General features: G+C 44.5%; 3 protein-coding genes, 1 long non-coding RNA gene and 1 other non-coding gene across 10 annotated transcripts; 3 read left to right on the top strand and 2 right to left on the bottom strand.

Moving 5' to 3' along the window:
• Positions 1–5114: 5114 nt before the first annotated feature.
• On the bottom strand, positions 5115–38307 carry KAT7 (lysine acetyltransferase 7). 4 transcript variants are annotated; one of them, XM_020871260.2, is made up of 15 exons: positions 38130–38307; positions 35262–35409; positions 30854–31030; positions 29499–29738; positions 25176–25258; positions 22173–22262; positions 20642–20740; positions 18360–18470; positions 16505–16696; positions 12644–12733; positions 12286–12426; positions 11178–11271; positions 8433–8579; positions 7731–7837; positions 5115–6784 (listed from the first exon to the last, which is right to left on the bottom strand). In XM_020871260.2, exons 1-15 carry the CDS (start codon positions 38142–38144, stop codon positions 6683–6685), a joined length of 1836 nt encoding a protein of 611 aa, XP_020726919.1. In that variant the 5' UTR covers positions 38145–38307; the 3' UTR covers positions 5115–6682. The 4 variants fall into 4 exon arrangements, with proteins under 4 accessions (XP_020726919.1, XP_020726917.1, XP_020726921.1 ...); XM_020871258.2 differs by lacking the exon at positions 38130–38307 and adding an exon at positions 37213–37299; XM_020871262.2 differs by lacking the exon at positions 22173–22262.
• A 5935-nt stretch (positions 38308–44242) lies between these two features.
• On the bottom strand, positions 44243–58582 carry LOC139039102 (uncharacterized). Its single transcript, XR_011492284.1, has 5 exons — positions 58204–58582; positions 46889–46955; positions 46141–46170; positions 45418–45507; positions 44243–44836 (listed from the first exon to the last, which is right to left on the bottom strand). It is a non-coding gene; the product is annotated as an uncharacterized lncRNA (long non-coding RNA).
• Positions 58521–101031, top strand: FAM117A (family with sequence similarity 117 member A). 3 transcript variants are annotated; one of them, XM_020871263.2, is made up of 8 exons: positions 58521–58762; positions 83178–83347; positions 91716–91811; positions 93804–93914; positions 94302–94436; positions 95537–95738; positions 96901–97051; positions 99874–101031. In XM_020871263.2, the coding sequence occupies exons 1-8, from the start codon at positions 58567–58569 to the stop codon at positions 100172–100174; spliced, it is 1362 nt and encodes a 453-aa protein (XP_020726922.2). In that variant the 5' UTR covers positions 58521–58566; the 3' UTR covers positions 100175–101031. The 3 variants fall into 3 exon arrangements, with proteins under 3 accessions (XP_020726922.2, XP_020726923.1, XP_070335416.1); XM_020871264.2 differs by lacking the exon at positions 58521–58762 and adding an exon at positions 71824–71887; XM_070479315.1 differs by lacking the exons at positions 58521–58762; positions 83178–83347; positions 91716–91811; positions 93804–93914 and adding an exon at positions 93921–94169.
• Positions 101032–103309: 2278 nt separating this feature from the next.
• On the top strand, positions 103310–111563 carry SLC35B1 (solute carrier family 35 member B1). The gene is made up of 9 exons (XM_020871253.2): positions 103310–103605; positions 104332–104435; positions 105011–105141; positions 105412–105442; positions 106028–106185; positions 107972–108098; positions 108867–108973; positions 109129–109282; positions 111319–111563. The coding sequence occupies exons 1-9, from the start codon at positions 103403–103405 to the stop codon at positions 111369–111371; spliced, it is 1068 nt and encodes a 355-aa protein (XP_020726912.1). The 5' UTR covers positions 103310–103402; the 3' UTR covers positions 111372–111563.
• Positions 106541–106675, top strand: LOC139039279 (small nucleolar RNA SNORA70). Its single transcript, XR_011492600.1, has one exon. It is a non-coding gene; the product is annotated as a small nucleolar RNA SNORA70 (small nucleolar RNA).
• Positions 111564–126283: the final 14720 nt, after the last annotated feature.

Here is a 126283-nt window from a genome sequence, read left to right on the forward strand (position 1 = left end):
CCTGTGCTCCCTGATCCTCTCCTCCACCCCCTCAGCCATTACCAGACATTCTCTCAGACCCTTGGGCACACCAGAGGCTCACAAGCTTTTGTGATCTGCGCTCAGGCTCTCCCTCTGGGAACGCTGCCCACGCCTCGCCTCCCCACCCACTTGGCTAACCCAGTCATGTCAGGTCCCAGGATAAAGCAAGCTCCCTTCTCACTCTGGGCTTCCTGGATAACCAAGCTCAGCTAGTTCTCTCCAGTTATGCTTACCCAACACCTGTCCTTTGTCCTTCAGGGCACTGATCACAATTAGGAATATAATGCTGATCTGCTCCAGGGGACCAAGTTCTAGAATCTTTTGTGTACAAATGAATGACTGAATATATTAAGACAAATTACCTCCACAAGTACGACCCTCAAACTGCACCAGAAATCCCAGAGCCAGGATTGAGGGAAGGGTCCTTCATTCCAAGCACATTTGACCCCTACAATGACTTAGGTCTCCGCCACAATTACAGACATGTCTCTGGCAGAAAAATAAGTCTTCACAAGGAATTCTTAGTTGGGCCATTTCAGTAAGTACTAAAGAAACAAATAAATGTCTGCCCCACAGTATACTGGTCTCCAGAGAATCGTTCCAGACCATTTTAGGAAACGTTACATTCTGTCTCCTTCTTGGAAAATCTCAAGAGGTTCTGAGACGCCCTGAACTCAAGAAACATCAATATGCAACTTCAACTATGTTTTCCAAGTTTGACTACAGTACCCATTTTACCTGTAATACTTCACTTGGGGGAATGCTGACATGGAGGTTTCCCAAATGAAAACAGGAAAAGAGACTAATCCAGCTGCATGTGGAGGCTGTGTAGGAGAATGATGAAAACTACCCAGGTGGAGTCCACTTATGGAAACTTGAAAGCCAAGATAAATGGGAACTTAATCCAAGAATGGGAAGCCACATGAACTCCAGGTGAACTGGAGAGCTCTTTCCTAATAGCAGGATATTCACCTTTCCTGATCTACTTCTGTAAGGTAGTGACTAAGAATTCTAAGGCTAGGCAAGGACCTGAGAGGCAATTTGACTGGAAGCTGAGATATCAACCAGGGTTAAACTGGGTCTGTGGGTGCCACTGCATGAATAGTGCTCCCCTGGAGTTACACAAGGTGGAGGTCCTCCACTGGGCACATCTGGTTTCCAATCACAGGCAATCATTTACCAAAATAAATCTACAAAGCCCAACTGTGAAGGCAGGCAGGTGAGGTTCCTGCCTTTTCACTGGAGCTTTCTCAAACCAGTTTATTTATTAACCCAAGTTCAGAAATGACTTCACAGTCTGTTTCCTGAACTGTATACAAATGTGTGCACATCTGCATTTTTTTTTTTTTTTTTTCCAGAGCACAGGAGAAAGGCAAATTTTATTCTTTCAAGAAAATGCACCAACAAGTTACAAGGAGCACGCTGGCTAGGTAGGTCCCCTGTCCTAAGCAGGGGTCTGAGATGAGGGCAGGCCTGACCAGGGCTTGGGAGAAGCTGAGGGCTCCCTATGGCACTTGGGGAGGGCCAGGCCAGCTCAGAGGTGGGACTTTGTTCTGTTAGCACCAGGAACTGCCGCACATCTGCATTTATGTACACTTTTCTTTAAAAAAAAAACCCAATACTTTTATTAGATTCTCAAAAGGTCAGAAGGTCCTTTAATCTCAAGTCCTTTTTTCACTTACCCACTGCTATCTATCTGTATGCCTAGCCATCCCAAAATAGTCAATGGTTTAAAATACTTCCAGAGACTTCCTTGGCAGTCCAATTGTTAAGACTGTGCACATCTACTGTAGGGGTCATGAGTTTGATTCCTAGTCAGGGAACTAAGATCCCATATGCCACTCAGCGTGGCCCAAAAAATAAAACAGTACTTCTCATGATTCTCTAGGTTTGCAATCTTCAGCTGGATGATTCTTTAGTTTCAGGTCAGCAGGGGTCATTCTGAAGCTGCATCCAGCCTGAGTACAGGGTCTGGATTTTTGACACTTAAGCTTCTGGTCTGAAAATATGTCAGGTTTCCAACAGCAAAAGTAGAAACAGCTAGAGTATCACTTCTGGCACCTTTGATTAGTGAAAAGTCCAGCCCACACCCTGAAGGAAAATTAGCTCTTTTTGGAATGAGCAGCACTCATATACAGAGATGGGATTGTTGGTGACCATTTCTGGAGGTGATCTACCACACCTTCTTTTTGAGATAAGGGTATAGGTTTCTAAAAACTTTGCATATGATTGAATAAAACGTGAGAAGTTTCCAAAACATGCACCGAGTTAAGAAACACTGGTTTCGTGAATGGACATGACTTGTCCAGGGTAAAGATGTTCTCACACAGAACATCCGGAGGGAGCATCAGAGCCAGAGCTGTGCAACAACACAGGTAATTTTCTCCACTCTTGGGCACAAATCAACAAACGCCAAGCCCCAGAATGGTGTAACATCTACAGGTATCACATAAGACAGAAGAGACAAACTGGTATTTCAGCACAAGGGACATTTTTCACTAGGCAGTCCTTTTTTACTCCCTTCTTAGTGACATTCATTGGCATTCTGTTGAAGATACCACAAAGGAAGTGGGCAATTAAACTGCCCTCATCAGCAGGAGACAGTCTGGGAGATGCAGTCATACAAGTTTGTAGCAGAAAGTGCTGGAGTAAAACCAGTGGTCGAACTACATGATCCCAATGAATAGCAAAAAGTAGTTTTTAGTAGTTTTACATTTAGCAAAGTTTCACCTTATTCTCTTAATATGCAAAACCCTATACAGCACTGTATATACGAGTGTATCTGTGAAACCATGAGCAGGCAGGATGTTAACCGTCAGTAACCTTCTCTTTGATCGTCACTGGACCTCACTTAATGGGACCTGCAAAAACCACGCATAAGCCAAGGGATGAGTGAAGGCAGGCAGGTGGGGCTCCCATCTGCCTTTTCACTGGAGCTTTCTCAAACCCTCAGTCTCCTGAACTGTAGACACGTGTGTGCATATTTGTACTTCTGTATATTTTTCTTTTATAAGACCCAATACTTGTATTAGAGTCTCAAAGGGTCAGAAGTTAAAGTAAAATGGGTAAGGATCACCACGGAGAGCAATAATGCTTGATCCCAATACCTGGGATCATAAAAACCATGCTCTGACTTCAATGCTTGGCATATCAACTGCTCTTCAAAGGAGGAAAAGACAGACATGTTTATGCCTAGTTACTAATAAACTTCCAAAAAACTGCTTTTCACTTATTTCATATTCCAGAAGGAATGCATGATGGAAGCAAGCTGTGGTATTTTTTTATACTGGCTTCACATGAACTCCATGAGAGGCCATTCCTAACCCCAGTCAGGCAACCCGCCCAGAACCACAGGGATAAACCAAAGCTCAGGTCATGTCCAGAGAATCATCTTGCCATATAAAGGGCACACCATATTCTTAAAAACTACTTAATGTGACTCATTGTTCCCCTTTGTGAGAAATGAGAAAGCAGGCACCAAGGCATCAGATGACTCACAGTAGTTTTGTCAGAAGCATGGGATCTGGACTCAAGAGAAGCAAAGCTCTCATTCTGTTTCTATAACCTAGCAGTAAGACTTCTGAGTCTCAAATTTTCTCCTGTGGAAGAGGGCTACAATATTTACCTTCCAGTGATGATGTGGTAAGGACTGAAGGAAACCACAAAAGTAAAGGGACAGTGCTTACTAAACAGTTTATTCCTAAATCAGAAGTAGAACCAGAATGAGGCACATCTCTATATCCTGGTTTAGGTCCCTGACCTACAAATGCAGCCTACAGGAGTAACTAAACTCAATTCTTTCATCTTAAAGTTTTCACCAGTCTTGTCATTTCTCTGGCAATGGAAGCCACTAGAAGCATGGGGGCCTGTGGCTGAAGCAAAGAAAACGAACTAGAAGGGAGAAGGTAAACCATTAGGGAATCAAAAAAGCCAAGAAAGCAAATGCAGAGGGGAGGGTCAAACAAGGCAGTGTTACAGTACCCAGCACAGCGCTAAGCAGAAAGGAAGCAACCAGCACATGCTGGGGCTTTCTTCCTCTAGAAATGGTTGGTGCTTCCACTTATGGAGTCTCAGCTAGATGTAGGAATGATGCCAGACTTTTGCTCTTCTAACAAAGGAGCCTAAGAAGCTAATCTTCTTTTGTGCAGGTACAAAAGGAGCCACAGGAACAGTCTGACTCAAAACAGCCAAGGAAGTGAATGGTCAGTTCCCACACCTGTAAGGATTTAAAGCAGAGAAATCTTCCTTTGATTTCTAGGTGAGGAAAGAGGAACGGCAATCACCAAAGACTTGTGATCTGCACTATCTATCCACTATCATGGTCCATATTACCTTCCTCAATTTTTCCAAAATGGGAGAGACAACAGAATTTCCCTTTGATGCAAACACCTAGAAGAAGGAAATCAGGGCACACATTTCTCTAAGATGTGTGTAAGAATGGTCTTTTTATAAGCCTGAGTTTCTCTCATCCCATTTCCCACCCTAGTAGGTGACACGCAGGACTCTAACCTTACCAAGGAAGACACTTAGTTTTTCTGCCAGGAGAGGTTCTCACCATGCTGGCCACAGGGGGGTAAAACCACTCCAACAAATATAACTCCCACCCCCCTCTGCTCCACCATCCAGTTAAGTGCCCGGTCTCCCATTTCTCACACTAGGTAAATGCTACAGGAAAGCACAGCTACTTTCAGAAATCACCTCAACCTGAGAGAGACAGTGATTAGAGATGGCACTGCTCACTACTGGCAAGCAAGCCTGGACACGTCTCTTTCCACCTCCCACAGCTATCCCACCTAGCCTTACCTCCAGCTGGGCCTTCGAATGGGTAACACAAACTACTCACAGCTATGCATATCTGTTAGATGGAACCAGAGTGTGGCACAGAGAATTTACTCCATCAACTAGACAAGCTCAGAGTAAGCACTCCCTCCAGATAGCCTGCATCAAAGGAAAAAACAACTTTCCCCACCCACAAATCATGTCCCTGAACAGTCTGTTTACTGCTAGGAAAACAAACCCCAAGGGCATTTCTTATTAGCAGCAGGCCGGCGACACCATTTCATACTCAAATGAGAGATCCTGGATGAAACAAATTTCAGCAGAGAACATGCTTTATTGAAGAGTAGATATAGAACAGCACATTCTACCACATTTGGGGAAGGGTTAGCTTCTGTAAAAGGCCTTTACCCCTTAAGAAAACCCCCAGTGAAATTGCTTTTGGGTAAATTTTAACAGTGACACTGAAACTGGCAGGGAGCTGCCACTGAACATGCTTAAAGTTAGCTCCCCCCAACCCACAGTGAATATAAGTAGTGTACAAAGATGACAAGAGAAAGGCACAAATGACCAGAGTTGGGATTGTGGTGAGAGCTCCACATGAAGACAGCAGTGTTGCAGGAGACCAAGTTGGGAAGGGTGACATGTCATACATCAAAAGCTGCCCCAAGATAGCAGGTTATAATGGGCTAGAGAGAAATTAGAGGGAGCATCTCTTCCTTCACTTAAACGACACCAAAAATAGAGGAGACCAGAGAATGGGGGGGATGGTGGTAAATCCCAAAAAGGAAATGGAGTTCTTGGAAGGGCATAAGCACTTTAGTCCTTAGAGGGAGGGTGAGGCACTGTTGAAAAGAAAAGCAAACCTTGGCAGGGGTGGCCATTCTGCCTTGCTGAGTCATGGGCTGAGATACGGAAGTCATTTTCAATCACTTCTCCAAGGATGTTCAGACAAAAGCAATGCAACTTATGTGCAACTTAGGTGTGCAATATCAGACCGATACTGGTGAAAGGTTTCTGCAATATAATTAATCGGTTATCATGCAGCATGAAAGGGAGAACTGGAAATTATTTTGGCACCTGCAAAAGTAAAAAGAGGCAGGGAGTAAAGAGAAGAAAACATTTACTACTGGGCACTTTCTGGTGAGGCAAAAAGTAGTATTTCATTCCCTTTCACCAAGATGTTGCCCACTGCCCACAGGTGAACTCAAATCCAAATAGAGAATCACCACCTCAAAATTCCTTTCTCCATCTCATTTAGATCATGTGCTGTAACCAAGACTAATCCCTGCGAGAATCTTCAGAAGTATTTGGCTCTGGTCAGCCTGATACTGATCAAAAACAGGTCTTTTACTAAAAATGGAGGAAATAACTTAAAGTGAGATGAAATCCAAAGGGAAGGGACCCCTCCCAACACACACTCAGAAGTGTCACCTCTTCCCTGCCCCTCCAAAAACACGTGTAAGGAATAACTGGAAAGGTCCTGGTGGCAGTAACCGTAGTTGGTGGTCTGGTGACCAGGTGGCAAGAAGCACTATTACAAAGTTTAGAAGACAAGACACAACCTCATGGGGCCAGAGGAGAGAACCAGTGACTGGACAGGTACAGTACCAAAACAGAACACCTTGGGTCAGTGCTACAAGGGATCTGCACTCAAGTCTAATAGAGATCCCATCCAGGCAACCTCACTGAGGCCGAAACAACAGTTCCTCAGAACCAGCGTCTGCAGTGTACACGAAGGTCGGAGCCAGGACAGTCCTGAGGGGGATGGCCTTCCCAAAGGATACTGTACTTGCCAATCACAAGAGCAACAGAAATGACAGACAGATCCCTAGGGTACGGATTCCTACTGCTGGGGTTCGCTGGCTCGGAGTAACCGGTCACTTTAAGTGCCCTTGGGAGGGGTCCATTTTAAACAGCTTGGATCCATGGTTTTATTGGAGTTGGATCTTTTGGCCTCTTTGGCTATCCACTCATCAATGAGATCCTGAGAGAAAACAATGGGAAAAAATTATTATATGCATTCAACTAAAACATCTTTATATGTGGATTCCAAAATGATTGTTAGCAAAGAAGAAATCACCAAAGGTTCCATGGTATACTAAGGTGTGAGACAGGTATAAAAAAAGTTCTTTTGATTTACCTAATGTTCTCCTACCTTATCCATTTTTTCCTATTATGCCCTCAGCAAGACCTGAAAATCATTACCCATCTTCCCTTATTAAATGTTGTGCATACATGCCAAGTCGCTTCAGTCGTGCCTGACTCTGTGCAACCCTGCCAGCCTTCCCTGTTCATGGCATTTCCAGGCAAGAACACTAGAGTGGGTTGTCATGGCCCCTCCAGAGTAAATGTTGTAAGTCAACTTAAAAAAATTTTCAGGAGAAGGAAATGGCAACCCACTCCAGTATTCTTGTCTGGGAAAGTCCATGGACAGAGGAGCCTGGCGGGCTGCAGTCCATGGGGTTACATGACTGAGCATGTGTGCACGAGGGTGGAGGGAGATGGGTTGGTAGCGATAAACTGGTAGAACTTTAAAAAAAAAAAATCAAATTGACATGAGTTGAGATAGCATTTGTTAAAGGAATTTAAAACCACTTCTACAGGCCCTGGAGGTTATGGGGATTCTCCTCCACAGATGGGCACTCTTCTCTGATGTAAGAAAATCATCAAAGGACAGAAGTACAACAGTGCAACATAAAGCTGCTTAACTGAAGCTGTTGACACTTCTGTCATCCAGGTATGAGACAAAAGCTTACCAGAAGCTTCTGATAAGGGTACAGTTGGAGACAAGCCTAACCATGAGACTGGGGAAAAGCTGCACAAATTAGACTCTTTAAAAAGGGAAGGTTACCTTTAAGTTGTGAAGGCTCCACTTTGCTAGGCCTCAAGCAGATATAAAGCAATGCGTAAGAGCCTAACAGAAACTTTACCTGTCTTTTCAAAACTAGGTGTTTTCCTTTCCAATATTTGAGCATCTGAAGGGCTTGCAGAGTGCTGACAATGTCCACAGGATTCACAGCTGTCTCCTGGCTAATTTCTGAAACAGAAGAGCTACTTGCTCAAAATGCAGACCTCCCCACCCCCCTACCAAGGACCCCTCTCCTTTGAAGGAAATCTACACAGACTCCAAATGTTTAGAATCTTTGCTACTTGACCCAAGCTGTCCAGAAGTTTATAAAGTATTCATTTGACCACTTAAAATAACTACAAAAGAGGGACAGTACAGCAGGAAACCACTTTGGCTCCTATAGGAATTGAAATCAAAGAACAAACTAAATTATTTCACTCTCGCATAAATATTTCCGGGATGTTACAAATTCCTGTGTGCACCAAATGACTTGAAGTTCTTCTTTCTTGCTTTTGTTGAGAATTTTGTGAATTAAAGTGTTAGCAACCTAAAATTTGAGAAACCAAATCATATAACCAGTCCCTAGGGCCAAATGCTCTGGAATCCTTAGGCACCTTAGTGAGTGGTCCATGTTAGTGAGCCTTCGGCTCTCATATTCAGATGAAACATAGAATGCAGCATTATCTTTGCAGATTACAAAACATGAACAGGGCCAGAGAGAAAAGTCAGAATATTCAGAGAAGCAAACATCATAGGTAACATTCTCTAAGAGCAAAAAACCAACCTTTGATAGAAATCTCTTTGCCTTGGAAATTATGCAGATAACGAAGAAGCACTTCTTTCCAGTAACTGCGATAGCTTATGAGCCCCAGATCTGAGAGTGGACGTTCTGGGGAGCCAACTTTTTCTTCTACTTTGGAAAGCAAATAACCTGCCAGAGAACAATGCAGACACTGTATCTCATCCTAATAAGAACAGCGTACCAAAATGGATCAAGATTTAAGGAGTAGAGTCTGCTTGGCAATAACCATCGGGGTTCATTTATTTAATGCAATGCCATATATTAGCTGTAGTACAGTTGACTGACTTTGTACAAACAAAAGGGGACAAATGTGTTTTAACATTTAACATTAGACATTTAATATAAAAGCCTTCTAGTGGAAGCCTGCACCAAAAACTTATTAATATGAATAGTTATCTGTAGGTATGCATTAAGAACAAAGTAGATGAGGAATTCCCTAGTAGTTCAGTGATTAAGACTCAGTACTTTCACTGCCTGGGGCCCAGGTTTGATGCCTGGTCAAGGGTCTAAGATCCCACAAGCCAAAAAAAAGAACAGAGTAGATGGAAACAGATTTGAAAGCCATTTCACTATATAGCTTTCAAGCTTTTTCAGATTTTTGCACTTTATGGATTATCTCAGGACTTGCCTGGTGGTACAGTGGACAAGGGTTCAATCCCCGGTTCAGGAAGATTCTACAAGCCTGTGCACCAGAACTGATGAGCCTGCACCCTAGAGCACAAGAGCCAAAACTACTGAGCCCGAGAGCCTAGAGCCTGTGCTTCATAATAAAAGAAGCCACCGGAAAGTGAAGTCTGAACACCGCACCGAAGAGTAGCCCCCCCTCGCTGAAGCTAGAGAAAGCCCAGCCAAAGCAACAAAGCCCCAGTGCAGCCAAAAATAAAATAATTAAAAAAAAATTTTTTTAAGTAACCTTAAAAGTTCTTAAAAGAGAAAAAGAATGGATTATCTCAGTACTGCCTATGAAATATTGGTGGGGGACAGCAGATGGGAATAGACATGATCTGAATTTCACAAAGTCTCCAGTTTTAACAGCTAAACATTTAACTTTCAACACCAGGGGGATGCAGTCAGCAAGCTCATACTTCAGCAAACTAAAACTACTGGATAACCAACTTGTTTTCTTCAACAAATAAACAGTAAAGAAAAAAAAAAAAGAGATGGAGCAGAAACTTCTGAACTAAAAACTGATTTATAAGCTACACAGTTCTAACTGGATTTGAGTAAAAACAACCTTTTTTTTTTTTTTTTTTAAAGAATCAAATCACAAAGTAATGAAAATCTGAATAGTGTATTTTATGACATTAAGGAATTTTTTGTTTTGTAGGGATTTTTTAGGTATAACAGACCTTATACTTTTAGATACCAAAATAACAGAGTGTGGGACTATAGGTACAAGAAGACTGGCCATAAAATGGGGATCATTACAGGGGGGTTTATTATACTATTATGCTACTTCAGTGTATGTTTGAAAATTTCCACAAAGTTTATAAAATAGTTGTTACCTATTCAAAGATACACAATCCCCTCAACTCCATGAGTGGATTATGTCATTTTCTGATTAATCTCTAACCAGGTGCCTTAAAAAAAGGATCAAAAAGCTGATTCTAGGAATTCTAATTTGACCAAAATACATCATGTTACAGTGAACATGGAATAAAATACAGCTGAATCTCATTATTTACAGTAATTATATTCTATAAAGTCATAGCAAACACTGAATAAGCTATATCGAACCACTGCTCCTGGGGTAAATACAGGGTTAGGTGCCTGTGGGCCCCTTGTCACATTTTCATCAACCAATCAATATATAACCAATTTTGTTTTATGTGTTTTTGTTTAAAGACACCTATTCAATACATACTGTTGATTTAACACTGAATTAAAAGCCAACAGCACAATCACGAATGCCTGAATAAAACCTGTCTATAAAACACATTTTCTCTGGAAGGCACATCGTGGCCTTACTAGACAGCACTTCAGCACTGTGCCCGGGGGCGCTGAGAATCAGCAGGGCGTCCGGCGGCTGGGACTCCGCCCTTTCCCTGCTGAGGGTCTGGGTCTGATCCCCGTCAGGGGGATTAAGAGCCCACAAGTTGCATGGCATGGCCAAAAAAATAATAATAAAGATAAAAACAGCAACAAAAAGCATAAAAATATGAACAACATGGCTCTAAAGGACACCAGCTTAAACAAAGAAAGCCAAAATAAGTTATCTGTCTGACCTCATCTGGAAACATGTGGTGACTTTTTTCGCTGCCATGTGCATGTTCTTTGATTTTAGGGTTACAAATAAATTTTACTGAGTAGCCAAATTCCAAAATACAGCCTTCATGATTAATGAGACCCAAAGCCTCTATCAGGTATACGAATGCCTTTAGAGAACAACTTACAAAACTGAACTAACACCCGTAAACAAATTTGAAGCTTTACGCATGTATGTGCGGTTCATAAATCTCACATTAGGATAATACCGAAGAGCTTACTTTACTATCCTCTATATCTCAGACTATCAGGTGCCAACTCAGGGTCCTGTATTCATCCGAGTGTTCAATGTGTATCAGGCCAACTGACAATGTTCAGGTTTTTTCCACTTACTCATTCACTTAATGTAAGTGTAATTCCACTATATGCCAGGAATTGTGAAGACAGACCATAGAACAAAGAGACAACAATGCTTCACATAGTCTGTGCTTGTGCAACTTATGACTTGGCTGTTTTACTTACTGAAATCAATGAGCATCTTGCCATAGCCCTGTCTCATGTACTGAGGCATGGTAAGGATACAGGATACATTGTAGTTGAGGAATGAATTCTTTTCCTAAAATCAAGAGCAAACAGATGAGAAGATTGGAAGAATATGGGACCAAAGGTGTCTCAGCAGTCCCAGATACAAGTAAGGCTGCTTGCCAAATATATGCTAATTAGTCCTGGGGAGTGGCTGTCAGGCCTCATAGCTGGTACATCCACACCCTTTACTGATCCCAGAGTTTCCCTAGCTGAGACCTCCAGTCTCACCTTAAGGGTACTGACTCCTGGATTCTTTTTTAGAGGCAAAGAGCAAGGCAAGAAGGTTTAGAACACTGAATCCAGTCTAGAGTAGCACTCTTTGAATCACATATTCTATGTTCCATTTATGTGAAATGTCCAGAATATACAAGCTTAAATAGAGACAGTGGGCCTGGGAACGGAATGAGTGGAAATGAGGAGTGACTACTTACGGGTACGGTGTTTCAAACTGGGAGTAACAAAAACTGATAGTGGTGACTGTATGGTGGCTGCACAACTCTTGTGACTATACTAAAACCCACTGCATCGTACACTTTAAATGAGTGAATTGTATGGTATGTGAAAATTATATTTCAACAAAGTTGCTACATTGAAAAGTTATAAGCAAAATCTGGCCCTGAATCTTTAAAGGTGTAGTGGTGTTATCAGTGAAGAAGCCCAGCTCAAAAACCAGGCAAAAGGAATATATTTCCTGGTTTTAAGCTAATAACACAGAGGAGAGCAAAGCCAGGAGAGTTGGCTGGCTTGGATGGCAAGATGTGGACTTGTGGGTTAGTAGGCCGGGTGCTGGCCAGCAACTAATGAGCAGCTTCAACCCACAAGTCCAGAAATGAATAAACCAAAAGCTTTTCATAAAGACTGCACATTTTCATTAAATAATCTTTGATACGTGGATGTCCACCCCACCCCCTGCCACCCTTTAAGAGAAGGGCAATCATCAATGCCCAGGGAACTGCCTCTTTCTGTCAGTGATCTGAGGCTTCATATGCCAACATCAACCACCCTGCTCTGGTCATCAGCTTCTTAATCTCCAGATCCCACTGACCTTGGAAAAATATCCAATCAGGTGACAACCAGTGCTGTCTGCTTCTGTCATGACATAGAACAGGAAGGGTTCCACATCATAATATAATGTCTTGTGGTCCAGAAAAAGCTTGGCCAACAGGCACAGGTTTTGGCAGTAGATCTGGAAGTAAAGAAACAGCATTTATGTGTGAGCAAGTGATTCTTATACTTATCAGATAAAGGCCTAAAATTAAAGATCATACCATTATTGTTAATGAAGCAGAAACTGTATTTTGACCAATAGAAAAGTTCTATCTTCTTTACAAGCTGGAGATAAACTTCTGAAACTAGTCAAAGTACAACATTTCCATCCCTTTTTCTAATATCACCATTTTTACCTTGTTTTTCTTGCCATCCACTTCAAATACAGAGATGGAACCTTTGCGATATATCTCATCACCAGGAGGGTGTTTCCACACACACTTAGCCTGTAAGAGAATGGAATTCACATCAGGGAAACAAACCTTCCCAGGAAGATTTGCTGCTCAAAAGGGAAAAGGAACCACAAGTCGAACTGGGTTAGCTGAGATGGACAGTTTGACAAACTGACAGCAAAATGGATTTTTTTCTTTTAGTGAAACAAAGAAAGGCTTCTAAATTCACTGCAATATATTTACGGATTTTTATAGCAGTTTGGAACAAGTTTTCTGGATTATATTCTGGCATTCCTCCAACCCAGGAGATTAAATCTTCTACTATGTAAAAGTAAGATAAATAAAAAATACCCCAGGCTTATTATAAAATGGCTTGTGCCAACAGGAAATTCTTAAGCAGCTTATTTCCAGCAGCTTAAGAGTCGCTAAGTGAAGGTACTCTCATCTTTACCAGTAACTTCTCATTACCACCTAAATCATTACGGTCTTCTTTTCAGATTAGAAAACAGACCCAGTGATAAAAACCATGCCCCCCTCCAAATGTTCCCTTTGTTGTACTATAATGAAATAGGACATGTTCTTCTGTGGCTTTAGAAAAATAGGCAAGGAAGCCTGGCTGAGCAACAGGAAGACAGGGCTGGGGTTGTGGGGGGGACAACAACTTGGCCACAAGAGGGCACAAGGTACCCCTTTCCTCACCTTTAAATGCTCACAGATTTAATGCAGGGAAGCCACTACTGTAAATAGGTGACTTTTTGAAAGATTTTATGTAAATTCTTTAAAAAATATCATCAAAAAGCATATGGCTTTTCCAATAGTCATGTACAGTTGTAAGAGTTGGACCATAATGAAGGCTGAATGCTGAAGAACTGATGGTTTCGAACTGTGGTGCTGGAGAAGACTCTTGAGAGTCCCTTGGACAGCAAGGAGATCAAACCAATCAATGCTAAAGGAAATCAATCCTGAATATTCATTGGAAGAACTGAGGCTGAAGCTCCAATACTTTGGCCACCTGATGCAAAGAGCCGACTCACTGGAAAAGACCATGATGCTGGGAAAGATTGAAGGCAGGAGAAAGGCACAACAGAGGATGAGATAGTTGAATGGCATCACCAATTCAATGGACATGAGTTTGCGCAAGCTCCAGGAAAGTGTGATGGACAAGGAAGCCTGGCGTGCTTCAGTCCATGCAGTCACAGAGTTGGACACAACTGAGCGACTAAACAACAAAAAAAAGTATATATGAATATTTTTTATGAAATTGTATTCTGACTCTTTTGGTCAATCAAGAGTCATAAGGGCATCTATGGTGGTCCGGGGTTAACAATCCACCTGCCAATGCAGGAGACCCACATGCCGCGTGGCAACTAAGCCCATGTGTCAAAACTACTGAGCCAGCACTCTAGATAGAGCCCAGGCACCGCAACTACTAAAGCCTGTGTGCCTAGAGCCCTGCTCTGCAACGAGAAGCCACCACAGTGAGAAGCCCACACACCACAATGAAGACCCAGCAGAGCCAAAAATAAAACACTAATTTAAAAAAAGGAAGCATGCCCCAATCTGTCACATGTAAGTCCACATATTCATCCAGTAATGAGAACTCCACCTGTGGTTGGTTCCTGTCTCTACCCCGCTACTCATGCTGGCTCTTCCCAACAGTGAGCAACTAACAACAATTATCTGTTCAGAAACAGAAGCCAAACTGTTGGCCAAAGAGGCAAAGAAAGCCCATTCTGTGATTATGCCTAAAGCAACAAGAATCTTCAGAGGTATGAATTAAAACAGGTTTTCTATTTTGTGAAATTCGATTTTTATAACTTAGATATCATCAAATATTCAGACTGTTTACTTGATCCTCAGACTATATAGGCCCTTTGTTTTCTCTTCCTACTATTTCTTACCTTTTGGCTACTTCATTAGTTAGTACCACTAAATAAACAGAAACAGAAAGAAAAGAGAAACAGTAAGCAGTTCACATCAATAAAAATACCAGTCTTTCACAGAGCAAACTCTAAATTAGCTTAAGTCCATGGTCTACAATCATGGAGCCCAGTCCTCACTTATCACCCACCTGCCCCCTACTTCCAGCATTCTTCCCCACCCAGTCTAGTGGGAGCCTACTGTGCTTCAGTCTAAAGGGCTTAATTGGCAATGGTGGTTCTGAGCCAGAGTGTACTCCAGAGCTGGGAACACAAAAAAGCAGTTTTAGTACCAAACTGGAAAGAATACTATGACAGAAACTATAGGAATGCTGGGCTATAGATACAGCCACAATCACTTGTGACTATGGAAATAAGAAAAAACAGAGGTTTCCTCATCCTACAGACCAATCTCCACCCCTGCTCCACAGCAGAAATTCAAGACAAGACTTTTCATCCCATAATTAGAAGAAAAATGGCTTAAAACTATAAAATAACTAGGGAATACATTTGTAAAAAAATAAAAATTATTCAATTGTTTATTCCTATTTTCACAAGAAGGCTGTTCAGAAACCAGAAAACACTAAACAACTCATGGGAAAGGCTGACCCAAGGACCTATTCTGTTAATTTGATAATTTGTCTTTCTTAAGCAAGAGTTCCTTCAGCACACATTTATGGGGCATTTATTGCCAAGGCTAGTTGCTAGATATACAAAGGTGAATCACGTTGTGCCAGTTCTGTCTAGTGAAGTCCATCTGTTTTTATCCACTTTGAGACAGAAAAAAAACTGTGGGCAGAGGTAATTTATACCCAGATAGCCACAATGATGTGATCACTCACCTGGAGCCAGACATCCTGGAGTGTGAGGTCAGGAAGTTAGTGGAGGTGATAGAACTCCAGGTGAGCTATTTCAAACCCTAAATGATGATGCTGTTAAAGTGCTGCACTCAATATGTCAGCGAATTTGGAAAACTCAGCACTAGCCACAGGACTGGAAAATGTCAGTTTTCATTCCAATCCCAAAGAAAGGCAATGCCAAAGAATGTTCAAACTATCGCACAATTGCACTCATTTCACATCCTAATAAAGTAATGCTCAAAATCCTTTAAGTTAGGCTTCAACAGTATGTGAACTGAGAACTTCCAGATTTATACAAACTGGATTTAGAAAAGGCTGAGGAAGCAGAGATCAAACTGCCAACATCCACTGGATCATAGAAAAAGCAAGAGAATTCCAGAAAAACATCTACTTCTGCTTCAATGACTACACTAAAGTCTCTGACTGTGTAGATCACAACAAACTGAAAAATTCTTAAGAGATGAGAATACCAGACCACCTTACCTGCCTCCTGAGAAATCTATATACAGATCAAGAAACAACAGTTAGACCAGACACAGAACAACAGACTGGTTCCGTCTAGTCAAAGCTATGGTTTTTCCAGTAGTCATGAACAGACGTGAGAGCTGGACAATAAAAAAGGCTAAGCGCTGAAGAATTGATCCTTTTGAACTGTGGTGCTGGAGAAGACTCTTGAGAGTCCATTGGACAGCAAGGAGATCAATCCATCCTAAAAGAAATCAGTCCTGAATATTCATTGGAAGGACTGATGCTCCAACACTTTGGCCACTTGATGTGAAGAGCCAACTCACTGGAAAAGACTCTGATGCTAGGAAAAGACTGAAGACAGGAGGAGAAAGGGATGACAGAGGATGAGATGGTTAGATGGCACCACCGACTCAATGGACTTGAGCTTGAGCAAAAGGAAGGGAAGCTTTGAGGCAAACCTGGAGTGCTGCCGTCCATGGGGTGGCAAAGCATTGGACATGACTGAGCAACTGAAAAACAACAATCTAGACATCCTAGAGCTTATCACCACCATGGTCATGGACCTTCAGACAACTTACCATGTGTCGGCGGAGTATTGTTTGGCTCTTCATGTATTTTAAACAGAATTCACACATGTAAAGACGTCCCAGTCGTGCATATTCTTCAGGATAGGGAGAATGGTACCAAGTATCAAGCTCATAGCGACCAAAAGCAATTGTTTTAATCATGTTGCTCCCCTCTGTGATTTGGCCTTGTAGCCTTAACTTCTCCTGTATTGCAGAGAAGAAATCAAGTCAAAGGAGGATCATAATTAATCATTTCTACTGTTGTAAGTTGTGTGTATGCCACCACAACTGGCTATGAAAAAAATATCTGGCTTCCATCTCATGAGAAACGCACTGAAGAGGACTATGGGGGCATGGGTCACCAGCAAGGCTAGAGAAAATGTACCGTCTACACTGCCCAGAGCACAGGTCTTGCGAGTTGTGTTTCTCTGCTACCTACCCACTTGGGCCTCATCTCTTGAACATCCGAACAAGCCCTTCGTAAAATTTTAATTTTTATCAGCCTGAAACAAATCGAATTTTAAAAGACCATCTATCACAAACTCCCTACACCTTAACAAACATTCTAAACCTAAACAAAAGCTTCTCGAGAATGTACTTCATATGTGTGCAAAAGCTTTTATAAAGAAAGCTGCATGGATCTGCATGACATGCACCCATGCTGGCCATCCTCTCAACTTGGGTCCTTTAAAAAACACTTTTGAAACGGGGATGATGCTTTAATTATGGAATTTAAAGCTAGAAACTAGAAGGTATTTTTGAATACCTGTCCCCACTCAGTGGCTATGAGTTAGCCACAGAAATAATTCTGAAGAATAATCAGACAGAGCTCTAAAAATCTGGCCTAGGAAATGTTCAGTACCAGGGTAGGATAGAGAAAACCAACAGCGGTAGCCCAGCCTAAACAAGGGCAGCAATCAAACACTGCCTCTCACAAAATTTCAACAGGTCTCCGCCATGGAGCCTTATACCAAGGTCACAGGACAAAAATTTCTGTAATTAACCAAGGTCAGTAGCAACTGTTGCCATGAGCCTCTAGATCTTAATCAGCCAGGCCCTTTACCCTGCATTAGGTAAAATACCCACCCTGAAACATTCTAACCAATCACTTAATGTCACCCTTCCAGTTGGAATTTTCTCGGCCTTGTGGCTGTAAAAGTTGGCAACTGGCCCAAGAAAGGGGTCAGCTCGCCCTTGAGTTAGCCTGCTGTTCTAATAGCATCTCTAAGAAACTCTGTTCTCCTCTCATTCTGCCTCATGTCTGAAAATTCTTTTCCAACCAGCCCATGGAGGACTACATAATCGAGAATTCTTAAAGTATTTGATTATAATTTTTTTAAAAAGGAAGATGAAATTCACTTTACAAACTTTAAGTTTCTTTGAACATATTTAATTCATTAAGTCAGAATTCTAAACTATCTGCCAACAACCTTGATCATTATTCCTCTCCCATTCTTTTACAGCTGTAATGAAAGGCTGAAGCAATCCCACAAAGGAGAGTTCCTATTTAGGTTAAGGGGACAACAGAGAGGAGTACCTCCCAGTCTAGAGGTTCTCAGAATTACAAATTATCCAACTGACACAAAGGGGCACCTACTATTCTACCCACATAACTACCTCTACCAAACAGGTCCTTCCAGGAGTTGAGGTGGAGAGGAAAAACTTTTAAGAGACAAAGGAAGGGAGGAGGGGTAATTAATTTTAAATATGAATGGGAAGGAAATCTCAAATAAGGATGGCTGGGGGAAGGGAAAAAGAGTCAAGCAGCAAGGTACGTTTAATCCCTAGCAAAGTGACTGCTAATTTTCCTTGGCAGTTCCAAGCGACCCTCACAAGTGGTCCTCATTTTGGAAGTTTTAATACTCACCAGATCCTCTGAAGCACGGGCTTGTGCTCTTCGGAAAAGATCCAAGTCATACTCGCTTGTCAGGTTTTCCAGGAGAGGTTCCCGAGTGTTCCCATAGGTCTGCCTGTGTTCCTAGGAAAATAACCAGAGCATGATACTTTCTGCTTCTAAGAACTTAACCTATTGCATTTCAACGGATACCAACCAGAGAGCCAAAAATAACCTATTTATTTAGTACCTACTATTAATATTTGCCAGTCATTATACTAGGCACTAGGGATCAAGTACAAAACAAACTATGTATCAGACAGTTAATTCCAGAAGATACCCACTACCCACTCTAGTGAACTTGGAAAGTTAATGTTCTTATAACCACCCCAAAGGGAGTTTCATTCTTCAGAACTCTATGCTTCCATTTCTTCCTCTGAAAACGTGCATGGCAAAACAAAGAAATAAAATATAACAAAACCCAAATGCACTACCAACTCCTAGAATCCTGAGATCTAGTTGGATACTCATTTAAAAACAAAACCAAAAACTAGAATCTCTAAACCTTCAATTCTAAGATTTTAGGCTGAAAATAAAATCTACAGGCAGGAATAAGCAACTGGACTAGCAGGCTTTTATAAGCTCTTTCCCTTGAATTGCTGCACCTACCATAACACAATCCACCAAAGGTGCTAGAATACTCCCACTTTAGAACTCCAGTCCAAGTATACAGGAAAAAAGTTTAGCCTCCTTAAGAAATGCTTTGCTAAATATTAAGCAAGTACAAAAGAGGGAACAGTCACTGAAAATTAGAATCACAAAAATAATACAATTTTAAATAAATAATATAAAATCTTACCATGGCAGTCACTATACAAGTATTCATACACAAGAAAGAAATTCCATAGGGGCAACTTTCCTTTTAACCTTCGATTCTAGCCCTTCCCACTCCTTTTAGACTCCACCTCCTAGCAGAAGGTGAAGAGGCTTGGAAGACAGTAGAAGATAATGGCTAAGAGGATGAGAAGGTTCATTCCAGGAAGAACGCTGTAGACTTTACTCACATATTAACATATGAAGAAACCACTCACCAGTACTTTTACCCCTATTAAAATTTCTTCAGGCTAATCTGGGCCCCTTTGATGGGTATCTGAAATTTTCAATTTTGGGCTCTATCACCTAAGACTTGGGTTCTAAGTATTACTTCTAGCTTCGTGAACTTTTTTAGAAAGCTTAAATAAAATCCTATCCAGCACTTTTACCAGGAAGGTTCAGCCCAAACTAGAACGCAGACGTAAGGTAAATTTCAGGAGTTTTTATTCAGACGCTCTCTATCTTTATGATTCTGGGAAAATAACCTCTCTAAATCTCAGTTTTCCATCTATAAAACAGCTGAAATACCACCCATCTTTGTAACAAAGATTATGGGAGCAACATAACCACAGTGCCTGCCTAGCACATAAGCACTTAATAAATGGTATTATCATATTATTACATCTCTACCCAACTTGTACATAAAAATACTGAACAAGACAGAGGGGAAGCATACAATTTTCACCCGAAAGCCTAATTCTACAGCTGGGTCTTGGCTGCTGGGGGGTTGTGCATGGGCTTCCTCTGGTTGCAGTGAATGGGGGCTACTCTTCCTTGAGGTGCGGGGGCTTCTCATTGCACTGCCTTCTCCTGTTGCAGAGCACGGGCTCTAGCGGTCAGGCTCAGTAGTTGCAGCGCAACGGCTTACCTGCTCCAAGGCATGTGGGATCGTCCCAGACCAGGAATTGAACCCGTGTACCCTGCACTGGTAGGTGGATTCTTAACCACTGGACCACCAGGGAAGTCATAAATGTACACTATTTTTTTTTTTTAATTTTTTTTTTTTGTACACTATTTTTAAAACTAGAAAAATAAAAAACTACAAAAAGATTTACTATACATCACACAATTAAAACCTTTTACTGTGTAGGTATTTCATTCTTTCATTTAAAGAAACGGACTGCTGCTTGGCTTGAATATTCTTCCTTATCAATATCATATTTGTTCAAACAAGAACATTTAACCCTTTAAACCTAAAGTGAGGTTTACAAACTAGAAGATTCAATTTTTCTTAATCTAAATTGTAACAGTATTTGTTTTTTGAGGACGCCCAGTTCCACTTTTGTTGGAGAATTACATATATAGTGAACTCTAACTGCCAAAGAAGAGTCCTGTTACAGAGCATACCAAATGGCAAATGTGAAAAGCAGAATCTTAGCAACCAAAAGGAATCAAATGTGATAGCAAGAGTTCATGCTATTAAATATTTAACTTATGCTCACCATATATTTCTCTTTCTGTTCTTTGCTCAGCCCAGAATTTCTTTTCTTCCTGAGTTCAGCAACCTTTTCCTTATATCGCAACTGCCTCTCTGATGGTGCCTAAAAAGAAAAAGGAGAAAATCGAGAAGCCAGCTAGAAAACTCATTAGGTAATTACATCTCTAAATGAAAGTAAGAGAAAAGGTGGAGAAAGGGTGGAGGGAAAAAGGGTGGGGGTGGGACACAAAGTATATTACAGCCACCCTGTGAATGCTGCAGTAATTTTTAAACTCCAAATGGGGTTCCCTCATCACCTAGACCACTATCCTGTCAGTTAAGATGAGTTCAGGAAATGTACTTACTTTAATGTTAATCCAAATGGAATATAGATTAAGGATGGAAACAACAGGAATAAAATAAAGATCATTTCAATTCATTAGGCATTTATTGAATGCTTACTGCTTTCCAAGCACTGATATGGAAAATGAATAAAAATTTAAAAACTGAACTAGAACCCACGATAAACAATGAAGAAAAGCGTAGCCACCATTTACTGAGTGCTTATTACCTGCCAAGCACTGAGGACAGGTACTTTACATGCATAATTTAGCTGACTACACCGCCAGGTAGGTATTATTCAAGGAAATAAAGCTGAGGGAAGTTAGCTGACCTGCCCAAGACCACACAGCTAGAGTAACAGAATCGCAGTATTCAAATCCAGACCTGTTTGGCTCTAAAGTCAAATTTCTCCCCATCACCGTGCGTCCTCTGCTATCCACTTATAATCTAACCACAAAAACAGACATCCATATGATGAGCTATGAGTATATAAAATGTGCTAAAAGCTAAACTAAATTCTGAGAACATTACAAATAGGAATACATGAGGAAGAAATTCATTAACGGTACAAGATTTGGGAAGAATTTCGACAACAGCTAAGAGTTGCACGAGGCCTTGAAGGAAAAACATAATCTCTTCTTGCTCTAAGTACACAGTTCTAGGCAGAAAAACAGCAAGAGAAAACACCAAAGGCATTCAGGGGCAGGGGAGGGGATAAGGAATTAAGTAAAATCAACGGGCATGAATGTTCAGAGAAGCAGAAAGATTAGAGCAAAGCAGCATTTTGGAATCCAATAGAAAAGAAAACTAGAAGAAAAGTGACATAATCAACAAGCGTCAATGCTAAGAAAAAGTCACTGGTGCCATTGGAAACATACCAGCAAAGTAGAGGGGCCTGAAAGCAAATTATAATGGGTTAAAAAGTGGATGCAAATGAGGAAATAGGGCAGAGAGTGTAATCTTTCAAATAATTAAGATTACCTATTATTATCACAAGTAGCACGATTCCTTCATTTATGAGGTAGAAGTTTTGTTTCTAGAAAATTTACTATTTGGAAAAAGCACTGTTTCTAAGTTTATGACTGAAGACCAGTTATTAAGACACAGCACAGGAAACAAGAAGCGTGGACATAGCTACAACCATCATGGGGCAGAGAGAATCCAAGACTTGGCTCTCAAACTGTGAACGGCCAGAGCTTTAACAAGGCCCATACCTGGTGCCTGGTTGCATGCCTGTTGTTGTCATCTTGCCTGTGGGACAGCATCCTTTCTTCTATCTGCTTATCCCGGCTCTGTGCTCTCACCTGCAACCATCAACAATGTCAATCAATCCACCTGCTTCTAAGACTATGTTTACTTAAAGGGTAAGAATACAGCAGTAATCCCTTGAATTTACACTGTACTTTTACTTTCAAAGGGTCTTCACATTAGCACAATCTGTATAAGAAACAGATAAGGCAAGCTTCATATTCTGTTTTCTCAGCCATTATCTGAGAATCAGAAAGTGACATAATTACAGCTGGATGGTGGTAAAGCTAGGATTTTAACTAAGTCTGATGACTCTGAGCCTCTTTCCACTGTGCGATGGTATAAGTGTGAGGAAGTGCAAGAACAGAGTAAAGAAGTACAAAGAAAAGGTTAGATACTTGAGATCAAGTCTATAGGGAAACTTAACTGCATTTATGACCTTAGATAAATCACCTTCGTTGCCAACAGTCTCAGATTCATCTACTGGGCAGTGAGGACTCATATCCAGCTCCCTATTTCACATCAACACTAAAACCCAACATGGTCAAAACAGGGCGACTAACACTCTCCCACAAATCTGCTCCATCCCAAATCTCCTCTATAGCAATAAATAGTAACACTTTTAAACAACTGATCAGGTCAAACACTTGAACACCGATGATGTTTGATTCTTCTCTTCTCTCCCTCCTCACATGATATTCATCAGCAAGTCTACCAGGCCGCCCCTCTCCAAAACACATCCTGAGTCCAACTAATTCTGACCATCTCCACTGACAACAGTCCAGGCCACCATCTACTGCCTGGACCTCAGACTAGCCTTCCCACAAGTCTACCCTGTGTCAACTCTTTCCCCCTCCAGTTCATTCTCCACATACCAGCAAGCTGTGATTTTTCAAAAGTGTTTTGGTATTTTGCTAAAGCCCTCTGAATGCTTCCCATGGCTGTCAGAACAAAAGCATACTCCCTTTGCCAAGGCCTACAGGCCCTTCATAATATGGATCCTACTTCTTCATTTCCTATCACATTTCAGCCACACTGGCCTACTTTCCATCCTTCAAACCCAACCATTTTTTCCCCACCTCACAGCCTTTGTGCTTACCCAGTCTTCTACTCAGCATCTAGACACAACTGCCTCTTTGCCATCACCCACACCTCAGATAAAATGTCTTTCTTCACAGCCCAAGCAAAAGCAGTGCCACACCCTGTCACCTCCAAAACAGCCACTCTCTGTTTAGTCTTTTTGTTTCTCACAACATTTACCACTAAATGAAATTCATACTGATTTTCTATGTTGCTTATGCCTCTCCCCATGAAAATGTAAACTCACTGAATACGGTCTTTTGACTGAATAAAAACGGTAATATTGCCGATTGCAATCATTTATTGGAAAACTCAGAGTAATTCTGTGCATGCCAAGTATTTTTAAAACTCACGTTTTTAATAAATGTGAGGAATTAGTCTAATGTTTCCATTTGAGATTCTAAATGTAATAAAATATGTATCTTTCAGAAACACTCCTGATCCTCTAACCACAAGGTCCAGTAGTAAAGATGGATTATCCTGAGTCTGATTCCCTTTGTAACAGAGACCATAAAAGAGTAAAGTTCAAGAAATGTGTTCCTTTTTCCAAAATTTTCTTCCCCAAACTGAAAATTGTCTTTCTTTTTTTAAATAAATTGCTTAAGGCAACATGTTCATACTGCCATCAGCCAACAATTTTATACCTTAAGAAGACTTTTATGTAAAACCATCCACAGTATTAGATCATTACATTTAAAGACAAATGGTAACAGACAACTCCTAAAAAACAGGGGTCACAGTTATTTTCAGAGAAAGAAGCACCTAATGCATTGTCAGCTTCTGATGGAGAAGATGGAAGAGCTATTCTTGTTTTGATCTTGTCTCACACTAACGGGAAGATAATGGCAAGACCTACCACTTCTACAGTCAGCAAAAGAAACTGCCTTGCTTATAAGAGAGAGTTGAGATGAAGGAAAACAAGGGTAAGAGTCCACAAACTTAAAATTCACATTACGTACCGCAAGTATACTACTTTACTGAAAGACTAAACACAACACATAAAAGAGCTTTCACTCCTGTGGTCCACTTATAAATAAGAGAACACATTCCTGAATCAGGGAGGATTAACGTTAACTAGGAAATCTCATTTTTCTCAGGAGGAATCTAGCCCAGACAGGAATAAACCTGTTATACTGGCCTTTTTAGCAAAATAATCACCACAAAAGCAACAATTAATACTTTGGTCTAACCAACCTGGATACCCTATCCAAATACTACCTGAGCAATGTGTTTAATTAATAACATTTTCAATTTGTTTGCCCGTAATTCGTTTTTTGATTCCTCCTTGGTAGCAACAATCCAGACAGAAACAACAAAATAGGGTCTTAGGTTCTACTCTTAAATCCATTATTTCAAATTCCAAAAGTTATTTAGAACTGTATTTTTCAAGACTGTAAGATAAGAATTAGCCAAGAGTAGGTATGACTGAGAGTAACAAAAAGGAAAAGTATTCCATAGAAGTAGACAAAGAGGAAGAGAATTTAGAAAAACCTTTAAAAAGTAAAATATCTTCATAGATTTACAAGAGAAACTAATGCATAAATACTGAGATCATATATTTATGCAAATCATTCCTTAATGGAAAAGGTTCCTAGCAATCTTTCAAGAAAATTTTCAACAGAAAATATCGATGCAGTTAGAGGGTGATGTTCCAAATATTCCATAGATAATCCCTTTGTTAATCTCTCTCAAAGCACGCAGACAATAATTCTTTTATTAGTCTGTTTTCCTTTTTTTAATCACAGCTGTTTCATAATTTTCCTCCACTAGTATATAAGAACAAGGACCCTGCCCATCTTGTTCACACTGTATCCCCACTGTTTAGCCAAGTGCCTGGCAAATGGTAAGCACTCAATAAGTATATGGTGAATAAATAACAATATAATTACCTTGCATTCATCAGCTGAGAGGTTATGATAGAGAGGGCATCCTGATATGGAGAAATGTCTCTCATGTTTTCCTGTAAGGTGTCCTGTTAAAAGAGGAAAAAACTTAACCTCAAGATGAAAGATCTAAGCTTGGAAAGTAATAGTTTTCACTAAAATAAACCCTTTTTTATGATATCATTTTTATCAAGTATATGTCTGATTACAGAATAAATCCACCAAAGGTAAGGGTTATAACTTGCATCCACAATAAATTCTTTTCTTCTACAGGTTGGACCTAACCACCTCTGAACATATTTGCATATATTCAATATAAATTGTAGTTCCTTCTTTTCTGATCATCATATTTCTCAAATTCCAAAACGTCAGAAACCCATAAATTTACTTAAAAGGCACAAAGTTATACGCAAGAATATTTTCTTTTGGTAGAATTTAACTTTCCTATGCTAAATTAATCAAGTCATGTGTATAATAAGTGTACTTTCTATTGTGCAAAATGTTATCCAATCTATACTGAACTTCTTACAATAATCAAAAGAAATTTATGCAAAATGGAGACGGAAGTGGTCTTTTCTATCATACGAGGAAATATACTTTGGTAATTTTGGACCAGATTAAATATATTCATTTTGTGTGGAGGGGTGGCTGATTTTGTTTAAAGATTTAGGCTTCTTTTATAATCAAACTTTTATATTATTACTATTTTGTTTTTAAAATACATAATCAAACTTTTAAACAGGCAGTTTGTGCAAGGGAAAGAAGGAAAAATATTAGAAAAGACAATACAGAAAGCTCTTTTTTTTCTAAAGGGCTATTTATTTTTCTATTTTTCACATAGTTTGTGAAAATACACAGGTAATTAATTATTTCATTTTTATATCTCTTCAATCAAAACATTCATCAAACATCTAAGACTGAGACAGATGGTGAGACAATGCTAATGAGATAAATTAGCTAAGTTAAACTGCAAATCTACAAAAATCTTTCTTTCACGGAAAAAATACATTTAATTTGTAGTAAAGGAGACATTTAAAAGAGATTTAAAAATTATACAAGATTTACAGAGTAAGCTTTAAAGGGTAGCAACAGGCAATTCCCTGGTGGTCCAGTGGTTAGGACTCTGCATGCTCACTGCCAAGGGCCCAGGTTTGATCCCTGGTTGGGGAACTAAAATCCCACAAGCTAGGCAGAGCAGCCAAAAAATATATAAATAAACAAATAAAAGGCAAAAACAGTGCAAGTATTGCGAGAGAGGAGAATTAATACAGGGCTTTACAGGTGGCACTAGTGGCAAAGAATCTACCTGCCAATGCAGGAGATGTAAGAGACGTGGGTTTGATCCCCAGGTCAGGAAGATCTCCTGGGGGAGGAAATGGCAACCTATTCCAATACTCTTGCTTGGAAAAATCCCACAGACAGAGAAGCCTAGCAGGCTACAGTCCATGAGGTCGTAAAGAGTTAGACATGACTGAGCACACATACACAAGAACAAGAGTTAATATAATGACATGCACACTGCCATTTCTCCAAGACTATATTATTAAAAATCCTGCCTGCCAATCCAGGAGATGTAAGAGAGACACAGGTTCAATCCCTAGGTCAGGAAGATCTCCTGGAGAAGGAAACAGCAACACACTCCAGTATTCTTGCCTGGAGAATCCCATGGACAGAGGGGCCTGGCGATCTACAGTCCATAGGATCGCACAGAGTTGGACACAACTGAAGCAACTTAGCACAGCACAGCACATATTATTAAAAATGCAACCTTAGAGATCCACACATTTATCTTAGACATCAAAAACGATCCTCACTGATCAAACACTATGTACAAAAGGTAAAGTATCATGGCTCTAGCAAGCCTTTTAGATATTATGCATCTATCTGTAACTTCTGAATAAATTATTCAAGTTTGTTTTATAATATGTAAACTAAAACCAATCTGCTTATATTAAAAGTTTATAAATGATAGCTGTTCTATTAACCTAGCAATTCCACTGCTATGAATTCATCCAACAGATTTCTAGAAAGACACCAAAATATTATACATACATACAAGGCTATCAATTAGAGTACTGTTCTAAACAGCTTTAAAAAGAAGCTAAAAAGTGAGAAACAACATAAATATCTATCAATACAGGACAATTCAAGTAATTTCTAAACTTTCAAATACAATGGAATTCTCTATATCCTTTAAACAAGAGGGACCTCTGAGTGCCAACAATGTAAAATATCTAAGATGTCAAACCAACCATTGTTTATATTTTTTATAAATAATAACATAGAAAGAAATATATGTACACATATACATGTGTTATGTATGTATAAAAACTTACTAGAAGTATTCATACACAACTACCAACAGTAGTTTTTATATCTAGGATATATTCTGGGGATATGAGTAAAGGAGAACTTTTACTTAGCACTCAAGCCCTCCTATAGGGTTTTAATTTTTCAAAAGCACATCATACTTTCATACCAAAATTGCCACAAAAAAAAAAAAAAAAAACCCCACTCCCAAGCCTAATGACATTGTTTTGGCTAAGACGAGGAGTGGAACAGGATCAAGAATCACTGCAGAAGCTCAAGTTCATACTTTTCAAGCTTCGCCAGACATTAAAACCCAAAGTCAAAGTAAACTTTCCTATGATACAAAAGATTTATATTTACCCTCTGGTCTACCACATTAAGAGTACTGAGTTCAGGGCATAAATAACACATAAATCAGACCCCTACTCTAACCTCATCTCCTCCTCCCCACTCTGGTCTATCTGCCCAGGCATACTGGCCCCTAAAGCATTCCTTAAAGTGGCTAAGCACTCTCCTGCCCCAGACCCTGTCCACTAGCTGCTCCCTCTGCCCATAATGTTTATCTCCCATAGATTCAAATAGTTCACTCTCACTTATTTCATGTTTCTGCTCAAATATCAGCATATCAGAGTGGCTTTCCCTACACAGGCACGCTTGTGTGTAGGTGCAGTACCCTACCCCTCACAGTACACATCTCTAGCGGATTATGTATTATACATCTGTTTGTCTCCCCCAGTTAGATCATAAGCTACAAGATGCAGGGAATTTGACATGTTCACAACTCCACCCCCAGAATTTAAAACAGTGCCTGGCACAGGAAAACATTCAGTAAGCACTGAATGACTGATTAAACATTGTACATAAAACAAATGGAACAATTTAAGGATGCATGGACAGCAACAAGCAGAGTTGAAAATTCCTCATCTTGCTGTGTGGCAAGGAGATCCTCTTAAAGTATATTAGCTATCTCTTGCATTAGTATTTGTACAATACTATTCTTAGTTTTTCATTATTTATTTCAAGGAAATTGACTTAGGCCTAAAACAGCTACCCCAAGTAACAACTGGTACAGCATTCAGGGGAACTCTGTTCTAGTTATGCATTTGATGGGTTGAAATTACCTAAGAAACTGCTGCTAAGACCAAGAAAGGATCCAAATACTAGGGAAAACATACTAATAGTCTGCAAAGCAGCAACTTTCTCTGTTCTGCCATTTTTCTGAACCTGGAGGCCACATTCAAAGGTTAAATAGGTAGAGAAAGAGGTCCACTGTCTCTCAATCAGCACCTTCCAACTCTAGACAAAAGTTAAGACCAACATCTGCACCGAAGCTCACTTAAAGAACACAGCTAAAATTTTTAGTATATGTGCTGCCGAAGCAAGCACAGAACACACCTAAAATTTGTAAAACATTACTAGAATCCCTCAGTAAGGAGAAAAAATAACTCTTAAGGAAACATCTATCTGAGAAGAAATATTTATCTAGTTTATACTTCCTAAGCATACAAAGCCAAAAAACCTAAAGCTACTAAAGTCACAAAAGGTCAGGGTCTCATCTATACTCCTCACCTTCAGTGCCTCTTGACCAAAAAAACTGTTTTTCTCATTTCCTTAATAGCTATGGCCATATAACCGTTATTTATTCACCTTACACTCTATTATTAGTCCTCAGTATGCTTGAACTATGCACCATACAATCAAGTATTTGGAGATAACTGACATTCTGTTTTGTTTTTGTTGGAAAAATGAAAGAATTTTTCACTGGGAAAAGTTCTCAATAAACTGAACGGTGCATCATAGTTAATTTCCTTGTAACCAAATCTGTTACTATGGACAATAAGCCAAGAAGCAGGAATGCTTTTATCCAAGTGAACAATTCAGGGTTATTCTAAGCAGTGGTCACTGAAGACCCTAAGAAGCTAAGTCGCAATGGAACACTAAACATTTCTGGGTGACCCTAATTGCAGAGAGAGACAGAACCACACAAGCCATGGCGCCATGAGGTGGGGGCACACTCACCTAGGGAGTTACAGCCTGGTGTAGGGCACTTCATGTTGAAATTGTAGCTTTCGTGGAAGCGGCGGCGCTTGGGGCGGTGGGAGAGATCACTGCCGGAGTCCTTCAGGGACATGTCCTTGGCAACGCTCTCATCGTGAGACACGTTGGGGCTGGAGATGTCTATGTCGGATTCAGAGGAAGGGGCATTTCCAGTTGGCGTTCGAGGTGGGGACTCATCATGATCAGCTGTATTTTTAGTTTCTAAAGTAAAACAATTGGTAGAACTCATGAATGAAGTTTATTTTACTTAGAGGATTGTAATATTCAGAAGAGTTTATAGGCTTCCCAAGATCCTCTTCCTGTGATTTAACCAGTAACTTTTGTCATTTATCTGCCATAAAACTAAATGGAAAATGAAGAACTAATAACAGCACTTCCCTTGTGCAACTTTAAATTCTGACTAAAATTCCATTTGAGGTTTACATGATACATTTCACTTATTTGTGCTTCTCCCAAGCCCCAAATCATGAATAATCAAACCTGGATGGAAATAATTTTTAAAAAACATTATCATCCTACTCTTCTGATGGGAGATACATAGGATAGAACATAAATGAAAATGATTCTTTCTGGATGACACTGAACATACCTGGTGTGAGTGTGAAAGGACTTGACTAACTCTGAATCAGGTGTTGCAAATCAAATGCCTATTAGTGCTGAGCAAGGCCAAATCAAGAGCCGATTGTCTCTCTCAAAAGGATAACTACCATTCAGTTCCAGTCAATTATGTGGTGAATGGCCACCTAATGTTCCCAGAGCTTTCCATTTTTTAAAAGAAACTAGTAACTCATGTTTCTACATAGAATCTTTGTTTTTTCAAATACTGGTCACTTTTTTTAAAGAAAGTAAATATGATGCCATCAAACCAACAGACCACATTGGCAGGCTAGAAATTCAGCAGTCCATAGTCTTTGCTCTAAGGCCTCTGATTTGGCCTGGTGAATCACAGCCTCAATAGCTTACCATTCATTCCGCATTACTGACAGTCATTCCTCCTCAGAACTTCAGAGATAAATGGACCCATAAGCACGACTACAAGAAAAACTGCTTTAAGCCTTCCTCATCTGTGGGTAAGAGGTCATCAATTTCTTTTGCCTAATGTAAGCCAGATCAAATATACTCCAGCTACTCTGGACCTCAAGAGTAGCAGAGTATCAAACTGTCCTCGGAAAGAGGTAAGAAAGGAATCAGACAAACACCAATCACCTAGCTGAATTTTGTACTGGGCATCTATCTGCAGTGGCTCCAAGCCTCTTGTAGGAGGAAACTGATTAGATCCTCTCTGTAATGAGTCCAAACCACCCATACCCACTCACCTCTATCTGAGAAGTCAACCACTTGTTCAGTTTCTGAGCCAGATGAACGAGTCTGCCGAAGTGGGTATTTTTTCGGAGTCACTGGAGTAGGCTGCTGCTGACTACGGGTCACTCTCCTGGTAGAATATGCAGGCTCCTCAGTGCCAAAAGACTGCAAATTTCGAACAGGACTGGAATCTGATCCAGATTTTAAAAATAATAAAACAATTAAAGAAAAAAGAAAGAAATCTGTTTTATATTCCATTAGTGTGACTTATTAGCATGTAGGTTCTCCTAAATATAACCAACATAGAGACAGTAGACAGGTGCAGTACAGCACAGAATTAATGGCTTAGGCACTGGAATAAAGACTGAATGTAATTCAATTCCACTTCATCACACTAACTAGCTGGGCATACTGGGCAAGTTAATCTCTCCAAGCCTATTTCCTGATCTATAAAAAAAGGGGGAAAATACTAGTACCACATTCTTCACACATTTGCTGTGAGAAATAAGTGAAATAACTCATATAAGGGACTTAGGATTCTTAGATATCCAAATGTAGTGCTTTATAAATATTAGCTACATGCTCTTTCTTCCTTTACTCTAACCCACCAGAAAAGAGACACTCTACTGCTAAAGATATAACAATATGCAAATATTTCCTTTCATTAAGGACCTTTTTTTCTTCTTGATTACCCTGACACTCTAAAGCAAAATAATACTAGATTCATAAAGGGTAAGGCAGGGATACAACCTTAAAACTTTTTGGATGCAGAAATCTATTCCAAAGCAGCCAATAGTTCTTTTACATCTCCAATCTCAAGACACTTACAGGAATAAAAGCAATTCAGAGCTAAAATTAAAGTATTTTAAACAACAAAAGATCCTAATATGTAAACCTTATGGATTCTTCAAAGAAAACTGAAATTCTCAAACTCTTGTGTAGAAGTTGGCACACAGCTCGGTTTTCAGCTTGCATTATCTCCAAGGGGCTCCATTTACAATGTAGTCAACATTTCGTTTTAGAAAGGGCCATCTAACACGAATCATACTGTGAATGGTGTCCCCAGGAGTTGTGTAACTTACTGGTGATAAAGTGTAACTAGAAAGAGACCAAGGGCTCAGGTATTAGGTTGGTGCAAAAGTAATTGTCGTTTTGCATTGCTGAACTTTGCTGTTTGATATTGGAATACATTCTTAAATAAATGTGGTTATGTTATACACCATTTTAATGTGCATTTCTTGCTTTATTTTTTTTGCTAATGACTTATTACTTGCTGTTTATTTTTAGACTATAGAAATTATGTTAGACAAAAAGCAAATTCAAGCAATTTTTTTACCTAAGCTCAAAATCGGTTATAAAGCAGCAGAGACAATTTGCACATCAATAATGCACTTGGCCCAGGAACTGCTAATGAACATACAGTGCAGTGGTGGTTCACACAATTTTGCAAAGGAAGACAAGAGCCTTCAAGATGAGGAATGCAATGGTTGGCCATCAGAAGGTGACAGCAACCAACAGAGAGCAATCTTCAAAGCTGATCCTCTTACGAATACATGAGAAATTGCTCAAGAACTCAACACTGACTATTCTATGGTCATTTGGCATTTGAAGCAAATTGGAAACGTGAAAAAGTTTGGTAAGTAGGTGCCTTATGAGCTGACCAAAAATTTTAAAAACTGTCATTTTGAAGTGTTGTCTTCTCTATGCAACAAGGAACCATTTCTTGATTGGATTATGACCTTCGACTTGTCGACAAAAAGTGGATTTTATACGACAACCAGCGACCAACCAGGTTAGTGGTTGGACCGAGAAGAAGCTCCAAAGCACTTTCCAAAGCCAAACTTGCATCAAAAAAAAGGTCATGGTCACTGTTTGGTGGCCTGTTGCAGATGTCTGATCCACTACAGCTTTCTGAGTCTTGGTGAAACCATTACATCTGAGAAGTATGCTCAGCAAATCGATGAGATGCACTGAAAAATGCAACACCTGCAACCAATATTGGTCAACAGACTTCTTCTCTATTACAATGCTTGATCACATGTCATACAACCAAGGCTTCAAAAGTTGAACAAACTGGGCTACAAAGTTTTAATTCATCCACCACATTCATCTGACCTCTCACTAACCGACTACCACTTCTTCAAGCATTTCGACAACTTTCTGCAGGGAAAATGCTTCCACAATCAGCAGGAGGCAGAAAGTGCTTTCCAAGAGTTCACTGAATTCTAAAGCATGGATTTTTACACTACACATATAAACAAATTTATTTCTTGTTTGCAATAATGTGTTGACTGTAATGGTTCCTATTTTGATGAATAAAGGTGTGTTTGAGCTCAGTTATAAAGATTTAAAATTCACAGTCTGAAACCGCAATTACTTTTGCACCAACCTAGTAGTAGATCACACTTCAAAACGATCCTTTTTTTCATTTGTGGTCAGCTCATGAGGCACTCACTTATTAAGCTTTTTCACCTTTCCAATATGCTTCAAATGCCAAACTATTGTAGAACAAGCCACACTGAGTTCTTGGTTAACTTCTTGTGTAGTTGTAAGAGGATCAGCTTCTATGATTGCTCTCAATTGGTCTCTGTCACCTTCTAATGGCTGGCCACTGCGCTCCTCATCTTGAAGGCCTTTGCAAAACTTCTTGAACTACTACTGCACTGAACGTTCATTAGCAGTTCCTGGGCCAAACGTGTTGCTGATGTTGCAAACTGTCTCTGCTGCTTTATGACCCATTTTGAATTTGAACAAGAAAATCGCTCAAATCTGCTTTTTGTCTAACATCATTTCCACAGTCTAAAATACATATAAAAATAAACAATAACTCATTAGCAAAAACAATAAAGCAAGAATTGCACATTGAAATGATGTGTAAGAGAACCACTTTTATTTAAGAATGTATTCAAGTATCAAATGGCAAAATTCGACAATGCAAAACTGCAATTACTTTTGCACCAACCTAATAATTCCTAGCTATTTTGAATATTTACATCTGTCAGCTATCCAGTGCATGGCCAATTACACTTTCTAAGATCACTTATGCACAATCACTTAGGCATACCCTCTGCCTGTAATACCACTTTTCCATTTTCAACTTGTAAATTCCTAATAGATCCTTTAAGATTTCCACCTCTGGACTTCCTCAGTACTCCATGCCAACCTCTCTCAGAGCCCACTCCACAATACATTATCATACCAGTTTACATCCTGCACTACACTGTAAGTTCCTTGAGGGTAAGAAGTGTGATTTTTCTATCACGGTATTCCAGAAGATAGCATAGTACCTCAATTACAATAGCCATTTATCAATATTCCCACTGTACCAAAAGATAAAAACTTAAAGTTGAGAAATCAAGAGACATCTATACTTCAGCTCAAATATTAGATTCAAAAATAAAGAACAGTTGCTACAAGAGAATGTTCCCACCTTCTTGCTTGAAAAAATAGATGTTTTTCTTTTATTCTGCAACATGTTCATATAACAATTAACCAAATAAATACTATTTAAGTGCTCAAAGTATTTTACATTTTCCTTAACTTACCATTCCTCTTAATTGATCATTGGCTTTCTGTATTAATTACAACTTTCTGTCTTCCCCATAGAATCCCAGAGCAGAGCCAGGAGGGTCAGGGATACCCTCCAAATCCAAGCCCAGATGGCCAACTGCACTACAGAACCTTCCAACACCAAGATTCCTCATTCTTTACTACCAAAGCAAAATTCTGGGTATTTACAATTGACAGCTGGTCAACTGTTTCTATTTATTAACTGTATCTGACTATATTGTATAATTAAACATGGTTTTAGAAGTACTGGGGCTTTTTTGTGGCTCATCTGGTAAAGAATCTGCCTACAATGCGGGAGACCTGGGTTTGATCCCTGGGTTGATCAAAGAAGATCAACCTGTAAGATCCCCTGGAGAAGTGAGAGGCTATCCACTCCACTATTCTGGCCTGGAGAATTCCATGGACTGTGTAGTCCATGGGGTCACAAAGAGTCTGACACGACTGAGCAACTTTCACCTCACTTCACTTAGAAGTACTGGGCCTCCTACAATAACAAGTTCTTCAAGAGACCACTTTAAGTCCCTAGGCCTAAACCGCTTTTAGGAAGTGAAAAGATAATACTCTCATTTTACTGACTGGAAAACTGTAATCTATAAAAAATTAAATGACTCAGGACATTCATGTGTCACACATCTATTAAACCAGACACAGTTCTTTTGGGTCTACAAATTAAACAGTTCCACAAATGGAACCATTTTTAAACACATGAAACTTCACAGTCATTTATTCTGCATTTTACCAGATTCTGTCATCAATATTCAGACAAGGGACCAGTTTCCACATTAACCAGCACAATAATATGACGTGCAACAAGCTGTGAGGTGTGATCATGAAAAAGGAAGCTGCCTTTACCTTGGGAACTCTGGCTTAGCCGGGCTGAAGAGCGGGTGACTCGGGCAGATCGCCGGGATGTGCCATCACTTTCTGAACTATCTGTGTGCTCCAGATCTGTAGAAAAATCGGAATCTTCGGTTCCATCTGAACTACTCCCTGCATTCCTCTGTAACACCATAGATTCAGACATTAGGACAGAAACATTTACTCTGTGGGTTTGAATTAACACTGGAAATAAAACAGACTGTGATGCAGTCTTGGTGTTTGAACACCAAGTTCAAACCTTCCTTTTATTTATTTAAATGGAACTGACAAATAATGCACCTTTATTAAATAAATACAGGAGAAGAATTCTTACTGTATTATTATAATTCCAAAACAAGTTCATTAAGTCAGTACCACAAACTTTAATATTTTACTCAAAACAGTCTGGTTGACATTAAACATGTACTTACAGTAAGTCAAGGGTAATGAGAAATATGTTAGTACTAGACTCCATTGAACTTTAGAGTAGCATTTGTTCAAAGTCTCCATGAACAGCTATTACATTTTTTAAAACCACACACTAATTCAAAATGTCATGGTCCTAACAGAACTTAGGGAGAAAGACAATAACATTCTTCTTTCTTATGTTATCTACTTCTAAAGTTTCTCCACTTGAATGCCAAAGTGCTTTAAGAAAGGGGGGAAGGCAGTGACTTGCACATGAAGACTTATAGGTAAGCATAAACAGAAGGTTGGAGAAGGCAACGGCAACCCACTCCGGTACTCTTGCCCGGAAAATCCCATGGACGGAGAAGCCTGGCAGGCTGCAGTCCATGGGGTCACTAAGAGTGGGACACGACTGAGCGACTTCACTTTCACTTTTCACTTTCATGCATTGGAGAAGGAAATGGCAACCCACTCCAGTGTTCTTGCCTGGAGAATCCCAGGGACGGGGAACCTGGTGGGCTGCCGTCTATGGGATCTGCACAGAGTCGGACACGACTGAAGCGACTTAGCAGCAACAGCAGCAGCAAACAGAAGGTTTTTAAAGATCACCTTTTCGATTAATAATTATTTACCAATTGTTAGCCTTCCAAGGCATGATTAGCCACAGAGATAACTTTTACCAACTGCGCTAATAAAAGTGTTAACTTTTATTAACACTGTACCTTTTACTAAACCAGAAAGAGAAATATATTTGCTAAAAAAATAAAAAAACAAAACAAAAACACTAAAGCTTCAAATTATTGATATCAGTTCTTTATTCAAAATCCTAAGCAACAGTTGCATTTAGAATTCATAATCTTTTAGATTTTTAGAAAGGGAAAAATTTGCATACATGCTACAAATAATACCCTTTCTGCAGCAAAATTTATAGACAATCACACTAAATTAGACACACAAAAACTGTAAATCGCCTCAGGACAGTTTAGGACAGGTTTTGCCACCAAATAAGCTACAAAAATTGTACATTTTCACAAGTGTTCTCTGTATTTGGGAACTGCAGAAAGAGAACTGTGGGCACCAGTACTATTCTTGCATTTGGTGAACCTTAACATAAATGCCACCTATCAATGTACATCACTGTAGGAGACATTAAAAAGTGTACCCGAATGCCTCTGGGAAGAGAAATATTTCTGCAGAAATGAACAAAAATACAATCAACTTTCCAAATATTCCAAGGCTAATCTGCCCAGATACTGAGTGGAGGCTCCAGAGACAGCCACAGCAAATTGACAGAATAAAAGGGGAGTCTTAAAAGTCATCCAGTCCAATTACTCAGATATTGAATCCCTGATTATCTCTGACCATCACCTTCCTGGTTTGATCATGGAATTGAGTTCTTTTCTCCCGGCTTTTACTAATCTACTTCCCATCTTACTCCATAGCAGACTTAATTGCTCTGCTCTCTCACTTTCCTGCCATTAAGCTTTGTCTACTGCGGCCAAGTAGTGAATTTACTAGATCCTTTCAAGTTACTTACGAGTCTGTTTTCCCCATCAGACTCAGATTTCCGTAAGCCAGGGATCATGTCTAATTAATTTCTGAATCCCCAGCAGCCAGCAGGTAGCAAGCAGTCAATAAACATTTGTTGAATTGAATTAGATTTGTTCTAGAGTCCCGGCTCTGCATTGCCTGAGTGGCTTGGGGTACTCCATTAAGCCTGTCTGTTTAGCTGAGAAAAGAAGGGGTCCCTAGGTGATCTTATAAACCCCATCTAATTCTAGGAAGTTTCTGATTTAATGAACTGCATTTTGTAGGCGCTAACTAAGCAGACAAGGAAAAATTACAGCTTAGGAGCAACAGGCCAGAGTGAGATTCCCTTGGGAGTGGGCGCTGGTTCTCTACCACCCAGTTCTCGGCTTTGTTGTATCCCCCGCAGGGAAAGGAAGGATGCTCCAAAACCCCGCCTCTGTGAGCATCATCAGACGGAAGGGAGGGGATTCGAGCCACCCAATCGCGGTCCCGATAAACCGCGCCCCCACAGGACAGACTGGCAGGCCTAGCCAATCAAGAGAAGAGAGATCGTACTCTACGGCCTGTAGGACAGCGATAGAGCCGGGCCCAGACACCGCCCCCACACGCGGGGAGGTGACCGTTGAGCCCAAATGGGCGGTGTCACCAGCCAATCAATATGCTTCTAGACGTTTCAGCGACCAATTAACGAGAAGAACGCCTCCGAGCCAGGCAAGCAGAGGGCGGGAATAGTTGCAACCATAGGCCGAGGCCAGGGTCGGGCCCACATTTTTCTGTTGGGTATGGACAGAAGAGGGTTGCTAAGCTAGGTTCGGGGGAGCGGGAAGTTGGAACGCAACCATTGTGAGGCGTGGCCAAGTGCGTCATGTTTCTCAAACGACTGTCCTTAGAAACCCGCCATCCCTCCCGTCCTGTTCCTCTCACCTTCCTTCGAGGCATTGCCGGCTGCTGCGGCCCGACGGTTATGATTCGGGCAGCGGCGGCAGCAGCAGGAACGGTGGCTCCGGCGGGCTCCGTGGCGGCCTCTGTAGCAGTCCCAATCCTGCGGACGATCCCAAGTGCCTCCTGCTTCTCAGCGTCTAGAGCCTTCTGCGCAGGCGCCGCGGGCTGAGGCGCTTTTTCCTCCACTTCCGGCTGGGGTTTACGTCACTTGACGTTACGGGTCAGAGAGGATCCTGGGAGGTTCGTTCCCCTGGTGAGGCTACTGAGCGCCATTTTGGACTTGGGCAGGAAGTGGCCGTGGTGGTGGAAAGTGGGGCCCCCATGTTTAGTTAGGGGAATGGCACTCTTTGTAGGCGTGGGTAGCCATTCCTGTTTGGGGCAGGAGCCTGACGATTGAAGTTAACGATTCTCATCTTTACCTTGGGCAAAATTTCCCTTCCTGGTCGTTTTAATTTCTGAAGTCGAGGAAGGAAAGCCCCAGAATCCATCAGGTTGCTGAGATTTAACCCCTTCGTCGCCGAATTGGCTAAAGGACGTTTACGTTTATGAGCATAAACTCAAAGTTGGGAAGGGATATTTTGCAGAAGAAACAATTTTAACAGCTATCCTGTGTCCAAATGGTGAAGAATGGGAGCTTGGGAAAGGAACGAAAGGAGCGTCCATCACCGGAAAGTTTCTTGTAGAGGAGACATTGTCCTTGCCCTTTAGCAAACATCAATTACATTAATTCGTTCAGTCGTGAAAGGTGACCGAAACATTCTCCAGACGCTGTAGCTCCAAAGAAGAGCCAGTTTGGCTCTGTGGTGAGCACCCGTCTCCTTACCCTATCCTGTATGGGTGTGAGCACCTTGGGTGGCCCTCAGGATGAGAATGTGTGTGCATCTGTGTGCTCCAGAGCCGCAGAAGCATTGAACTTCATAAGTCCAAGTGACCTCTCGAAATTAAGCTGCTTCAGCCAAGAGTTAGGAGACGGAGGAACAGGAAGGAATATTTTTAGTAAAGCTGGATCTCGGGCACTGATTTTTAAATAATAATGAGGGGGGCCTCGAAAGGAGAAGTTGTGGAAGATGTAAGGCTGCTGCTGCTTTTGCTAAGTCACTTCAGTCGTGTCCGACTCTGTGTGACCCCATAGACGGCAGTCCACCAGGCTCCCCCGTCCCTGGGATTCTCCAGGCAAGAACACTGGAGTGGATTGCCATTTCCTTCTCCAATGTGTGAAAGTGAGAAGTGAAAGTGAAGTCGCTCAGTCATGTCGGACTCTTAGCGACCCCATGGACCGCAGCCTACCAGGCTCCTCCATCCTTGGGATTTTCCAGGCAAGAGTACTGGAGTGGGGTGCCATTGCCTTCTCCGCGATGTAAGGCTAGAAGAGTTTAAAGGCTGGGAAGTGGATAGCAGACGTTGAGGATTTGAGTGAGTGAGTGTAAGTCGCTCAGTCGTGTCCAACTCTGCGAGTCCATGGACTGTTGAATGGGTACCCTTTTCCTTCTCCAGGGGATGTTCCAACTCAGGGATCGAACCCAGGTCTCCCGCATTGCACGCGGATTCTTTACCTGCTGAGCCACAAGGAAGCCCGTTGAGGATTTAGCCTTGCTGAAGAGCCTTGAGAGGACCAAGGCCTTGCCCGGAGCGCCTGGGTGGGAGCCAAGCAGGCTCAGTCATTAATTTAGGATTCTGGACCCCAGTGTCACCTGAGGCTAGCTAAAATGGAGATTTTTTTTCTCCTGGAGCTGAGATTAAGAACAAAGCAGCATCAGGCAAACATTTGATTGATGTGCTAAACAGAGGACTCCGAAGGATTGAAGTTCCAGACGCTTAGCTAAACACTCTCCGTGGAGATATTCTGTATGCTTAATCCCTCAGTCCTGTCTGACTCTTTGCGACCCCATGCACTGCAGCCCGCCAGGCTCCTCTGTCCTTGGGATTCTCCAGGCAGGAATACTGGAGTGGGTTGCCAGGCCCGCCTCCAGGGGATCTTCCCAACCCAGGGATCGAACTCAGGTCTCCCACCTTACAGGCGGATTCTTTACCATCTGAGCCACCAAGGAGATATTCTGGGCTAGTGTTAAGGCAGACAGCTTTTGGTATTTTGTTTTTATTATTTTAGCTTTTAGTCTTTACTATAGATATCTTTGAATAACTTAGTTTGAAGTGTACATTAGATCTTATTTGGAAAGGGCTCCTGTTTATTCTTCTTTTGTATCCCCTTAGGACTTAAGCATTTACTTTCACACTATTACTTTTATTCTGCACTTACTGGTATGTTCCTAAGGTTATTTTTGAGTGTTCTGGCTCCCCAACTGTTGGTAAGGAGCTCTCATGTTAAGAGCATGTCACTTCTTTCATACCATTCTTAAGGTACTCAGTCCATTCTATGCTGTGCTTAGTCACTCAGTCGTGTGTGACTCTGCGATCGCATGGACTGTAGCCCGCCAGGCTCTTCTGTCCATGGCATTTCTCAGGCAATACTGGAGGGGGTTGCCATTTCCTTTTCCTAGGGATATTCCTGACTCAGGGATGGAATCCACATCTTGGCAGACGTGTCCTGCACGGCAGACGGATTCTTTACCACTAGCGCCACCTGTGAAGCCTACAGTAAATTCTTGCTCGTCAATCGTAATGTTTCACAGTCTGAATGTATAGCACTCAAAGATGGTGAAGTATGCCTCCCTGGAAATTAGTATTTTAAGAGTAAAATCTTATCCCGACTAAACTATTCATCATACAAACACCAGCATTACAGATGTTCAATGTTAATCACGTACACTGAATTTTCAAACACTGCAACCAGCACTGAAAGAGTTTACGGTTTCATTTAGACATGGTTCTTGCCCTTGGAAAGTGTACCCTTTAGCAAAAAGATGGAAAAACTAACACCAATGGGATAGAAATGTGACCATAAGAAAAGTACTAAAGATGAAAGTCAAACACCTAGGTATGTTTAGAATGGAGAGGGGGAAATCCTGAAAGCTTTTTCTCTCTTCCTTTCTTTTTTTGAACTACACATAATCTTTACTTTGTTATTTTCATCATGACACAGTTATCACTCAAAGCAGGAACTGATGTTGCTTTCATCAGTTACCTTTTACCAGTTGCCCCCTGCCTGTCCTCATCTGCCAGACTTCACATAGGTAGCTCCACTGTTCCTGTCTTTACTCTTTCATACAGGCTTTTCTTCCTGCCTTGATGCATCGCTCAGCCTTCTTTAATATTTACTTTCTTCAGGTCTTTCCTGATTTATTCTTTCTAAGGTATTAGGGCATAGTGATATATGTTACTTTGCATTTACTGCTTTATAGGTACTTTTTCTTATACAACTTGGTAGATGTGCTGTTTCCCTCACTCTGTGCCTAACAAGCAATAGGAACATAACTCCTACTTATTTTATTCATCAGCTCTTCTAGTGTCCAATACAGGGCTTTGATGTCAGATTTAGATTTGAATTTCAGTTCTGTCACTTTCTGTCTGCATTGCTCTTGGACATGTTATAAAATTTACCTGTGTCTCAGTTTTCTCATCTGTGAAGTGGAGATACGAATAGCCACTTTAAGAGTTGTTATAAAGATTAAAGGAAATGATTGTTATAAAGAGCTTAGCACAATTCCTGATAGAGTAAGTGCTAAATAAATGGCTGTTGTTATTCCTGTCACCCTAGTTATGGCTGTAACATCTTAATGTTTGTGACTATAACTTTATATGGTCTCAGTGGGTTGTTTGCTTTTTTCTATTGAGCTTCACTTAACTCAAAAGATACAGAATGATTACCCAGGCATTATATATTAGGTATTGAGTCAAAGCAAGATAGACAAAACATCATGTTTCCCTAGGTCAGTAAGCTTGTTGTTCCAAAACACAATAGAGCAGTAATGGAAAAACAGAAAAATGAGCAAAATTCCAAAGTGGTACAGAGGAGGAAATGTGGGATTTTATCTGGAAGCTTTAGGAAAGTATGCATAGAGGAGGTGAACATCATAGGACAAATAAGTTTCCCTGCAGACAAGGAGAAGAAGGACTTTCTTACAAAGGGAACAGCATGTGCAAAAAACATAGAGGTGTGGAGCAGCACTGTGTGAGGGAGGCTGAAGGCATGACTAGATTTGGAGTGGTTGACATAAAGAAGAGGCAGGAATGGTGTGGGGGACCATTTAAATGTCCTGCTAAGGAGCCTGGGCCGAAGGTGAGGGGGAATCTCCCAAGATTAGGCATGCACTTTAGAGATCTGTTTCTGGAAGCTGTGAGGGGGACTGATCAGAGTGGCGAGGAGACCAATCAGAATGCTGCCATAATAATAACCTTACCCAGAGTCGAGGGGGAACCAAACAGGGCAAGGGGAGCAGGGATAATCTTCTGTGTGTGTTCTTGTGAATTTTCTCCCTTATATCTGTATCTCCTCTCCTCTGTTTCATTTGAAACTTCCTAAAAGATCCCTCAATCTCCTTTCAGATGTTCCCCTTGCCAGTAAAATGATATATACCATATTTCAAATACAAAGTATAGTTGTCCATTGTTTGTTTCAAAGGCCTAGGAGTTCCTCGAGGTTGGGAGTCTTGCCTGGCTGGCCACATTGTCTCCCGCTTCTTTCTTGCTGGCATCTAAAAGGGCTCGCTAAATGGGATGGCCACTGCCGGCTGTTGGCTCAGTTAGGAAAGACTTGCACAGAACCAGTCGTCCTCTGTCCTCTAAGCCTCTTTCTGACCAGTAGTGGTTAAGGACAGCAGTTTCTTCTGTGTGCATAATAACTGTCCTGTAAGGTGAGGAAGCATGCCTTGACCTTTTAAAGACAACACTAGTGTAGCCAGGCCAGTCTCATAACTTCTGAGTAAAAGTATTGACCTAGTCCCTATCCCTCTGTGAAAATCTCAGAATTTGCTGATGTGACCATAATTCATATTAAAATCTTTTAATTTACAATTGCCTTGAAAATAGAATCAGTGAAAATATGTTTTTTTTTAATTGAAAAAAAAGAGTGAGATCATTCGTGGTTCCTTCTTTCTTACTCTTGCTGGATAAGGCCAGGAACTTCTCTTACCTTCTTGGCCACGTGTTAATTTGGTTCTGGGATCACCGTGTCCACACCCACCTCCAGCCCTGCCCTGGGGGAAGGTATTGGACAGATCCCAGCAAGCTCAGGCACTGTTCCCCGCCTCTGCAGCTGGGGTTATAAATAACCACCAAAACTAAACAGTCAAATAACTATATTTTGAAAATTGCTCAAATTTAAAAAAAAAGATCACTCTGATCCTGATTGAGTAGCAATTTTCCCACTCCAGCCCTTCATCTCCCCCTTTCTTTCACTTATCTCCCTCTCTTCTCTGATCCAAACTCCCTGGGGAAGCCAATCTAAGCACAAAGTCCTCATACAATGAAGACATCTCTTTCCTTATTTGACAGGGCAAAGCCCTCCAGGGCTGTAGTTATAGTTACACAATGTTGTTATAGCAGCAGAGGCCTCAGGGCAACATATGTTCCTGGGTGGTAATTGGGTTTGCTTTAACAGACGGTCTCTCCCTGTTTCTCTATGCCCAAATTCATTTATCAAGAAAACCAGGGAATTGCCATTATGGATGGGCCTTCATTTTTTTTTTTTTAATTGCAGCAAAACCAAATTTTTTTCTATTCCCAGGATGGAATGTATTCAGTGATCATGGGTTGAGACGTTTTAGACTGAAGTTATTTTCATTTATTCTGTCAACTAATATTTATCGAGCATCTGATAAGTGCTATGCATTGGTAGGAGCTAAGTGTACTCTGTGAATAAACAGACAAGGTCTTTTCCTCCTAGAGCTGTTGATTTAGGACCAGTGTGTAATAGTGGGGGCTGGGGGAGTATGACATACACCAGTACCAACCCTCAGTATAATAACACTAAATAAATGTTTGAAAAAATAAGACATTCTTAATCTCACTGCTGCTATAGAGCTATTTTTATTGTTTGCATATTGGCTTCCAATTTTTCTCCACATGCATACATTTTATTATGTGTATACATTGTGCATAGATGCACTCATTGTTTACATGAAATTCCATATTTTTTACACATTCTTAGTATCTCCTTGTTTCTCCGTAGTCCTCATAATTGTAATTGCTGTGTAATGTTGTAATGTGGCACTGTGACATAACATGCTTTGTTTGGGATTATTGAGGTTCTTTTAAGTCAGATAATGCTGCAGTGAGTATCTGCACTCATCTGTAGCTCTCCTGTTTTTATTTCTACCTCTTATATACTGCTTGATATTTTTTCCCCAAAGACTTGTCCAAATTTAAAGTGTCACCATCTTTGTGGGAGGATACCAGTTTTAAAATGTCCCTAGAACTGAGTGTTACCACTTAATAAAATTTTGCAAGTTTAGTTTTTAAAAAAAGAAAGAAAACTGCACCTCAAATGTGCTTTTCATTTTATTTCTAGTTAGGATGAACTTCAGTCTTCCATGTGTTTATTTTCTAGTCCTGTTTCCTCTTTCATGAAATCCTGTGCATTGCTCATTTCTCTACTGAGGTCTTGATGATTTTCTTTTAAGTTTGAAAGACGGAGAGACAGATGCTTTGTCTGAGCCACATTCAGCTGTGGAGTCCATGTTATTGAGAAAGGAGAACATTTGCTTCATAATGATTTCTCTGGTAGTTTCTCCTCACTCTCTCTCTGGCTTCTCTATTACCTCTAGTGGTAAAGTCTTTGTCAAGTATGCATGCTATTGAGAAAGAGAATGAGATTATGAATAGAATGTGTAAATGACATGGGTGAAAGCAACAAGGAAGCTGGTTATATCTTTCCTCAGCTAGAACTGAGGAGCAACTTTAAAAGCTGTAGTCACTCTTGCCCACTACAGAAACTTTGAAGATGGATTGTAGACACTGTTTTCCTGATTACCTAGGAGAAATTGAGTCCTAGAAGGAAAAAAAACTCACAAACCAGTCAACTTCAGGAGGATACAAAATGATCCTGCATTCTGCCATTTGTAAACTGAGGGTCATTTCATTTGTTGGGAGATGTTTTCCCCAGAATAGGGGCTAGGAATGGGTTTCTCTGAGTCACTTACAGATGCTTAGTCAATCTCCTTTGTGACTAATTGTCCCCAAATGTGAATCAACCGTCAGGGTGAGAGATGCAAGCTACAACTAGGAAAATAATTTCTCTATTTAAGGTAAATCAGCACATACCCTGTCCAAACTCACAACCTGGACTTTTTAGTCTTCCTCTAACCAGCTGAGGTTACTGATCCAACCCAATCTCAGGGGTGAAGGATGATTTTCTTATGAGTCTGGAAATTACCTGGAGACGAGTGGGCGTCTGGTCATTTTCTTTCCTGCCTAGCCTTGCCGGTAGATGTCACTACACCAGAGCACATTCTCCAAAGATAGGCTTAGAAGGAAAGAGAGGGCTTCAGAAAGGCCTAGTCCAACCATCTTGAACCTATTCTCCCATGGCTTCCATTAATAACTCTGGAAAACTATCAGAAATACATATATACATGGCTCCAGACAGTACTAAAGCCTGAACTCAGAAGGCCAAGACCTCAGGTTCTGGGCAGAGTCAGAGTTCTTATCCAGAGGCCTTCCCCAGATGGGGTGGGGCACACAGCTGCTGTAGGAAGGGTGGCAAGACCATTTCAATGGGGGTGTGCATATGATAGACTTATCAGGGAACAAGAGCCATAGTCTTGGGGCTCTTCCAAATGTCACTGTGGAGTAGATACCTCAAGCAAAGCACTCCACCCACCCTCCACCCTTGCCCCTCTGTCTACACTGACAGGGGCCATCCCTTGCCTGAGGGTTGCCAGGCTGGGGCTGGTTCAGCAGCTTTGGGCCTTCTGAGGGCCAGCCAGACATATAGCCACACCCTGCCAGGAAACTGGAAAAGTTCCTAATAGTTCAGACTGTCATTACTCTTCTCCTTCAAGACAAATATAAGTAGTATTAATAATCTGGGGGAAAGAGCTGTTCTATAAAGACTTTGGTTCCATAATCTTCTGTAGGATAAAACTGAAATTCTTACCTGGCCTGACTACGTTCTCCAAAGATAGGCCTGGAAGGAAAGAGAGGGCTTCAGATAGACCTAGTCCAACCATCATGACCTTCCCTGCATTATGTGCCCTCTGGTTAATTATCTAGCCTGTCCCACACAACCTCATTCTCTGTGTTTTAACCTCATTGACCCTTCTGCCCTGGTTCCTTCCACCTCAGGACCTTTGCATATACTCCTTACTCTGACTGGATATTTCTTCCCTCATTCTCTTCTTCACCTCTTTCTACTAATCCTTCAGATCTAAAGTCAAATGTCATTTCCTCAGGGAACTATTTCCCAAAGCTTCTAGATTAGACCAGAGCCCTCATTTCTACACTGTAACAGTACCCTGCATTTTTCTTCATACCATTTGTCTCAGTTTATAATTATATATCTGTTTGTATGACTGTTTAATCTAGATTCTTTGCTGTCTGTCCTCCCAATGCATACCCTAAAGGTTTCATGAAAGCAGTGTCCATTTTACTTACCACTGCATTCTCAGCACCTAGCAAAGTACATAGTGCTTCACAGGCACTTAGTAACTATCGGATGTATGAAAAAAATGGCAGTAATAATAAAAGATGAAGGAAGTTAGAAAACATAACATTACTCTTGTACCCGCATGCATATAGCATTTGTAGATGTGTCTATATAGTGTCTAATTATAGTCACTCAATTCCTAAGACATATCAGAGTCCAAAGAAACTACTAAATTGGTCAAGAGGAAAGTGGAATTTACCATATGAGGCAAAATCTTAAAGGCTGTGGAAAGATGGAGGCTGAGGCTCTGATCCATCCATGTGAAACTATAAAGGAGATAAATACAGATTTATTTACTAAATCCCCAAAATCAGTGCAAAGGAAAATTTTTTGAAAACTAGACTATGGACTCCCCAAAGAAGAGACTGTGTGTTATTTATCTCTATATCCCCAGCACCTACCATGATGTCTGGCACATAGTAGGAGTTTAAGAAATATATGTTGAACTATTTTGTTGAAGCTTAAAAGAGGTAGATGTGGGTCTGGGGATAAAGTAGAATACAGTTTTTCACTTGGGAAATCTCAGAGGCAGAAAAGTATGAATAGGGTCAAGAAGGGCTCCTTTACATGTATGGACAATAGCTATACAATAGACTGTTTCAGGGACATTAGGGCTATTCAGGGCCCATCCCTTGACCTTTTGAGATCATCCTTATGAAGGGCAATTACTATGCACTCTCACAAAATGCATCATCTCTCCACCAGCAGGGACCAAACTCTAAGCTATATAAAGCATTGATCTCACCCTGCCTCACACTGTTATCTCCAGTGCCCTCCAGACTCTTGGGCACATGCCCCATTGGTTCCATGGCATATTCTACTCTGGTTTTCACCAAAGAAGGGAAAAACCCAGAAGGTGGTGCCCTTCAATCAGAAGTAAAAATGGCTGCATCTCTCAGGGCAACCAGAGCCTGGGGCTGGTATTCCTGAGCCCACAGCAGGAAAGCCATTAGCCCCGGTTCCAAGAATCCCTGCAACCAGCATCCCTGGCATTTAGCCTTCCATCCCTGGCACTTAACCTCAGGCCCCTTAAGTGGGGACATTTCAAACAGTTTTTCTTAGAGCCGTGGAGGGTTCAAAAGAATTCTTGCACATTAAAAAAATAAATCCTCCAAAAACAGCTATTGAGCTGCTCGACCTCACTTATTTCTTCCCTCTCCCAGCAGTGTGGGGCTTAAAGGAAAGGTTGAGGACTTGGTTGTATGTTCATTAGCCTTGTTCCAGCCAGCTCTGCTGGTCTCATCCTACCTACCAGCAGGGTAAGGGCTATGTCTTGTCTCAAAGACGGGCCTGAAGGCATAGGCCTCACAAAAATAATTTGACTCTTGTCAGTGGTATGCTGATATGTCATGGAAACTAGTCCCAGGGGCTTGTCACCTCTGACTTACCCCCTCCCCTTACAGCAGCCTATAAATCACTGAGTATTAATATTGTCTGGAGGACCCTTCTCTCCCCACCCCTACTCTGGGGCTCCCCAGCAGGCAGAAGGCTGCAAACTAAGCAGGGAGAAAAGAAGAATGGGCAGCAGGCAGGGGTGCCCTTCATTTATCAACCAGACACAGCGGTTGGTGGCCCTTTCCAGCAGTGCTCTGGCAGGCTGGGCAGGCAGTGCAGCCAGTGTTTTCTGTCAAAATGGAGAGCACAGTCCGGCAAGAGTTCCCCTTATTTGGCTGCCCTGCCCCAGAAGTAGAGAGTCAAGGCATGAGTCCTTTTCTTTTTTTTTTGGTTTTGGTGGGTTCAGAATTAAAACACACTTTTGATCCTGGATAGATTCTTACCTCCTTCCCACCCTCTTCTGCCAAGTCTTCCGTGGGGCCTCCTCTTGGAGCTTCTCTTTTGACCCCACGAAGAGCTTTCTCACTTTACTTGGCACATTACAGAAGTTTCTTAAGAGTCCCAGTTCCAGAGCTCTGGCAGGCTTTCTTAAAGGGCAGCACCACCCTCCTCCTCCTTTGATCGTCTCTGGTTTCTCCTTAATGGAAACCCCCCAGCTTCCCCATCTCTCTCTCTTTCTCTAAGGTAGGGAAAACTTGGAGAAAGGAAGTGCGTTTAGTCCACTGAATGAGAGAGATACTTTTGTCAAGAAGTTCCAAAAAATGTCCCAACTCCCTCACCGAGAACGGCTGGGACCTGCCAGATTCACCTCCATGATTTCTGAGCACTGCTCCTCTGCAATATAAACAAAGTCAGAGTTCTAGGGAGTTTAGGACCTGGGGAAGTGACAGGGAGGCAGGGAAGTGGGTTATAGCACGGCCAATCTGGACTGTCTTCCTAACTCTGACCTTCAATTTCTGGGAAAGGAGTGGACCTCTGGGTCTGCATCCCTCTGACTTAGTCCTTTGAGCTCCTCCGTAGTAGTTATATACATAGACTTTGAAAGCAGATGGACCTGTCTTCTCTAGCTGCATAACTTTCAATACATTTCTTAACCTTTCTGAGCCTCAGTTTTCTCACCTGTGAACTGGGGATAGTTATGTCTACTGTATAGGATATAATAACTGTGACTAAGAGCTAAATAATATTATGTGGGCAAATTACTTAGCCTATAGGAAGCTCCCAGTAAGTAGAAGTGGTATTCTTCTATGACTTTTGGCCAGGGCACATGGCCTATAGCATCCTGAGTATATTGCTTTCTTCCTGGACCCTTGTTGTTAGTGTCTCCTCAGATGGCACAAGCTTTGTGGGCATTCTGAGGAATGCAGACTCACCACTGATTCAGAGATCCCAGGATTTCTAACCTGTTTGGGGAAGAAATCAAAATTTGGTGTACATAGCCAACAAAACTGACAGGGTTGAGATCTAGACCCTGGCTTGACATTCTGGGCAAACACCAGTAGATCAGAGAACTGGATGGAGCTTCTGGGTGGGACTTCCAGGGAAGGTACCAACTTGTGTGATGCTATCAGACTGTCATGGAAGAAGCAAGACCAAGCAGAATACACACTACTTTGTAGATTACCAGGCCTTTGCCTAAGTTGAATGGAAGCAGGGGTTACAGAGGCCACTGGTGGAATGTACTGCAATATTCCAGGCCCTTCTGCTGCACAACACTACCCCTTGAACTTAGAGCCATCAGGGTCTTCCAGGAAGAATTGAGTACAAGGACCTTCCCCTCCACCATGCACAGCAAGAAATCATCTGCTCTGAAAGAAGCGTTATTCTAAGTGCTACCAAGTTACTAAGTGTGGGGAGTGTAAGTACAGCCTTTGGGGACTTTTTCACTAGATAGAGAGACCTGGCTGCTAAGGCCATTTTATTGAGCGAGGAACATCTTGTGGGAAAGATCTGCTGTGTATAGGATACCCACAGGAAAAGCCAGGAACAGGCACCTAATCAATCAGGGCTGAAGAGTTAGATGAGATATAACTTCATTTTTCAGTAAGAAACAGATTTACAATGAAGCTAATGAAACTCAAGAGTCAGAGCCCCTCACTGGCACAGAACCCTTCCAAGTCCTTATCCCTAATTCTATAATTATTTTACTATTTAACTTGCGGAAACCTCAAGTGGTATAAGCCTTAGACGTCACAGAACCTGAAGCCTCCCCTGCTTTTAGTCTGCAGGACTTTTAGCCTCAACCTTCAGGAGTGATCATAAACAGTTGGAAAAACAAATGCTTAAATAATCAACTTTGCTGCAACATTGCCAGATGCAGTGGCATGCCCTAGTAACTGACAAGAAATAACAGAGCAAATGTGTTCCTTTGCTTGGAACTGGAGAGAAAGGGGACTTCCTTGGTGGTTCAGTGGATAAGAATCCGCTTGCCAGTGTAAGGGATGTGGGTTCGATCCCTGGTCGAGAAAGATTCCACATGCCTCAGGGCAACTAAGCCCATGTGCCACAACTACTGAGCCTGGGCTCTAGAGCCCTCTAGCCACAATTACCAAGCCCACATGCCACTACTATTGAAGCTTGAGAAACCTGTATACAGGTCAGGAAGCAACAGTTAGAACTGGACATGGAACAACAGACTGGTTCCAAATAGGGAAAGGAGTACGTCAAGGCTGTACATTGTCACCCTGCTTATTTAACTTATATGCAGAGTACATCATGAGAAATGCTGGGCTGGAGGAAGCACAAGCTGGAATCAAGATTGCCGGGAGAAATATCAATAACCTCAGATATGCAGATGACACCACCCTTATGGCAAAAAGTGAAGAAGAACTAAAGAGCCTCTTGATGAAAGTGAAAGAGGAGAGTGAAAAAGTTAGCTTAAAGCTCAACATTCAGAAAACTAAGATCATGGCATCCGGTCCCATCACTTCATGGCAAATAGATGGGGAAAAAGTGGAAACAGTGGCTGACTTTATTTTCCTGGGCTCCAAAATCACTGCAGATGGTGATTGCAGCCATGAAATTAAAAGATGCTTACTCCTTGGAAGGAAAGTTATGACCAATCTAGACAGCATATTAAAAAGCAGAGACATTACTTTGCCAACAATGGTCTGTCTAGTCAAGGCTATGGTTTTTCCAGTAGTCATGTATGGATGTGAGAGTTGGACTATAAAGAAAGCTGAGCACCGAAGAGTTGATGCTTTTGAACTGTGGTGTTGGAGAAGACTCTTGAGAGTCCCTTGGACTGCAAGGAGATCCAACCAGTCCATCCTAAAGGAGATCAGTCCTGGGTGTTATTGGAAGGGCTGATGCTGAAGCTGAAATTCCAGTCCTTTGGCCACCTGATGCGGAGAGCTGACTCATTTGAAAAGACCCTGATGCTGGGAAAGAAGGAAGGCAGGAGGAGAAAGGGACGACAGAGGATGAGATGGTTGGATGGCATCACCGACACAATGGACATGGGCTTAGGTGGACTCCAGGAGTTGGTGATGGGACAGGGAGGCCTGGCGTGCTGCAGTTCATGGGGTTGCAGAGTTGGACATGACTGAGCTACTGAACTGAACTGAACTGAAGCCTGCAGGCCTAGAGCCTGTGCTCCACAATGAAAAGCCACCACAGTGAGATGCATGCTCCACAATGAAAAGGAGCCCCAGCTCGCCGCAACCAAGAGCAACTAAAGCTTGTTCAAAGCAACAAAGATCCAGCACAACCAAAAGTAAATAATTAATTAAAAAAATAATTGGCAAGAAAGGACAAACATATAAAATGACAGAAGAGGAATTATGAAGCTACTCATAAGCTAGTACAAAATAATGGGACAAACACCTAAGTCCTGGAGGCATCATTACTGTCTCACAGGGTAAGCTAAGGAGTGCTTGCAGGAAGTGAGGTCTGATTGGAAGTTGAAGTTGATGGACAGGGAAGCTTGCTGTGCTGCAGTCCATGAGGTTGCAAAGAGTCGGACACGACTGAGTGACTGAACTGAACTGAGGGGGAATATCATCTCCAAAGCACAAAAGATAAAACTGTGGACACATCTGTGGTGATATTTTGCAGTTATCTATTACAAAAGCCCTTTAGATAATATTCGTGGCTCTGAAAATAGTTTCTGAGCATATGTCCTAGGTCTGAAGGAAATCAAACTACAGACCAACTTTCACATCACTTGTCTCTTCTGTTACATTTATAGTATCTTTGAATTGGATTTTATGGTACTTGATTCTTCATTTGGTGTATGGTGTGAGGGTAAGGGAGAGGATTTGATGTGAAATTAGATGAAGAATGTTTAGAGTATTGTAGCTTATTTGCCCAGGGGTCATTGTATTTTTGAGGCTGACCTGGATAAGGTAAATGGGAACAATGGTTGGGAAGAGAGAAATCTAAAGTGGTGCGAAATGAATAGGCCTTTTGGTTTATACACAGTCTTCTAGGGGTATACACAATCAGCATTTCCTCTCCAGAGACTGATCTCTAAGGGATCTGGGAGAGTCATATGTGGGGGATGCAAACTGTTCCCACCAAGGTGCTGCTCTAGAAAGAAGATGGTCCTTCAAGGTACCCATAAGCACATGACGCTGCAGAACTAAAGTTTATTTTAATTTGCTTTTTGTGAAGCAATATCTGCATGCTGGTCATAGTGCTAGGTGTAGTCATTAGACTGAGGACCAAGACATGCCTGTTCTCCTTGAGAAACTTACATATTTTAGTGAGGAGGACAATTATGAAGAATGCTAACCTGGGTATTTCATAAGTCAAAGAACCAAATCTTTAGTCTCTCACAGTGACCTTTTATGGATATCATAGGGGTAGGTATATCTTTTTCATTAAATGTTCCCTTAAAAGATTAGCAGGGTCGACACACATCAGAGATCTTTCATCCATAAACATATCTAAATCCTCCTTTAAAAGTAGCTTGATTGAGACATAAATTATATACCATAAAATTCACTTATTATACATGTCTAATTCTGTGATTTTTTTTAAGTTTATAGAGTTGTGCAACCATCAGCATATTCCAGTTTTATTTATTTATTTACTTAATATTCCAGTTTTAGATCATTTCCATCACCCCAAAAAGTTCCACTGTGCCTGTTTTCAGATAATCCTTGCTTCCACTCTCAGCTGGAGGCAACCTCTGATCTGCTTTCTCTATAAATTTGCATTTTCTAGATAGTTCACATAAATGGAATCATATAATATGTGGTCTTTTGTACCTGGCTCCTTTTACTTAGCATATTGTTTTTAAGGTCCATTCACATTGTAGCATATATCAGTAGTTTATTCCCTTTTATTGCCGAATAGTATTCTCTATAAATTCTTTTGGAAGTTATTTATGTTTTGAGGCAACACTGACCAGGATGCAGGAGCCCTGGTCTTCTGTCCTGCCTCTTATTTGCCAACTGACCTCTACCAAGTCCTGCCCTTGTCTTGACACCCACTTCTTCATTTGTAAAATGAAGGGACTAGACTGATCATACACAGTCTCTAATGGCTCTTTGTATTTTTCATGGAGTGCCACTAGGTCCTGTATACCAAAATTTTGATGTCTCTGATCCCACATTTACCCTTTACCTATGGGTCAGGAAGATCCCCTGGAGAAGGGAATGGCTACCCAATCCAGTATTCTTTGCCTGGAGAATTCCATGGACAGAGGACCCTGGACTGTCCATGGGGGTCACAAAGAGTTGGACAAGACTGAGCAACTAATACTTTGACTTTTTTTTTTTTAATTTTTAAATATCTAACAAATCCTTTATTGTTAAGGATGAGGAAACCAGTTTTAAAAGGCGGCAGTTTAGCAAGAAAAGTTGATTCCCACTGAGAGGAAAAGAAGAGTTAAGGAGTGAACATCACCCAGTCTGAGAGATGGAGAATGAACAAGTGAGATAACTAAGCAGAAGACAGAAAGTGGTGGGCTGCAGCAGGACAAAGTGTGGCAGACAGAGTACTGAAGGTCAAAATCCAGGCCACAGTTACCTTGGGAGTAATGGGGCAGGGATACAGGGAAAGGGAGGCCCCTAGAGTGGGAGAGATGTTGAGGGCTAGCCCCCCTCCCTACTCTGTTCCCATAACCTCATTCATTCCCTCAACACTCCTTCTCAATCCCTCTAAGGCTGCTCTGCTCCTTCAGCTCTGACCCCATTTCCTCAGGATCTCGTTCCCTGAGGAACCAGGCCTGACATTTCAGACAGAGGCTGAGGGAAGGAGGTAGGTCAGAAAAAGACACTGTGTGTCTGCGTCATTTTAGTTTTTGCCTTTATTATTTTGGAACGCAGGGGCCAAAGACGTAAGTACTTAAACATTTACCAGGAAGTTCAGAGATAGTCCCAGGTACCAAAGAATATAAGATTTCTCTAATCTCTGCTGAAAAATTGCTCCTGAGTATCAGATTCTGGAGAATGAAAATGATGATTTGGAATTTCCATTCTTGTTGGTTATTGTGGCATAAATGTACAGAGTGAAGGGTCAAGGTGCCCCAGAAGTAGGGCCAGACAGCACCTTCAGAACTGGAAAGCTTCCCTTGACCATGACAACCCTAGCCTTCTCTTAATTCAGTAGCCAGTGGATCCTACAGATCCTCTGATCTTCTAGAAACCTCCAAAGCCTTTCATCCTTGGTAGCCCTTCAGACATCTGCAGTTTTTAAGACCCCAGGCCTTATAGGGACTGCTTGGGGAAGGGCTATACCTCTGACCCCACACTTGTAGGAAAAATAATTCAAGTCCTCATTTGTGACAGCTGTGGACATCCCAAGAGCAGGCTAGGATCGGGGCTGAGCATTTTCTGTTGGAACCTTCTGAGGCAAATAATTCTCCCATAGATGAAAAACAATTTCTTGATATACTTGGTGTATGTAGTCCTCTTTTGATGTTTTTGAGTCCTTGTCTCCAACCACCCTGAAAGCAGCACCCAGAACATGTCTCAATCAGAACAGCCTCTAGACCACTTCTGCTTGCAGCCTTCATGGCCTGCTGGGCTATGAACTCCAGAATAGGAAGTATATCTCTGAATATTATTGTCATTCCATAGTGCCTAGCTCTGTGTCTGGCACATAGTGGTCGTTTCAATAAATTTGTGACAAGCAAATTAATTGGTTACAATCATGTTGATAAAGATGACAGAGGGACAATGACAAAGGTTTTCTTGAAGCTAGAAGATGCTTTTAAGGCAATACATCTCCCCTTAGCAGCACGAAGTCTCCCCAAACCCTGGCTGCTTCTTCTTTAAAAAAAAAAAAATTTTTTTTTAATTTGGCTATGTCGGGTCTTAGTTGTGGCATGCAGGTTCTTTAGTTGTGGCATATGGGATTGAGTTCCTTGACCAGGGACTGAACCTAGGCCCCCTGCATTGGGAGCATGGAGTCTTAGCCACTGGACTACCAGGGAAGTCCTAAGCCCTGGCTTCTTTAATTAGAGAAAACAGACAGAAGTTGATCTTCAGATGAGGTCTTTATCCTCCCATCATGCCCATGCCAGGAGAAGCAACCAGTGATAGAGAAGGGAATGAGAGACAGCTGCTTGGGCATGATACCTGGGGTAAGGAGAAGACAGGGATCTCCTCTGCATGCCTGCCTTTGCATTCCTCCAGCTGGGCCATCTTAGTGTCTTTAGCCCCTTATCAAGAAGGAACATGACTCTCTGGATTCAGAAGATCCAGTCCTTCAGCTGTGCCACCTCCACCAACTCTTCTTCCACTGTCTAGGCCCTCTATTCTTTGTACTTTGGTTTAAAAATGAAATTTAAACTCCATATCCTTGAGACTACCCTCTTCTCTCCAAGGGAAGAATGCCATTGCCCAATAATATGCCATTTTCTCTTTAGAACAACTCTATAAGGTTGATAAAGCACAGTTGATTCTGGCACAGAGAAAGGAAGTCATTTGTCCAAAGTATTTCAAGATTCTTCACTCCAGGCTTTTACCTGTAACACATACCATATGACCCAACCAGTAAAAATCACACATCATCTTCTAAGACTGCCTGAGAATTTACATGTTGTGTCCTAAAATGGACAAACTTGTCAGGTAAGAACAGATTTTAAGAAACCAACTGGCCCACACTTTGGCTATCAGACAAGTCAACTGTCTAGAAGTTGAGTGTGTGTTGAGAAAATACTTGACTCTGAAGTCAAAAGACCTAGGACGTTTGTCCCAGGTCTGCCATTAACTCAGTGGACAATCTTGGGCAAGTCATCTAAGCCTCTGGGACTTAGCCTTCTGTAAAATAGCGACAATAATATTTTCATTTTCTACCTATTGTACATATAATAGTCTACCTATTACACACTTGTGAAAATTAAACGAGATGGTGCATGTGAAAGCTATGAAGTACCAGACAAGTGTTAATTTTAACATCTCAGCCAAACTATCTTTGGAGACTCTTCATGTAAAATGTAAATAGTAATCCTTCTTTGTTTATAAGAAAGTTTTATAATGACAGAGATTACGAGTTCATCTCTGGAGTCAGGCTGCCTGAGTAACCTTAGGCAATAAGCAATCTTGCTTCTTTCTGAAGCCTCCATGAAGAGGAGATAATACCCATCTCATAGGTATGCTCATGAGAATTAAATGAGGCAATGTATGCATGGTGCTTAAGATATGCCTGTCATGGAGAAACAAACTCAGTGAATGTTAGCTGCTACTATTACTGATTTGATTAATGAAGTGTGCCACAATGAGGCAGTGTGGTCCATTAAGATCTGATAGAGATCTGAGTCAAGAATCAAAAAGATTCACCTTTTTGGACCTCAGTTTCTCTACCTGCACCATAATAAAAATCCATGCTTTCCTTTTTCCAGATTTTCATGGGGATTAAAAAAAAAAATGAAGACTTTGAACTAACTGGAATGTTATAAATTGTAAGTTTTTTTAAATTGAGTTATTTATTAAGACTAAATTTTTATCAGGTCATCAATTTTTGTTCATTCCTATCTGCCTTTGGTAAAGTTGTCCACTTCATAGAAAAGGAGTACAACATCTCCCTGTCAGTAAAAAAGATTTCAAATATCATCTTAAAGTACATTCTACAAATCTGCAAGAATATACTCTTTGCAAAGACAAATTTTCTTTAGGGTGTTCCATATCCTCAATTTGTTTTCTGTACATATGCTGATTTTAATATTCATCCAACTCGTGAATTTCCACTTTGGGTATTATCTGCTTTCCATATTTAATCCCAAAAATGACGTCTCATTGCCTTGCAGCATGCTTCCAGATTACCTCCTTTTTTCTGATTATTAATAGTTAGTATGGCTTCAGGGAATACTTTCATTTTAACATTAAACTGGGAAAAAACAGAAATAGAAAGATAAATCTGTAGCAAGATCAAAATTAGATATCATGGCTAAATATAAATCTGGAGGGAATTATCTAATTATTTGGATGGTCCCTTATCACAGACAATCTAGGATTGATTGCCTTTCACTTTTTCCACATAAGAGAACAAAATGGTTAATGAATACCAAGTGTAATAATTTTTTCTTTTGAAGAGAATAATTTTAAGCAGTAACTTAAATGCTTTTTCCCTCAAATGTCTCATGTATATATTATAGCCTGTGATTTTCACAACAGCGTGCATTCTCTTTGTGGCCCATTCAGGTTCAGTTTGACTTGTAGGTCAGAGAGCATTGAGCTGGGAAGACCAGGATTTGGTTATGGAGTCACTGTGTAGCTCAACTTTCTCAGTTACTTTGTTCCTTCCACTCTGCTGAGCAGACTTGGAATGGACAACTCTGCTCCTTTTCAGTCTCGGTTTAATTTACAAGCTAGCAGCTGCGTTTTTAGGTTGGACCAACACCAAGTAAGGACTTAGATATGTGAAGAAAGACAAATGTGGTGCCACATGAGGCACAATAGCTATAAAGTTCACGGATATAATGCAAATTGCATGCAAATATTATGCAAACTTTCATTAATTTGTAGAAACTTACTTTGGAGCTTGCAAGCAACATTGAGATCCTATGAGGATTTAAAACTAATGCTTTTAGGTTAAACCAAAAGTAATGCTTTTTAAAGTTATTGCTTTCTTCATACTTACCGGGACTCAAAATTGCTGAAAGTTTGACACTCCTCCCAGCTACCCATAATGATTTCACTACTGCTTTATTCCATCTTACACCCGGCCTCGGCCCCGGCCCCGCCCCCACTTTGCCTGACGTCACGTGACATAGTATTTGCATACTACCTGGGACTGGGTGTGACGCTCCCCTTTTCTGCATCTTGTCATTGGCGGTATCGGAGAACCAGCCCCCTTCCGGGCGGGCCAATCAGCGAACTCTCGGACGTGGGGCAGCAGGCGGTGGTGGGATGGAGGTGGGGCCTTGGGGTTGGATCGCTAGGCATAGTAACCAATCATCCTCTGGTAGGGGAAGATCAAGTCACGGAATGGCTGGGAGGAGGGGTCTGGGGATCCGTAGGCCAATGAGGACTCTGGGCTGAAGGGCCGGTCTCCGCCCCGTAGGGCAGATAAGCAGCTGCAGCGGGGGTTGGGGGGCTGTGTGGGGCTCGCTGTGGGTCCGAGGCAGGCGGGCAGTCCGGCGGGCGGGCGATGGCGGGGGCCGCAGCGGGCGGCAGAGGCGGAGGTGCCTGGGGGCCGGGTCGCGGAGGGGCCGGGGGGCTCCGGCGGGGCTGCTCTCCTCCAGTCCCTGCCGGCTCCCCCCGGGCTGGTCTGCAGCCGCTCAGGGCCACCGTCCCCTTCCAGCTGCAGCAGCCGCACCAGCGCCGGGACGGGGGTGGCCGCGCAGGTGAGCCGGGCCTGGAGTGCGTGCCGCCGAAGGAGCCGTTGAGGGGGAGGGCTCGCGTGACGGGGGGAGGGGGAGGGGGAAAAGTGTAAGGGGGAAGTGGAATAGGGGCGAAGGAAGAGAAAGGGGGTCGCGCAGAGTCTGCGAGGATGGAAGGAGCGAGAGCGAGGAGCGGTGAACGCGGAGTGCACCGCCGGGACATGGTACAGGGGAGTCAGGCCGGGAGGTGAGGGGAAGGTCCTGGCAGATGGAGGCTGGCTTTGGGGGCGTAACCGAAATGTGGGCAGAGATGTGGTGTGGGGGTGAATGGAAGATGCACTGGTGGCAGCGAGGTGTGAGGCGCGTGATGGGGGCGCCCTATGCAGGGATTGCACTGGAGCGGGGAGCCGGTGGGCGTTGGATGTCTACACGCTGAGGGGGAGGGGCATGGAAGAGAGCCCCGTGGAGCCATGTGTTAGTTCTCCAACTTGAGTTTGGCCCCAGCATCCCGTTCTGCAGCTCTGGAGTTCCTTTTCCCACCACTTCTTGTGCGCTTCGCTTTATGGCATCTCCTGGAGCTAGTTTCTTCTAAGCCGTTGGAATAAGTTTAACGGCTTCTACCACCATACAAACGCTCCGCTCCTACTCCCTACATTCCTGGTGGTATAGCCCAAAAGTTGTATGTTTCCAGATCACAGACCTGCTTAATATGGTTGTCTCATTCCAACCATCGCGCGCTCGCGCGCGTGTGTGTAGGTGTAGGATCTGGGTAGTTTGCCCCCTGCCTTTCCGTTCTCCCCCAACCAGTGCTGTTTTGTCCTGAGCGTGTCGGTCAACGTGGCAGTGGGGTGAGGGCTACAGTCAAGTACAGTGTGGCAAATACTCCCACTTTCTCAACAGCACCAAAAAGGTGTCTCAGTAGCAGCTAACGTGGTGCCAACATCCACAGTTGGCAAAGAGCAAGCTTAACCTTGCTTTCACACTCAAAGTTGTAATGGATCCCTTGCAAATGCAGGCAGTTAGGAATGGGAGAAGGAACCTACTTGCATGAGGAGGTTGGCAATAAGTTGAAAGTGAGGCTTACGTTTGATTCACAGCAAATGTGAAAAGATCACTGCACACTTCCAAAGCCTCAGGGTCTACCAAATGTACAAGTCATAGTCCCTGCCATCTGATGGTTAATGACATTCTCGAAACCAGAGTTTCTCAGGCTTTTTGTGATTACTAAGCTTAGTTCCAGCCCCTCCTGAAAGTGTGGTTGCTACGGTGCCTTCCTAGGTAGGAATGGGATTAAGAGGGTCTCTGAAGTAGAAAGTCTTCATCCGTCTGGACTTCATTGTAAATGTTAGCATTGTGTCTTGGAACACAGAAACTTGGTCAAATCTGGTAGCAAGATGGTAACCAACTAGTAAAAGTATGCCTAGAATCTGACGATGTAGAGCAAGGCAATGCCCAGACAAACTCAGGCCTATCGTGAACTGCTCTAAAGCAAACCACAAGAGTACAAACCTGTTGGTTTTGTTTGTGCCTCCTTAGAGTCAGGGAAGTTAGTAGAACAGCAAGCACCAGAACCTAGTCATTTTTAGTGGACATCAGCAGAAAGCCTGCCTGTGTACTAGTTGGAAATCTATTAGCAGTCATATTTTAAGAGCAGTTATGTTGTATAGAACTAATATTAAAAGGACAAACACTGGTGGATACTGTGAAAAGAAGAGTGTAGCTTTGGATGACTTGATTCTTTACGTGGCCAGTTCCTTTTTTAGGGCCAGGTACCCTAAGATACTGGTAAAAAACATAGGAGGCTAGAGCTCTGCATGATTTGTTGGATGATTTAAGACAGATTGAGTGATTTCTTGCTTATAGATTGGGCTGAAGGATTGTTTCTTCTCCATCTATTAGTATCCCAGAGGCACTAATAAGGCACTTACCTGGTCTGTAGTGGGATTATTTGTAGGTTTGCAGTGAAGCAGGAGAGAAGAAAGACGGGAGGAAAGAGCAGCCTGAGCCTGTGGACTTATTTGTGACCAAACATTAAAGGAATGTCCCTGGCCTTTGGTTTGGGAGTGCATCAGGTTTTCTGCATGTTAACTTTTACCTTTATGTGTGTTCAGATTTTTTCCATTCCTCGGCCTTGAGAAGTGGCAGAAGTGGTTTCCTCTGGGCCCGAAGGGTGTATGTGATAGAAGGAAATGCCTTGTGGTCATAAACCCTTAAGAGAATGGCTTTGGGTGCCAGAGTTAACCTGGGTATCCAGGTTCTATTTTTTACTAGCTGTGTGGCCTAGAAGAAGTTAAGTGACTTCGGTGCCTTAATCTCCTCATCTGTAGGGTATGAATAATAATATCTACATCATAAGAATCAAATGAGTCAATAGCTGTAAAGTGCTTAGAACAGTGCCTGGCAAGTAGAAGGTTCTCTTCAGTGTTTGCTGCTGCTTATATTGTTGTTATTTTCCCCACCCAGCCAAGGTGAAAGCCTGTTGGCCAGCGCGCATTGCCTTTTCAGGCTTCAAAGAGCAAACTCATATTGGTCTGAAACCAGTACTGTGGCTTTCAGAATTTCAGGGCCTCCCCTTGCACTTTTATTCACTCATCTTTTAAAATGGGCTTTCTAAACAGGGCTCTGAAACCCAACTGTTTAAAAAAATGTGAGCTGGAACTGAGTCTCAGAAACAATTGTGTCGTCACTGTTTCTGTTTCCCATCTCAAAGTGATGTAGTGCTCAGGGCTGTGCAGTTATCTCTCCACCACACACCCTGTTGTGTTCTTGACAAGATATATTAGATGTTAGTTTATTTTATTTATTTATTTTTGGTTGTGCTGGATCTTCAGTCCTGTCTGCTTTTCTGTAGTTGCAGCAAATGGCTCTTCTCTAGTTGTAGTATTACTTCTCTTGTTGCGGGAGTATGGGCTCCAGGGTGCGCAGGCTTCAGTAGTCGCGGGTCGTGGCCTCAGAGGTTGCAGCTACCGGGCTCTTGAGCACAGGCTCAGTAGTTGCGATGCACCGGTTTAGTTGCTCCGGTGGCATGTGGGATCTTCCCAGATCAGGGATCCAGCCCTGATAGGAGGATCTCCTGGTAAGAGGATTCTTTACCACTGAGCCACTGGGGAAGTCCTAGATGTTATTTTTTTTAAAAGGAGGGGTTAAAGATTTACCTTCTGTGGCCATTCTTCCTTAAGGGATGTCTTCATAAAGTGAGGAAGCCTGGGCTTTTATGAGCCTGGGCGAGGGGTGTGGAAGGCAGAAGAGTGGAAAGAAAAATGAAGATCAACTCTTAAGAAGCTAAGAGCTCCTAGTAGGTAACAGAAACCCAGGAGAAATTTCTTACTGCAGTTTCTTCTTTGTAGGTAACAGGAACCCAGGAGAAATTTCTTACTGCGGTTTCTCCTTTAATTAAATTCTTGTTTGTGTCTTATGTCAGTTGGAGTCTGTTGACTTTTAAGTTCTTCTTGGACAGACTGATGTTGCACAAAATCGGGCTAGGAGGTGAACTGTTCTGGGCTCCAGTCTTACCTATTCTGTTTAGTGTCTCTGTCTCCATGTCCTGAAAATGAAACTAATATTCAATCGAGGTTTGCAAATTCTTCCCTAGATGACCAGCCCCACTGGCCAGCTGGGTGCTGGGGGAGCCAAATGCTGCCTCTGAATCTCCTCTGCCCACTAGATTGTTCTTAAACCAAGGCTTGGCATTATGGCCTGCAGACCAAATCCAGGCTTCTGCCTGTTTTTGTAGATAAAGGTTTATTGGAATATGGCCATGCTCCTTCATTTATGTATTGTCTGTGGCTGTTTTTGCACATTGGCAAAATTTGAGAAGTTTTGCACAGTGATAGAGTTGAGTAGTTTTGATAGAGACCAAATAGCCACAAAACCTGAAGTATTTACTATGTGAACTTTTCAGGAAACAAACAAAAAAATGGCCTACCCCTTGTCTTCCACAATGTTCCTGACCAATATTCCTGTATAAAGACGAGTTTTAAATGTATGTAGTATATACCTCTGCCGAAAATCCTAAGGGAGCAAAGAAAACTCAAGCCTGTATCCCCACTCATATTTTAGGGAAAAAGAAAGGGACATTATCAACTTCTAGTCAGTTCTCAGTCTTTATAGAAGATCAGCACATGTAAACCCAGGCTACTCACCCCCACCCTTGTCAGGTGACGTGTTTAGTAGATATAAACTAGTTTGGATTTACATAAAAGCTTAACTGTTAGGCAAATTTGCATCTCTTCCCTTCTTACCCTCCTTCCAAAACTAACAACCCACAGTTGCACTGAACACATTTCAAAGTCAGATGGAAATTACTTTGGGCTTATCTCCTGTTTTGGATTCTTCTCCTTACCTTTCATTTTTCTGAACAGATCATTGAGAGGTGGCATAGTCATGATTGCCCTCAAATACTGACTTCCCCACAGGGACATAGAAGCAAATGTCCACGATCAGGTTTTCCACGATGGCTGTCTCAGTGAATGTAAAGCAGCATTGTTATTAGCAGTGCTATTGGTAATTATTAAACTCTCTTTCCCTGCCATGCTTCTGTAAACTTCGTCCTTAGGGATGGGTGTTTGGAGAGGTATGGAACAATAAAAGAGGTTGTTTATTAGCGACCCTCATCAGACCATGGTCCTTCTGGACCTTGGTGTTAGAAACAGCCTGGAGATTAGAATAGAGTGTAACTTTTCTGTGCCACAGAGCCATCTGCCTGTAAAGAAGCATGGGGCTGCAGTTACAGTCCTTTAAGAGCTACAGTTGTCCTTTAAAAACCTGTGATTGAAGCAGCTTCTGTTTGGGAGGCATTAAACATGAAGCACTTCCCAGCCTGACACTGCTAGCTTGCTTTTGACAGCTTTGCTAGCACTAGGCACATGGTCAGCAAAATGCACTGTTGAAGTATCTGACTCTTAAATGTTATCACCAATGATGGCATCCTTGAAATTGGGGGCCACAATTCCTAACTACTTATCCTTTTGGTACCCAGAGAAGCGTGGGTCCATGTGTTATTCAGTATTTTGTACAGCAAAGGATTATCCATATGGGAAACTCTCCATCTTAGGTAACATAGAGTGAGGATTTTTCAAACTATATGAGGTCAGTGGAGAAAGGCTGAGAACAATGGTGGGGTGTGGCGGTAAGAGGACGTTGTTTTCTCTGGTTCCAGATATAGACTATCCTCTAGAAAATTTGAGGCAGGATTGGAAATTTTTCATAGTTGGGTTGGCAATATGAGTGTTGCCAAAGTGGTTGGTGGGCTTAAGTAGTCCAAGAACATTTCACCTGCATTTTCTGCCAGTTTATAATGAGTGATGTGATGGGCACCAAGTCCACACTATCCCTTGGATCTTAATGGAGCATCCTCCTCCAGATTCTTATAATTCTCATGTAGAGCCTTGATGCCAAAGGATTCAGATTTTATTTTAGGGTGTGACATATTCTGGGGGCAGGTCTGGTTTTGAGTTCTTTTTGACACCATCATATATATCAAATGCTATATGACACTAGCACAAATGCTTTACTAGACTTAACCTGGGCTTACTTTTATTCCGCAGGCAGCTTGGAGCCCTTTGAAAGGGCTGGAAGGGAAAACCTTGTGTTTCTTCCCATTTCGAAGTGAAGGTGGGTCACTACCAGCAAGTTAGTTTGGTGAGATGGGGCTGTCTCATCTTTTATCACCCTCTGAGATGGATAGAAGAGGGATCAGGGAAGAATGAAAACAGAGAAAAGATGAATGAGAAATCTGGTGATTTGAGTCTTCACAGAGGGCTCCGTTATTTGGTTTGCCACTTTATGAATTAACCAAACATCAGCCAAACTAGTCACATTGTTGGGTCCAAAACAAATCCTGATCTCAGAGAGAAAAGAGCTTGGGATTATATTTGAAGTTATAAATGATCTATGCTCCAGTTCCTCTCTGGTCGTGTGGAACTGAAGGGGCTCTTGTTCTTGGGAACAGCTGTCTGGAGGGAGGCTCTCCACAGCTGGCTGCTCTCAGCCAGGCCTCCAGCGCATGGTCCCTGCTGAACTTCCTGGGTTTGAAAACTCTTCCTGGCACTTTGTTTTCTCCTCCACACTTTTCCTCAGAGTTGCTGCAAAACTGAATGCCCAGCTTGGAGTTATTTAAGTATTTGTCCTCAAGCCCTGAATTTACTTCAGTTGACTTTTACTTTGTGGGAGCACCACAGCCAATCAAGGGTGACTTTAATGAACTTAAAAGAATGCTATCAAAGTATTTCATAATAGGAAAACTTTTAACTCCAGTGCCTGGGGAACCTGGAACTAAAGTCCGGGCTGTGTGCAGACACTTAGCCCAGAGAGCTGACACCAGGGGTGGTGAGCGCCCTGGGGTCAGCTCTGCTATACATTCTGGAAGGGTGGAGGTTGGCGGGGGATGCTGGGGAGACACCTCCAAGGGCTTTGGATGATCTGAAGTGGCAGGCTTTAGGGGTGGGGGAGCTTTCTCTCAGACGCTACCCAACTGTGACTTCTCAGAGTTGGCAGGATTTCGCAGGCAGAGTGGTAGTTTGGGGTGCCACTTCTCTGACCCTGTGCGCCCCATCTTGCAAATGGCGGATGGCTTTCCCAAGAGAAACTTTGTTAACAAGTGTAGGTCTCGTTTACCACCTGCTCTGCTGCTTGCCTCTCTCATCATCTGATCCTAAATAAAAACATGCAGGAGAGCATGGAGGTCTAACCTCCTTTAGAGGCAAAAGTAGGATTAAACATACAGCTCTGAAAGCAAATTACTAACACATGCACTGGTGAATAAAATGTAAATTCAAGCTAGAGGAGGTACAAAATGAAGGAATATTTAGAATTAGGTAGGATTAATTAGAGAATTACTGAGATGTCTCTAGTAGGCTTTTTTTTTTTTTTTAAGTTGGCCAGTGTATTATTCTCCCTACGGTTAAATTAAATTTTTACTCTCTCCCTTCCCCTTTGAAAGTGGCATTAGTGTGTCCTTGTTTGGTCAGCTGTGCTCTTTAACTTTCTCAAATCTCTTCAGCCCCTTCTGCCCCATGTTGGAAATTGTGTGCCTGCCTTTTTAAAAGATAGGCACCTCATGTTTCAAGTTCAAGTGCAGTGGAACTCACCCTGCAGCTTGAACAGATTTGAGTGTTTTTGCAGAGGGAGGGCCAGGGCAGATGGGGAGTGTCATGCTCAATAAATACTTGTTGGATGGAGTTGCTGGAAAGGCAGCAGAGGAGGGGGGAGTGAGCCACACTTCCCCAGGCTCATTTGAAATGGTTTTTCCCACTTCTGGTCCCCACACTCTCTCTTTAGCTACTTACAAGGCACCCCCTCCCCTCCTGAAGTGTTAGTGTTCTCTCTCTTCCAATCACTGGTCTCCCATTCATCCTGGTTATTGGGCTCAAAGCCCAGCTGGTGGCAGAGACGTGGCATTTCCATGGATGTCTTTGCTAGGCCTGTAGATTCTCTTCCCCCACACACTTAAAGCCAGAGGGTGAGCTTGGGTGGTTAGTTACCAGGTTGATCCATGGAAACAGCCAATGTTTAGGATTTTGTTGTGATTTTGGAAAAGAGCCAGCTGACCTGGCTTTAGGCTTAGACGTGTATATGGGTGAGAAGCCAAGGATGAAGGCTGGATGTCCTTTCATTCCAGGTGGATTTACACCAAATTCCTAGGAGTGCTATAATGTATAAGGAAAGCAGAATCTGAATTAGCAGCTTTCCTGGGCTAGAGAACAGAATTGCCTAGCTTGTTGGCTAGACAAAATTGTTGGCTTTAGGGTGGCCAGAGGTGTGATCAGGCTAGAAGCTCCCATCCCAACCCAGGCACCATCCTTTATATTAATACAAAACACTGCTGTTTCTTCTCTTTTCCCCACCAAATGGGGGAATACTGGAAAGAGATGCTCACTGTCATTCTCCAAGCCCTGATACCTACACTGTCATGTGTAGAGCCTGTGTTCTTCTGCCAAACTGCAGGCCTGGTGGCTTAGTCAGAATGGTTTCATAAACCTGCCCAGCTGGGGGTAACTTTGAACAGAGTAAAAATGTGATTGTAAGGGAAAAAAAGCAACTTCTCCCCTCCTCCCCTCTTCTCCACCCCCCAACCCTACTGCCACATACTGCTTCCCTTTAAGAGTTTTTTGTGCTCTGCGTGTGTTTGATCGCCCACACAGCTTTGAGAGAACCGCAGCTGATAACACGTGCGCTCCCTGCCCCACACCTGCAAGCTGGCTGAGAACCTGATGCCTGGCCCCTATTTGGCGATTGTCTTGTAACTCATGCCCATCAGATATGACACACAAATTGGAGTTGAGGGTGGAGTGGATAGCATTTGGCATGACAGAGGATGCAACCAGAGAACTTTCACAATATTGTGTCGTCTGGATTTCGAGGTTGGGGAGGGGAGGCCCACGCAAGGCCATCCATGTGTTGTGTGCACATTTTAATGCTGGAGGCAGCACCTGGACTCTTTCTCATTAGAACCTCTTTCCTGGGGAGTTCTCTTTTCCTGGAAGGCTAAAACAGCTGCTTCTGTGGAAAGAAAGTTTGGATCCCAACCCAAGAAATCCCCAAAATCCATGTGCATTTTTCAGGGAAGCTGAGAATGTGGGTAGCGTTAGTTGTGACAGTGCATTCTGCATATTTAGTTCTTTGTTGCTTGTGGTCGGTACCCTTGAACGTTTTTCCTTCATTCTCATCAAAGACCTGCAGGTGCAGGTGGCATTTGCTTGTTTTTGCAGATAGGAAAACTGAGGCCCCTAGAGGAAGTGACTTGCCCAAGACTGTGTGACTAGTAAAGCGCTTTTGCTCCTAATCCAGGGCTCTTCCCACTTACGTGTGGAGAGTCTGTGAGGAATTCCCCTCCAGGCTGGCATCTTGTGCTGCCTGCCCGCACACACCCAGCCTATTTCCCTTCTGCTCACATACCTGTATACCAGGAGCAAAAGTTCATATGTTTAACTGACCAGAAGAGAATTAGAAAAATGGGCTGCAGAGAAGTCTGTTTGTTCCTTTAGCACTCCATAAGTAACTGTCCACTTGATGTGGCTGACTGGAAGCTGATGGTAACAACATTATATGTGTGATATAGTGGCAGCTTTTGAGTATTTCCAACTGGTTTGAAATATGCAATTTTCATGCGGAATGAGAAGCTAACCAAGAGGCAGGGTTTTCCTACCTCTGTGGAGTCATGGTTATGGTTACTGAGCTTTGACCCATGTCAGGGAGATATTCTTAAGGTGGAGCTTATGGGAGAGGGTGTCTTTCTTATGTGTAAGTGTGGAATCCCCCAGAAGCACCCAGATAAATGTGGGTGGTGCATTCCTATGGTGGGGAGGTATGTACAGATGGGATTGTGGCTTAGATGACAATTTAGCCCTGCATATAGGGGATCACTGGTGCAGACCTCCACCACCCTGACCATGTCCTGCCTGAATGTATCTCTCTTCTAGCTTTAGATTAACTGGGAGTGGAGTCATTGTGATGCCTAGGGCCTATGTGAGACAAGTGTGTATCCAATAAGGGGACCGGCAGGGACTTGAACTCAGGAGAAACCTCCATCTGGGGATGTGGTATCATGGAGAACTGCCTGGGCTGCTTCCTAGGGAGGGTTTTGGGCAGCTCTGACTTCCTTATTTCTCTTACAAAACCTGTCTTTCCCAGTTATTTCCCAACTGCATAGGTAAAGCCCCATTATAACAAATATAAATATAGTTCTATATAATAAAGTTGTTTCCATGCTTCATATAAATGCTTTTGTTGTTGTTGTTGTTGTTTTGTGTTTTTTTTCTTGTTTAAAGAAAAAGAAAAGAGTAACCAACTATCTTATGTAAAAAGTACTTTTTCTGGTCCCTGTCCATGTAATAGTTCATCTCTAAGCCAGAATACTCGAGTGCTTACTTTTGCTTTGGAGGTGGGGAGTGGGGAGGGGGGCTGTGGACCCATCACCAAATAGCATGCCCCACTTGGCTTTTTCTTCATCACAAAACTCCCCCCCTCCTGGTTGTTTAGACAGACTACCACACAAAACCCAACAAAGGACAGTATGTGTTGTGTAGCTGGATGTGAGTGTGTGTGTGTGTGTGTGTGCGTGCGCGCGCACATGCGCACGTTTTAAGTGAGAACATGTGGGTGCTGGATGTGACTGTAGGAGAGCATGTATATGAGTGTGTATGTAAGGAAAAGTGCATGTGAAAGAAAGCAAATGATAAACTGGACAAATGTTTAACAACAGGCAAGTCTGGGGAGAGGGCGTATGGGTAGTCTGTGTACTATTCTTGTTCTTACATTTATATGTTTGAAATGCTTTCCAAATAAAAAGTTTTGAAAAATGAATATATGCTAGGCTAATTTGACTGTATCAGGAGTTCTTTAGAATGGACATTTTCTTCTGTCATCCTTATAACATTTCTTATTCTTCCCATTTAACAGAAAGAACAACCGAAGCTCAAAGAAGTTAAGTGACTCGTCTTGAGTTCATGTAGCACACTGAGGCAGGATTTGGGCCCAAGTGTTTACCGTTATGGTAGGAGACTGCAGCTTGTCCCTGCTGCTTGAGCTGGACAAGGTTGGCATCAGATTCTGAGAGCCACCGGGTGCCTGCTGCCACATGTCTGAGCCCAGTCCATGCCCCACATTGACCCAGCAGAGGGGTCAGCAGTGGGGTCAGCAGTGTTGGAGCAGGCTGCTAATCTGCACTGAGCATGTTCAGGATGTCCAGGTATCTTCTAGGGAAAACTGCTTCCTCATTCTGAGAAACGTTCTCACTCTGCTCGTCATTCCGCTCTCTTCATTTCTTAAAATACATGAAATCAGAAGGCTTTCTTGTGTGCCAGAGCTGCAGGGTAATACCACTCTTCATTTTTATAGTAGAAATCTGAGGGGAAAATAGATTGAGTTTTGTTTATTAATAGAAAGTGATGCCAGATTATAGGCTGGGCCAGGCAGCTTTCTTGGCTGTGTACCAGTCTGCCTGTTGCGCCCACCACCTTGCGAGTGTACAGGAGCCTATGCTTTAGTGCAGCTCATCTCGCCAAGTAGACAGGAGTTACAACTTCATACACAAAGGAAGGGCTGCACTGTCAGTAAAAATCTTCCACTGACCACAGGGCCCCAAGAGGAGTGGATCTGGTCATCGCTGCTAAGCAGTGTTAAGGGTCCAGATGTTACTGTTTGTTCCCAGCCCTTGTTCTCTGACTCCACACTGCGTACTCTGCATCTCTCTCTGCTCCTTCAAGGCACTTGAATTATTCCTGACATTTTTGTTTACGGACATTTCCTGCCAGCTTTCAGAATTGGGGTAAGTGAATGAGTCCAACTCTACTTCTTAACATAGAAGAAACAGTTTTTAGAAAATCTTTAGTTTTAGTATGTGTCCTTTACCTAAATTTCCACACTGCGACCACCCTGAAGTGTGAGACTATGATTAAGTTGGCCTCAAAGGACTTTTTTCAGGTACTCCAGCCAGTTATGTGAAATGGACTCATGAGCATTTTACTATATTGTGCTGTGCTGTGCTTAGTCGCTCAGTCACGTCTGACTCTTTGGGACCCCGTGGACTGTAGCCCACCAGGCTCCTCTGTCGATAGGGATTCTCCAGGCAAGAATACTGGAGTGGGTTGCCATGCCCTCCTCCAGGGGATCTTCCCAACCCAGGGATTGAACCCAGGTCTCCCACATTGCAGGCAGATTCTTTACAGTCTAAGCCACCAGGGAAGCCTAAGAATACTGGAGTGGGTAGCCTATCCCTTCTCCAGGGGAACCTCCTGATGCAGGAATCAAACTGGGGTCTCCTGCATTGCAGGCGGATTCTTTACCAGCTGAGCTATCTGGGAGGCCCCTTTAGTATATTACTATGCCAGTTTTTATGCTTCTGTTGTTTGTTCTTAAGCAGTTATCAAGCTATATAGGCTATCTCCAGTGTTCTTTTGGCTCTGTCTCACCCCAAAATCAGCGCCTGATGGATAGCATCCAGAATCCAGATAAGATACAGGAGGAAGAGAAAAGGCTGTCCCCAAGGTCTTGCTGGGCGCTGTGCAGTGTTGAGTCTTGTGGTAGAGCTGCTGTACAGATAGCCAGAGCTGTCTACTTGGGGGCACCCTGACCACTGAGTCTTTTTCTTCCGGCTCTTAGAGGCATGGAGGGGACATCTTGGTAATTGACACCGCAGTCTGTTCCCATGGATCACATTCTCCCTTTGCTTCAGGAGGATAAGCCTGTTTTTTACCTGACTCATAAAAGATATCATTACTCTCGAGCAGCTTTTGGTTGACAGGCAGATACAAAACCCATCATGAATGGGGAAAATGGTATAACCCTCCTTCTATGTCCTCCTCAGCCCCTGAAAGCACATGTGGAGAGGTCACTCGACAAGCATCCTTCTGCTGTGAAGTCATCAGTGGTCTCAGGTGTACAGTGATGGTAGGAAAAGTCTTCCCAAGGTCATACCTTTCCAGGCTCTTTCTAGAGGAGTCATCTAATCTCATGTTTCAGACAGGGTTTACCCTGGAGGGACTATATGACCTTTGAGCCCCCCTTAGGAGATCTAAGCAACCAGCACGACCAGGGCTTTAGAGCAGGGGCTGCCCTGGAATGTTGCCTAGCACACTTTGGGGTTTTTCCACCAGGCACAGCCTGGGAATTTGCCTGGGATTTGAGGTCAGGCTGGATCAGTTCCAGAATGTCAGAGGCCAGGTAGGGAATCACCTGGTGGGATGGAGTGGTCTCTTGGGTATTTCCGTTTTGAAGCTGGGAACAGAGTAGAACTTGAGTAAAGAGATGGACATAACCAGAGAAGACTTTGCAAGTGGGACAAACTGATCCATGGAGGTTTTCAAGGCTTTGAGGGTTGAGCAGAGTCAACCCTAGTAGAATTTTGGACCCTGAAGGCAAAGCCTGGCCCTGAGAAACAGAATTGATTAATTGCTGTTTAAACCCTCCTCACCAAACCCCAGCCCAAAGCAAAATGAGCCAGAGCAGAGGTCCTGTCAGACCTACTGAGGTGGAGCGAGTGAGCAAACCTGCCCCCTGACCTCTGACGGCTACTCCGCAGTTACCACGTGACAGCCCTTCTGCCTGTGGCAAGCCACAGGTAAATTGAGTGCTATTTATACTCTCCTGCTTGGGGGAGGAGGTGGGAGAGATGGTCTGGGAGCCCACAATACAACTGTCTGATCAGCCCAGGTAAGACATATCTCACTTTGACTTTCTGCCTGTTGTCTCCCTTGGCTAATTTTGCCCCAGAGGACAGCATGGGCTTTGGGGCTTTCAGTTTAGCTGACTCTGTCAGTAGCCATCTCTTATTATTCACTCTTTAACAGTTGGGGAGTTCTAGAACTAGCTGGGACTCAAACTCTCCAGGTATAGCCTCCTGCCTTCTGGGAGGTGAATGTTGAGACCTCTGGGGCCTTGTGATGACCTTTCCCTGGAGCGCTTCAAGGGCAGGCACTACCATTTTCCTCATCCATCCCTCCTGTCCTGCTGAGCAGGAAGTTCTTCCTTTTATCTGGTTGGAATCCCTCCTAATTGAAGTCTTTTTCTCTCCTTTGTTTTTACACTCACACAGCTCACCTTCCTCCTGGGATCTAGCTACCTTCCCTTTAGCTCCATTTACTCATTTTCCTGGATCTCACTGGTTCCTGCATTCCTGCTAGAGAGCAGGAATGGCGAATGGATGCCCAGGGCTAACATGGTGGGGCTTACCTGAGGTGACATCCAATTCCAACTGTGTTCCTGGACCTGTGGGAACCCCTTAAGTCTGCCCAGTCTAGGGCTTGCTCCTGGGATGACATGCCACTTCTTAATTTAGGTGTTTTTTTTTTGTTTTAAAATTTTTGGTCATGCTGGGTAGCATGCAGAATCTTTGTTCCCCAGCCAGGGATCGAAACTGCCTCCATCCCCTGTATTTCCTGCAAGTGGGAAGTTAGGTCTGGGGCCTGATTTGATTCAAGTAAAACATTTTGGGCACGAACGTTTCATGGGTGAAGTTGTGTGCCCATAATGTATCACTTCAGGAGGCACATGGTGTCAGGTCTTCCATTACTAGTAATGCTGAGTTTCTCCAATGCAGTTTTACATTACTAGTAAAACTGAGCTGATGACCACCAGTTTTCCCATTGCAGAAGTACATTATTCTCTTATAAGTGGTTTATGGGGAGATGCTTCAGCGTTTAAATATTCTGTTCCCCACAATGTTTTTCCCAGTAGTTTTGGCATCCACTGATGACTCTTCCTGACTGAGCTGTTACTTTGGGAGTTGCATAAAACCAGTTCTAAACTAACACGGAAGGGCATGAGTATTAATGTGAGCTGTTCTAAAGAGGAATGAGAAATTTTGGAGTTTTGGAATCCACTGGCGGGGGAAGACAACAAATTGAGGCCATCAAATTCGGTCAAAGTCTAGGTTATTTTGTGTGACTTGGACTGATAGTAAATTGAGTATCAGCTGCTCACATATATGTTGCTGTCTGGCAATTCATGAGGTTAGGGAGAAGGCAGGCTAGATGAAGCTAAAAATAAGTCATGATTTGTTTACAAAGCAGAAATTATTTTGACTATTTGAACATTATCTGTAATTCTATTCTTATTTCCTTTTCTTTCTTTCACTCACTTTCCACTGTCCTCACTAGAAAAGGGATCCCTCCTTTTTAAATTGACGTTTTGTCTCACATGTCCAGTGAGTAGAACTCTCCCCTAGACGCAGGTTTGATTGTGCTGGTTCCTAATAGGGGAAAGGAATAGAACCCTTCCAGACTGAACCAAGGCATCCAGCCAGTCATGACAACTGAGTCTGACAATGAAACACAAGAGGGGAAATGAACTTTGAAAAGTCTTCTGTGGGGAAAAAAGACCTGTGTCTCAAGTTGCTCTGTGGCATTGGAGAAATGTGTGCATGAGGGTGTTCCCAGGCTCTCACCTGGAGAATTCCGGAGAGTATGTGGTGCATACACATTCAGAACAGAAAGCAGGGTAGGGTTCCCATCACGGTCGTCCTCTCACAGGATTTACTGTAGATGAACCTCCCCAACGTCTGGTTCTTCCTTCACCTCTTTTGTCTTTAAAGAGCTGACTGGACATCATGATTTCTTCTCTGCTTGCTAGGAATCAGATTGTTGTCCGGAGTGAAGATACTGAAGGTTTATGCCTGTCCTCTTGAGTTTCTAGCACTCCAGAAATTCATCATTCCCAAATAAGCAAGGTGTGAGAATTGTTTTTAGGGGGAGAAGGCTAGGCCGTGGCTACTTATGCTCTTCTTACAAAGGCCAACTAGATCCTAAAAGAAAGCATGCTCCAATCAGTAACTGCTAGTATTTTATCCTGTTTTAAGAATGTTGAAATCCTACAGAACTCCTTTTCAGAGACTTCAGATTAAAGGTGAAAAGTCCACACCACTTCCTTTTCTTCTAACTGCAGCTTCTTGAGAATTGAACAAATATCTAAGTAACTGCTGTTTTCTTTTTGTGAGCGCACACACACACTTACACACATACCCTATGGACTCACCCTTTCCCTCCTTGCTAGGAAGAGTCTGGGACTTCCTTATTTTTTCCCCACAGTGACACCTCCAAAGAGTTTCTCCTGATCCTTCTCTCCAACCACCCGTAGGTGTGGTCTGCATCCTGGGGAGTCAGACACACAGCAAGAAATGCTTTCACCTGAGCTGCACACTTAGATATGGAGGGAGTATTAAGTACAGAGAGTATTGAGGTCTTGGCTGAAGTTTTTCATTTTTTTTCTCTTTAGTTAAGCCTTCTTGGTAAGGGAAATGTGCTGTTACTCTTTTTTTTTCTTCTTTGTTTTTAATCTCGTTTCTTTAGTTTCTTCTCCCTGTTATGGTTGAAATGAGCTATTGCTTGGTGTTGAAAGAAGTGTTTAAAGCTCCGGGTTTAATTTTCCCAGCTGGGGTGGATGGGGTCTCCTTGGGCTTTCCAAGGAGGGTTTCTAACTCCTGTACAGTCATATTGGGGATTTCGGTTTGACCACAACTTCCCTCCAAAACCCACATGTCCCTGAGTTAAGCAGTTAAGCGGCGCGGGACCACAAGCAGCTCAGAAGACTGCCTGCACTGCTTAATCCCAACACACATACTAAAATGGAAAAGTAATCCCTATGAAGCTGCGAGAAGGAACTTCCCCTAATTACTGCAAATCTGGTATTGGGGAAATGTTTAGAAACTCTGAATCTCTGTTTTACTTTGCTCCCCTCCAGATTAGCATTCCTCCTTCCTCCCACCAACAAAAGTGCTGCATCACAGCTAGGAGACAGGACAGGGCCTGCTCCCCCAGTGTGCAACCGGCTGCCTGCCTCAGCCTCCTGGGCGGCCCTGCCTCTGCCTGCTCCCAAAGTGAAGATCCGTGACTGAAAAAAGCATATTGTTAGAAAAACATGTGTAATAGGATCTCATTTAAAAGTATATGCATATATATATGCCTACGTATGTGCCCCGAGATCAGGAAGGATTGCTCAGTAGTGATTTCTGACTGGTGGCATGCATCATTTTTATTTTCAGTTTTGCTAATCTGCATTTTTAAGGTTTCCTTTAATATATTTACAGCTTCTGTTATAATGAGAGTTTTTTCTCTTAAAGAGGGGAGGCGAGAAGACTAGTGCTAATGGTTCAAACCTCAGCAACATGAGAAAGCGACTAATAACTTGTTTGTTGAACCTGCCAGTTGCTGAGTTTTGCCACATGTGAAATCTCATTGGCTGTCTCTCTTCTTACTGCTGTAATCCTTCTTGGATATTTTGGGGTTACTGAGACTCACAGAGTGAGTCTGGAGGATGGATGGAGAGTAGCCTCATCTTACTTCCCAGGCTTCTCTCTCCTGCATTGCCCAAAAGATAGTAAAATAAGGGAAGTAGCCCCATAGCTGCTCAGCCAGGACCCTTTGGTCAGGGGCTGGTTTCTCTTTGTAAGCTGCTAAGCCTCTACCCTGCAGTCTAGCTCTGGCCAAGTTGAGAAGGGCAGCCACAGATGCCTCACTTCCTGTGTCATCTGCTGCCTTCCTCCTGCCCTGACCCCTCCTCCTAAGAGCTGTTGCCCTTCTCCTTTGGGTTCTTGGGGTGGGGGTTTGCTGGTGTGGTCAGGCCTGAGCTGGTTTCCAGCCAGAGAAATGAGGTCCTTCTGGAGTCAGTGGCTGGAGGAACCCCAGAGGCTGAGCTGGCAGCCTGGCGCTCAGGGATTATATTGGCTGCCCCCACTTCAGCCTGGTCAGAAGCTTCTTGTCCTGCTCCTCCTGTGTCACCATTGCTGGCTCATGATGGGCACTTAGAATCTGCTACTGAAGGAATCGATCGGTCTGCTGTGGTGTGCCTGGCCCCTCCTCAGCTGTTCATGTGTTTCCGTCTTATTCACTGCTCCCCAAGGCACAGACCCTGGACCGCCGGTCCTCTCCACTCAGAGGCCCCCTCCCCAAAGCCATACACAGGCAGCAGTTGGGAGACGGGGCCAAGTGGCTCCGGAAGATAGCACCTAAGGCTTCTTATCTCCGGTGTGTGCTGTTTTGTTTTTCCCATTTGCTGTTGCCCAAGAACCAAGGCATCCGCCACTGCTCAGCTGCATGGTGAAACAGCCTGGCCCTGTGCCAGGGAGCTTCGCCAGGTGGTTGGGCTGTGGAGGCTGCTGCATGCGATGGGCCGATAATACCCTCAGCACTGTAAACAGGACACCCCACCCTCCTGCAGCCACCCAGCCAGTGCCCCGGCAGCCTGTTGCTTTGTCTTGGCCTGTCGTGATAGGGGCGGCTCTTCTCAGACAGGGCAGCCAATTGTCCTGTTTCTCTCCCCCTGTTTCCCAAATCTGAGAGGGTACTTTCCAGAAATGAAACCAGTCCATTTTCCGACCACAAGCAACCGTTCTTTGTGACTTCTCAACGCTTCTCCTTTAACCGTAATCACACAATTGCAGGGCACAACCCCGTCCCCAGGTCTTTCCGGTGTACCCATGAGGGAGAGCCCAGGAGCTCCTGCTCCACTCGCAGTCACTCGGGGGACATGCCAGTCTGACCAGGGCGCTGATGCCTGCGCCTCCCAGTGGCTGTGTCCCCTGCACTCTTCTGTCTGGATGCTGTCCGGCCTGGGTGAGACCAACACCAGGGAAGGAAAAGGCTCTGACTCTAAGCTGCCCCCTTCCTTCCCAGGGGACGTTGGTGGCTGGAACTCACCCCGCGTGTCTCCTCTCCCATACTCCCCACTCCCTCCTTCAGTCCTAAAAGATCACAGCGTGGGGAAGGGTTAACTGACAGCAACTGGTTTGATGTAACCTATCTAACAAAGACTTTAAAGTCTTTTGCCTCTCATCTTCTGTTCATTGCAGCAGGGGTCTGACCGGTACCTCGTCTCAGATCAGCGGCTGCATTAGATTAGAAACAAAGTGCACAATAAATGTAATGTGCTTGAAATATCCTGAAACCATCCCCTCTACTCCAGGTCCGTGGAAAAATGGTCTTCCATGAAATCGGTCCCTGGTGCCAAAAAAGCTGGCATGTCGACGGTGGAAGAGCAGGTCTGGTGAGGGATGAAGGGTGCATGGTACGGGCTGCAGTCACATCACAGTGAGAGCCGAGCTGAGATCAGAACCAGATCGCTTGCACCCAAGTCCCTTCCAGATATGTCGGGGCCATGCTCTACCAGCCTGTGGCCCCTTTGAGGACAGCACAGAACATGCCAGTGTCTGACTTTGGCTTTGGTTTGTGTTGCATTTGGAGGGGAATGTGACACCTTGGTTTTGCACTTAATCATTTTTGGTGATTTTCCTTTCTTTGTGTGTGTGTGTGTGTGTGTGTGTGTGTGTGTTGAGGAGCAAGTCAGAACCGCCAAAACCCTGAGAGTCTTGGTGAATAACTTTGGTCAGAAATGACTGAAGGGCATGTAGAATTGACCAAAATGGGTGGTTGGTGTCTTACACCAAATTCCAGGATCTTGGGCCCTCCCCAGCCCTGGGGGTGCTGGGGAGTAATGTAGCCTCTGGTTACTGCCCTTGAGAGTGGACCCCTATAGTTCAGCAATGGGGTAGTCTGTGAAGGGTATCCATGGGCACAGTGTAAGACAGGCGTGGTTTCAGACATCCCTGGGGATACTAAACTTTCCCCCAGGTTTCAAAACCTTCTCCAGAAAACTAATCAACCATCTGCCTCCCCCCACCCCTGCAAAATAAATAAATAAATAAACAAACAGACAACCTGATCAGGCCCTCAGTCTCCTTCCTCACTCCCCTCCCTAAAGGAGCTGCCAGGCACTCTTCCTTCAGGTGTGTAGGCAGGTGTCCCACACCCTCAAGGGCATTACTGATACATGAAGGCCGAGAGCCCCCGTGAGCTGATGTAGGAAGAAGGGGGGTTGGATTTGAATGTATGACTGCTCCTCACTCACTGGGCGACCGAGTCCAATGTGAGACTGGACTTCTCTGTGCCTTGTTTTCCTTATCAATCTTTCTGGAATCCCTTTCAGGAAAACAAAAGACTGTACCCACACAAGTACTTTGTGGTAAAACTTGAAAGTATTATGTAAATGGGGGTATACTTAAAGCCTCAGAATGGAAAAACTCTAAAGGAGGTTTTTGCAACAAATTCTGCTGAGGGGCTGGGAGAGGTGTCTCCAAGAAATCTTTCTCCCCAGAGCTTTTTCTCACGCCTGGAGCCACAGCCCCCTTCCTTCCAACAGCAGTGAAGTGGCTGTTAGGATCATGGTGTTCTGGCCTCTATGCCAGTCTCTGGCTTATCTGCTTCCCACCTGCTCTTTGCTTCTCTTGTCATGTAATCTTGTAAACTTGCCCTCCAGAACCCCTACCTCATCCATGGACTCTTAGAGACAGTTTGGGAGAACCACAGGATAGCATTTTGGTGTCTGGCCAGGCTGTCAGCATGGGTCACAAGCTCCCAGAAATATCTGGATTGCCATCTTCTGATCTTAAACCAAGGACAGAAAAACAAGTGGTTGAAATGCCAGTGTAGGAGATGCAGCTGGGGCTTGAACCTAGCATGCCTGTCACTAACTTACTGAGCAACAGGTGCCGGGAAGAGGGGAAAGACATTGGGCCTCTCTGAGCCTCAGAGGAAAGGGACAAGCAACTCTGGGGGATTTACTCACAGGGAGCAGGGTGAGCATGGATATGCAAGGCGGACACTCTTGGAATCCAGGTGAATTAGAGCAGGCTAACCCTTATAGTAACAGGTTTTTGATTTTGTGCAAATACTTAATGTATCTGCCAGTGTTCAGCCCTATGCCCGAGATGCTATGTGGGGTTCAAAGATAAATTAGGCATAGCCCTTGGCCACTGGTTTTTTATTATCTGGGAGTTACAAATACTTGTCATCCGAGAGAGGCTGCGAAGTACTAGAAGAGGACACAGCAAGGGCTTCCCTGGGGGTCCAGCAGTTAAGATTCTGTGCTTCCACTGCAGAAGGCACGAGTTGGGTCTGGTCAGGGAATTAAGATTCTGCCTGCTGCACAGAGCAGCCTAGACAGAAAAGAAAGAAGGAAGAGTACAGAGTACTGAGGAAAATCAGAAAATCCTGACACATTCCTTCCAGGGGACCCAGGAGGCTCTATCAAGGTGGAAATGTTTAGGCTGGCCCTGATGGATGGGTCAGATTTTAGCCCTGAGCACATGTGCAAAACCTCAGAGGAGGGCAGGCCCAAGTCACAGGTGGGAAATGGTATACAGTGTAGTTTGTCTGGGACATAAGATACCTTGAAGAGTAGTGATGCGTAAAGAAAAGGTAAGTGGGGCCAGAACACGAGGCCTTTTGAGTGCCATCTTTGAAAGAAAGCCTTGAAGAGTTTTAAGAGTGTTAAGGTAAAAAAAAAAAGTGTTAAGGTCATTTAAAATGATGTGTTGAGGTCACTGTATATTGATTTGGAAAGGTGTTTATAAGGTGAAAACACTGCAAAATAATATGTACAGTGTAATCCCATTTTTTATTTGGAAATATATGTACACACACACCGCACAGAAGGCAAGGCCCCCAAGGATGTATATTTCATAGTATTATCAATGAAGCTGAGCACTGAAGAATTGATGCTTTTGAACTGTGGTGTTGGAGAAGATTCTTGAGAGTCCCTTGGACTGCAAGGAGATCCAACCAGTCCATCCTAAAGGAGATCAGACCTGGTGTTCATTGGAAGGACTGATGTTGAAGCTGAAACTCCAATCCTTGGGCCACCTGATGCAAAGAACTGACTCATTTGAAAAGACCCTGATGCTGGGAAAAATTGAGGGCAGGAGGAGAAGGGGACAACAGAGGATGAGATGGTTGGATGGCATCACCGACTCGATGGACATGGGTTTGGGTGGACTCCGGGAGTTGGTGATGGACAGGGAGGCCTGGCGTGCTGCAGACCATGGGGTTGCAAAGAGTCGGACACGACTGAACGACTGAACTGAACTGAACTGATCTCTGGGTGTTGAGATTTGAAGTTTTTTTCTTGTTTGTTTACATATTTCTTTGCACTACTTTTTTTTTTTTTTAATTTAAATTTATCTTTTGACTGTGCCGTCTGACTTCCATAATCTTAGTTCCCTGAGAACCTGGGCTCACAGCAGTGAAAGCATGGAGTCTGCTGGACCACCAGGGAAGTTCCCACATTTTTATGTCATTTTTAATTTGTTTTAAATTAAGAGCACATATATGATAGCTGAGGGAAATGATCTAGAACTATAGGAATTAGACAAAACCTGAGACTAAAAGTTATCCGTGCAATAATATTTATGATATTCAAATTGAGGGGAACCTCTCAAACATCTAATAATATGGGAGTGGCTAAGCAAACTACTGTATATCAACTTGGTAAAATGTTGTTCGGTTGCTAAATTGTGTCCAACTCTTTGCGACCCCATGGATTGCAGCACACCAGGCTTCCTGTCCTTCACTGTCTCTTGGAGTTTGCTCGGATTCATGTCCATTGAGTCGGTGATGATATCTAACCATCTCATCATCTACTGCCCCCTTCTGCCCTCAGTCTTTCCCAGACTGAGGGAAAGATCATCAAGGTCTTTTCCAGTGAGTCAGCTCTTCCCATTAGGTTGCCAAAATATTGGAGCTTCAGCTTCAGCATCAGTTCTTCCAATGAATATTCAGGGTTGATTTCCTGGTTTGATCTCCTTGCAGTCCATGGGACTCTCAAGTCTTCTCTAGGACCACAGTTTGAAGGCATCAGTTCTTTGATGCTCAGCCTTCTTTATGGTCCAACTCTCATATCCATACATGACTACTAGAAATACATGACTACTAGAAAAACTATAGCTTTGACTATACAGACCTTTGTTGGCAAAGTGGTGTCTTTGCTTTTTTAATACACTGTATTAAAAATGACAGATATGTGGATTGTTCATACTTGGAAGTGAATATGTGAAATGGGTAGAACAAAGAAGAATATCATTAATGCATTGCATATTGATTACTGTGTCATGTAATACATTTCACACAGTAAAATGTGTGTAAATATTTAAATGGATTTGGAGAAGGTAGATAGTATTACTAGTGTTTCTATTTTTTCTATTGTGATGAAACAGACATAGGGGCTTCCCATATGGTTCAGTGGTAAAGAATCCACCTGCCAATGCAGAAGACTCAGGACATGCAGGTTCAATCCTGGATCAGGAAGATCCCCTGGAGGAGGAAATTGCAACACACTCCAGTATTCTTGTCTGGAAAAATCCCATGGACAGAGGAGCCTGGTGGGGTCACAAAGTCGCACACACATGAGGCACATAACATAAAATTTACCATTTAACCATTTTAAGTTTATGGTTCAGTGGCATTAAGTACACTCACAGTGTTGTGTGATGATCACCACTGTCCATTTCCAGAACATTTTCATCTCCCCAAGCAGAAACTGGTGCATGCCTGCTTAGTTGCTTCAAGCATGTCCAACTCTTTGTAACCCTGTGGACTATAGCCGCCAGGCTTCTCTGTCTATGGGATTCTCCAGGCAAGAATATTGGAGTGGGTTGCCATGTCTTCTTCCAGGGGATCTTTCCAGTCTAGGATTTGAACCAGTGTCTCTTATGTCCCTTTTATTGGCGGGTAGCTTCTTTACCACTAGCTCCACCTGGGAGCAGAAACTCTGTGCCCATTAAATAATACTACTCCATTCCCTTCTGCTAAGCCCCTGGTAATCTGTTCTATTTTCTGTCCCTATGAATTTGCCTATCCTAGGTACCTCATTTAAATGGAATCATGAAATATTTGTTCTTTTGTGTTGGGTTTTTTTTTTCACATAGCATAATGTTTTGAAGTTTCATTCATGGTATAGCAGGTATTAGAACCTCATTCCTTTCTGAGACTCTTGTATATGTAGAACACATTGTGTTTATCCATTCATCTGTCAGTGGACGCTTGGTTATTTCTACCTCTTGGCTGTTGTGAATAGTGCTGCTATGAACGTGGGTGTACAAATATCTCTTTGAGACCCCCCGTTCAATTCTTTTGTATATATACTGGAAGTGGAATTGCTGGATTGTATGGTAATTCTTTATTTAACTTTTTGAGGAACTGCCAACCTGTTAGTGTCTTCTTAATATAAAGCTCTTCAAGTTTATTTATATCTACAGTACCCAGTTCCTTTTGCTGTGATTAATGCACACATGAATTATCAAGAGATTAGTACAGATATGAAAGCATTTTGCTTTGTTTAAAGGGAAGAATTTTACAGAGCTTAAGGCCGTAGTGTGTTTTGAATATGGTTGTGGGAGACATGGTCAACTCAGATAACTGGAAGTTATAGATGATTCTACAACTCTTAGATTTTATCAACAGTTTCAACTTTTACCTTCTCCCAGAAAGGTTTAATCAAGGTAAAAATAAAATGGGTGGGCTTATAATTGGTTTTTTGTTCTATAATTTATTTTTGTTCTATTTAGCCAGGGGTCAGAGACAGAGGAGAGAACCAAAAGACTGGGGTATCCTCCTGGATCCTAGATAGATGAAAGTAGTTACATCATTCTGTTTGTCTCAGTCACCTAGGTTCCCCGGAGCTAATGGTCTTGAAGGAAGTAGGAAGTGTCCTTCAGTTAATTGGGTTGATTTTGTGCATAGGAGCCCTGCAATCAGAAATGCAAGGGAGAAGAAGGCAGAAAACAAAAGATGAAGGAAAACTTGGTTTTTGTCCATTCCAGCAATCCAGTTCTTTTTTTATTGATGGGAAACAGACCTCTCTCAGGAAACTCAGTGTGGAGACCTGGAGTTCACAGTTCGTAGTCCGTTAGGAACAGGAGAAAGAGGACGTATATAAAGTAATCCCTCATTGAGAGGGACATGGTGTAAATTGTTTCCAGTGACAAAGACCAGCTGGTTAAGTCAGGAGAGCTTTGGTCAAGCTGTATGTGCTTTTAAGGGCTGCTTCGGATTCCTGTAGGAGGGAAGTGAGTGAAGATGCAGCAGTTCAGCCAGGCTTCCTAAAAGAGAGATGGTCGATTACCACGTGTGCTTCCTCCATGCTGACCTCTAGGTGTACGGGCTGTGTTCTCTTCCAGCCAGCGTCCCGTGTTCTGTGGCCCCAGAAAAACCAGTGTGTAGGCCTCAGCCACCCCAGGTCCGACGTACATTCTCCTTGGACACCATCCTCAGCTCCTACCTTCTGGGCCAGTGGCCACGAGATGCTGATGGGGCCTTCACCTGCTGTACCAATGACAAGGCCACCCAGGTAACGAAGCTCTCTCTAATGGGGTGAGGGGTAAGGATGGGGTGGTGGGGTGACTGAGAAGGTCTTGGGTCTACTTATCAACCCTCAATCATTGACATGACTTGTCCTCGGTTTCAGCTATACATATTCACTATACATGAAAAGCTATATACATATAATTTTTCATCATCTCATGTTTACCAGCTTGGTTCTCTTTGTAAATTTACCTGAAAATGAGTTTGCATTCCACCTGTTGGGAGAAAGAAGGCAATTTGGCAAACCATTTGTCTTTGAGTATTCATATGTAGATATACAAGAGTTGATTTTGGAATTTATTCTAGATTTTAATAAATGAGATTTACCTTGCTAAAACAAGCCAACATTCAGCTGAGTATGCATTCCCCAGACAACTGGAAGAGGTGGCCAAAATGTGTGTTGAGCCAGGATATATCCTACTGGAGCAACAGGAGTGGAAAGTTCTCAGATAATGGAGAGTTGATCCTCAGTCAGCAGCCCTATCTGGGATTTTGAGGGGACCCATTTGAGTCCTCTGGAGCCCAGGTCCTCTCTTCAGGGTGTTTTTCTTTTCATTGAGAATCCTAAACTTAGAAGGAATCTCCACAATCATCTGGTTCATTGGTCAGTTTTTGAATAAAGTAGTATTAGCCTGAGCAAGAAGTTGTCTCGTGTGAAATTATACAAAGATATTTCTTCGTCGGACTGAGGACTTTGACATTCTCAGCAGTTTAAGTTTTTAAGAATCAAATCTTCTCCCTTTGATGCAGTTTAAGCCCATTCCTGTTCAACTTCAGGACAAATGAGTTGTTCTCAGGAAAGAGGAAACAGGGTGGGGAGAACACAGGCTCAGAGGCGAGGCAGCCCACGTCCTGGGGGATGCTGGGCCAGTTGCTCTTCCTTTGCAGTCGCTGGAGTGTGCCCATCCCACCTGATCGGAGGTGGGGTGCTGGCCAAGTGGGAAAGGCTTTTGTGTGCTCACTTCCCCTGTCTCCTCTGTTGAGCACATCTCATCGGTCCCTTTTATTTATTTTTTAAATGAGATCCATTTTCAAATGTTATTAGTGAATGTTTGAATGCCCAGTGCTGTTCTTGGCATGTCAGAGTGAAGAACAAGGAAATGAGAACAAGGTTTGGCCTTGGTGAGTCTGGATGCCAGTTCCATGAAGGCCACTAAACCGGGAGCCAAGGGATGAGATGGGGCCAAGTGTCTGGCACAGTTTACAGGAGGGACATTCTCACAGGAATACGCCACCTTGGAGCAGCAAAAGTTTGCAGTTAAAATCGATGGCCCTTTTTAGATCTAGGAATGGACTGTAAAGCATGCTCAAATAGGCCTACTTCCTGGGAGCCCTGGACACTGTTGTTCCCTGTGTCCCCTGAAAAGGGCAAGTAGTTTAGGTTATGCTTCCCCATCACAGGCCTGGAGCACACATCCCTTTCTCTTTTAAGAGAATGGTTAGTCCAAGTAACGTGTCTAGTCATGGAGGGCTTCTTGGAGGAGCAGGACTTGAGGTTGCTTCAGATGTGCTCATGATTACACCCGCTTCATCAGACAGCAGGCTTCCACACACCCCATCTTTCCCTGAATCCCCATCTCTGTCATTTCCTGCTCTCCGCCTTCTAGGAAGCCTCCATCCCACTCCTCAGATGGCGTTCTCTTTGTCAACTCAGAGCAGGGTTGGCCTCAGATGTTCCCTGGCCGGATTTAGAGGCATGGGCTCTAGGCTGTGTGTTTTTGCTCAGGCTCCAGCTGCAGGCCAGATCTTTTATATAACAAGTCTGGGCTTCTTGCCACAGCAAGACAGAGGTCAGCGATGCGCCTCCATGGGTCTGGCAAGGCTGAGCTCTGCAGCTTTCCTCTTTCCCTGGGATCGGCTCCAGCCCTCGAGGAACTCTTAGCAACCTGTCAATATTGTGGCTGCAGTGAGGAGGTGGGAGAATTCTGATCAACATAGGCATCCAAACCCAAGTATGTGCTCGGCCCGTCTTTCATTCCTGGCCTTCTGGGAGTTCTCTGCTTCTAGGTTTTGGGCTCCATTCAAATTCCTGTTTAAGCACCCTGGCCTGGCACAAGCTACCTTCTTCAACACTGGGGTTACACCAGGAACCCAAGCCTCTCCTGACATCTCCCAAAGAAACTGGTACTCCTTCCCTACAGAGCACAGCTACATCACCTAGAAAGGACTGGAGATGGGGAGAGGTTTTATGGGGGAGATACAAGGGGTGTAGTGAAGAGTGGAGGGAAGGTAGCGAGGCCAGACCTACCAAAATTCTTGAAAGCTTTCAGTTCAGTTCAGTCCGACTCTTTGTGACCCCATGGACTGCAGCAGTTGCTAAAAATAGATGATGCCAGCACCTTTTCCTAATTCCTTTGAGCTTGAGTGGGGACAGCCCACCCCTCCCCCACCTCCTGTGCTCTGTCTTCTAGCCACACCAGGGTAGTACTTCCACCACATCTGGAAGGCCCTCTCTTCTGCTCTATTAGTTGTGCCACCAACCCCTGCCTCCACCCCTCCTCATGCATCCCTCCAGCCAGCCACCAGAGTGTGTGTTTGAAGACCTCATCACCCTGGCACTCCTGGGGCAGGACTCGCAATGAGGACAGCAGCCACAGTCATGGGGTAGGCCGAGCAGCTCAGCTCCCCTCTCCAAACCCCTGGAGCGGGCAAGAGCCCTGCAAGTTTCACATGAGAACACACTGTCCTCAAGGCTTCTCCCAAGGCAGAAGATGGAGTTAAAGTTCTCAGTTCTTGAAGGTGGCAGGTTGCAAACAGTCCCACTATTCTCTCCTTGGGCTTAGCTATGTTTTAAGCCCTTAGGAAAGCACAAAGGAAGCATGGGTGGTTCCCAGGCAACTTGTCTGATATAGAGAGCTGGCTTACCCAGATATTTGGGGCAAGTGAGGAAGAGAGGTGGGTGGACCTTATATGATTCTTCTAAGGGTGTGTGAATGTGGTCATCTGGGAAGGAGGGCTTTGGAGCTGCTCATGTTCTGAGCCAGGGTGCGCATCAGGAGCAAGAGGACCAGATCTCCCAGAGGTCAGCATGGTGGGTATAAGGAAGAACTTGGGCGCAGTGGATGTTGGACACAGAAGACACAATCAGTGAGGACTGGGAAGGTTCCTCTGTGGCATCACCATCATCTGGAGGTGTCTTTCTGTCTCGGAAAACTGTGCCAGGATTGTCCAGGTCAGTCTGCCCTCCCACAGGTCAGCTGGTCACTCAGAGCTGGCCACCAAGTGCTGTGGCCAGTCCCTCCTAGTGCTGGGCCTGGGCGGGTGGTGGCAGCACATTCTGGTGGTGGCAATCGCCCCCTCCCTTCTTTCTGGGAGTCTTCTGAAGGGAGGAAGTGGTCTTACCACAGTGGGATGACTGTTGGAGCCACTGGTGTTCTCATCCTGCAGACAGATGCAACCCTGGGTGCCTGTTCGACTGGCCCCATCCTGCTCATCCCTAGCCCCGTTTCCTCTTCAGGCTCCAGGTGAGGTGGGGAAATGCCCTGATGATAGACCTTTTTTCTCCCTTTAGGTCTGAGTTACCTTTGGGGGAAAAAATTAGCTTAAGTCCTTGACTAGCAGGGCAGAGGTGGCAGGCTTTGTTTAGAAAGCCTGTTTTTTTCCCTTTGTTTTCCCTTTCTATGACTTTCCCGACCTCTGTGCTGTCCTCCTCTTTTCGCCAACACAGTGCCTCAGCATTTGGTGATGACACACAACTCAGTCAGTTCATCACGGGCCTTTTTTTGCGGTTGTGAGGGTCTGGGCACAATGCCTGTTTCCCAAACTGGTGAGCAGAACCAGTTGTTCAGTATATGGTTTGATGGCAGCTCAGAATATTTGAAAATGGGTCCATGATGGAAAATTTGAGGGTTGCGGACACTGTGAGACCAGAGAGAACTCTAACTCTGCAGCTAGAGTTCTTGGTGCTGGCTGGCCAACCATCCTCAGAGCCCTCCCTGCCTCTTTTTCTGGCCAGAGTCCCAAATGGTTGATTCCCTGCTGAATTTCAGCTCGCCATGTAGTTACTGAGCATCTATACTAGGTCAGGCACCATGCTGCTCTGCACGTCCGCATAGTAGGTACACACTGGGTTATGTTCTCAGAGCCCAGCCGAGGTCACTGGAGAAATCGAGGACCAGGACTCTTCTGCCTCAGAATCTGGACAGAAGTTTAGTTGGCTGTGGGGCAGAGAAAGAGGTTCCAGTTTGGGGGGTTTTGGCTCCATCTCACCCCTGCCCTCTTGTTAGATGAGGCTGCTGTTTGGAAAGCTGTCTTCACCCTAACCCAGTTTTCCCACATGTTGCTCCGAGACTTCAGAGTCCCAGGCAACGCTTCCTTGGTCTAACCCACATCAGTTTTGCATAATCCGAGCATCATCTGCAGAGTTGGCTGATGCCACTCATGACCAGTAAGTAGCCCTGCTTCTCTCTCAGCTGCTCCCCAAGGCCAGGGTGTTAAAATAAATCTGTTCCAGTGTGTGAGTCCCTTTGACAAACACGACTGGCCTGCTGAGCTCAAGCTTTATCCTGCTTCCAGAAGACCATCTGGAACAACTACTTATGGTGCTGTCTCACAGCCTGGCTTGACCCCTGTTGTGCCATAAAGGGTTGCTCTTTGAAGAGTAGCCTTCCTTAGCCTTGACTTTTCTGTGCTCCAAGGAGACCTTGGACCAGATGTCTGGGGTGAGACTCAAGAGGAGGAGCCTGTCTACCCAGGAGCACTGGAAATAAGGCACAGGCATGGTCCCTCTCTTGATGCTCCCAGTTCAATTGGAGTGGCCAAAGCCCACACCTGTGCACATGCCTGCCTGAAGAATACTCAAGGTCAGTGTGTAAGCAGCTTCAAACACAGGGTAACCTACTGTATTAGGTTCCTGGGGCTGATGTAAAAATTACCTTAAACTTAGTGGCTTAAAATGATGGCAGTTTATTGTCATAGTTCTGAAAGTCAAAAGTCTGAATTTCATTCCACTGGGCCAAGATCAAGGTGTTGGCTGGGTTATACTCTTCTTTGGAGGCTCTCTAGGAGACCCATTCGTTGCATCTTCCAGCTTCTGGTGGCTGCCAGCATTCTTTGGCATGTGGCCACATCACTCCACTCTCTGCCTCCATGGTCACATCTTCTTCTGTGAGTCACATGGTCACATCTTCTGTGAATGTCTCTGTTTCCCTCTTATAAGGACACTTTTAATGGCATTAGAGCCCACCAGGGTAAACTTCCCGTCTCAAGAGCCTTAACTTAATTGCATCTGCAAACGCTTTCCCATATAAGGTAATAGTAACAGGTCCCAGGGATTAGGACCTGATTTCTTTGGGGGGCCATTTTCAATCTATCACACCTACTGATGTCGCCTACTACTTTGCCCCTTGCTCACTCTATCCCAGCCACACCGATCTCCTTATCGTTCACAAACCTGCCAGACTGGCTCCTGCTTCAGGACCTTTGCACTTGCTGTTCCCTCCATGTGGGTCACTATCATCTGTGATATCTACGTGGCTCACTCCTCATCGCCTTCATGTTTTCATCAGATTCTCCCTTTTCACTGAGGACTTCCCTGACATTTAAAGTCATGTTCCCCAACCCAACATTCCTATCGTCTTTCTTTAAAAAAAAAAAAAATTTATTTACCTTTGGCTACACTGGGTCTTTGTTGCCGCTAATTGTGGCGAGCGGGGGCGACTCTCTAGTTGTGATGTTGCCCGGGCTTCTCATTGCAGTGGCTTTGACTTCTCTTGTTGTGGAGCACCGGGGCTCTAGGCAACAGGCTCAGCAGTTGTGGTGCACAGGTTTAGTTGCTCTGAGGCGTGTGGCATCTTCCCAGACCAGGGAATTGAACCCATGTTCCCTGCATTGGCAGGTGGATTTTTAACCACTAGAGCCCCAGGGCAGTCCCTCCTATCTCCTGTCTTTGCTGTATTTTTCTTTTACCTATCACTGTTTAAACTGTGCCTCCAACTAGAATGTACACTCAAAGGGGATGAGAATTTTTGTCCTTTTGTGTGTTGTTATATTCCCCAGCACCTGGAATAGTACCTGATACACAGTTTGCATTCAGTAACTTTTTGTTGAATGCACATGTGATGTGTGCTCTGAACCGACGTGATCAGAGAAGATGCAGAGGGCGGCAGCAGGCCACGTGAGGTGGACAGTTAAGAAGGGCTCCCTGATGGCAAGGCTGGGAAGAGCTGGTAGAGCACGCTGTCTTAGTTGGGGACACCAGGCTTAGAGGTCAAGGAATAAGGAAAGACAGAGGAGATGGAGCCACATTTGTCTGTATGACAGACAGCCCAGGGTGGAGGGTAAGATGGTGATGTCTGTGGCGAGGGGTGGGTGTTGAGGCAAAGCGATGGGCGATGGCCTTTAGTAGCACCGTTTACAGAGTAGGCAGTAGTTGCCAGGAGATGCTGCTGAGCAGACTGAGGTGCGGTGGACTGAGGACTGAGAGAGGAGAGGATCCCAGCTGCCGTGAGTTTTCACATCCATTCTAGCCTCTAGCGCTGGCCTACACTTCTGCTTCCACCCCCTCACATACCTCAGAAGAAAGAGGCAGTTGACAAGGTTTCGAGAGATGTTAGTAGACCCGGGGGCAAGCCTGAAGGTGGCTGATTTCCCGCCTTCTCGCCACCCACCTGTGGGTGCAGCATCTTCCTAGAGGAGGAGAAGCGGGCAACACCTTAGCCTCTGTCACCCCTCCCCTGCAGCCTCTGCCGTCTTTCCAGGGACAACAAGCTCGAGTGGAGCTCAGCTCTGGTGAGCAGACCTAGTTACATATTGGTTTGGCTTGGAACCCTGGTAGGGAGGAACGTGTGTGCATCTGCCCAGCTCAGGGGCTATGGGAGAGGGGGCTTCTCCTCCCTCTTCAGTATATGCAGTGGTGGGGATTTTCTGAGGCTGTGTCCGCCAATACTCTGATGGGCATTTGGAAGCAGACCAGCTGCTTGGTTTCCCCTGTCAGAGCCAGCTCTACCTCCAGGCTTTGGGGTACAGCCTGAGGTCACCCTTCTGCAGAAGAAGGGACGGTGGGGCTGCATCTCTGGAGGGTCCCCCTTGTGGTGCTGGCCTCAGAGAAAGGAGTCGAGGCAGTCGTCTCACCCTGGCTGTCTTGCACGGCCCGGCAGAGGTCCTGATGGGTGGGCAGCTGGGAGAAGGAAGAGGCAGGGAGGCTCGGCCCCCTGTGGCCCCTCTCCTGCAGCTGTCGCGCAGGGCAGCCTGCTCCCACAGCCCCGCTCAGACTGCCCCCACTGAGCTGTTGCTTAACAGCTGTTGGGTGGTGAGTTGTTGGGCTTTTTCCCTCTTATCCTCCCCCTTTTCTGTTTGCAACAACCTCTCGGGGGAGGTCAGCGGATCTTTTGGAGGAGACAGTTCCCAGGCCCTCATGGTTTTGGCAGCTTGTGCAAAGAAGTTAGAGAGGAACTGGTTCCACTAGAGCCGCCCCCTTGGGCCCCTCCCTTGGAATGGAAGTAGGGATGCTGGCGGGGGAGATGGACCATGTCCTCCTCTGCCTCATGCTTACAGTCAACAGCTTCCCCCCTCCAGCGGGGCTCAGGAAGTGGGTCTACAGCTGCCCCTGCCTCCATCCTGGGTCCTCGGTCTTCCGCTCAGTGGGAGGAAGAATGGCGGGCTGAGGGCCTGGTTCTCACAGTGGCAGAGCAGGGCCTAGGAGAAGGAGCTGCGATAGAGCCAAGAGAGATCAGGCGTCTGGGTTGAGTTCAGAATTCTGGCTCCCCCCTTTGTGAAAATCCCTCCTGCCATGTACTCAGGGGGACGCTGGGGCCCCCAACACTCTATGGACAGGGAAACATCCCAGAACAAGCTTGAGGCACTACGCTGCAAGAAGTCCCCTGCTTCAGTCCAGGATGGAGAGCAGGGCATCTCTGTTGAGCTTTTTCCTCTCTTACCAATTAGTGACTCCTTAATGGGGTCTCGTCTGGTAACTTGTTTTCATTAGACTCACAGGAACCTGGGCCCGTAGTGGGCTCTTAGATGGGGAAGGAATCGGGGATGCCAGCAGTTCCCTGAACTCAAGCTCATTTAGACCTGGGTAGGATAGAGAGGGACAAAACTGGTCCTCATTGCTGGGGAGAAGCACCTGGACTTTCTGGGGCTCTAATCCATGTGCAAAAGTCTTAAGAGAGAAAAGCGCAGGTTGTCCTCATTGGCTCATCAGGGACAGTTTCCTGGAGGACGTGGGAAGAGGCAGTGCAGGTGGAGAAGCCTGAAAGAGTAAGAGGGGCTGGCAGCATCCTGGGGGTTGAGATGAGAGAAGGTGAGAGAAGACCACCCAGAGCCACCACTTCTGTCCTGAAAATGGTGTGTCGCTTCCCCAGGGCTCATTTGAGGAGCTGAGCTGTCTCACTGGGTTTCTCTCCCTGCAGACCCCCCTATCCTGGCAAGAGCTTGAAGGCGAGCGGGCCATCTCCTGCACACACAAGCGCTCAGCATCCTGGGGCAGCACAGACCACCGGAAAGAGGTAACCGCCCTCTTTGACGCCCTGGCCAGGGAAGCTGCCTCTTGTCTCCTCCTAGCACCATCTGCTCCAAAGTGGACCCACATTTTCAGTCTCACCCGCCTTGATCTAGCCTCTTCCTGATGAGATGACGTCTTCGTAGCTGCCTCCCAGCCTCCTGGTGGCCTGGATTTATGAGCCCAGGCCCTCCTGTAGGCAGGGGCTTGGCCCGAACCTACTGCTGCCCTCCAACAGCCAAGCTCAGGGTGGGGGTGGCCATTGTTCCCACTTCACTTTGAGGTTGCATCCAGATAAGCAGTTCAGAGACCAGAGAGAGACAGAGAACAAGTTTTCTGGGAATTAGAAGCCTCCAACCTCACTACTTAGCCACTCATCCAGTCTTATTTTTAAAAGCAGAGAAAAAATAAATAAATAAAAGCAGAGAAAACTAGTGAAAATAGTGATAGGTTCCCAAACACTCCTTCCTGGCCCGCCCTCCCTCTCATGAAGGCCCTTGGGATTTGAGGGTGAGGAGAGAAAAAGCCATAGACTGGATTCCAAGGCTCCCACCCCAGGAGGACCAGCTTGCCAGGGGTCACCGTTTACAGGGCAGTAGCTTCTGCCCTCTTGGCTGTAAGAACAGAAGGAGAATTGTTGTTGTTGAGTCGCTTAGTCACGTCTGACTCTCTGCCACCCCACGGACTGCAGCACGCCAGGTTTCCCTGTCCTGCATATGCTCCCAGTAGGAGAATATGAAATATTTAAGGCTAGTGGGAAATACAAAGTATTTGCAATTTGTAATTATCAGAATATTTACATTAAGGATCAGTAGGTCCAGAATTACAAAGTGACTGGGATAGCTTTCGAAGTTGTTGATGATGCTCCATAATTGTTACCGGATGTGAAGTTGGGACAAAAGCTGATATTCCTTTTGGAGAAGCTGCTCCTTGATCAGCACAGTCTACTTTAAAATGGGGGCAGGGGAAAAAATAAAATAAAATAAAATGGGGGCAGGGGGAGATCCCCTGGTGGTCCAGTGGTTAAGAATCCTCCTTTCAATGCAAGGGACACTGGTTCCATCCCTGATCCAGGAAGATCCCACATGCCCACAGAGCAACTTGGCCCGTGTGCCGTACTGAGCCAGCCCTCTAGAGCCTGAGAGCTGCAGCTACTGAAGCCCATGTGTCTAGAGCCCATCTCCACAGCAAGACAAACCGCTGCAACGAGAAACCCACGTGCTGCAACAAAGAGTAGCCCCAGCTCAGGGGCCACAGCAAGAGAAAGCCCTCGAGCAGCAAGGAAGACCCACCACAGCCCCTGCCCCCAAAATAATAATCATAATAAAATAGGGGGAATTCCTTCTGTCCTTCCTGGTCCCAGGGCCTCTGAGATAGCTATGAATATACTTTGAGGAGTGAATGTAAAAACATCATTTCCCATTTTTATTAATAGAGTAGTTTTCCATGCCTTTGGAATCTGTGAAAGACAAAAATGGTTTCAGTGTTGTATATTTTTTATTTTTTCGAACCTGAGCCACCTGTGGAAAAACATGGTAATTCAAAACATCCAAAAAAAAAAAAAATCCAATAATCTGGTCAATATGGTGTCTAGTTTGCCTGGTGAGCATAGCATCACAGATTTGAACACCACTGAAGTATTTTGAGATGGAAGATTAACTTCCGTCTTCTTTTTATGTATTTTATGTATCCTGAGCTTTTGGCAGGAGCCACGCCTGACAGAGAGGCTTCCCAGGTGTCACTAGTGGTAAAGCACCTGCCTGCCAGTGCAGGAAATGTAAGAGATGTGGGCTTTGATCCCTGGGTTGGGAAGATCCCCTGGAGGAGGGGATGGCAACCCACTCTAGTATTCTTGCCTGGAGAATGCCGTGGACAGTGCATGGACTCGCACACAGTCAGACACTCCTGAAGCGACTTTGCATGCACACCTGGGAGGGAGGACCCCGTGCACCTTTGCTTTGCTTCACCTGCCCGTCCTCTCCCCTCCGCTGGCCGCCAGATTACCAAGTTGAAGCAGCAGCTGCAGAGGACAAAGCTGAGCCGCAGTGGGAAAGAGAAGGAGCGGGGCTCCCCACTCCAAGGGGACCATGCTGTGCGGGGAGCACTGAGGGTACGTCTGTCCCCCAGCCCTCTCCCCCCATCCTCCGTGGTGGGCCCCCTGGCGCGGGTAGGTCCTCCGAGCCCTTCCTCGCTACAGGGCCTGTGGCCGCATGAGTGCCGGGGAAAGTTCTGATGCACCATTGGAAAGGGCACATGCTGCATGTCTCTGTCCTCCATCCCCACCCCCTGAACACTTGAGGCCGCAATGCAGACTCTAAAAGCACACTCTGGACCTCTGCCTTATAGAGAAAGCCCCACTGAATTGGTAACTGTCCCCAAACTCTCCTTTACCCACTTGGTTCTGCTGTGTAGACAAGACTGTTACCCGCTGGTCAGAACTGATACCTGGATGGGGTCTGGTGGGGTTCAGTGATGGCCTTATCTGCCTCCTCCTCAGGCATCCCCTCCCAGCTTCCCCGCAGGGTCCCCTGTCCTGAGACTCAGCCCCTGCCTGCACCGGAGCCTGGAAGGGCTCAACCAAGAGCTGGAGGAGGTGTTTGTGAAGGACCAGGGTGAAGAGGAGCTGCTTCGGGTGAGTGGGGGCCACACCCTGGGTGCACAGACAGTCGCATCTTGCTGAGTCTGGACATGGGGAGGTGGGGCTCGTGCTGTCTGGGGGTGCAGAGGCCGTGCACCTGTCAACAGAGCAGTGTGCCAACAGCACCCCATGGAAGGAGCACAAATGGAATTTATTAGACTCAAATGGACTTGACCACAAGAACAGCAGAGCTGGGTGGGTGAAGCTGGAAAGGCTTTGGGGCAGTGAATAGAAAGAGAAGGAATAGGGGTTGGCAGAGAGGAGGGCCCCTGGCTGGGAGGAGCAGAATAGGCGTCACTCTTCAGCCAAAGCACCAGCTCAGTGCTCCTAGCACCCTCGTCACTGTCACCATCACCACCACCCAGCTGTGCCCGAGTTACCGCTTCCCTTTCCTCCATCACTACCTGGTCACACGGGTTCATCCTTCATGCCCAGATGCCTTTTGCAGCCTTCTCCCCCTCTCCACTCCTAGACGGATTATTTGCTCCCTTTTCTGCCGTCTCAGGCACATTTTTATACTGACACAGGACAATTGGGGAATGCCAGTTGGGCAGTATTAATATAATTCTAATGGGCACACTCCTCAGTTTATGATTTACTTGCTGGTTGATTTTTAATGTGCATATATGTAGGATTTTACACGTGCATACAGATTGGTGAGCTGTTGATACAAGTACGATTGAATGTTTAAAAAGGGAGTGTGTATTTAATACATACTAACCTGCACATTTTTACTGCAGTGGCCTTACGGTGTCCTGCTGGCTTGCCCCTTTTCATGCCCCCATGTGTTGTTCACCTTTGTGTTCCCAGAGCCTACACAGGAGGCTCCTGCCCTCGTGAGGCATACAGCCTAGTGGGAGCCACACATGGATGAAACCATAAAATGTGTAGTTATAACGTGCCGTCCATGAGGGAAAAGAACAAAGCGCCCTGATGGAGGTGGTTGGGAAAGTCAGGGAAGTGAAGAAATGGTGTCACCGTGTTGTGAATAAAGGACCAGGACAATGGCGAGGGGAGGATCCTAAGGGTCCCTGCAGCCCTGATGGCCTGACGGGACAGGCCTGAGAGTCCCCATCCCCACTCTTCCTCGGCAGATCCTGGAAATCCCTGACGGGCACCGCGCCCCAGCTCCCCCCCAGAGCGGCAGCTGTGATCACCCCCTCCTCCTCCTGGAGCCTGGAAACCTTGCCAGCTCTCCCTCCATGCCCCTGGCATCCCCCCAGCCTTCTGGCCAGACCAGCCGTGAGGAACACCGGGGTGCAGCTGAGGAGCTGGCGTCCGTCCCCAACGACAAAGGTAAGCTGGGGAGGCCAAGGCCGCGTGGCCCATGCTGGGTGTGGGGTCACCTCTGCACCCTTTGCCAACTCGTCGGCTTCTGGCCGGGCCCTTTTACTTACTAACCAGCTAGAATATCTTCATTCTGTATGTTATATTGATCCTTGATATAGAGTCTGATTTATAACTTATACGAAGCTTCTGCACTTACAGTTTTATTTAATTCTCACTTGTAATCCAGAGAAGCAGTCCCTCCCACCTCCATTTTTTGGCTGAGGTCCGGCCGTAGTGGAGAACCCATGAGCCCATCAAGTGTTGGCTGCACCCATAACCAGGCACACATCTCAGGGCAGGTGTGAGCGCTACAGATAAAAGAATGACTCTTGCCCCTGGTCACACAGTCTGACCCAGATCAAAACCCAAGCTTTCTCACTCCAGATCTCCACTTTGTGCTTCCTCCGTGATTGCATCACTGAGAGGATAAGACACGAGTCCTCTTTCCTATATGAATGATCCTAACATGCAGGCACTGTTGCCTGCATCACCTGACTTGATCCTCATAGCCCCATCAGGTAGGCCGGTCAAAGGCATGATCTGACAATACAGAGGTGAACAGAGCGTAGAATAATAATAAATGTGAGATAAACACAGATAAAGTCAACATTTGAAACCTCGGCAAAGTACATTTGCTGTGTGGAAAATGAGAGGAATCTTATCCCACAAGTGGGGTGAGCAAAGATTGCTTGTCTGAGTCAGTAGAAGAGCTCTTCCTGGAAGAAGGGATAGATTTTCAAGACCGTGGAAAGGAAGAAGCTGTGGTATGTTGGCAGGCAGGGTAGTGCAGTCTTGGAAGAAGGCAGAGACACAGACGTTAGGATTCTTTTCAATCTGAGACTTGGAGTTCCAATCGCAGTCTACCTCCGGGGCATATGGAATTGGTATTAGACCAGACTTTTCCCTCAATTCAACTGTATTTTTTTACCCTGTATAACAGAAGCTATAATTTTGTAAGCTTCCTCAAAGACGTTTTAAGGTAGAGCGTAGACAAACAATCTGGATGAACAGAACCTCTGGCACTCACAGTGCCATGTCTCCCAGTCCCACCCCTTTACACCCAGGCCTGAGCCTGGGGAAGCTGAGACTTCCTTTGGGGCCACTCGACTCAGCCTCACTCTGTGTGCAGCTTCCTCTCCAGGCCACCCCACCTTCCTTGAAGAGGGCAGCCCATCTCCAGTTCTTGCTTTTGCCGCCTCCCCTCGGCCCAATCACAGCTATGTCTTCAAACGGGAGCCCCCAGAAGGCTGTGAGAGAGTACGGGTGTTTGAAGAGGCCACGTGAGTACCTCAGCCGGTTGGTGGGGGTCTGGGCATGCGAGGGAGGGGGACAGAGTTTTGGCTGAGCCCTATGGTGTCCCACCAGATAGGCCCCTCTTCAGGCTCGGACTCCCTCTTGTCAGGAGACACTGTCAGCCATAGACAATCAGTACTGCAGTTTTTCCATGATCAAACTTGTTGACATTACCTCCTCTGAGCACCTAAATCTTTGCTTATCATGATCTCCATAGAAACCTGCTCTCTGCCCACATGCCAGCCACAAGCGCAGCAGGAGCTGGAAAGGAAAGAGATCTGAAACTTAAACCCTTTGCTTCTATTTTTTTTCCATCCCCACGGAAGGTGTGAGAATTTGTTAGACCATAATGAGAGAGAGAGAATATATTAGTAATTCTCTTCGGGCAGAGTTTAGAAGTGCCTCATGCCACTGGCACGGCCGGGGGAGCCTAAAGAGCTTTCATGCTGCTTCTGAGTCAAATCTTCACCCTGCAGCTGCAGTGGTTCAAGTGTCATGAACTCCCCGACAGAAATTTCCAGTCCTTGCAGGTAAGGACTATGGAATATTCCCAAACCAGCCTGGACAATTCAGAAGTCATTCTTAAATTGATTTTTTTACTACTGTTCCCTCCCATTAGCAGAGAGAATCCAGAGCCAAAGCTTTCCAAATGCTCATGGCCCTGCTTAGCAGGAACTGGGAAAAGAGCTCATCACATTCCCGCTACCACTGTAATGTTCCTTGGGGCCATTTCACAGTGGAAGCTATGGTTTCGACAGCAGTCAGGAAGTTCAGTTATGGTGTGTGAGTGGAGATTTAGCCAGGACAGGGCTTGGGGGCTTGATGGCTCTATCTGTATCCCAGATAAGGGACAGGATGACCCTTGGTAGTGGCAGGAGGTACATACATAACCCAGAGGGAGTTACGGGGAAAACCATGGGCACTGGGGCTTTGCTCACATCATCACTGTTGCCATTTCTCCTAGAATCCTCGGTCCTCTGGGGTGGGTGAGAGGGAAAAGACCACATCTTATAGCTGAAGTAGACTCTGGACCCTGTTTCCTTCCCCAGTGCACGGTATAGTTGAATGATTACAGACTGGAATTGCTCGTGACAATTAGGCTGCTGCTTAACTTTATTCTTTTATAGGCTCTTAAGGCCAGAAGAGGGTTAAAGCCATCTCATCCAGCTTCTTGCCCCTGTCTTAACTCTTTTAAGCGAGGTGGTGAGCCATCAGTTACTTTCTAAGATATCCTGTGACAGAAATTCTCAACTCGTTGGCGTCTCTTCATTGTATGAACTTTCCTACTGGGAAGTTCTTCTGTTTAGTCGTTCTTCTTTCATGTTTTCCTCATCCTGGCTGCCTAGCCAGTAAGAGAGCCTGGATTTCCCAGGGAGGGAATCAAGCTGTTCAGGGTCATGCTGGTTGTCATGTCCTTCGAGCGTTACTGGGTCTTCCCTCGGTCACCCTCCTCCTGTGTGCCTGCTTACATCGAGGGCATGCCCTCTCCTGCCCATCCCCGGCCTCTTCCTAAATGGGATTCTTATAAGTCCATCTCAGTCAGGGGACACCTTGCCACTGCGGAGTTCTCTGGGACCCCAGGCTTCCAAACACACCCCATACATGGGCCCTCCCTTCTTTCCACCTTTCCTCCCACCTCCCACACTGGGCCAACATCTGCCCTCCTCCACATGCCTTGCTCTTCTCCCTGGGTTTGGGATGGTTATAATTAAAATTAAATGGTGCTACAATTAAAATGGTGATCAGTTTATCAAGCTGCGCACTGAGTGCATTTTTCTGTGTGTATATGTTACACTTCAAGAAAAAGTTAGGCAATGGGAAGCTCTAGCACAGAGCTTGACTGTCTTCTCACATGTTTGTGTTCTTGCCTGGAATCCTCACAACCGGCAGCTTCTTGGGGCTCTTCACCCTTGAAGCATGGCCAGACATTCTTTCGGGGGAAAGAACCTTTTTTTTATCATAAGGATTCCTTACTCTAGAACTCTCTGACCTGACCTGTTTTAATCCTTCCATTTCCCCTACGTGATCGGCAGAGTAGGGATTCTTCCCACGTTAGGTGAGGCAGGTTAGGCCAAAAGTACGTGGTAAGTTAGAACCTAGATCTGCTGATAAGGTCTAGCTGCTGTCCTTTGCTTTCAGCAAGGGTTTTTGAAAATCATACCTTTTAAATCTTTTCAATCTGCTCAAGAATTAGATTCTTGAGGCCCAGAGATTTCAATGAGGGGTAGTTTTCCTCTGAGGGGACATCTGGCAACGTCAAGAGGCATTTTTGGTTGTCACAACATGGGGTAGTAGTGCTACCGGCATACAGTGGGTAGAGGCCAGGGATGCTGTCAAACATCCTACGATGCACAGGATAGTTCCCCACAGGCAAGAGTTACCCAGCTCCAAACGCCAATAATGGGGAGGCTGAGAATCTCAACTTCAGGCTATAAAAAGTCTAAGAAAGTCACTTTGCTAGGATCTCTGTTTTCAGGCAAGAGGTCTGCCCCCAGAACCCTGTTCACTGATAAAAATCTCTCAAATTAAAAGGTCTCTCAGTCTCTTCTTCTAGAATCACAGTCAGGAAGTTCTCCTTCCTGTCTAGCTTTAATCCCTTCTGTTTTTAGCTAAAGTAGATTTCCGGTTGTTTAGCCCTGTTTCTAAAACATGGAGAGCTGAGGGGCCTAAACACTGGCTGTTGCTCAGTAGCCTGTCATTTTTTTGGTCAAGCTACCAACCTGCTGGAACAGAGACCCAGCTCCCCTGACGCTGCGACGCCTCTCATCCCTTCTCACTGGCTGTTTGTGTTTCTGTCTCCATCCTCCAGGTCCCCAGGTCCTGACCTGGCCTTCCTGACTTCCTGTCCTGACAAGAACAAAGTCCATTTCAACCCAACCGGCTCGGCCTTCTGCCCCGTCAGCTTGATGAAGCCCCTCTTCCCCAGCATGGGCTTCATCTTCCGTAACTGCCCCTCAAGCCCGGGCTCCCCGCTTCCCCCTGCCAGCTCCAGGCCACCGCCTCGAAAGGATCCAGAGGCCTCCAAGGCCTCCTCACTGCCCTTTGAGCCGTGGCAGCGCACCCCGCCATCAGAAGAGCCTGTGCTTTTCCAGAGCTCCCTGGTGGTCTGAGGGAGCTTTGCCTCCACTTTACCATGGAGACCAGTGCCTTGGTGGCAGGACCCTCCTCCCTAGCTCCCCTGAGGTGGGGGATGAAGGAGCCCTTCCCTCTCGGCCTTTGAGCACTTTCATTTATTGCGTCAAAGCCCTGGGTCCTCTTTCTGATGAACACTGGCCCCTTCAAATGTGAGGGGACCTGCTTTGTCCACTAATAGCTGGGCAGCTCACAAGTCACACCTGTGTTCTTGCCACCTCTCTCACTTGGAGGAAAACTCACCCAGAAGGTCTTGGGTCCCCCACTCCTGGGTATGAGTCCAAAGGGCTGTGTACGGGACCCTTGTCTTTATCATGGAGTGAGCTGGCCATGGTTGAAGGAGAGGGGACACCACAGATTTCCTTCCCTCTCCTTCAGACATAGACAAGGAGACCCAAACAGATACCCCCATCCTCTCAGTCCCATCCGCATGCCACCCTCTCACTGGAGGAGCTGACCAAAGCAGCCTGAAAGGGCCATGACACTTGACCAATCCAGCTGCTGGCAGAGGGGGAACCAGGCGTTTTCCCAAGTGGCATTTTCATCTCTCTTTCACCCTAAGATTGTCTTAAGTAACAGCCCAGCCTGCCCAACCCCAGGTGGGTCATGGGGGAGAGGGAGAGCTGGCATTCCTCTGGGTGGCAAGTGGCGACTCTCCACCCTCCACCTGCCCCAGGACTGGGTTCGATTAGGAAAATGCCTATTTTTCTTGTATCGATGTAGAAACTCTATTTTCTCCCAAAGACACTATTTTTGCAGCTGTTTGAAGTTTGTATATTTTCCGTACTGCAGAGCTTACACAAAATTGAAGAATGTTAATGTTCAAGTTCTATTATCCTGTGTTTAGAAGGTTTTTTGTTTTTTTTTTTTTTTTTTTTTGCAGATCTTGGTGTTAATAGACCAAATAAATAAGTATTCCCAGCAGCTAGAGTTTCTGTTAAATATTTTGGGGGTGAGGGAGCAGGATGGAGATTGAAGGTATCATTAATCACTTCATCCATGTTTTCAAGAGGCGCCTTCTAACACATAATGTTGGGAGGATGGGTCCAAAGTCTGTGTCCTCAGGACAGCAGGCTTGCCTTCTCTACCTGGACACATAAACAGTGCAGCCAGGGAAGGGATATCCTGAATGAAGAGTGCGGTGGATGGAGGGTGAAGGAGTTAGTGGGAGAAGTCATCCTTTCTTGGGTGATCTGGAAAAACACCCTAACGGAGAGTAGATTTTACCTGGGAAATGAGGGTGACCAAGGGGAAACAGTTTGGCAATTTACAAGACAAGGGAATGGCATTCAGATTGAATCTCTGGGCACAGTTTTAGGGAAGCTTTAGCTCCTTCTGAGTGTTCTTTTCACATGAGTGAGCACCCACAACACAGACGGTAGAAGAAACTGTTCTGGTCCTTTTGCAGGCTATCAGCTTTATAGTGCCCCACCTGTAAGAGCTTTGTGGGGGAAATGAGAATAACCAACCCACCATTCTGTTAGTGATTTGCAATTTACAAAGCATTTTCACAAAGACATTATCCCCATTGTATGGGTAAAAAGTTGACTACCTTAAGGGCAGTCATAATAACTACAATTGCATCTATCTCATAAAACCTCAAAACAAACCAGGCTATCCCAACTACCATGAATTAGCTAGGTAAGCAACAGATACACTGTAAAATGCTTTACTTAAAAGGTCATTGAAATATCATAAACCATCTGATGTGATAAATCCCAGTGTACTAATGAGGGAAAAACAAATGGGGGAGCTAGGATTGGGAACCAGATCATTTTATTCCAGTGCCCATTCTTCTAACCACAGTACTCTCCCAGTTGTTATATTTCCATTAATTTCAACTGAGGAAACTTGACTCAGAGGTCAAATGAATTGTTTTGAAGTCCCAGCTAGGAAAAAGGCAGAGCTGGGACTGGAACCCTAGCTCGGTGCCCTGGAATCATCAGCTAATTCAGTAGAGGAAGCCACTGGGTAAGAGAGCAAAAGTAATGGGGGTCCCCCTCCCCAATTAATACAAAGGAGACAGTTGGGGACAGACCCTACTTCTACTTCTTGCCCCTCCCCTGAAAGATGTTTGGCCTACCCCCAAAGTCTTAGTGAGTCAGGCCCAGAGGGATGGGTGTGGTGCTGCCCCGAGTTTCCTTCCTTTGCCTGAGGCCGTGCCAGAGAAGTAGGCTGCTGGAAGGGGAGAAGGAGCCTCTACCCAGAGAGCAGCCCAGAGTCCAGTGACTACCGTGGGGCTTGAGGCTGGTAGTGGCAAGCCCTGGGGTTAGTCTGGCTTTAGCTCCTGGTGTCATCAAGTGGGGGCCCAATAGGAGTTCATTAATGTAGGAGGGTTTGCTCCATTGTTGGTGAGACCCTGAAGAAAATCCACTTCAGCAAGCTTCCATTTCCATCTCCAGATGTGAGGAAATAAGATCAGAGTTGAGAACGAGTCATGACTAATAAATACCTTAAACTTGCACAGCACACTTTTAAAGTTTATAAAACACTTTCACCAAACTCAGTTCATTTGATCCTCAACAGTCAAGAGGTGACAAAGTGGCCATTACTAATTCCTATGGACTATATATAGAGATTAGGAAAATTGTAGCTCGGCATTTAGGTGACACGCACAGGTTACCCTGCCTTTAAGTGACCGAGCTGAGACAAGAGCCCTGCCACCCTTGGGAGCCTTGTAGTGTGCTCTAGGAGGAGGATGGCTCCCCAAAGACAGGCCTTGAACGCTCTTCTGATAAAGAGGGTAGAGTTGGGGACGCTGAGGATCCGCTAGGGGGCGCTAAGGTTACATTGACAGTTTCCGTGAGTTAGGACCCAGCAGAAGCCTGACAGCCGACCGGGGAAAAGGCCGGCGTACTCCTCCTTCCCACCCACCTGTCTGTCTTTGCACAGAGTAGCCAATTGATTACCTCCACATCCTCATACGTCATCATTCCACGTCCGCGTATCGCCTAGGCCATCCCGTCGCGCTCCGGGTCGCAGTTGTCCTCGGAGTTGCCTGATCGGAAAGTCTCGAGGGCGAGGCGTTGCCCTCCATTCAGCTGGCTCCCCTGGCCATCAGGGACGAGGCCAAGGCCCCAGGGTGGGTCTCCTTTCCTTGGAAGCGGGTTCTGGGTTTTAAGGAGTTTTCCCCTCGGTGGTCCTGAGCTGGCAGTTCCGGCGGTGGATGCTGGGGCCCTCCTCAGCGGCGGTCTCATGCAGCTCCTATGAGGCCCCTGTCGCCGGTCGGCGATGTCCGGCTGGACTTGTCACCGCCGCCGCTGCCGGCTGTGAGCGGGTCTCCGGTTGGGTCCTCCGGGCGTCTCATGGCCGCTAGCAGCTCCCTGGTGCCCGACCGGCTGCGTCTGCCGCTCTGCTTCCTCGGCGTCTTTGTCTGCTATTTCTACTATGGGATCCTGCAGGAAAAGATGTGAGCGGATCCCCAGGGTGGGAACGCAGACCCCCACCACCGCACCACCACCCCCGCCCGCCCGCTCAATCCTGCCTTGTCTCCCAGCCTTTGGTCAGGTTCAGGCTCGCGGTCCTCCCGTCCCTAGCCCCAGTGTTCCCTTTGGCCCCTTCTGCTCTCCCAGCATCCTGACCCCTTTGCTGCTAAACCTCCCAAGGGTTATACAAAACGCCAAAGTTGGCTCCTAGATTCTCGGCAGGTGGTTATTTTTCTTCCTTTAATTGATGTTTTTCCTGTTGGTTCTAAAGGACTGGGTTTTGCAGACTTAGGTTTCCTGTGCTGGGCTGTCCTTGGAACTCCTATATTCTTGCAGGTTGCTGATTACTTCGCCCTCGGCCCTGCTCCGGTGTACGTCGTTTCACCAAATTTTTCACGTTTCATTCAGCTCCATCCTGTACGGATATGTGTACACACACAATTTTTCACGTTTCCTTCAGCACCATCCTGTACGGATATGTGTGTACACACACACAGTTTCATTCGGTTCTCTGATTAGCAGCCTGGAGTATCTAATTTCTAGCTCCAATATAATTGGCTCCTGTTGTAAATGTGCCCGGTGATCCTTACCAAACTTTCCCTAAGTCTAGAGAAGCAAAACAATTTCAAAGCGTTCAGTGGCTCTGAATTACTAGAGGACCCTGAGGGAAGTATATTAATTCGTCTCTTTCTCGTCTATTTTATTCTTAGAACAAGAGGAAAGTATGGGGAGGGAGCCAAGCAGGAGACTTTCACTTTTGCCTTAACTTTGGTCTTCATCCAATGTGTGGTCAATGCTGTGTTTGCCAAGATCTGTGAGTACTTAGATAGTAATCTGTTGTGTGTCCCCTTCCCTGTGTATCCTAGGCATTAGGTCTAACTCTCAAGACTCTCAGCCCCTTTAGTGCTAACAACAGCCTCTCTATTAGACTTATAAAATTAGTGGCTTTGGAAAAAGGTGGACTTCTGTTTCCTTAAACTAAATAAATTTCTCAGTCAGAAATGTGCAGAGAATGGATCTGTATTCCGGATCCCCATGAGAATATTTAAAACTTTTTTCTTTGTCTTTTTAGTTTTCCTTTTTGTGTCAGTTCTCTTTGTTCCCTGGGGGCTAGCAGCAGGGCTGACTAGTCCCTTGATCTGAATGAACATCCACCCCCCTCACCCCCCACTGCTGCCCTGCATGAGGTCTTGTGTTAGGTTTAGATGGTATTGGAGAGTTGGAGAATCTTCAGAGATTTCCCAATCTAAGAAGACAGAAATAGTTCTGTCTAAGTACTTCTCATCTTATTTGACAGATAAATTCCTTTCATGTGGCTTTGACTTTTGCTCAGTGGTCCATCCTAGGCCCACCAACTTTCTCTTGGATGTTTCTTTTGTCTTTTCCTAGTGATCCAGTTTTTTGACACTACCAGAGTGGATCGCACTCGGAGCTGGCTCTATGCTGCGTGCTCTGTCTCCTATCTGGGTGCTATGGTCTCCAGCAACTCGGCGCTACAGTTTGTCAACTACCCAACTCAGGTGAAACCTCAGGGTGGGGTGAGGGTTGGCTCAGAAGTTCCAAAGGATGAAAGATTCTTCCCTCAGGTCTGTGACTTAAATAAAAGGAAATTAAGAGTGTGAAGAACCACAGATCTGACATTTAGTGATTGTGGGTGGGCCGTGATAGAGCCGTTTTCTGAGGTCTCTGGTGCAGGCCCCACGGTAACTTACGCATCTTATGTAGCACCTTGTTCAGTACCTAGCATGTCAAAGACACTCAGAAATTATTTTTGCTCAATTTAATTTCAGGTCCTTGGTAAATCCTGCAAGCCCATCCCAGGTAAGCAGAAGAAGATGGTCACTGTCGTCCATCCTCAGTCTTCCTGTAGTGAGCTTGATCCTCCTCTGCTAGGGCTCTGTTCCTCTGAGCTTTGTCATCTCACCATTGCTATCTGTAGGGACTTCCCTGCATCCCTTCCTCCTGCCCATCCTGTCATCTGGATCACTTCCTGTTGTGTTTGGAGTTCATTAGCTGGTAATCCTCACTGTGAGCTAGAAGCTGACCTCATCTGCTTCCCATGGTCAGTCGTTTTGGTGGCCTGCATTGTCATTAGATACCCTAAATCCCATTTGATCATCAGTTTCCTTATTCTAAATTTCTCACTCTTCCCTACTGCCCCACCTTTGCCAGGTTCCTTCCTGGAGCCTTTGTTCTCTACCTTTCTCTGCTTTATATTCTTCGTTCAGTCTTGTTGCACAGTCATCTCTACGGAGGTGCTAGTCTTGCACTCTCCTCTTTTTGTCCTCTGTCAGCTCTCCTTCTCAGACATTCCTTTTTCCCCAAGAGTCTTTGGCTCCTAGGGGATTATTGGTCTCAACAATCTATGTGGGTGCCTGAATTCTCCACCCTGTTTCTTCCCTGTAGTCATGCTCCTTGGAGTGACCCTCTTGAAGAAGAAGTACCCAATGGCCAAGTACCTGTGTGTGTTGCTAATTGTGGCTGGAGTGGCCCTTTTCATGTACAAACCCAAAAAAGTAGTCGGGATAGAAGAACACACAATTGGCTATGGAGAGCTGCTCCTGGTATGTAATCCTGTTGGGAAAGGAAGCCTTTTCCAGTAATCTTAACAGGAATATCTGCCCCCTGCACATACAGAAGGCCAGTTATATGTGTTGAGAGAGATAAGTGATGTTTCTTGCCCCCCGTTTCTGGTCTCTGTCTCTTGCTGCAGGGTCCTTGGCTCTGCTAAGGCTGTAGTGGGGAGCCTAGAATATTTCACAACAGTTCAGCTCTCCTTCTGGGGAAGAGATAACTCTGAGGCCCGTGTCTAAATGCTGATGTGAGGTCCCTGAGACCTGAGAGTAAAGAGGAAAGGAGTAGTATGTCTCTCACTGTGGCTTTCCAAGAAAGTTGGAAGTCAGAGTTAAAAATAATGCTATATAGCCAGTTAAGCCAACCATGTTCTTTTCCCCATGGGGGCCCAGTGTGCAATGGCTGCAAACAGCAGCCTCCTTGGTGGTGTATGCAGCCTGTTTCCTGTATAGATTGCCCTAAGGGACCTTGGAGATAACTCTGGCCAGTGGACATTCATGCCTGGCATGCGGTCCCCAATCTAGGCTCCAGACAGGTACGCGTGGTGCCTTTGGAAAGCCCACGGCACAGTGGCCAGGGTCCACTTTGGCCAAGTTAAAATGTCTATTCACACCAAGCTGCAGAACAAGGGGCATATGATTGAGGCCCTCCACAGGGCCAAGTTCAAGTTCCTGGTCACCAGAAGATCCACATCGCCAAGAAGTAGGGATCTACTAAGTTTCATGCAGATGAATTTGAAACTGTAGTGGCAGAAAAGCGGCTCATCCCAGATGGCTGTAGGGTCAAATAAATCCCTAATCATAGTCCTGTGGACAAATGGCGGGCCCTGCACCCATGAGGGTGCTGTCCCCTCCTTCCTCCTGCCCACCAATAAATCCTGCTTTCCTGTCAAAAATAATAATACTATAGTAGCTATTGCTTACTAGGTATTAGGTACTGTTCCAAGTGTTCTACATCAAAACTCGTTAATTTTTACAATAACTTTATAATTATACTTACATAGTATTAATCTCCATTTTACAGATGAAGAAAATGAGGCAAAGAAATTTAAATTGTTTGCTCATGGCCATACGGCTGTTAATTGGCAGAGTTAGTGGCTAACATGGGCTTCCCAGGTGGCGCTGGGGTAAAGAACCCTCCTGCCAATGCAGGTTAGACCTAACAGACACAGGTTCGATCCCTGGGTTGGAAAGATCCCCTGGAATAGGAAATGGCAACCCACTCCAGTATTCTTGCCTGGGAAATCCCATGGACAGAGGAGCCTGGTGGGCTACAGTCCATGGGGTCCCAAGGAGTCGGACATGACTGAACAAATTATGTCCAATATTTCCCTGGATTCTAATCCGGCAGTGTGACCACAGAATCCAGTCTCTGGAACACTGGACTCCCAAGCCAGGAGGCTAACATGCTGGGATTAGATTTCCTCTCCGCACCCTTAGTGAGAGAATGTGTGTGGCTCACCACAGCCTATTCTAGGCCCCTGCATGCCAGGCTTCACAGCATTGCGTTGAGAAGTGGTAGCCTTCCTGCCCTGCTCTGATCACATTACATCTGTGTGGCTCAGATCACCTGTCCTTCCAGGGCTGGGGGCAGGCGGGAGCTCACATGGTCTCTTGTCATCCTCTGCTTGTGGGCAAATGGCACTGTTTTGTTCTGAGGACTCTGTCTTAAGGCAGCGGCTTTCTGAGGGATCTCAGAAAAGTGAGAGGTCTGTGTCCTGAGTTAGGGAGGGCCCCAGGGGCCTTCTTACTGCAAGCTGTACTCTTTCTTTCCCAGCTCTTGTCTCTAACCCTGGATGGACTGACGGGTGTTTCCCAGGACCACATGCGAGCTCACTACCAAACAGGCTCCAACCACATGATGCTGAACATCAACCTTTGGTCGACATTGCTGCTGGGAGCTGGTAAGGAGTGGTTCTGCTGTTCTTTCTGTGTATCAGCAGAGGGCAGACTGCCTTCCTCCACTTAATCTCTAGCTCTGGTGCCAGCTGTGCTCTTTGCCCAGGCCAAAGGTCAGCCTCCGTTCCCAGATGCCTTATTGTCCAAGCCCTTGAGAAGCCTTCTTGGAGAAACTTTGACCAGGCAGCTCTGCTTGCTGCTTGTACTGGCACAATCAGGAATAGATCTGTGTGAGGTATCATGGGAAGATGCACAGTAGTAAAATGCAGGGGTGCCCTGGGAACTCACCCTCCTCTGAGGTAGATGCGACATTGCTGTGTGGTGAATACTGAAGATTGTTCAAAGATGAATGTGTTTGCTTTTAAATCAGTGCTTTCTAACTTTTTTTTTCAAGTCTGGGCACACACACGGAGTATTTTTCACACAACACACTAGGGTTAACAGAGGAGGCTGCTGATGACTGGAATCGACCAGTGCTTGGGGCTGCCTTGAGCTAGGGATGTGTGGATCAGTATCTTCACAGCATCTGAGGTTTGCTTCTTTCCATCACTTTGGCAGAAGTTAACTCATTAACTTCTAAGTATATCCTAGCAGAGTCTTTAGTTTCTCTAATCAGAAAAATAGGAGATACTTGATGGGACAATAAAAACTCACGCTCTACGTTTTCCCTTGCCCTCCCCTGCTTGAGAGCACTTACGCAGGCCTCTGCAGGTGTATGTGTGTGAGTATGGGCACACAGGATGCACCATTCATCTTGGGATGTTTCTTTCTAGGAATCCTGTTCACCGGGGAGCTCTGGGAGTTCTTAAGCTTTGCCGAAAGGTACCCTGCCGTCATCTATAACATCCTCCTCTTTGGCCTGACTAGTGCCCTGGGCCAGGTGAGTGCCTTGATGGGTGATGGCTTGGCTTCCCCAAGAGAGACTGGCCTGGCTGGGAGAAGAGGGTGGCAAGATCAGCTGTGATGTCCTGTTACAGACTTTTCTTGGTAGATACCCAGGAACCAGCCTGACTTTGCCTTTCTGTCTTTCTCTAGAGCTTCATCTTCATGACAGTTGTGTATTTTGGTCCTCTGACCTGCTCCATCATCACCACAACTCGAAAGTTCTTCACCATTTTGGCCTCTGTGATCCTCTTTGCCAACCCAATCAGCCCTATGCAGTGGGTGGGCACTGTGCTGGTGTTCTTGGGTAAGCTACAAGCTTGCAGCTCTAGGCCATACAAAGGAACTTTATTTTTTTTCCTTTAATACTTACTTGTATATTTGTGTAATGTGTTATTTCAGAGCAGACTTTTTTTTTTTTTTTTCATTTATTTTTATTAGTTGGAGGCTAATTACTTTACCTCATTGCAGTGGTTTTTGTCATACATTGAAATGAATTAGCCATGGATTTACATGTATTCCCCATCCTGGTCCCCCCTCCCACCTCCCTCTCCACCCCGATCCCTCTGGGTCTTCCCAGTGCACCAGGCCCAAGCACTTGTCTCATGCACCCAACCTGGGCTGGTGATCTGTTTCACCCTAGATAATATACATGTTTCGATGCTGTTCTCTTGAAACATCCCACCCTCGCCTTCTCCCAGAGTCCACAAGTCTGTTCTATACATCTGAGTCTCTTTTTCTGTTTTGCATATAGGGTTATCGTTACCATCTTTCTAAATTCCATATATATGTGTTAGTATACTGTAATGGTCTTTATCTTTCTGGCTTACTTCGCTCTGTATAATGGGCTCCAGTTTCATCCATCTCATTAGAACTGATTCAAATGAATTCTTTTTAATGGCTGAGTAATATTCCATGGTGTATATGTACCACAGCTTCCTCATCCATTCGTCTGCTGATGGGCATCTGGGTTGCTTCTGTGTCCTGGCTATTATAAACAGTGCTGCGATGAACATTGGGGTGCATGTGTCTCTTTCAGATCTGGTTTCCTCAGTGTGTATGCCCAGAAGTGGGATTGCTGGGTCATATGGCAGTTTTATTTCCAGCTTTTTAAGAAATCTCCACACTGTTTTCCATAGTGGCTGTACTAATTTGCATTCCCACCAACAGTGTAAGAGGGTTCCCTTTTCTCCACACCCTCTCCAGCATTTATTGCTTGTAGACTTTTGGATAGCAGCCATCCTGACTGGCGTATAATGGTACCTCATTGTGGTTTTGATTTGCATTTCTCTGATAATGAGTGATGTTGAGCATCTTTTCATGTGTTTGTTAGCCATCTGTATGTCTTCCTTGGAGAAATGTCTGTTGAGTTCTTTGGCCCATTTTTGGATTGGGTCATTTATTTTTCTGGAGTTGAGCTGGAGGAGTTGCTTGTATATTTTTGAGATTAATCCTTTGTCTGTTGCTTCATTTGCTATTATTTTCTCCCAATCTGAGGGCTGTCTTTTCACCTTGCTTATAGTTTCCTTTGTTGTGCAAAAGCTTTTAAGTTTCATTAGGTCCCATTTGTTTATTTTTGCTTTTATTTCTAAAATTCTGGGATGTGGGTCATAGAGGATCCTGCTGTGATTTATGTCGGAGAGTGTTTTGCCTATGTTCTCCTCTAGGAGTTTTATAGTTTCTGGTCTTACATTTAGATCTTTAATCCATTTTGAGTTTATTTTTGTGTATGGTGTTAGAAAGTGTTCTAGTTTCATTCTTTTACAGGTGGTAGAGCAGACTTTTTTAAAAAAGAAAAGGAAGCATTACCTGTAGTCCAGCCTTGCTAAGGAACATTTCATTTGAATGATTTCTTTCCAATGATTCTTTTTTCCCCAGACACTGAGCAGGGTAAAATTATTATACTTATTCCTTACTAATTGGCACTGCTGTGGGTGAGCTGAAAGAACTAGAAGTTTGACTCTTAAATTTCATTCAGTCTTGCTGGTTTTTTGTTTTTTTATTTTTGGCTGCACCATGGAGCACGCAGGATCTTAGTTTCCCCACCAGGGATTGAACCAGTGCCCCCTGTAGTGGAAGCAAGGAGTCTTAACCACTGGACTGCCAGGAAAATCCCTGCTGTATTTTATATACATGTGTAATTTATCAGTATCTTGGTGATTTTTTCGTTTAATACTAATCTCTTTTCTCTGAGGAGGTTTTATAAAACTAATGTTTGAAAATTATAGTTTTATTTAAAGCTCCAATTTTGGAGACCAAGGCACACCCCACTTCTCACCCCCAAATAATTTGTAGACTTCATTTCTCCCCATAAAGTTAAGACCATGTTCTCTCTTTCCATAGGTCTCGGTCTTGATGCCAAGTTTGGGAAGGGAGCCAAGAAGACATCCCACTAGAAAGAGAGAGACTACCTCCACTCCAAGAATATTTAAGTTATTTTCTCCAACAGTGACATCTCTTGGGAAAACGGACACAATAGAGATAAAGGACTAGGTTTCAGTCTGGGTATTTTTTGTTTTTGTTGTTGTTGTTGTTTTTTAAAGAAGCAAAATCACATATTCTAAAAAAAAGCATTTGGATTTTAACAAGAGAGAGTTGGCCATTTCTGTGCTTGATGACCAGGAGCACAGCCTCGCACAAAAAAAGAGAGAAAGAGAAGAGGCAGAGCTTGGTATTCATGACCCAAGCTGCTCCCACGTGGGTGTGGTTAACCTGGCTGGGGAGCCGGTTCCCCCAAGAACTGTTGCGCTTATGGCCTCTATTCCCGCAGGTGAAGGTCTAAATATGCTAGAACAGGTAGCTGTGAGAGCTAGAGAATGTAAAAAGCACTTTATCTCTTAAAGCTCTGGTGGGCAAATATTTCTTTAAAAACTGCAGATATAGTCTCTCCTCAAGAAACTTCTCTTGAGGTTGAGATAAAATGAGCCCAGGGCCTCAGAGTCTGCTGCATTCTGACATTTCCCTGTTTCCTCCCGTTCAAACAAAGCTCAACCGAAACAAGGGCAGAGACCCAGTGTGCATGTCGTGAACAGCTTTGGAAGGTCTGATTCCCTCCCTCTACCTCCGTGTCTGTTCTTGGTCCTCTCGGTCCCGGCCTGGGGACACTGGATTAATCTTCCCTTGTCCCCTTCAGCTGCTGAAGCCTCGCGGGCCTCTGCCATCCTGGCGGTGCCCTGGTATTCCCATGCCAGCTCCTGCCTGTTGAAAGGGATGCTGGCGGAAGGCACAGTGGCTGAGTCCTGGCATAGAGCTGCTGTTGAGTTTTCTGGGTGGCAGTGGGGGGAGAAGGCGGAGCATGGAGCAGAGCCACCTGCCCACTGCTGCCTTCAGAGTTGGAAATCGCTATCCTCCGTGGACCAAACTTTACACATGAAAGTGCATTTCCACCAGCTGCAACTTTCACTCCATCTGTTCAGCAGCCCCAGCCCCTTGGCTCTCCAGATGGGCGCCCAGCCTCCTTCCTGCTCCGCTGCCTTCCCACCCCCTGCACCCAGCCTTTCAAGCCTGGCTCACTTGCACTCGTCTCACTCTCTTGGGGCCCTGGGTGTCACTGCAGCTCTGCCCTGAAAGGGCCCCCTCTCATTTTGAACTCCTCCTTGAGAAGAGAGGTTTTAAATGCATCTGGCTGAACTTCCTTCTTTTCTCCACCCCTTTGTTTTTTCTGTGTTTCTCATCCTGAAATTTGCATCAATTAGCTCCTTATCTACTGGACTGATAGTTCTTCCAAACTCTCTTCTGTGGATTAGTTAGGCAGTGAGAGCATGTTACCAGGGCCAGGGTCCTATTTAGCAGTCCTTACCTGAGGCCTGGTGTTTTTTTGTTTTGGGTTTTTAAAAAATAATTATTTATTTATTTGGCTGTGCTAGATCTTAGCAGTGGCATACAGGATGTTTAGTTGCAGCATGCAGACTTTTAGTTGCAGCATGTGCGATCTAGTTCCCTGACCAGGATTCAAACCCAGGCCCTCTGCATTGGGAGCATGGAGTCTTAGCCATTGAACCATGAGGGAAGTCCCTGGGCCTGGTGTTTCAACAGGAGACATTTTCCCAGTTATCAGGCCAGTCCCCTCCACCTCTACCCCTGCCTTACCCAACCAGGGGTCTCAGGCAAACCTCATACTAGTCACGAAGAGCAAGAAGGATTTCCAGCAGCTCAGCATGGTTCTCACCTGATACTAGAGCGAGGTTGTCCTATCCTTGGTGAGCCAGGAGCCCAGTTCTGGTATATTCATTCAGTTCTTCTCCCATTCTAATCCTTCTGTGTGCCACATCCTGTGGACATGCTGGGAGTTCAAAGTTGACTAGGAGCAGTACTTACCCTCTAGGGCCTAACAGGGAGTCAGATAGATAAATCATTGCATCTCAGAAATGCAGAGCTAACAACGAAGAAAGCTGTCTGGGCAAGGTGAGGCTTGAGCTGGAGAGAGTGTGGGAAGATGAAAGAAGTGAAAAGGGAGCTTTGGCTCTATTGCCAAGTGGGAAATAGGGTTTTAAACTGCCTGGCATACTCTGGTTTCTCTTCAGATCGTATGAATCTTTTGCCTTTTAAACTGCCTGGCTTCTTCCCATGTTCCTGCTTCTTTTTGTCTTACAAACTTTTAATTTTATATAGTGGTATAGCCACTCAGCCACACATGTATCCAATTTCCCCCAAACCCCCCTCCCATCTGGGCTGTTAGCAAAATTCCATGAGCTGTACAATAACATTAGTAGGGTTCCATGTTCTGTACAATAGGTCCTTGTTTATCATTTTAATACCGCGCTGTGATAGGACCACAGCAAACTCCCTAACTCTCCTTTTCCCCCTTGTTCCTGCTTCTGATCAGTTCCAGGGAGAGCACAGGAGCAGGTGAGTGGCTCTGCAGTGTGGCATCATTTCAGCTCGACTGAAAGATATTTTAAAATGTTGTGTAAGCTGCCAGCTTGTTCAGGGTGGTGTACTCACCTACAGGATCACAGGAACTGAGAGTGCCAAGTCAGACTCTCATCAGTAACACTCTGCTAGGTTATTATGGTACTGATAAACGTGAAATACCAGGCAAGTTCCAACAAAAGTATTGTTGATCACTAACCCTGGGCGGCCTGATGCTTCAGGTTTCTAAACATCAAAGGACTTTCATCTGCAGTTAATTCTCAGCTCTGTGCAGAAGGGAGGGAGCCAGCACACACATTTTCCCAAGCACTCTTTTTCATATAGGGTGTATTATACTTCTATTTTGGTCCACCTATCAGGCTTGCCTCTTTAGCTGTTTGTACTCAGGCTCGTGGTAGAGTGGTTTTTCCATTTCTTGTACACCTTAGTCTAGGGTAAGGGGAGTGACGCAAATGTGATTTGGGGGTAAAAACCATAGGGAAAGCAATTCTGGAATTAATCATCATAAGGGAGAAAAATTGTAAGTTGTTTTTCAAATGACTTAAAGGGACAGTGTGGATAATCTCTAAAGTGGGTTCTTTAGCATTAGGTGATGTGTTTCCTCAGCCCTGTAAACCCTTATAAAGAGGACTAAGCAGGCATTTGCATCTTTTGGAAATGGAAAAGCAAGTTAGGGAAGGGGGCAAGTTGCATTGGGTCCCTGGGTGTGTCCCAGGGAGATTTAAGGAGAGCTCAAGTTTCCCCCAGTTATGGTTGCATCTTGGACCTGTGCCCTCAGAAGGGCAGAAGCCAACCTCCTCAGGAGACCCATTGCTTCTGCTGTCTGGTCCCACTTGACGGTGGAACAGTTTGCACATTTTATAAGTGGTGTTGGTCACTCTCCCCAGATGTCCTGGCAGAGAAATTGTCCTGGGTCTCTGCGGGATCATTCAGCCCTTCCCACTGAAAACACACCAGCTGTCTTTAGGAACAGCAATCTCATATTTATTGAGCTCCTCCTTTCCCAAAGCTCTTCAGTTCATGACATTTTATCCTTACAACACTCCTGGGGAGAGCTTAAGCCAGAAACAAGTCTCCCCATATCCAGGATAGAGAGCTCCAAATCCACTGAAGTGCATCAGCTGAGGGTCACATGACTCCATGGGAGGACAGGGCCCAAGTGAGCCTCCACTTAGCACATATCAGAGGTCAATGAGCTAAATCAGTGGTTCCCAGCTTTTTGGATTTCCTGATCCAATAGTATTTTCAAATAATTTGGGAGGGGGTGTTGCTAATAGGTATACTTGTTTTTTAATATTTTCAAGTAAGGACTTAAAAAAAAATTTTTTTAATGTCATATGGTTTACAGAAGGACACTTTTAAGTCCAGAAATTTTAGGAAGAGTATCCACCTCAGAATAAAGAATGCTTCCAGAAATAATAGTTGGAAATCATACCACTATATAGGTAATAAGGAAAATTGATTAATTTCAGTAAATGTTCAACATAAAACATCCTATGGCAATACATTGTAGGTGCATCATTATGACTGCTGGCCTGAAACACTCCGGTCTGTTTGGGGCTTGTATTCCATAATGCGGTCTATTGAAACTGAATGTCACAGAAGCATGCTGACAAAGATGGAAGCAACCTGCAATGAGGTTTTACATCATCTAGAACATTCTGAGAGAGTCTAAAAACAACGTCCTCCCGACCTGAGCCACTTCTGCCTTCCTTCTGCAGGGCCAGGAAGAGAGCAGGCCATGGGTGCCAGAAGGCTTTCCACAAGGGCTGTGGGAGGGAGACAGACTTGGCACCTCGGCTCCAAGGTCTGCTGCTCCCAGGATGTTGGGGCAATGGTTTCCATCACCCAGCTCAGGAAGCTTGGAATTGATTCTTGAAGAATTTTCCCCCTATTGGTGAGAGCTGAATTCCAACAGGCACAATCCTCAGACTGGGAACCACAGGGCTATGCCTGCCATGGCAAGAAAGCGAGAAAGAAGAGCAAAGAGAGTTTTGGAATGAGGAGTGGTTTCGTCCAGTGCCTTCCACCTGAGGAGCAAGTTCATAAGGGCTGGTGGTTTTCTGTCCAGGTATAGCTGACTCCCTGCTATTTCTGAAGAGAAGTGGAAGAGGGAAAGTGGTTCAAGACATTCTCCAAGAGGAGGGACAGAGTATTACTTCCTGCCCACTTGCCTGTTTTGTCATGGTGTGTGGGTGGCCAGAGCTAGTAGAAGCATCATGTTTCAGCTTAGGGTCTGACTAGACACCATTTCCTCCTACTTGCGACCCTGAAATTGCTGTATTCATACTGTAGCCCTAGAGAGAACGTGTCACTCTTTCAGGAAGGCTGAGAACTCTCTGAAATTTTAATGTAAATATGTGTGTGTAAGACAAGTGATCACACATATGTCAAGTGAGTAGGTTGATTTTGCTGTAAAAAGGGCCCATATCTCTCTCATATTCTCGTAGGTTTCCACTGTAATCATGCTCTCATGTAATGAAAACTGATTTCCCAACTAGTTGGGCACCACTGCAGAATATGAGAAAGCATCATCTCTAGCTCTGTTTAGATGGAGGGCTGGGATAAAGTTTGCAGAGAAACCCAAGAAGAGTAACATCCAGTTTCACATCTAGCTTTCTCTAAAGTGAAATGAAGTCGCTCAGTTGTGTCTGACTCTTTGTGACCCCATGGACTGTAGCCCACCAGGCTCCTCCATCCATGGAATTTTCCAGGCAAGACTATTGGAGTGGGTTGCCATTTCCTTCTCCACTAGCTTTCTCTAGGCCCCTCTAACACACTTTATCTAGAGTTGTGAGGTTTAGCAAATACAAATACAAGATGCTCAGCTAAATTTGAATTTCAGATAAACAGCACATGCCTTCTTAGTATAAGTAAGTCCCATGCAATATTTGAGACATATTTATACCAAACAATTGTGTCTTATTTATCTGAAATTCAGATTTAGCTGGTGTTCTGTGTCTATCTGGAAACACAGCCTGTGGCATTAGTCACTGTCACCTGTTCTCATGGGCCCCTCTTTCCCTAGAAAAGAAGATACTCTCAGATGCATCACCACTTGCAATTCTGTGCACAGGGCTTCTAGGTACTTTTGCTCAGAGCCGAACATTTTGTAATTTCCCTTTTGGCCAGGGGGGATGCAATCCCAGACTTAGTCAGCAGGGGACACCATTTTCTTAAAATAGATCCCCAGTGGCATTTCCAGGGACTCAGAAAGGGAACTGTTGAAGTTTCTATGGCTTCTGTCTTCCCTCTGGAGCTTCCCACTTCTCCCCACGTCACCACCCTGCCAGAGTTATCTTGTGAAACAAGACTCTGATCCTGTCACTTCACTCCTTAAATCACTTCCAAGATTCCATGATTAACTTCCTAATACACTGTAAAAAAAGCCCTTGGGGATCCCACTGGAGTCTTTTCCCTGCTTCATCTGCAGCCTCCACCCTACCTGATCCCACACTCTCACACTTCTCCACCCCACCCCCACCCCACCCCCATTCACCATGAACTGTTTGCAGCTTCCCACTACAGTATTCACTGTCATGCCTTTGTACTCACAGTTCCCTCTACTTGGAATTCGCTTTTCCACTTGATGCTTCTAGCGACTCCATTCATTCAACACATTTCACAAGTGTGCATTGAGACCGGTCCTGTACAAGGCACTCTGCTGTGGGCTGGAGGCACTTGGAGGAGGCAGCTGACTGGAGCCTTTCCCTTAAACATCTCATGATGGGGGCAGGGGAAAAACAACACACAAGCAACCAAATCAACAACGTACTCAGGCTTAGCTCGAGGGATAACTACTTTGGGTCCTCTGATTGGGCTTTTTGCCCAATCGTGTGGATGAACATGGATGAATGAAAAGAACAAGTTTAACTCAACAGGGAGGCGGATGAGGTGGGCAGATATGGTGGGTGGACATGTGGCCTATGCACTGAGAGTGCATCCCACCTTCAGGGGGCAGTGGCTTTTCACCTCCTCTGGATTGTAGCCAGATTGGTTATTTCAAAAAAAGATGGCAATATTGATTTTTATGTGAACTCTGACAGTTTTTAGAATTCTTTGTCTGCTAAACTAAACGTGCCTACAAGTCAGATTTGGCCTATGGCCACCAGTTTGCCACCTCCCTTATTGCAACACTATATCACCGTCTTACATCTGATTAGTACTTATATGAATTTTCTCCCGGAAGACTGTGTCCTTGTGTCTTTACCCCCAAACACATAGTAACTGACACAGGGTAGGTGCCAGTCAAACATCAATAAATGTCTATTGGAAATTCTGGGAGAAAGAAGGGAGGAAGGAGACAAACTAGGAATAAGTTTGTTGATGGAAATTCTTAGTTCCACTGCTTTAGGCATGGGACAGATGGAACAAGAAAACCTGAAACAATTTATTGCTGAGTGTGTGTGTGCTCACGAGTGTGAGTTCCCACATTAGCAGGTGTGATAGCTGGAAAATATGTCTAAGAACCATCAGCTCCTTTCTCAGTGAGCTCCCAAGCCATCTTTCCCCATTCTTGGTGGATGAGGGGGAGGAGAAGAATGCAGGGCTCAGGATGGACTCCTGGCTTCCTTCCAGGACCTGTAGTCACTGGCACGGAGATCAGAAAGAGCTTATAGAGGTTTTTGGCACAAACTGATACATCCTCGGGGGAAGGTGTCTGGCAGCTGCTGCCACCCACTGCCTGCCCGCTAGAGTGCCCACTGCATAGCAAGCAGTTGTGGGGGTCAAAGTAAAACACTTTCTCTTCTCACTTGTCCAAAGTGAGATCATCAAAATGACCTCTCATCCTACATTGGGGGATCAAAACTCCCAACTTAAAGAGAAGGGTGAGGATGGCTTCGACTCCCCATCACAGCCTCCAGAGACGGAGAGGAAGCTTGACCCCTGGAGCAGTCTGCTGATTCTGCTAATGGATTGCTCTCCTTTTTATCAAGAGAGGATGCTGCCTTGTGCCCACGCAAGGGAGCATTCTTGCTGCCCCAATGAATAAGGACATATCTTCAGAAAACAGAAATCTGAGGCTCAGAAAGTATATTTTGTCTGGCTTACAGGAGAAGTAACTAGATCAATCAGGAATCAGAACTTCCATCTTGGCCCTGAAATCTCTTCTGGGACCTAAAAAACAGTAGTTTTCTGAATCATGGAGGGTGGAGGGGCAGCCTGAAGTACATTGGAGTCACTCTTTACGCTGGATTATGGAAATTTTGCCCCATGTTTCTCTCTCTGGTGAGAAGTATCTTGAAAGCCAAAGATCCATCCAGCCTCCAGTGTGCCTTTTGCACCCTATCAGAGCTTGGCCAGCCAGAAGCTTTGAAGCAAGACCTTCCAGGAAGCAATTTCTCCCACAGGCAGTACTGACTCAGCCCAGACTCCAAGTTCTCAGGCTGGTCCCTGGCCCAGAATAGCCAGAAGGGGCAGAGGTGCACAGGGGGCTATGATCCTGGGTTGTGTGATGCTGCCTAGAAGGGGGAATGGGGGTGCAAGACTAAATTGCACCCTAAATTGAATCCTAACTTTGAACCCTAAATTGCTTAAGCTTTTGTTAAGGAAAAGGGGAGGGAGACTCAAATAGTGGCTTGAGTCCTCTGGGTTCCAGCATCCTTTGACAAAAACTATCCTCAATTCCCAGGGTAGGGATGATGGCAAATTTAATATCTTTACTCTGGAAGTGAGACCATTCCTTGTCTCATTTGTAATCTGCCTGGGGTCGGGGGTGGCTGACCATCTCTCTGGGGCCTCCATCTGACTCTCCAACATCCCCTTTCCCCAAAGGACCCCATTTGGATTAAAGGGAAACGTGTGCTCCCTCAGTTCTCTCCACTTTCTCTACAAGCTGCCTAGGATTCCTCCCACCTCTGCTGCTGCCTGCCACCCTCCTGCCACCTCCCCCTTCAGTCCTTCATGTCATTTTCCTCTCCCCATCTCCTTCCTTCTCTCTCTTTCTCACTCTCCCCCAGTTCTGACAGTGAATCTTTTCCCTGGCACAGACCCTCGGCTTGCTTGCCAGCCCTGCTGGGTTACTCGTCTCATTTCTGTAGCTTCTGTCCAATTAGCTCTCTGGCCAAGCTCATCGGGAGCCCTCTCCTCTGGCCATGCTGCCTCCTTCCTTCCTGCTGCTAGCAATGCTATCACCTGTGATTCATTTCCATTTGGGAATGGGGGTAGAAAGTTGGTTTGAATAACCTGGGATGTGTTTAGCAATCTATCCTTTGTTCTTCGTTGAGGGCCCCAACAGAGTTAAGAGAACTTTAAGGAAGAGAACACCCTTTCCTCAACCATTAAGGACTCCAGGATCTAGTTTTAATGAATGGGAGATCAAAAGCTTTTTAGAGTCAGCTGTCCTGAAAAACAAGGGCCCAGTGACTGGGACAACTGCAAGCCTTGCCACGGAAGACAAAGCTGTGACTCAAAGGCATCACGTAGATGCTTTCTTGCTCATCCACGTTCCTGAGTTTAATGTCATTGGCTTGGGAATTGACTTTGAGACTTTTCCAACATAGATAAAAATAGAGCTCATAAATGCCATCCCAGGCACTTTCTGATAAGGTGGCCTTTTAAGGGAAGACTGGGCTCCCAGTGGATGGTGTGAGTCAAGGAGCCGCTCTTGCATATGTTCAGAGTTTTTACAGGCTTCTGACCAGCCTCTGGCCAGGCAGTGGTTGCAGGAAGAGGAAGCTGATGGAGGCTTCTATGCCTGAAACTATAGGATCCAAGTTCCTGAAAGGAATGTTTGTTCCTCTAGTTCATTCATTTATTCATCACACAAGCACTTATCTGAATACTCAACTATGTGCTAGGAATGTTCCCTGTACTGGAAACACAATAGAGAAAAAAAATGGAAATTCTTGCCCCCAAGGAGCTTATCATCTAGTGAGGAACAGAAAAGGAATCAGGCAAGAGCAATACAGGGGTTGTAGGGAAAAGAGAAATATGGGAAGGCCTAGCTCAGGGTTAGGTAACATGCACAGCTTTCTGGAGGAATAGATAGATGAATTGAAGCTGGAGAATCAGCAGAGAATTAACCAGGAGGAGATGGGGTTAGACCAGGGAAAGGTGTGGAGAAGACTGTTCTGGGAAGAAGTAATAGTATGTGCAAAATGAGAGAACTTGGTTTCTTCAGAGATGAAAGCAGTTCTTTGTATGACAGGAAACTTAGTTGCTGGGTACAGTGGGAAGCATAAGACACAGCCTGGAGACGGAGGCATAGGTCACTGCTAAAGAGCCTCTCACCTCTGTTAAGGTTTTTATATTGAGAGCAATGAAGGGTGGAATGCAAAGAAATTACTTGATCATATTGGTTTTTTAGCACTCTCAGTCTCGCTGCAGGGCAGAGAATAACTGGAAGGGTGAAGACCAGAGGTTGGGAGCCCAGGGAGGAGGCTGCTGTGATCCTGGGAAGGATGAGGGGAGTGTCAGAGAAGATAGAAGGAAGTAGGCAGAACTGGGAGATACCTAAAGTATAAAACTCTCAGAACTTGGTGCTGAATTAGAAATGGACTTGAGACGTCAAGGATACTTTCCAGCTCCTAGGCTTGAGCTACTTGGTGAGATGAGAAAACGCTGAAGGAGAAGCAGCTCTTACATCTGCTGGATGTTATGTGCCTATGGTCCATTCAACTGAAGGTATCAGGCTGATAGTTGGATATGTAAGTCTGGAGCTCAAAAAAGTCCTGGCTCAAGATAGATTTGGAATATTCTTTAGCAGATGGATAGCAATGGAGCTGTGAGGGGGAAAAAAGGAGCCATCTCAAGGCAAGTGAGGACAATGTGAAGAGGAGAGGAACTGAACACAATCCAAGGAAAGCTGATGTTCGAAGGATGGCCAAAAGCAGAGCCTATAAAGAGGCTGAGAAGAAGTAGCCAGCAAGAAAGAAGGAAACCCAGGAGTAATGGTCTTCTGTCGTTGGCCTCCAGCGTTCATTTCCTCCTTCTGCCAAGAGAGCCCTGAATTTCCTTTGGGGAATTCACTCCTACCCTGTTCTCAGATCCACGGTTTGGATCATAGGGGAGACATGCTGGGTGGCTCTTCCTTACCCACCTGACCCCCTCCCCACAGCCCTCCCACTCGCTGTCTGTACTCCAGCCACACAAATTTTCCTTGAGTTTCTAAAAATCTCCATGCCTTTTCTGGCCTTAGGATCTTTATCTGGTTGGTCTGCTTTCCTTCCTCATTCCCCTTCTGCACACTCTTTGCCTGCTAAGCTTCCTTACATACTTCCAAACTTCCTTGACATTCCATACAAGTCTAGGGTTTTCTGTTGTACGTTCACTCATTCAGTACATGCTGAGCACTTTCTGTCTATGTGTCAGTGCTGTGTTGAATTCTGGGACATTACAGAGAGCAAAACAAACAGGCTGGAACCAACAACTGATTAGAGGAGACTGATGGTAAAAAAGTAAACACACAACTACAAGTTATGTTTAGGTTAGTGCAGTAAAGGAAGTAAACTTAGTACCAAGATACCAAGAAGGTCCTGACCACTGAGCATGGTCATCAGAAAAGGTTCTCTGAGGATGTGAAAATTAAACTGAGACCTGAAATAAGAGGCAGAACCAGCTAATGTGAAGAGTTAGGGGAAAAGTGTTCAAGGGAGGGGGAATAGTAACCACAAACGCTCATGGAGGGAAAGAGCTTGATGGGCTCTAGAAACTGATAGATGGCCAGTATGGCTAAAATGAAGACAGGCGAGAAAAGCAAACAGGACACATAGTTGAACATGAGACTCTTAAAGGCAGTGCTACAAAGTCTGGGTGCAATGGGAAGTTATTCAAGGTTTTTAAACAGGGGGGCTGCATGATCTGACAAGTTTTAATTAGATTGCCCTAGTTGCAGTGTGAAGAATAGATTGAAGGACAAGCAAAGAATTAAGAAGACCAATTACGTCCCTATCACTGTGGTTAAGGCAAAAGAGGATGTTGGCTAGAACTTGAATGGGACTGGGGAGATGGAGAGAGGTGGACAGATTCAAGAGATACTTTGAAACTAGAATTAAAGGGGATCCTTGATGGTTTACATGAGGTATTACAGAGGTATTAAAGAGGACTCAAGGATGATGCTCAATTTTTGGCCTGAATGAGTGAAAAGAGAACCAGACTGGCTTGGTTTGGACTGCCCCAGCCCCCTTTGCTGCTCCCCTCTTCCCTGGAAACCCTGAGGCAAATCTTCAGAAACCCAGAGCTTGAGAAGCAAACACTGTTGAGAAACCACTGGTCTGGAGACTCTCAGTATGGTCCTTTCTAGTTTTGAAATTTTCAAATTCTAAACTGAAAACTCTTTGTGAGTAGGGACAGTATTTCTATGCTTTTGACTTCTCCTGTAGTTACCTTGGTAGAGCTCCGTACCTGGGGAGCATTCAGTAAGTGCTAGTTGACTGTTCATTTGGGCACAGACCTTCCATAATTGAATTTTAGATTAAATTCCCCTTTTAAAATAGGATTCTAATGTAGAATAAACTTTCAATTGAAGTCAATTCACCTTGCTAAAGTAGAGCCATGCCAAGGATAATCTAAAATTACAAAATCAGCAGTAACTTCTATTTGAGTGGAGACAGAGAAAAAATTGTTTTTGCTAAACAAATTATCTACATTTAGGTAAATGGTATTTTAGGGCAAATAACATCAGGTAATGGATCAAGCCTGTTCAGAATATAACCAAGAAACCATTGAAAATAATTCATAACACTGAATATAACCTATATTTTATTAATATATTCTTTGTTGAAAACAAATATTGATGCTTCGAAACTTATTTTGAAACAACGACTAGGTAAATCTTAGAGCCATTTTAACGATGAAGGAGGGCGTTTCATGGTGGTCCAGTTATTAAGACTCCATGCTCTTAATGAAGGGGCCATGGGTTAGAACCCTGGTCAGGGATAAGATCCTTACATGCCACATGGCCTATAATAAATAAATAAAGATGAACAAGATGGAGATGGAGCTGTGTGGCCAGTCCAGGACAAAAATCAAAGACAGGCTGGACTGAAACTTGCATTTCCTCTCCTCTCTTTCCCACTGCATCTGCTCTCCTTGATCCTCCACTGTTCAGACATCTTTCCTAACCATTTCTCCAGGTTAAAAACTCAGAACTTCAATACCTATAAGCTGATGGATCAAATCCTCAAATAAGTAGACCATTTCAAGTCTTTTGTTTTATAAAAGAGGGAAGTAACATAACAGAATGTCTTTTATATGCCAAGCACTTCTGAACAAATATGTCATCCAATGCTGCTTATTGTGCTTTGATGAATGCCCATGTCACAGGTGAGGTGGCCAGGTTGGTGAGCCAGCGTCTGACTCTTCCTGCTTGAGATGAGTACCCTGCTGTGGACAGCATCAGAGAGAAGGAGTGCTGAAGGTGACACCATGGACACTGTGGCAGGGCCACCTTTTTTCATTCCCAACCCCCCACCCCCAACACCACCACCACCACCAAGCTGGTCAGGGCCTGGGATGTGTTCTAGGGTTAGTCAACAGGGTGCTGCCGCCTGGGCTTTGGGTTTGCAGCCTGAGGCACACAGATGGAAAGAAGGTTAGATGTCCTTTGCAACAGCAGCAGCAGGGGCAAATGTGTCTGGTGGCGGCACTCTGTGGCAGTGTTCAGTAGTTGGACCTCCTGGCCATAAGGTCCTGCTAAAGAAGATTTTGTTCTTCCTCTATTAGCCCTTGGTTTCTGCTGAATTTCCGATTCTTCTAGTCCTGACAATTCTGGGAGCCAGAGATACGTCTTCAGTAAATTCCAGCTGGGCCTGATGTGCCAGCATTTGGGCAGTTCTTGCAGCAAGAAACCTGACTATCTCTGAGGAAACAGACTCCAAGGAGCTTGTCAGGGGCCCCACCTAGCAAGTGTCAGTGTTCTGGCCAAGAAGCCTATGCTGCTTCCTTGGTTCCATGCTTCCTGAACAAACCTAAAGAAGGGCGTAGCGGAAACGAGCAAGGATGATGCACCAATTAGAGTGAGGCTTGAAGACCAGCAGGCACGTGAACACTTATCCCAAATCCACATTCAGTCACACATCCAAAAATAAATGGGGTCTATCCTAGTCTGTGTATAGGGATTGTGCTATGTTCAAATATGATTTCAGTTAATTCTCACAACAACATGATATAGTGGACATTATTTTCTCCATTGCTTATATGGAAAAACTGAGGCTCAATGAGGTTTGTCCAAGTTTATATTTAGTAAGCATTAGTGCTGGGTTTGAACTTGAGTCTCCAGGCGAGGTGCCTGGAGCTCATTCATTAAGCCACAGCTGTTCCACTATGAAATTTAATCAATAAATATTTTGTCGCTGTCAATTTTCTATTAACCCCATCACAGCCCTAGCACGACCTAATCAGTGTGTTCTTGTTGGTAGGCTTCCTTGAGTGTATGTAGTCTTACACCCGTATCTCAGGGGTGTCATCTGCCTCTTTAGACAGAACCATGCTGGCAACCCACTCCGGTCTTCTTGCCTGGAAAATTCCATGGACAGACGAGCCTGGTCCATGGGATCACAAAGAGTCAGACACAACTGAGAGACTGAGCACACACACATGCCGCTACTAATGATCTTCCTTCCTGCATTTCCCTCTCCTATGCCTCTACTCATCTTCTGGGCATTCTTGCCTGCCTCTACCTCCCCTACACCTTCAAGAGAAACCATGCCTTTGCTTGTTGGACTGTAAAATGGAACTGAAGATTCTCATTGGCAGAATAAATACCAGACATCTTAGGGGTCTTTGGGACAGATTCCTTGCCCAGACCTGGCTCATGATGGCCAAAGAACACTTTGTCATTTGTGTTTTGGATTAAGAAAATGAGTTCTGAGTGTTTCCTACCATCACAAAGAGCAGTGAATTGAATTGGTGCCACTGTAAGCTTGACTGTTGTGGCATAGATAAAAGCCTCATTAAGTCCCTCATGAGGAAGAGAATTTTATTTTGAGGACAGAGGAATGCAGGGGGGGGAGTGTTTCTTGCTTGTGGTTACAACAACAAAACAGTCAATGGAGGAAATAATTAAATAATTGCACTCCCCCCGCCCCAACCAATCCTCATCAAGAGACTGGGTGAGTTTTTAATTAGTGCTGCATTTTCAATAAATCCATATCTGTACGTGGTGCTGATTCTTTCCTGGATAAGGAAAGATAATAATGAGAATCCTATTTTTCAGTCCCACACTAAAGGGATGCCTAGTATATTTAATCATGCTGTAGAAATCCTGGCAGCTTTCTCTGAGCCCAGCCTCTGCTCTAATTACATTTCTAGATTTTAGTAAATTGAAAGGGAAAATGTAGGAACAAAATAATTAAAACCGAAGAGGAAGTGCATATTAAAAAGGAGAAGCTGTTTAAAATTCTTCCACATAGTGCTTCCAAGGACATCTACAGTCATTTAATCAGATCCACACCAAATCAAAGCCCTTTGTACAGAGGCTGGTGGGATCACGTCT

The sequence above is a fragment of the Odocoileus virginianus genome, chromosome 17 (assembly GCF_023699985.2).
Source record: "Odocoileus virginianus isolate 20LAN1187 ecotype Illinois chromosome 17, Ovbor_1.2, whole genome shotgun sequence".
Classification (NCBI taxonomy): Eukaryota; Metazoa; Chordata; class Mammalia; order Artiodactyla; family Cervidae; genus Odocoileus; species Odocoileus virginianus.

Excerpts from the sequence above, each read along its gene's own strand:
- KAT7 (XM_020871258.2), bottom strand. The coding sequence starts at position 37,260 with ATGATCCCTGGCTTACGGAAATCTGAGTCTGATGGGGAAAACAGACTC. Across the intron at positions 31,031-35,261 it reads GCTAAGCCAGAGTTCCCAAG|ATTCCAGTCCTGTTCGAAAT; the intron begins GTAAAGGCAGCT and ends AATCTGGATCAG. Across the intron at positions 6,785-7,730 it reads ACCTAGTTTTGAAAAGACAG|GATCTCATTGATGAGTGGAT; the intron begins GTAAAGTTTCTG and ends GTTTTCTCTCAG.
- SLC35B1 (XM_020871253.2), top strand. The coding sequence starts at position 103,403 with ATGAGGCCCCTGTCGCCGGTCGGCGATGTCCGGCTGGACTTGTCACCG. Across the intron at positions 105,142-105,411 it reads TTGTCAACTACCCAACTCAG|GTCCTTGGTAAATCCTGCAA; the intron begins GTGAAACCTCAG and ends ATTTAATTTCAG. Across the intron at positions 109,283-111,318 it reads CACTGTGCTGGTGTTCTTGG|GTCTCGGTCTTGATGCCAAG; the intron begins GTAAGCTACAAG and ends CTCTTTCCATAG.
- FAM117A (XM_020871263.2), top strand. The coding sequence starts at position 58,567 with ATGGCGGGGGCCGCAGCGGGCGGCAGAGGCGGAGGTGCCTGGGGGCCG. Across the intron at positions 91,812-93,803 it reads GCACAGACCACCGGAAAGAG|ATTACCAAGTTGAAGCAGCA; the intron begins GTAACCGCCCTC and ends GCTGGCCGCCAG. Across the intron at positions 94,437-95,536 it reads GTGAAGAGGAGCTGCTTCGG|ATCCTGGAAATCCCTGACGG; the intron begins GTGAGTGGGGGC and ends CTTCCTCGGCAG.